At 53.1% G+C, this 142632-nt stretch overlaps 1 protein-coding gene across 1 annotated transcript; it reads left to right on the top strand.

Moving 5' to 3' along the window:
* Positions 1-40265: 40265 nt before the first annotated feature.
* Positions 40266-126503, top strand: SH3PXD2B (SH3 and PX domains 2B; the record flags this gene model as incomplete). The annotated part of the gene is made up of 14 exons (XM_081092300.1): positions 40266-40340; positions 70176-70256; positions 82415-82490; positions 87133-87209; positions 97260-97351; positions 98339-98364; positions 104403-104537; positions 107123-107227; positions 111145-111262; positions 114207-114433; positions 116817-116866; positions 117730-117855; positions 120628-122109; positions 126220-126503. 14 exons carry the CDS (start codon positions 40266-40268, stop codon positions 126349-126351), a joined length of 2802 nt encoding a protein of 933 aa, XP_080948426.1. The 3' UTR covers positions 126352-126503.
* Between the last annotated feature and the right edge of the window lie 16129 nt (positions 126504-142632).

Raw genomic sequence — 142632 nt, 5'->3', positions numbered from 1 at the left:
TGAGAAACCCCTTTTCTGCTTCAGCAAGCCAAGGTTTATTTCTGTGGTTTGCAAGAGAAGAGCCTGGTGTGGACAACATTAGGAGGAGGGGGAAGGAGGGAGGAGGAAATTCACGCCTCACCTTCATTCTGCAAGAACCACTAGGCCAAGTAAAACGTCGCAGCCACTTCCACTCTTACCACTTGCGGCGTCAGGAAGTGGCCGGCAGGTGGTCTGCGTGCAAGCGCTCACCTGTACGAATCCCTAACCTGCGCATGTGGCCACAGCAGACCCAGGCGAGGGTGCGTGCGGCCGCTCTCGGGGACTGAGTTGGAGCTATTGATGGGGGATCCAGGTCCCATCAAACACCCATTCCAAGCTGACTTAATTGTATCATCTCCTTGCAGGTGTTCATGGGGGCCCCTTACTCCACGCACTTGAGTGGAAACTGCCCTCAACACCCTCAGTTCCGCGGGCTGTGGCCTGCATGGCCCAGAGCTTGCGGTGTGTTGGCCAGCTGGGAGTAAGGATCATGTGACACTGGACATGGCCACCCCGCCCACGGGACGGCTCAAGGAGGTCCCCAGCACTGACACATCGGGCCAGACAGCTCAGGCCAGGAGGTGGAGAGGGCCCTGTTCTCTCCTTTCTTGCTCCGTCCTCATCACCCCATCCCTTGGGCCCTGGCCCGCCCTTGGCAAGGAGTGGTCAGGGAAGCCTCAAATTGAGGCCCGTCCTGGCCTCAGAAGTTCCCCTCCTTGCCCTGGTCCCTCATTACCATGGGCAGAGCCTCGACCCGTCCAGATATAGAAGCCAGTGCCCAACTGGAAAGGCTGCGACCTCACCCCAGCAAGGGCGGCTCAGCACAGGGGCTGGGGGAGGGCTGCCAGGGGGCCCCCCCAGCTGGGAGGGGTTTCCAGATGACAAGCTGAAGGGGGTCTTAGGGGGGAACTGTGTGGAACACCCTGGAGCAGGATCTGCCCTTTCCTGCTCTGTCCGGGGAGGAACGCATCCCTCGCCTGCCCGTTGCCTCCCAGTGCTGAGGCAGCGCCCTGGCAGCAGGAAGTAGGTCACAGAGCCAGTCCCCAAAAAGGAAACTGCCACCTCCATTGTGACAGGGTGCGAAACAGCCGCCTCCGCTGCTCCCCACGTGCCCAGGGGCAGAGCTCCCTGGGGTCCGCTATGCCCCAAGCAGCTTGCCTCTGCCTGCCCCGTGCAGGAGCCACCAGGAGCATCATTACAGGCCCCGGAGCTGGCCCCAAACGGGGGGGGGGGGGGGGGCGGGGGGCGGGGGGGGGGGGGGGACAATGGGGAGAGCAGGCAGCTGGTCTGGGAGATGGCTTTTCCCAGAAGAAAGCTCAGGCAGGGAACCTCGCAAAGACGCGTTATTGAGCCCGACTGGCGGGGCTCAGTGGTTGAGCATCAGCTTATGAACCAACCAGGAGCTCACGGTTCGATTTCTGGTCAGGGCACATGCCCAGGTTGCGGGCTCGATCCCCGGTAGAGGGCGTGCAGGAGGCAGCTGATCAATGGTTCGCTCTCAGCATTGATGTTTCTATCTCTCTCCCTCTCCCTGCCTCTATGAAATCAATAAAATTATATATTTTTTAAAAAGAAGTGTTATTGCGAGCTCCAGGCCTTGCCCGGGACCTACTCGCATTCATGTCCTTCCTTCAGGAGCTGCTGAGACTCCGGATGAGAGTCCGCCTAAGCCTGGCATCCGTGCTGCCCCCCTGCCCCCCCCACCCCCACCCCCCACCCCACCCCCGAGCTGCCACAGAAATGACTGAGCCGTGGCAGGAGCTGGGCCGCAGCCGGCAGGAGCCGCTGCCACACGTCAGGTTCAGGCGGAGGATGCCAAGTTGTCCGGGGAAGCGCCCGCCGCGGTGGGAACGGTGTGGGTTGGGAGGCAGACTGTGGCAGCAGGCAGAGCTGTCGGAAGGGCCCACAATCTCGTTCTGCATCGTCCGAGCAATGAGCTATGGAGGGCAGCCTGCTCCCACCAGCCAGTGCTCCCGAGCCCCAGTTCCACCGAGGGGAACTGCAGCGTCCCACCGGCCTCAAAGGCCCCGGGGCCCTGGCGCTGGCCGTCAGCGTCCGAGACAAGCCCTGGAGACCGCAGGCACCCGACTCCCGCCACCCGGTTCCAAGTAGCCTGCGGTCGCCCACCGACTGGGCCATCTCTCACGGTGCTGGGTACAGCGGCAGCCACGACCAGCCTAATCCCTGCCCTCCCAGGGCCTACGTTCTAGTGGCAGAAGACGCGGTGTATAACCGAATGGCAAGTGGGACCATGGCAACAAGCGTAGCAGGAAAAGGGGGCAGAGAGGAGCGTGCTGGGCTGGGGAGGTAGGACGCAAACAGGGAGGTGTGTCTGAGGACGGAGGCAGGATGCTGGAGCAGACGGAGGCAGGATGCTGGAGCAGACGGAGGCAGGATGCTGGAGCAGACGGAGGCAGGATGCTGGAGCAGACGGAGGCAGGATGCTGGAGCGGACGGAGGCAGGATGCTGGAGCAGACGGAGGCAGGATGCTGGAGCGGACGGACAGGCAGAGGGAGCGCTAGGGGAAGGCAGGCAGCGGGGAGGGTGCTTTTTCTCCGGGTGCAAGGACAGCCACGGAGGCCCAGAGTGGGGAGACATGAGCTCTGTAAAAGCTCCCTGTGGGAGGAAATATAAGACGAGCCCCACCTGAGGGACCTGCCCCAAAATAACCGGACCGGACTTCTCAGGAACGCAAGGTCATGGCGGACAAAGACAGACTGAGAGCGGTCCACATGAAAGGGGACTAAAGTGGCCACGGAATGCAGTGCATGTTCTAGAGTCTAGACCTTTCTTTTGAGACCGTAGGCAGAACTCGAATGAGGTCTGTAGATTCCATAAGTACCGTAGCGGTAGCTTTTGACCATCATCCTGTAGTGACGTGAGAGGGAGCCCCAATTTATAGGAAATGCCCACTGGAATGCTTAGGGGGAAAGGTGTGGTAGGCCCGTGAGCAGAGCAAGGGCCATGGGCCAGGTAAGAAGGTCGCCAGGTGGAAAGCCCTGGGTGCCCAGCAAAGCACAGTTGTAGGGGGGACCTCGCCCCCAGGGTGACTCTTCCTCCCCTAGCAGATCGCTGGTCAAACATTGGGCCCCCTGACCTTTCCTCCCGAAGGTAACACCTAGGCTTCAGTTGTAGTTCAGCTCCAGGCCTGGAAAAGCTGCAAAACCAGACACGCAATGCCATGGCTGCCCTCGGGACCAGCTGCTCTGAATAGTGACCCCCTGCCCTGGCCCCAACCAGCCAATCAGTGGAGATCTGAAAGGACACACCTGGAAAGCTGCTAAGTAGTCTATTAAGATCTCCCCCTGGGACCTCCCCTCAAATTTCCTGCCTTAAAACCCTTAGGATGGAGGACCCCATGCCTCTCCCTCCTGGGAGCACTCCCTCCCTCAGCGCCTTTCTCTTCCCTTCCCCGTTCTCTTCCCCTCCCCCCTCCCCCTCCCCCAGGCACATTACCATCAACCCCCTCACTCCCAAGCTCCAAGGGCCCCTCCTTTACCTCTAGAACTTGTCCTAATCCCATTTCTTCTAGGAATTGCTTCCACTAACTCTGAGATTTTCTAAGTAAACTAGAGGCCTGGTGCACGAATTTGTGCATGGCTGGGGTCCAGCTGGCCCATCCCAATCGGGGTTGCATTGGCGGGGGGCGATCGGGGGCAGGACCAGTTGGGGGGAGGGGCCTCAGGCGGTTGGCCAGACAACCCCACCCCCTGATAGAACTCCTGATTGAACTCCCGGTTGAGGGGACACTTTGCATATTAGCCTTTTATTATATAGGATGTTCTCTTACAGTGTGAGTCTTGGCTCTGAATTCTTTCCTAGGTCCCGAGGTTGCTGACCCCAGTCTGGCCTGGTCCCACTGGGCTCACCCCCAGGGCTGTTCCTGCCTCCTACAACAAAGGGACATTGTGTCCGCAACGTACTCTCATCTTTTTAAGAAAAAAAGTGTGTGTGTGTGTGTGTGTGTGTGTGTGTGTGTGTGACAAGAATGATGAATAAATATGGGGAACTGAAGAGCATACGAAAAATCTTTGTATTGTTCTTACAATTTTTCTGTAAATCTAGGATTTATGTCAAAATAAAGAGTTAAAAGGAAAAGGGGAGGCTGCCGTGGAGAGCTGGCTGTAGGGGAAGCCAGGAAGGGGCAGGGGGGAGTGGGGAGGGCTGCGCAGCAGAGCAGGAGGGAAAGGCGGCATGGACCATGGGGTGGCAGTGGAGGTAGGGGGAGATGGCAAGGACTTGGGGGCTGAGGGAGGGAATAATCAAGCTGCATGGAGGTTCTTCCCAAAACGGGAGAGGCTGGGGGTGGGGGTGCAGCTTAGGGGGACATCAAGAATCCATGACCTCACCCTAACCGGTTTGGCTCAGTGGATAGAGTGTCGGCCTGCAGACTGAAGGGTCCCAGGTTCGATTCCAGTCAAAGGCATGTACCTTGGTTGCAGGCACATCCCCAGTGGGGAGTGTGCAGGAGGCAGCTGAATCGATGTTTCTTTCTCATCGATGTTCCTAACTCTCTATCCCTCTCCCTTCCTCTCTGTAAAAAATTATAAAATATATTTTAAAAAACACACAAAAGAATCCGTGACCACCCAGCCGGCCTGGCTCAGTGGTTGAGCATCAACCTATGAACCAGGAGGTCACGGTTCGCTTCCCAGTCAGGGCACATGCCCGGGTTGTGGGCTCCATCCCCAGTGGGGGGTGTGCAGGAGGCAGCTGATCCATGATGCTCTCTCATCATTGATGTTTCTATCTCTCTCCCTCTACCTTCCTCTCTGAAATCAATAAAAATAGATTTTTTTGAATCCATGGCCAATAATAGCACGGGCCCCACAGCTTCGAATGCCATCTGCATGGCGATGTCCCGGGAGTGGGTTTAATGCTGTGGAGGTGGATGGCCCACGCAGAGTCAACACAGAAGAGAAGAGGGGATGGGACACCTCGAACATTTAGCAGTGGCCTGAGCGGAGGAGGGAAGTCTCAATGAGGGGTTTGCAATGGCCTTTTAGCGGCTGCTTCCCGTGTGCCAGGCACCGGGCAAGGCAGTTTGGACCATTATCTTTTCTTCTTCGCACCACAGCCTTGTGGGGTGAGCATCACTAACCCCTTTGGCCACACAGCCAGGAGCCCAGTCCCTTGAACCCCGTCTATCCCTCCCGGGAGAACCTGCCTGGGGGCTCTGTTTGCCATCGAGTCTTGCCCTTCTCCCCGTGGGGCTGCAGCTGCTTTTTCCTGGCAGCTGGGAGGCCGTCTCCAAGGGAGGAAGCACTCTGTGAACGGCCCAGCCCCTCCCAGGACAGAGCCCCTGAGGGCAGGATCCCACCCACCCTCGCCCCTCTGGTCTGGCCACTCCCGGAGAAAACCATTTGTCTCCTGCCTCCTCGGTTTCTCCTGGTCTGGAAACTGCTCCCACGAGGGTGGGGCCCGGCATCCTCCCGCCGGGAACCAACCCCTGGATGGGTGCCCGCTCCCGCTCCCTGCCCTTATCGCTGTTGTTAGCAGATCAGTCGTCACCTCTGTGCGTCATCCAGACTGGGTGCCAGGCTCCCATCGCGGCCGGTGTCCCCCGGGCCTGGGGAGGTGGACATTTCCATCCTCATCGTCAATAGGGGGGTCTGAGGCTCAGAGCGGGAAGGGACTCTGGCCCAGGCCACAGCGGCAGTGGCTAAGCCGGGCTCCGGCCCACCCTGCATCCCCGCGCCAGGCACAGACTGGCCCACCGGGCTCCATCACACAGACGTTCTGAGTGGACTCGCCCCCCACCCCCAGGTCTGACCACAAACCTCCATCCTCCTCTATGCTTCAGGGTCATGAACGCAGGCCAAGCCGAAAGGCCCCAGGCTTCGCTCCCCCCCCCCCCCCCACTCGCCGGCCCAGCCCCTGCTGCTAAGCTCTGGGTTTCCAGCATCCATCCTCGGCCTGCTCGGTTCCAGCCTCGCCCCACCACACCCGGCCTCGCCCAATCCAGGGAATGGCCGGAAAGCTCTCGAATCCTGATCCCGCCTACGGTCTGCTTGCCCTTGGGGCAGCCCCGGGCCTGGAGGGAGGAAGAAGTGGGAGGCAGGGGCCGTGGGGTGGGCGGGTGCGGCTGGGCGCAGCTGGGCCAGAGAACAAAGAGAACTCCTTCTCAGAGAGAAGACCTGGTTTCGTGCTGCTCCAGGCCCAGACACATTCATCTGCGCCGCAGTCAGAAAAACAGGTCCGTTCAGCTCAATTCCACCGCCCGGGCCGGGTGTCCACCCGGTAGTCGGGGCCAGCTGCCCGGCAAACGGCCAGAGGGTGCGTGGGATTTCGTTTTGTTGTGTCTTTCTGCATGTCTGGGAATTACTGTAAAAGCTCCAGCAACATCCGGCTGGTGTGGCTCAGTGGTTGAACGCCGACCCAGGAACCAAGAGGTGGCCGGTTGGATTCCTGGTCAGGGCACAGGCCGGGGTTGCGGGCTCCGTCCCCAGTGGGGGTACTTGCAGGAAGCAGCCGATCCATGATGTTCCTCTCTCATCGATGTTTCTATCTCTCTACCCCTCTCCTTTCCTCTCTCTCTAAAAATCAATAAAAACGTTAAAAAAAAAAACAACTCCAGCAAACAATTTTGGAAATCAGGCGAGAGTCGGGAATGGAAGAAGACTGGGAACATGATAATGTCAAAGCTGAACGATGGGTGCACCAAGTGGGTTGTTGTACTGCGCTCCCTGCTTCTCTGGCATATTTGAAACATGGACGGATGTTTATTTCTCACTCAGACAACGCCCAGTGCTCAGGCTCCTGGTCCCTGCACCCCTGGGGGGCTTTTCTGGGATGGTGGTTCCAGGACACAGCCCCCTCCCTTCCTTCCTCCCTCCCTCCCTCCCTTCCCTCCTTCCTTCCTTCCTTCCTTCCTTCCTTCCTTCCTTCCTTCCTTCCTTCCGTGGCTCCTCGGCCGCCGTGTGGTCTCCAGGTCATCCTGGAGTCATCGGAACACCACACTGGTAGAAGCAGAGGGTGGCTTTGCCATTACTTAGCGCCTAACCCTGGGAGTGCGAGCATCACATTGCATTGGTGGGGACGAGTCCCATGACCACCAAGGGCTGGTTGTCACGGGTAAAGGGGTCACTCTCATGCTGCTGCTACTACTGTCCTGACCCACCCCCACCCCACCACTCACCCCGTTTCACTTAGTCAGTCACTTTTATTATATGGGATGTATAATAAAGTCTCCACAGTAACTTCTGCCGGCACGCGAAACCCTCTCTTATAATCTTCCCTTCACAGTTTTTTTCTTAGTATCGACTTTTTTATTTTTCAGATAAATTCAGTGTAGGTGCATCTTAGGTAAATAAATAATTTTACATAACAAGTTATCTTAAAGACCATAGACGTGGCTGACTTTGACATGCAGTTGATTGAATTTCAGAGTAGCTCAATTTGGAAGCAGAAATTTATTGACCTTAGAGTTGACTTGGAAAACACTGAAAAAAAGCGATTAGAGACAGGAGTGCCAGAGAGAAGTGTCGAAAACGAACTAGTGAGGACTTGGATTGCCATTCCAGAAAATGGTTTCTGCTTAAAAACTTTGCAACAGCGTTACTCTCCATGTTTTCATCCACATATGCTTGTGAATCTTTGTTCTCAGCGATGACTTTTGTTAAGTCTCGTAATAGGAGTAGCCTGACGGATGAAAGGAGTAGCTCGTGCATATCTCCGAAGGTCACGAAATATAAACCTGATGTAAAATCTCTGTCATCAGTGACGCAGCAGCAAAAGTCCCACTGATCATATCAAACGGAGCCATAAGTTTTCTGTCGGACTATCAGTGTACATGTATACACTAAAAAATAAATGTAGTTTTCATCATCATATACTGTGTTTTTGTCGCGCGAATGAATTTTATTATTTCTTCAAGGTTCTTCACATACGTACACCTTAAGAGATATCAAGTAGGCGTAACATGTTCTCAAAAAATTAGGGTTGGCACACAGAAGAATTTTGAGCCAGAGATTTTGCTGGTTTTGGCACGCACTCACAAAAAGGTCGCCCACCCCTGGTCTAGGTCCTGGCCAGGCATGGGTGTACAGGGGAGACAAGGAGCTTTGCAATTAGGGAGACATAGGTCAGACACAGGTCTAGCTGTGTGTTCGTGGAGAGACCTCTGAGCCTCCATCCTCTCTCCTGTAAAGTGGAAGAGGTCGCCATCCCTCCCAGGGTTGGCAGGAGGGTGGCAGGAGGAACCCCTGTGAGCACGCCTGGTGCAGCCCAGTGAACGTTGGTTCCCATCCCAGAAAGCCCCTCCTCTTGCCGCCCAGGGACCCTGCTTTCCTTGCCTTTGAATCTTTTTTTTTAAATACTTTATTTATTGTTTTTAATCCTCAACTATGGTTATTTTTTCCATCGACTTTCAGAAAAAATGGTTGGGCAAAGGAGGGAGAGAGAGAGAGAGACATTGATGAGAGAGAGACACCCATTGGTTATCTCCTGCAAGTGCCCTGGCAGGGGCTGGATATTGAACCTGCAACCCAGGTGCATGCCCTTGACCGGGCATCAAACCTGAGACCCTTTGGTGGGTGAGCCGACACTCCAACCACTCAGCCACACCAGCCAGGGCTAAATACTTTTTTTTTTAGAGCAGTTTTAGGTTTACAACAAAATTGAGAGGGAGGTACAGGGATTTCCCATGTACCCCCTCCCCCACACATGCACAGCCTCCCCCATTATCAATATCACCAGAATGATACATTTCTCACCAAGGACGAACCTACATTGACACCTTATTATCACCAAAAGCCTGGAGTTTACCTTAGGGTTCACTGTGGGTGCTGTATATCCCAGGGGCTTGGACAAATACTAGTACATGGCATCCAGCCATCATTACAGCGTCATACATAATACCCTCACTCCCCCGGGAATCCCCTGTGCTCCGCCCATGTGCTCTCCCCAACCCCATCCCCAGCCCTGGCAGCGCTGATCTCTTCGCTGTCTCCGCGTCTGCCTTTCCCAGGGTGCCAGGCAGTTGGAATCTTCCGGTGCGTGCACTGCTCAGGCTAAGCCCGTCACTCAGCCATGTGCACTGAGGTTTCCTGCACGGCTTTTCCGGGCTTGATGGCTCGTTTCTTTTCGGCGCTGAAGAACATCCCAGGATCCGGAGGTGCCGGTGTCCTTATCCGTTCACCTCTGGCAGGACAGCTCGGTGCCTCCAAGCTTTGGCAAGTATAGATAAAGCTGCCACCAACATCCACGTTCAGGTTTCTGTGGGACACAGTTTGCAATTCATTCGGATAAATTCCGAGGAGCATGATGGCTGGATCGTGCGCTAAGCGTACGTTTCGTCTTGTAAGAGGCTGTCCCGCGAAGTGGCTGTACCGTTTCGCACCCCCACCCGCAATGAGTGAGGGCTCCCTTTCCCCGTGGGACACGTGAACGGTGACTCTGCATCATCCGTGGCAGTGGCCCCGGTTCCTGGAGAGCAAAGGCCTACACAGTGGGTGCCCCCCTCTTCCAACCACCTCCCCCTTTCCGGGGCACAGCCCAAAGCTCGTGGTGAAAAGACAACCAGCTACCACCTTTGAGCCCCTACTGTGAGCTTTGCATTGTACATATACAGGGTGTCCCCCCAAAAATACATGCACACTTTTTTCTGATCACTCCATTGCTATTTCTTTTCAGATTTAACCCGTTGGAATTAATAATTATTCAAAGTGTGTATACAGTTTTGGGGACACCCTATATTTTCTCATTTAATCCTAATTACAATTTTTTAAAGGACTCTATCGCCGCTCCTCGGCTTTGCAGAATAGCCACCGACGCACTCAGGGGCCACCCCTTCATTCTGTCACCCCAGCATCTGCCTTCCTGTGCACCCTCGGCCACCCACCGTCCAGGCGCCCCTGAGAACTCTGAATCTCGTTTTTATCTCTTTGCAGCCTCCGCGCCCTCCAGCCCTTCCTCCTGCCCGCCTTCCCCAGAGGCTCCCTAACCCCAAAGGCCAGGAGGACGGATGACATCATCTGCGCTCCGGACCTCAGGGCCTAGTTTTCAGGCTAAAAGTGGAAACGCTGACACTTTCCCACAGGAAAGCGCCCGCCTTGCTCCTGGGGATCTTGGCAGAGTCCACGGGCTCCCCGTGGACACGCCACTCAGGTGCCTTTTTTAACCCACGGCAGACCCTCCCGGCTTCTTCCAACCCGGCAGTTTGGGAACCTGACGGACCTCAATCCGTGTCCTGCTCCCCGTCTCTCCTCCTGCGTGGGCTGGGGCACGTAGCTTCCTGTGCACTTGGATCCTATGTCTGGATGGACCACGGTGTCTTTATCCATTCTCCTGTCTCACGGTTAAGTCGGGAAAATAACAGATGTCCCCTCATGAAATCCTCTTAACAGTCTTCTGAGGTGCACGCACGGTCCCCGTCTTACAGATGAGTAAGCAGGCACCGAGAGAGGTAAATAGTTGTCCAAGGCCAAGGTTAGTGAACGGTGGAGCCGGGCCTGGCTGAGAGCTCGTGGTCAGGAGGGCTCTGAACTGCCCTAGAGCGGCCGAGAGGCAGGAAGGCTTCCTGCAGCCCAGACAAGGCCAACCTGGGGGCTGGGGGGAGGGTCGGGTCAGGTGTCAGGGGACGCCCAGCTTCCAGAACTGGCTTGGCCCTTACCAGGGGTGGGGCAAAGGGAAAGCTTATTTCTCGGGACTCGGATTTCCTGGCTATAAAATGGGGGTGGCAGTCCCCACTCCAGCGCTGTCAGGAGGTACGCTTCCCAGACCCCCGCCATCCCCCTGTCACAGGCCGGGATTCAGCACCCCCACATCTCCTCTGCGCTGTTCACTCGTGGGGGTTTTTTTTCTTTAAAGGGATCCCGATTTAACATTCAAATATATTTACTGGAAATATAGTGAAACTACCTTCCTAGCTCTGCCTTCAGAAGAAAACCAGACACGCTCGCCATACACGGAAGGTGTTTGCACAGTGACTCCTGCAACTGAGTGTTAAAGACCCATTTTTGCTGACGGCCTCGCTGGCACTCACCCCGTCCTGACCTCAGGTTGGGGTATCTAAGGCCAGGTCAGGGAGCACTGTGCATCCTGCCACCTCCTTTTGAGCACAGAGCATGGGTGCTCGAACCCTGAGCTCCGCCTCCGCCCCACTGCCCTGAGCCGGTGCCCAGTGGGTGCTCGAACCCTGAGCCCCACCCCAGCCCCCCTGCCCGGAACAGACATCTCCCAGGACACAGCGGCCGCAGCAGCAACCTCCAATTACACTCCATCCCTTCCCAGCACCGCTGACGGCGGCGGGAGGGCTGAGGTTGCTGCTGCCGTGAGGGAACGTGGCATGTGGCGTGGCAGGCCGCGTCCTGTCGTCCCTGGCAACCGTCATCAGCCTTCTGACACCAGGAAATGGCTGCTGTGAGGGCCAGGAAACTGCTGTGCTCTGAGACCTCTGTGGCTCCCTATTTCCCAGACGAGAAGGGCCACCTCATCTCCAACATCCTCCTGGCCCCCAGGGGTCTCCTCTGCCACACGCCCCTGGATCGGAATCCGGCCTCAGCTTCATGCCCCTGGGCAGCGCACGCAGCCTCCCTGAGGGCCGGCCGGGAGGGCAGAGCCCCCGCTTCAGTGGCTTGTTGGGATCCTACAACAAAGTGTGCTTCCTGGCGGGCCCTCGTGGCCGCTCTCCCTCTGGCCGTCCTCGCCCGCACTTCTCCAGGCTGCGCTAGTGTCCCGCACACCACCCTCCTTCCTGGCACCCCTCTCCCTCCCACCCCCCTGCCCAGAACGCTCTTCCTCCACCTCCAGGCCCAGGGACCACCTTCATGCCCAGCTGTCAGTTTAGAATTGCCTCCTCCAGGAAGCCTTCCCTGACTTCAGAGAAGCCCCTCAGCGCGCCTCTCAGATTAGCTGAGCTCCAGTCCCACCCCAGGAACGGTGTCCCTTGCCTTGCCTCTGTGGCCCCAGAACTTTGTACTGAGCCCCGCAGAGGGCAGGAGCTGAAGGATTAGCACCCCCCAGCCTGGGAGGAGCAGCTGGGGCGTTCTCCCCTCCAACCCTTGCTCCTGCCGGTGCCCCTACAGTGCACGTCCTTCTCTTCCCTCTTCCCGAAGACGCACACCCCATTTGGTCCCATTTACAAGGCTTTTTTGTCACAATGGAAATTTTGAACAACAGAAAAAAAACGTAAAGAAGGAAATAAAAGTCACCAACATCAAGAGATATGAATATCTCTTTAATGGATATGACAAAAACGACATATTAGGAATAGTACAGATCTGAAACCTTAAGTAGAAATGTCAGGAAGTCACAGATCTATAAATCGGATGTATAAATCGTACGGTGAGTGCACTGGTGTTCTTAGGCCAAAAGTTGACCAAAGGAGTTTACAGTGTCTTTAGCATCACGCTCTTAATTTCATTACATACAATCATTTAAGGCTACGTTTTTCGAACTTCTTTGGAAAACAACAACCACATGTATGTGAGTCTCTCTCCGATTGTCCTAGTGCAGTGGTCGGCAAACTGCGGCTCGCGAGCCACATGCGGCTCTTTGGCCCCTTGCGTGTGGCTCTTCTACTACAAAATACCGACTTCTGTGCATGGGCCACGAAGTTCCAATCGCACTGTACGTGTGCGCCCGCACGTGGTATTTTGTGGAAGAGCCACACGCAAGGGGCCAAAGAGCCGCATGTGGCTCGCGAGCCGCAGTTTGCCGACCACTGTCCTAGTGTCCTAGCATGTGACACCCGTCTTCCTAGTTTGCGCTCTTGGCTGACTCTCCCCTCTGGTTGACCGTGTTCCTTGTGCAATTTGTATTTTTTTGTTGGAAGCTCGTGGGTTCCCAGGGCTGTGGTTTCTAGGGGAGTCGCCTGCGCCCCGGGCTGGAGAAATGCCTTCAGAAACCAGTTGTCCATTTGCTCTTTCTGGAGCGGCTGGGTTTTCGAGAGACCGATTTTCCGTGTTGTCTCGGTCCGGGCGTCCTGTATCCATTGGATGGTGTAAGTTCAGTCTTCACTCACTCACCGGGTACAGGCCCGCGATGTCACTTTCTCAGGAATGCTTTCTTATTTTTACCCGGAGCCTGGAGTTGAGGTTTCCCATATTTGGAGTGAGGTTTCCCAAGCCCCCTCCCCCCATGGAGGGCGGAGGCCTCAGGATAGGCGAGGTTATATTGGGGCAATGAACAAGCCCAAACCCTCAGTGGCTTCCCAGCTTTATTTCTTACTTCCTCTCCATGTCTGTGAGGGAACAGTGGGGAATTCTGCTGCACGCGTCCTCATTCAGGGGCCCAGGCGACGGAGCAGCCGCTCTCTGCACAGACATTTAGATGCTCTGGAAAGATCTGAGGAGCCATATGAGCGACGACTGCAAAGGAAACGCCTCGCGGAGGTCCCTACTTTGTCAAGGCCTCTCAGTCCCCCTCCCCCGCCCCGCCCCCACACACCACACGCGTGTCAAGCCACGTCTCGCATCCCAAAGGGGGTTTCCCTGTATTTAAGTTGAGCGCCGTGTTTTTAATACTTCTGTTGTGCATGATCCAGCACTTCTAGATGTTTCCATTGGTTGTGCTGAGGAAGGAGGTGTCAGCTCAGTGTGCCGGGTTGTCAGAATCAGAAAAATGGACACAGATTTCTTCAAGATTGGGAACATGCTGTTTCATAACCCTTTTTCATTTAATAATTCTATATGATAAAAGGCTAATATGCAAAATGACCAAGCAGTGAAACGACCAGTCGCTATGATGCGCACTGACCACCAGGGGGCAGACAATCAACACAGGAGGTGCTCCCTGGTGGTCAGTGTGCTCCCACAGGGGGAGCACCGCTCAGCCAGGAGCCCTGAGCTGGGCTTACGGCTGGCGAGCGCAGCGGGTGGTGGGAGCCTCTCCCGTCTCTTTGACAGCGCTAAGGATGTCCAACTGACGGCTTAGGCCAAGGGGAGCAGGCCTAAGCCATCAGTCGGACATCCCCTGAGGGCTCCTGGACTGCTAGAGGGTGCAGGCGGGCTGAGGCCCCCCCCCCAGTGCACAAATTTCGTGCACTGGGCCTCTAGTAGGTTATAATGATTTTCCCATAACCTTATACATTCTTTAGGAGCGTCATTTTTCATTGCTGTGCATTTAAAATTATGCACATACCACTCATTTAGCCAGTCCCCTCATATTGGACACTTAGGTTGTTTCCGGTTCCTCCCTATTTACATTAGGGACGCAATGAGCATCGTTATATGTAGAGGTGACTTTCAACTCTAGCACCTGAACGGGCTGGATGTGGAATGGGCAGTGGTCACAAAGGGCAGGTGGCCACAGCATCGTCCCCACTGCGTGTACAACCGTCTTCACACACACCTGAGATTTCTCCTGGCAAAGCTCCAACAGGCAGGATTCCTGGGTGGCCCAAAGGATGAGAGAGCATTTGAAGACTTTTGACACCTACTTTTAAATGGCTATAGCCTGGCTCTTGCTCTAAGGGATCCCGGGTTCCATCCTCACAGCTGCTCACATAGTGGTGGGTTAGGAAGGCGCTGGGACGGACTTTCTCACCAGAAACTCCCTGGGCGGCAGGCCTGGTGGTTCCCTATCAGAGCTGATAATGCGAATGGCTAATGGGGTGTGGAGGTCTCTGCAGAAGTCTGAGAAGGGGAAGCTGGAGATTGGAGCATCCAGTGCTGTGCCAGAGCAGGGAGGGGGTGTGGAGCCCACGGTCTGGGTAGGGGTGGGGGTGGGGGGCCAGACACAGCCGGGTCAGGGTCCTCAAAGACCTGCCTGAGTTAAAAGCAGGTCTCATCTCTCCTATCGGGGCTCAGATCGGCTCCACTTCCAGCTGTGTGGCTTGAGGAAGTCCGCCCTGTTGAGCCTCAGGTTTCTATCTGTAACATAGGGGCGCCTCCTCCCAGAGTTGCCGCGAAACACACTTTCAAGTAGAGAATGTGCTTACCCCCCAGGCCTGGGCCCGGCAGCCACGCCGAGGAAATGGTAGGCGCGAGGCGGAGGATGGTGGCAGCGGCTCTTATGGTGGGGAAGACAGACTTGTGAACGCCGGATGTTCTTCTGCAGGCTGAGCCTTCCTGCTTCCTTCATGGTGCTCAGAGGGAGAGACGTTGTGGGGAGTAGAATTCCATCGTATTCATCCATAAATATCTGTCCTTGCCATGGCTTTCAAGGTCCCCCAGGTTCTGGTCCTGTCTCCCCCTCTGACCCTGTCTCCTACCACCCTTCCCTCCCTGCACAACACTAGTCTCTTGCAATGCTTTGAACACATCAAGTACCCGCCAGCCCCAGGGCCTTTGCACGTGCTGTTCTCCCCAGCAGGAATGCTTTTCTGGATCTGTACAAGGTTCAACTCAAATGTCACCTCCTCAGGCCTTCCAGGCCTCTCCGTCTAAAATGGCAGCCGGTCCCTGCACACCATCCTGTCTCTCATTCTCTATTCCCTCAGCCCCATTGGTTTTACTTCATAGCACACATATCCTTATGCAAAATTATTTCACACATTTCTTTATTGATTGTTTATTGCATGTCACCACACAAACAAAAAGCACCCGGTAGAGTAGATGCTCAACAAATATTGATCCCCTTTCACATCTGATTTCCCTTCATTCATTCCTGGTTTGGCCGGTTCATAGCAGTGTGGCCTTGGGCAAGTCCCTTCTCTTTGCCCCTCCGTTTTCTCATCCATACAATGGGGCTAACCGTCCGTCATACCCGCGAGGGCGGATGGCCACAGCACGACGGTTGTGGAAAGGCCGCTGCCCATTGGACCTGCCACTGCTTGCCCCTCCCCATGCAGATCCTCTGGATTGGGCGACACGAGTCACCTCAGAGCCTTAGCTTAGCATATCCCAGGCTGGGGAGGGGCTGCCATGGCCTGAGGCCTCTCCCACTTCTTACCCCATCACTCCACCCTGCTCCCCAGTTGGGCCGTCCACGGGGTTTCTTCAGGCCCCATGAATAATGAATGAAGCCTGGGTCTCTTTCGGAGCTTCTCACGATCCCTGGGGGGAAAGAAGTCTTTCTCCCTCTTGTTTTGATCCCCAGCCTTGGCCTCCCTCTCTGCCATGAGTCACCCCGTCTTTATCCTGCAGCTCATCTCGGCGGCAGCCTAAGGCCTCCCCGCGGAGCCCCAGAGGCAGGGCTGGGAAGAGTCTGCCCAGAGTGTGGGTGGCCAGTGGGCAGAACGGGCCTCAGGAGTGGTGTGCCCAGGCTGGCCTGGATCGTTCTAGGAGTAAGTCCAGCCCCCCTGCAGAGGCCAGGCAGAACCCACAGTCCTCCCTAGAGAAAGCCTGGAGACTAAGTCTGGAGCGGCCCTGAGTGGAAACGTGTGCCCGGGGATGGTCCCTCCGTTACCCCACTGGGAGCCACGCACGGCTACTGGGTACTGGCCATGGGAGGGCATCATGCCGGACACTTCACACCTCTTATCTCATCCCTTCCTCTCGACCCCCTGGAGAGGTAGGGGTGGGTGGTCTCCTTATACAGCTCAGGAGGCAGCAAGCAGCAGATCTGTCTGGCTCCACTCCCTCGTTCTTCCTATGACACCAGATAGACAACACCAAGAATTCGGAGAAAGTTTATGGGGCTGCCCCCTGGGGAGTCACCGGGAGTCTCTCAGGCCAGGGCCTGGGGCGACATCAGACTAGAGAGGACCCAGCCTGCTCCCCATGCCCTCCCCAGCCCACCAGGACCACGAAAAGACAAGCCAGGGGTGATCCCATAACACACACCCCACTCACCCCCACTTAGGAGCATTTATCCACCGCCCCAACTCCATGGGGCGCTACCTCTCATCACTGCTGGGGGCGGTGCTCCCACCAGCCTTGCCTCCAGGGCTCGGGAATTTCCTGGAGAGGAGACCTCATGAGAACAAGCATCTTCTCACGGCCTTTGGGCAAAGGGAGTGTGTGGGTGTCTTCATTAGCATTTTCATCTTTTTTTTTTTTTTTTTTTTGGTATTTTACAAAATTCAACAACACATGGTGGGGGTAGGGAGAGGAAGCTCCAGGAAGAGAGGTCAGGTTTTATGAGGTCTGATACCCAAAAGAGAGATGTTTTTTAGACAAATCCAACCCCGGGGTCAAAGAAACTTTTCATAATGTTTTTAAAAACATTTTTATTCTGGCCCTAGCCAGCCTGGCTCAGTGGCTAGAGCATCGGCCTGTGGACTGAAGGGTCCCAGGTTCGATTGCGGCCAAGGGCACATGCCTGGGTTGCAGGCTCAATCCCCAGTAGGGGGCGTGCAGGAGGCAGCCGATCAGTGATTCTCTCTCATCACTGACGTTTCTATCTCTCTCTCCCTCTCCCTTCCTCTCTGAAACCAGTAAAGAAACATATATTTTTAAAAATATTTTTATTCTGTGTTTTAATTACACAAGTAACATAGGAAAAGATTCACTTAGAACTTCAGACAGTCCTGAGGACATGGAGGTTCTGCCCACAGTCCCCCTCTAGGGCCCTGGGAGCCAGCCCATCCTGCTGGCCTTGATGAGCATCCGGTGGGCTTTGGTGATCTTAACCATTTCCTCTGCCCTGTGAGCATGGCCCCGCTGGGGTCCGCCGTTTCCTCTGGTTTCCCCTTCAACTTGGGCTTTCCTGGGGTCTTCGTGAGAATCAGCGAGGGGAGGGTCCTCTCCCCTCCCCCAGCCCCTTGGCCGCCCCAGCTCCTCTGACAAGCCTGTGACAAGAGAGCACGCAGCACCCGGAGCTCCTCGGCGGCCTTAAAATAGGAGCTTTGTGTCCCTCGCGTGAAGCAGTCTCGCTTGGTTTTGTCTGGAAACGGAGACCATGGGCCCTGCACACCGTTTCCCACCCTCGGGAACTAGGGGTCTCACACCCAAGGACGAATACTAAAGGTCCCTTCTGATCAGTGCGGAGGAGGGGGACTCGGGCAGAAGGGGGAGGCCTGACTGCACGCTCCCACCTCCCGCAGCGCGTGGTCACCCTCCCCCTGTCCCGGCTGCCCCCCCAGGGCCGCCCTCCCGAGGTACCCAGTGTGGTTTGCCTGTGCACAGCTCCATTCCCCACAAGGTAACACCTCATACGTTCTAAGTGCTTTACGTCCACAAGTTCGTTTATGACACAGAAACCCTATGAGGTGGCTTCCGCTATTATCCCCATTTGGCAGATGGGGAGACTGAAATAAGTCCCCGGGTGAGCACAGCTACTTGGTGGCAGAACCAGGACCAGGCAGGCTGTTCTCCAAACCATGACAGTCTACACTCCCCATGAGCACCCCTTGGAGGGGATGGGAGAACTTTTCATATTGAGAGTGGTGTTAGCAATGAGGACTTACCCCACAGGACAAGAGAAGAGCCATTTATGAAGCCTAAGAGGCGTGGGCTCCAATCACAAGCTTTTCCTCACCCCAGGACCTTTGCACATGCTATGCCTGGAATATTTCTCCCATCCTACCCACCCTTCCGCCTTTTCCCCTGGTGCCTAATTCTTCCCATGGCTAACTTCCTTTTACCTTTTTTTAAAATACATTTTTATTGTTTTCAGAGAGGAAGGGAGGGGGAGAGATAGAAACATCAATGATGAGAGAGAATCATTGATTGGCTGCCTCCTGCACGCCCCCTACTGGGGCTCAAGCGCACAACCCAGGCATGTGCCCTGACCAGGGATGGAACTGTGATGCTCAACCACTGAGCCACACTGTTGGGTTCCTTTTATCTTTTATGTAAGGAGTCAGAGTCACTCACTCTCGTTTTATTTATTCTTTCATTCACAAAATGCACATGACGACTATGCGCCAGGCACAATGTTATCGACAAGACAGACACAGCATCTGCCCTCATGAGGCTTATAGACCAGAGATGGGCCGAAAACGGTCAGCTAAGAGACCTGCACATAGTAGGTGTTCAGTAAACAAAAGGCGGATTTGGAGGAGCAGCTGAGCCCATGGCAATGAGAGGGCTGGGTGCCTGGGAGTGCATCGAGCTGGCCAGGGTGCTCGTCTGCCTCCCCCAGCCGCCCCCGTGCTTCCGGTGCCCTCTTTGCAAGATGCTGAGAACAGAAGCTGCCTTCCCCTTCTTGAGTCATTTCACAGAAAAATTACTTCCCCACTTCCCAGCTCCTCAGAAGGGCCAGGCTGCTCAGAATTCTCTACGCTCCAGTTGCCATGGCAGCCAAGTGGGTTTCACCCACCCAGCATCCTATTAATTCCATAGATTCCCTCCATATTCTCTGAGGTCACTTTGTGCGGAGGCCCGTGCCAGCCCGGGACACACAGAGGAGATGAGGCGCTCCTGAGTCCCAGGAGAGCCCGTAGCAAGGAGCCTGGCAGGAGAAGGTTGGAGACTCTACTCACACGCGAGACTCCTGAGCCTGGGCCAGTGGAAAACCAGGCATTCACTAGCCTGGGGGCGGGAGCAGCAGACAGGCCATCACCCCTGCCCTATGGTATTGGTCACGTGGACAACCAGTGTGTGAGAGGGGACTACACAGGTGTGCATGCCAGCAGGTGGGATCACTGGGGCACCTCAGAGGCCCACTCCACACTCAGTAATAACCTTTCCTCCTCCCCTGCTGACAAAAACCCAGTTTCCATCGGACGATTCCTCACTAACTCCAGCAAGAGAGTCTGATTGATTGGAGTGCCTCAGGTAATCCCCTATTCCTTACCTGGAACTGTTTTATTTTTTATTTGTTTTTAATATATTTTATTGATTTCCTTTATTGAAAGGAGAGGGAGAGAGAGATAGAAACATCAGTGATGAGAGAGTTCACTGATCCGCCGCCTCCTGCACCCTCCACCCTGGGAACTGAGCCCACAACCCAGGCATGTGCCCTGACCGGGAATGGAACCATGACCTCCTGGTTCATAGGTTGACACCCAACCACTGAGCCACACCGGCCAGCTGGAATTGTTTTAGCACCTGCAGATGACCCAATCCTGGCCAAGGGAACCTCAGGGGCTCTTGATAAAGTACCAATTCTAGAACTGCCCTATTTCCACACCGCCGCTTGCTCCATAAAATACATTTCTCATTGCTTCGCCTGCTTTTAGTTGAGTATTCGGTTATGTTCTGCCAAGCGTACACCCATAGGAACGAACACCTTGGTAAGCATCGGGAAATCAGGGCAGGCTTCTGAGAGGAAGTGCTTTTAAGCTGGCCCTCAATGCATGATTAGGAGTTCACTAGATCAGCCAGAGGGAGAAAGCATTCCAGACCATGGGAAGAGCAGGACAAAGGCCCAGAGGTCTGGCAGAACAGGGTCCCTTGGTTCCCGGACCGGGAGGCACGTGAGAGTAAGTGACAGGGGCAAGGGGCGACGCTGGGGGGTGAGCAGGCCCTGGGTCATGGGGGCCCCACCGACCAGGCTAAAGTGGCTGGACTTTATCCAGGGGGTGATGGGAGCCACAGGGAGGGGTGCCGCTACTTTTCACCAGGACCCCTCTGGAGGCGGCCTGGCGGGTGCAAAGGAGGCAGTGGGCAGGATGGACGCGCCGTCCAGACCAGAAGGGGGCTCACTGTGGATGGTGGGCACCAGGGCGACATCAAGGTCCCCAGCTGGGTACCGAGCCCCCACCCCCGAGAGCTCAGAGAGGGACTGCACTCTGGAAAGTGGCGAGTTCGGATCACCTCTGACACCTCTTGCTCGATTCATGCGGTGGTTTGTCCTTGCACCAACAGTAAACTCCCGATCGCCCCTGGCCTCACAGCCCCCCGGGGACCGGGCCTTGGCCCAAGATGCTCCCGACCTCACCTTGCAGCCGGCCTTCCTCGCCCAGCATGCTCTAGGGACACTGGCCCTGAGGGCACCGTCGTAAATTGTGAATGACTCGCTAGGCTGAGGCTTAATCCTTCCGCACCCACGGGCTCAGGGAGCGGGAGGCAGATGAATGGGCTGAGTGCGCCTCCTTGACTAGGCAGCTCCCTGCTCAGCGCTCCCGCCAGTTGGCTTCCCTTTCGCATGGAGTAGCTGGGGGAGCAGGGGGCCTGGAGTGGGGGGCCAGTCCCCACCACGGGGACCTTAAAGCGATGGACCCTCTGACCCAGGGGTGGGCAAACTTTTTGACTCGAGGGCCACAATGGGTTCTTAAACTGGACCGGAGGGCCGGAACAAAAGCATGGATGGAGTGTTTGTGTGAACTAATATAAATTCAAAGTAAACATCATTACATAAAAGGGTACGGTCTTTTTTTTTTTTTTTAGTTTTATTCATTTCAAACGGGCCGGATCCTGCCCGCGGGCCGTAGTCTGACCCCTCGTATCAGATGAGGAAGCAATTGATTGAGAAGCAAATCAGAATCTGATAGGTTCGCCTTGTATTAGGGACAATGTCTGTCTGTCTGTCCACCCAAGGTTTTTGTTAATATATTTTATTGATTTTTTACAGAGAGAAAGGGAGAGGGATAGAGAGTTAGAAACATTGATGAGAGAGAAACATCGATCAGCTGCTTCCTGCACACCCCTACTGGGAATATGCCCGCAACCAAGGTACATGCCCTTGACCGGAATCGAACCTGGGACCCTTGAGTCCACAGGCCGACACTCTATCCACTGAGCCAAACCAGTTAGGGCCAAGGATGCTTTTAAGAGAGGTGACAAGCCCTCTGGTGGCAAGTCAGCCCGCTGCCAGAGAAGGTGTTCCCCAGCGCGTGGGGAATAAGAAAGCAGAGGCTGCCCCCATCTGGCAGGAGTCGGGAATATAGGGTTCGTTAAAGAGCCCAGAGCCCCAACAGAACAGCCCCAAGCGGACACACCAGCTAGTGAAGCCACCTTTAATGACCACCTGCCCCGGGCCAGGCTCTTTTCACAGACCATCGCATCTCATCCTCAGAATAACCCTGTGAGGGTCCATTCTACGCACGAGAACGTGAGGCTCCGAGGGGGTTGCCACTCTGGCCAAGGTCACTGGGTCATTCAGTAGCAGAACCAGAGTCAAACCCAGACCTAACGCCCAGGGTCCCAGAGCCCAGGCTTTTAACTTTCACCTCTGAGCATCATATGAGTTTGGGCTTCTCATGGATGACCTTTGTTACGTTGAACTACGTTCCTTATGTACCCAATTTGTTGAGAGCTTTTATCATGAAAGGATGTTGAATTTTGTCAAATGCTGCTTCGATAGCTACTGAGATGATCATATGCCTGTTATATTTCACTAGAGGCCCAGTGCACGGGATTCGTGCCTTGGTGAGGGGTGTGGCCTGTGGGGATCGGCCACTGTGGGAGCAGCCACTCATCCCGGTCAGCCCAGCGGCACTCTCATTGTGGGAGCTAGCTGACCACCAAGGGGCAGCTCCTGCGTTGAGCGTCTGCCCCCTGGTGGTCAGTGTGTGTCATAGCCACTGGTCGACCGGTTGTTCTGGTTGTTCCGTCGTTTGGTCGCTGGGCTTTTATTATATAGGATTCTATTAATGTGACGTAGCACATTTATTGATTTCTGCATGTTGAACTATCCTTGCATCACAGAGATGAACCCCACTTGATCATGCTGTGTGATCCATTTAATGTGCCGTTTAATTTGGTTTGCTGGTATTTTGTTCAGAATTTTTTCAGCTGTATTTATCAGGGACCTTGCCTGTAGTCTTCTTCCCTTGTGGTGTGCTCATCTGGCTTGGGTCTCGAGGTAATGCTGCCTCACAAGGTGAGTTTGGGAGTGTCCCCTCCTCTTCAATTTTTTTGGGATAATCTGAGAAAGATTGGTGTTAATTATACGTTAAATGTTTGGTATAATTCACCAGTGAAACCAGATCAGTGAAACCATCTGGCCCTGGACTTTTCTTGTTAGAATTTTTTGTAATTATTATTCCATTTCAATCTTCTTCGTCATCATTAGTCTGTTCACATTTTCTATTTCTCCATTATTCAATATTGGTAGGTTGTCTGATTCTAAAAATGTATTAATTTCTTCTAAGTTGTCCAAGTTGTTGGCATATAATTACTCATTGTAGTCTTTTATGAGACTTTGTGTATCTCTGATAGTCGTTGTAATGTCTCCTCTTTTATTTATAATTATATTTACCAGAGTCTCTTTTTCTCTCTGTCTAACTAAAGATTTGTCAATGTTGTTTACCTTTTCAAAGAACCACCTCTTTGTTTTGTTCATCTTTTCTATTGGTTTTTTGTTCCCTATTTCACTTATCTCTGCTCTAATCATATTATTTTCTTTCTTCTGCTAACTTTGGTCTCAGTTTGTTCTCCTTTTTCTAGTTCTTTGAGGTGTAATGTTAGGTTGTTTATTTAAATTATACATTTTATTGCTATAAACTATCCTCTTAAAACAGTTTTTGCTGCATCCCATAAGTTCTGGTATCTAGTGTTTCCATTTCCATTTGTCTCAAGATTTTTTTTTATTTTCCTTTTGATTTCTTCTTTGATCCATTGGTTGTTCGTTGATGTGCTATTTAATTTCCATGTGTTTGTGAAATTTTCACCTTTCCTTCTGTTGCTAATTTCTAGTTTCTTACTATTTTGATCAGAAAAGATAGTTGATATGATGTCTATCTTTTAGAATTTGTCGAGACATGTCTTGTGGCCTGATGTATGCTCGGGCTTAGAGCGCGTTCTGTGTGTGCTTGAGAAGCAGGAGTCTTCTACTGTTCAGTGGAATGTTCTGCATCTATCTGCCAGGTTCGTTTGCTGGGCCGTGTGGACCAAATCCTCTGCTTCCCTATTGACTCTCTGTCTAGGCGGCCTATCCACACTGCGAGAGGAGTAGTAACATCCCCAACTATTACTGTGTTGCTGTTTATTTCTCCTTTTAGTTCTGTTAGTATTTGCTTTACATATTTGGGTGCCTTTCTTATGTGAAAAAAGTACACAGTATTTAATATATGTATATTTCTGTGCATATATTTATACATTTATATATTTATACACATTATATTACATAAAATATATAGGCTATCTATATCATAAAAGGCCTGTGGTCGTGATGCCTGTGGTCGGGACTCGCCAGGAGATGCATTGATGGGTCCCGCGGTGGCCGCGGCGGGCGGGACTTCCGGAGCGTCGCGGGGCGCCGGCAGTGTCAGCGGAGCATGCGAGGCTTCGTGGGGCGGCGGACATGGCCCTGATGGCAGGTTAGGCCTAGGGGACCTACACATGCACGATGTAATCATGCGCTGAGCCTCTAGTTATATATAATAGCTTACTATATAGACTACATATACACATATGTATATGAGTACAAATGCATGTATGTATATATAGTACAGTGTGTAAATAGTGTGTTATATAGTATATGTATACATATTATGTATAAATATGTTATAGACTACATATACTATATTATATATATGTATACATATCCTATATAATAAAAGGGTAATATGCAAATTGACCCTAACAGTGGAATGACTGCTGGACCAGTCACAATGAGGCGCACTGACCACCTCTCGGTCCCTTTCCCCGACTGGCAGGCTCCGATCCCCTGATGGCAAATGGGGAACCGGGGGTGGATGGCAGGGGACGTGGGGAGTGCCAGGCCAAGGCCCCCATCCTGCTGGTAGCCCCTCACACAGAGCGCAAACCTGCGGCAGGGACGGGGCCAGCGAGCAGTGGGAACAACCGATCTCTCAGTCCCTTCCCCCGGCCATCAGGCACTGGTCACCAATGGAGAACGGGGATGGGTGGCAGTGGAGGGCAGGGCCAGCTGCGGGCAGCCAGGGAAGTTGGCCCTGATCGCAGACCAGGCCTAGAGACCATACCCATGCACGAATTTCATGCACCAGGCCTCTAGTATATAACAAAATACTATTTCTAGAAGAATATATATAACACTGGTAACTGTTGTTGCCTCCAGGAAGAGAATCGAGTGCTGGGACTTAACTTTCACAATATACATTTTCTGTTCTTCTTAAATTTTGTATGACATATTACCTATGCAAGAAAAATATTTAAATGTAAGGGATACCTCTGCTTCATAGAATGTCAGGAGATAGAAATAGAGTCACGTGCCCCCCTTTCCAAAAAATTGTGAAAAGAAGCAACTATGCAAAAGAATTGGCTCAAACAATGAAGTGTCCAGTAAAACCCACTATCGTGCACAAAGGGTCCCACGGGCTGTGTCTGAGAGCAAAGGCGTTAGGCCCAGTCCCCTGCCCAGTGCATGGCCACATCCCTCCCCTTTGTGGGTGCCACGCTCGGATCACAGGTGCTGCAGGCCCAGGACCCCAGGAACAGCTCAGGCAGAATGCAAGCCTTGCCGGGAACAGCCAAAGCTGACCCTCGCGTGCGCGGGGCCGAGCTGATGTCCAGAATGCCTCGGGCACATTTACACTGCCCTGTTTCCCTGACTGGAGGTCAGAATAGCCCTGGTTTGATGCTATTTCATTCTTGCAGGCCGGTCTCTTTTAACCCGTAACCATACTTATTTCAACTTTCTTCCCATTTGTTCCAGCCCCTTCCTATGCTGGCTTTTAAATACAACTCAATTATTAATCTTTCTCTAATTGAAGCGTTCCTTTTTCCTTTCTAACTTCATAATACATTTATTCTCACCACTCCCCCGCCCCCTCCAACTTTCCCATTTTCTATCTTATCTCTATTTGCTTTTCATGCAGAATCTCGATGTTCTGGGCCCAATTCCACTCTTGCTTCCTGGCCTGTTCAATTGAAAGCAACAAATATCGATCTCCACGCCACAGAGTACTTCCCAGTTGTCCCCAGCGCCGTTTAATGCGTCCATTTGTAAAGCTTCTGTCTTCCTGAATCCATTTCCCTTCTGATTAACTTCACAATAAGGGCCCGTTGCCACAGTCCCAGCCATCCTGCTCCTGGCTCCGCTCCTGGTGGCTCTTCTCCCCTGGCCTTTGTGCCCAGGTCCTTCTGTGCCTCTCAGGGCCGCAGGAGCCTCCGCCACCTGTCCTTAGCCCTGCTGAGAAAAGGAGATGGCCCTGGGAAACCGAGGCACCCCTAGGCCCTGGGACATGAGGCAGGGATGTCGACAGCTTCTTAATCACAAAAGAGCACATTGATTGATTTCCTCGTGGGTCCAAAACCTATGTAAGAGAATGGCTTTTGTTTTCTGGTTGTTGTTGTTTCAGAATGTGAGAAGGCATTAGCAAATCATGTAGATGAGAAGGGACTTATATCTAGAATATATTAAAAAAAAACACCCTACAATTCAACAAGACCAACAAAGCAAATCTTAAATGGACAAAGAATCTGAACACACATACACTAACCAAGCCCATGAAAAGATGCTCAGCGTCATTCATCGTTAGGGAAATGCAAATCAAAACCACAAAGATACCATGACACATACTCTATGATCATAACTTTTTTTATATATTTTTTTCTCTGGCTCTATTTTTGTTCATCAGTTTATGTTGTTCAGTATATTTTTATATAGGCCAATGCTCTATCCACTAAGCCAATCCAGCTAGGGCTAATCATAACATTTTTAAAAATATTTTTTATTGCTTTTCAAGGGAGACAGAGAAAGAGATAGAAACATCAATGAATTGATGTTTCTGGCTGAGCAGCGTTCCCGCTGTGGGAGCGCACTGACCATCAGGGGGCAGCTCCTGCATTGAGCTCCTGCCCCCTGGTGGTCAGTGCACATCATAGTGACCAGTCGTTCCACTCTTCGGTCAATTTGCATATTAGCCTTTTATTATATAGGATTGATTTCAGAGAGAAAGGGAGAGGGAGAGAGAGATAGAAACATCAATGATGAGAGAGAATCATTGATCAGCTGCCTCCTGCACTCCCCCTACTGGGGATGGAGCCTGAAACCTGGGCATGTGTGTATGTGCCCTTGACCAGAATGGACCTGGGACCTTTCAGTCCATAGGCCATGCTCTATCCACTGAGCCAAACCAGCTAGGGCTAATCATAACGTTTTTAAAAATATTTTTTATTGCTTTTCAAGGGAGACAGAGAGAGAGATAGAAACATCAATGAGAAACATTGATGGGCCGCCTCCTGCTTGCCCCCCACTGATGATTGGGCCCCCAACCTGGGCACGTGCCCCAACTTGGAATCGAACCAGTGACCTCTTGGTGCATGAGACAACGCCCAATCAACTGAGCCACACTGGCTGCGCGATCATAACTTTTTTAAATGGAAAATAATAGATGTTAGCAAAGATATGGAGAAAGTGGACATCTCATGCATTGTGATGGAGAGAAATGCAAAACAGTGCAGCCCCTGGGAAAACAGTGCAGTGGCTGCTCGATAACTTAAGCATAGAATTACCATGTGACCCAGCAGCTCCCCTCCCGGGTATATACGCCAACAGAATTAAAAACAGGTGCGCAGACAAACACGTATACTCCTATGCTCACAGCAGCACTGCTCACGGTAGCCAAAAGGTGGAAACAGCCCAATGCCCAACACCTGATGAGTGATTAAACACTCATTCCTATGTGCCCAGGCCATTGGAATATCGAGGACACCTATCAGAACGGCTAAAATTTAAAATAGTGGCAATAAAATGCTGGAGAAGATGTGGAGAAATTGGATCTCTCATTCATTACTGGTGAGAGTGCAAAAGGATACAGCCACCACTCTGGAAAATAGCGGGCAGTTTCCGCAATAGGTTCAATACTTATCCGACTCAGAAGGTATTTCAATATCCTTGAACTGAACGTTTCTAGTGGAAAATGAGATTGCAGACGTAGTTAAAAATCTGGGGGCCCCAAGCAGAAACTTCCCAAAGACCTTCTCTCCCCAAGGGAAGCGAGTAGAAAGGAGGAAAGCGAGGTCTGGAAATTTACTCCAAGCCGGGGAGGGAGGCAGCCGGCTGTGGCTGCCTCATTCTGGCTCCGACTTGAGCTGGCCGCTCGCTGCACCTGGGATATTAAAGGAGCCGGACTCACTAGGAGACAAGCAGGATGCAACCCGACTTCCTCCCACTTAGGTCTTCAAACCCACCGTCTGGCCTCCGACCCACCGCCCAGCCATATCTCTGGAAGACCTGTAGCGATTTCTCTCAGCGTAAGCTTTGCAGGGTCTTCTAAGGCTCCCTCCCCTACCGAGGCCCTTTTCTGCCCGTCCCTGGCGTTGGCCTCTTTATGACTCCCCTCCGAGCCCTGCTCTGAAGGCCTCCCGACCCCTCAGCCTCTATCCAGTGGGAGTGACCGGGCACAGAGCCCTCAGAGGCCTTTGACGCTGGGCAGGGGGCAATATAATATTTGTGTAAATAAGCAAACAAATAAAAATACAATTATGACATTAATGGCTCAGTGGTTGGCACAGTTCCGTGCACCCAAAGGTTGCCAGTTCGATTCCCAGTCAGGGCACATGCCCAGGTTGCAGGCTCAGTCCCTAGGAGGGGGTGTTCAGGAGGCAGCCAATCAGTGTTTTTCTCTCACATGGATGTTTCTCTCCCTCTCCCTTCCTCTCTCTCTCAAAATCAATAAAAAATATTTTTAAAAATAAAATTCTATAATAATAAAAGCACAACATGCTAATTAGACCAGACATCCTTCCGGACAACCTTCTGGATGAAGCCAGGGCTGCGAGGGAAGCCCAGGTCGCCAGTGCCAGTGGGAAGCTGGTGCTGGAAGCCAGGGGAAGGAAGGCCTACTCTTGCATGAATTTCGTGCATCAGGCCTCTAGTAAATAAATAAAAAGCTAGAAATACTTTAAATCTTCCCCCAAAGCAGTGGTCGGCAAACCGCGGCTCCCGGGCCACATGCGGCTCTTTGGCCCCTTGAGTGTGGCTCTTCCACAAAATACCACGTGCGGGCACGCACGTACAGTGCGATGGAAACTTCGTGGCCCATGCGCAGAAGTCGGTTTTCGGCCTGGGCGAGTCTATTTTGAAGAAGGGGCGTTAGAAGAAGTGGGGGGTGTCGGTTGGGCGACGTGAGACACGGCGCAGGCGGGCCGCCGGATACGCGCACAGGGGAGGCCTGCGATTCATGCCCGAGTTGAGTGAGCCAGTCAGTCAGCAGTCTCATTGTGCAGTGGTTAGCGCTAGTCACGTCCGCAAATCGCGCGCGGGTGACAAAAGTACATACTCGAAGCATAAAGTTACCTGTACTTTTCCAACCAGCTGCAAATCCTACAGGTATTTTTGTCATCAATGTAAGAATTGTAATTCTTTTGTGTTGGTGGCTTTATTATTATAAAATGAAACATTTTTTTAGGTGCCCTGTTTGAGATGGCTACAAAGAAGAAGCAAGAAAAACAGAAGACGAAAACTGTGAATTTAAAGTTGAATGTACCTACCTATATAGTTTAAGTTTAAAAAATGTGGCTCTCAAAAGAAATTTCAATCGTTGTACTGTTGATAAATATTTGGCTCTGTTGACTAATGAGTTTTCCAACCACTGCCCCCAAAGCATCAAAGATCTAACAGGGTAAGTGTCCCCAGGCCCAGGTGACTAAAATCTCAGGACCAGCTGTACCCTGGAGGCGTTTGCTAATCTGAGTAGCTGGGAGTCGGAATTGCCCTTTTGTCAGCCACAAAGTGCTAGGCTTGCACAGTGTAGGATCGGTCTGCCTCGGGCAGGGAGTTGAGTAAGCCACCTTCGGTCTGAGACTCAGAGAGGCTGCCTTTTAGGAATCGGGGTGAAGCAGAAGGAAGCCAGCTATGGGATAAACTGCGGCCCGATTCGGTAGCACCGAGCCTGGAACTTAGGCTAAACGACCCCAAAATCCTACATGAAGGAAGATAATGTCATGTTAGGCCTCAAACTATTTCTACAATTACTTTCTCAAATAAGGTGTAGAGAGGAGGTAAATCAAAGATATGAGGAGACAAGATAGAATGAACTAGAAACAGCAGAAACAACAGACCACAGAAATAGACCCAATGATTTCCAGATGCTGGAGTTCTCAGACACAGGCTGTGATATACTGTATTTTATCAACTCCAAAGTGCCATTCATTGCAAAAAAAAGAAAAAAAAAAGAAAAAGAAAAATACATCATCTGATGCTCTATTAAATTAGGCTGCCAACCGTCACAGTAGCCTCTCATTGCTTTGACATTTGTTTCACTTTTCCCTGATTTCCGTTGCATTGCTTGGTGAATGGAGGGCAATCCTTCACCTGATTTCAGTATCAAAATGTAATGCAGGCCAAGACACAATCACAGAGACCAGATTTACCCTCCCATCCACAACAATTAAAAAATAGGCCAAAATGTAGGAAACAATGGCAGTCAAGACAATGAACACAAACAGCAAAGGACTGTGGCTCTTAAGGGACAAGACACAAATGAGAGGAGCCCTGCAATGCCCTGACCGCAGTTCGGGGAGAGAAACCCTGGCCGCCTTTCTGAGGTGCAGGAAAGCAGCTGGGAGTAGAGTAGAAGCCAAGACAGCTGTTGCTTGCAGGACAAAGAACTGGAGAGGAGAAAGATTCTCAGAGAGAACTCGAGAGATCTGCAGAGGGGCCCCTCTGGGTATGCAGTTCAGTGTTATCAGCACGTGCACAGGAAGACGCCCTGGCTGGGGAAAGCATCACCTTGAAAGATTACAGGGGAATGGGCACAGAGCTCACACAGGGCTGGGAGTGGTGCCCATTTCCAGCAGCAAGAGTGGAAAACCTCATCACTCACAGAGCATCATGTGAATGTCTAAGAAGGCTCTTGCCTTGGTAGCGGGGGAAATTAACCCCAGATTAAATGCAGCCTGGTACTGCCTGAGACACATAAAGACAAGATCTGAAAGGATCAAACTGTTTCCAAGTAGCTGTATCCCAGAACGAAGCTCAAAAACATTTTATTTTTTAAATCTTTTTTTTTTTTTTATTGATTTCAGAGAGGAAGGGAGAGGAGAGAGAGAGAGAGAGAGAGAGAGAGAGAGAGAGAGAGAGAGAGAGAGAGAGAGAGAGAGACATCAATGATGAGAGAGAATCATTGATCGGCTGCCTCCTGCGTGCCCCACACTGGGGATCAAGCCCACAACCCGGGCATATTCCCTGACTGGGAATCAAACTGTGACCTCCTGGTTCATAGGTCGATGCTCAATCACTGAGCCACCGACCAGGCTGCTCAAGAGCATTTTAATGAACTTGACAATAGCCAGCACCCAACAAGGTAAAATTCATCACATCCAGAACCCACCTTCCTCAGCATCCCCACTGCCAACACCCCCCCTGGGCCACCATCTTGACTACAGTAACACTTACAGTCGGTCTTCTCCTTCTCTCCTTGCTCCTAGCAGTCAGGACAGGACAGGTTATGCCGCAGTAACAAATAATACCAAAAACCCTAGTCACTTAACCCGCAAAGGCTTTGCCCCACACTCACCTCCAACACAGGCCTGGAGAGGGGCTGTGCTCATCTCAGCCCAATTGGCCTGAGATAACAAAATATCACACATCGGGTAGCTGATAAATAACAGAAATTTATTTCTCACAGCCCTAGAGACTGGGGAGTCCAAGACCAGGGTCTGGCATGGTCAGGAGACTTGTGTCCTCACATGGTAGAAGGGACCAGGGGACTAGCTGGAGCCTCTTTTATTTGGGCTCTAATCCTATTCCTGAGCACTCTGCCCTCATGACGCATCACCTTCCAAAGGCCCACCTCCTAATACCATCACCTTGCAGGGTAGGTTTCAACATGTGAATGGGAGAAGTTCACGCCATAGCATCAACATGATGGTTCCACGACCCAGGCTGGCAGAGCAGCCTGGAGCATTGCCAGGCAGCGCGGGGGCCCAATTGCCCTTTGGCCCTTCTGCCGAATGAACCTTCACTTCTGTTCACATTTCCATGGCCAAGCAAGTCACATGACCCACTCTGAACTCTAGCGGGTGGAAGGCTGCAATCCAAGCACGTGCCCCGGAGCTAGAAATTAATCTCAGCCCAGCGGACAGGGCGATGCCTGTAAAAACATCCATCAGCTCCGGCTGCCCCCGTCCATTTTCTCAGGGCCAAAGCCAGAGCTCCCAGGGTCCCCACGAGGCCCTGTGCACCCCGGGGCGCATTACCTCTCTGATCCCACCTGTCCTGCTCTTCCCTTTCCCACTCCCCTCCAGCCACACTGACCTCCTTTCCGTCCTCAGACAGGCCGATCCCGCTGCTCCCACCTTCGCACTGCTGCTCCCTCCTGGAGGGTTCTTCCCCCAGGCACCCGCGGCTCACTGCCTCACCTGCTTCAAGTCTTTACTCAAAGTCACCTTCTCAATGAAGCCTACCTGTACCATCTTATTTAAAACTAGAGGCCTGGTGCACAGATTCGTGCACAGGTGGGGTCCCTCGGCCTGGCCTGTGGGGATCAGGCCAAAACTGGCTCTTTGACATGCCCTGAGGGGTCCCAGATTTCGAGAAGGCGGTTCTCGGGTGACGCACTCCTGGAATCGGGCTCCCTCCTCTCTGGTTCTGGGTGTGTCACCCAAGAACCGCAGCTGCCAAGTCACTGCAGCTCGGCAGCCCTTGCGTTGAGAGTCTGCCCCCTGGTGGTCATTGTGCATCATAGCTACCAGTCGGACGGTCGAACGGTCAGATGGTCACTTAGGCTTTTATATATATAGATTGCCACCCACCCTAGCCGGTTTGGTTCAGTGGATAGAGCGTAGACCTGGGGACTGAAGGGTCCCTAGTTTGATTCCAGTCAAGGGCATGTACCTTGGTTGCAGGTTCCTCCCCAGCCCAGGCCCTGGTCGGGGGCATGCAGAGGCAACAAATCGATGTGTTTCTCTCACATTGATGTTTCTCTCTGTCTTTCCCTCTCTCTTCTACTCTCTCTAAAAATCAATGGAAAAATATCCTCAGATGAGGATTAAAAATAATAATAATTAAATGAAATAAATAAATAAATGAAATTGCCTCTGCTCCCCCCACCCCCGGCCTCCCAGGCCCCATTAGCTTGTGTTACTTCTATTTTGTTCATAACACTTTTTGCCTTCTAACCTGCTGTACAGTTTCTTTATATCCTATGTTTTTGCTTATTGTCTACTTTCCCACTGGAATGTGAGCCACAAGGAAAAGGAGCTTTACCTGTTTAGCTCACTAATGTATCACAAGCACTTCGTACAGTCCCTGGCACATATTAGTTGCTCAATAAACACTTATTTATACACGTGATCAATACTTATGTAAATAGATGCTAGTGAACACCTAACGCTCCCTGCACTTTGGGATTACACTCTGATAGACTTTATCTGAGCAGGCAAGGCCGAATGAACCATGACCTTCATCTCCAACACAACACACTTACGGGGTAACTAAGCAGTTAGACTCACTTGGGAACATGGTCAGTGGGAGGCACTGGAGATGATGAAACAATAATTGTTGCTCCTTGGGGATGGAGTGGGGGGGTATATAGGGGGCAGCCAGGATAGGCTGCCACCTTGTGGTTCAATGAGGAAGTGCACCCAATCTGACCAGGAAACTGTTCATTGACAGTATCCTCTACCTTTGGACACACTGAGGCTTTCCGCGAGTCTCTCCAGGCTTCTGTGAACAAGATGGGCGTCACCCCGCGTGGCCCTCTCAGAGTCCTGCGGAGCATGTGCCCATGGACCTGAAATGTAACCCGAACATTTTTGTGACCAGCATGATCTTTCATAGATAGACTCAGGCAGCCACTCATTCCTTCAACAAACACTCGCCCAGCAGTTACGAGGGGGCCGGACATTCTGAGCAGGACGAGGCCCTGCCTCTTGGAGGGATGAGGAAACAGCACCCACTGCTTCAACAACTATTTCCCAAGAGCCCACTGCACGGAGCTGGCCTTGGCGGTGGTAATCAAAGGGACAGATAGGACTGCCCGCAGGGAGCTGACGTTCTGGCTGACAGATAAATAGGAGGGTGGCAACCCCTGTGTGAAGAAATACACATGGGAGAGAGATGACATTTCCACTGTAGAGAAGGCCTGGGTAGATAGGGATGGGCCAGTGGGCAGAACAGCACTCCGGGGAGAGGAAGCAGATGTGCTAAGTGCTGAGTGTTCTAGGAATGGAGAGGCCAGAGTGGCTGGAAGGCCGTGTGCCTGGGGGAGGAGGACAGGGGGAGGTCAAGAGGTCAGCAGAGGCCAGATCCTGCTGGGCCCTGAGGGCTGTGGAGAGGACTTGGCCTTCATTGATATGACCTAATTTGCCTTTCTAAAAACCCATCTAGCTGCAGATAGGGAATGGCTTCAGAGGGTAGCTTAGCCGGTTTGGGCTGCTATGACAGAATGTTACAGACCAGCTGGCTTATAAACAGCAGAAACTTATTTCTCACAGTTCTGGAGATGAGGAATTCCACGATCGAGGGGCCGGCAATTTTGAAATTCAGGGGGGCCTTTCCCTGGCTTACAAATGATCCTCTTTTCGCTGTGTCCTCTCTCACCTGTGGAAGGGGCAAGGGAGCCCTATGGAGTCTTATAAGGGCACTAATCCCACCCAGGAGGTCTGCACCCTCATGACCTAGTCACCTCCCAGAGATCCCCACCTCCTAACACCATCACATCGGGGGTTAGATTTTAACATGCAATTTGGGACGATGCCAGCATTCCGTCTATAGCAGAGGGGCGCCTACATATGGAGGGGAGCGAATGCAAACATTTAGAAGACAACAGTCCAGGTCTCAGGGGGCTCTTGTTCCAGTGGAAAGGTCATGGGTCAGGCAGACCAGTCCATCTGAGTTCAGATCCTGGCTTCACCACTTTCCCGTATCATGACCCTGGGCAACTTCTCCAAGCTTTGCTTTTCTCACTTAAAAATAAGAAAAATAGCCCTGACCAGTTTGGCTCAGTGGCTAGCGTCGGCCTGTGGACTGAAGAGTCCCAGGTTCGATTCCGCTCAAGGGCATGTACCTTGGTTGCAGGCACATCCCCAGTAGGGGGTGTGCGGGAGGCAGCTGATTGATGTTTCTCTCTCATCGATGTTTCTAACTCTCTATCCCTCTCCCTTCCTCTCTGTAAAAAAATCAATAAAATATATTTTTGGAAAATAATACATTGCAGATGGACTAGGCAAATTAGATAGAGAAATAAATATGGACTGTCTGGTGCTGTACATGCTAGGTGCTCAATAGAAGTCATATTGTAACACACACACACACACACACACACACACACACCCCTTTCCAAAGGAGGAAAAAGACAGATGTGTCCCCACTGGATAAACACAAAGTAGAGATGGAGGCAGTACCGAAGGGACCGGGGTGTGGTGGCCTTGAATGCCGACCTAAATCACATGAGCCTCTGTGAGCAGTGGGAGCCAGTGAGGGCTTCTGAGCAGAGAAGGATCATGAACAGAGCTTCCTTTTCACTTTTAATCCTCACCTGAGCATATATTTTCCATTGGTTTTTAGGGAGATTGGAAGAGAGAGGGAAGGACAGAGAGAATCATCAGTGTGAGAGAAACACATCGATTGGTTGCCTCCTGGACAAGCCCCGACCAGGACCCGGGCCAGGGAGGAGCCTGCAACCAAGGTCCATGCCCTTGACTAGAATTGAACCCGGAACCCTTTGGTCGACAGGCCGACGCTCTATCCATTGAGACAAGCCGGCTAGAGCGAACAGAGCTTCCTTTTAGGAGGAAGGTGCTGTTGGCAGCCAGGGAAAGGGAGGAGCTAGAAGGAAGAAGGGCGTGCTCTCCTCCTTCCCGCCTCTGAGATGCCACTTCTCTCACCCTCCTCCCCGCCCCCGAGCTCTGTCCTGCAGCCCGGGCACCTGGAACCTCGCTTGAAGGCCCGCTCGCTTACAGCCATGATCTATTTCACAGGCCCTGGTGTGCCCTGCCACTAAGCGTTTCCAGGTTCGGCTGTGCTAATTACGAGCATCTTGCCAAGCCAGCCGACCAGACAGCAGTCTTGGAGGGAACGCATCTCGTTCCAAGTCCCCTGCCTTCGTCCTGGAAGGCAGCCTGGTTCCTTCTAGAGGCAGCGGGTGGGGAGCGGCAGGGAAGGACAGGCCTCAGCTTGCTGGGCTTGGCCACCATCCTGGGAACCTGGGATTTGGGAGCAGTGCAGCCGGCCAGCCGGGCAGACACCAGAAATCACAAAAAGACCAGAACCTAACTCAGGTTGATGGGCGCGGTGCCCCGCGGACATGCAGCCCTCCTCCCTTTGTCAACTCCGATATTGATTTCCTAGGGCAGTGACGGCAAACCTATGACATGCGTGTCAGAGGTGACACACGAACTCATTTTTTTGGTTGATTTTTCTTTGTGAAATGGCATTTAAATATATAAAGTAAACATCAAAAATAGAAGTCTTTGTTTTACTATGGTTGCAAAGATCAAAAAATTTCTGTATGTGACACGGCACCAGAGTGAAGTTAGGGTTTTTCAAAATGCTGACACGCCGAGCTCAGAAGGTTCGCCATCACTGGCCTAGGGCCTGCCGCTCTCCGGCTTGCACAATGCACCTCTAGAACAGGGTTTCAGATAAATCAGCGAAGGCAGAGATGTGCCTCCTTCTCTGCTCCGTCTTCTCCTCGCCCCAATCGCGGAGAACGCCACGTTCCCAGAAGCATTTTGGACACAGCGAAGCTTGGTGCAACGAGATCCCTGGGGAAGAGGTAGGGACAAGCACAAGCCCACCAGCGAGGACTTAGGTCCGAGAAATGGAGACGCAGATGGAGATGGGTTCATTCATCTCACACGCCTTTCCCTGGGGCCTCTCCACACTAGTCTGTGCCACACGCCAGGGGATTTGAGACAAAGAAGACCCATTCAGGCTCCTTGGGAGCTCAGAGTCCGGCAGAGGAGCCAGCTCAATGACAAGGCAATAATGGCTGCGATGAGGCACGGTGATAGCCAGGGAAGAAGCATACCTGGGATGAGGGCTTCCTGGAGGAAGTGACATCCACGCTGGGCTTTGAAGGCTGAATAGGAGGTCACCGGCAGGCAGAGCAGGGAAATGACTAGCTTATGGCAAGGCATGTAGGTAGGGAAAATACAGAAGGTATTTTTCTCTGGAGATCACAGGTCGTTTCTATTGTTGGTACGGGAGGAAAGTGGAGGCAACTGAAGGGAGATGAGGCGGCACATGCCAGCAAGGGCTACAATGGTCAGGACTCAGAAAGAGTGGATGTGCTTCAAGGCAGAATTAGGGTGAAATTAGGTTTGGGATTTGAATGCAGTTAAAGAAAACGTTAGATCAACTAATAGCAGAATAACAAAAATGTGCCCTGGCTGGGTGGCTCAGCTGACTGGAGCGTCGTCCCATCACCAGAAGGTTGCAGGTTCGATTCCCCATCAGGGCACGTAGGGAGGTTGGGGGTTCAATCCCCGGTCAGGGCACATGCTGGAGGCAGACGATCAATGTTTCTCTCTTCATTCTCTCTTTCTATCTCTCTCCTCTTCTCTCTTTAAAATCAATAGACATATCCTTGGGTGAGGATTTTTTTAAAAACCCATAATAATAAGGAAAAATAAAATGCATGTGCTTTACCTGTATTATCTCACTCAGACCTCAGAACAAGCCTAAGAGGTCGGGGTAATTCTTATCCATCTTGCCGATGGGGAGGTGGAGGTACAGAGAGGTCAGTGACGTGGCCGAGGTCACACACTTGGCAGGCGGCAGTTGCCAGGGGCAGGAAGGGTGGGAAGGGGGTTAATGTTTAACGGGTACAGAGTTTCCATTTGAGAAGATCAAAAAAGCTCCAGAGAGGGACGGTGGTGACGGTTGCACAACGATGTGAATGTACTTGATGCCACTGAACTGTACACTGAAACAGGGGCTAAAACAGTAACGTTTAAGTCATGTATATTTTATTGCAATTTAAAAAGAAAGACAAAGGGAACGTCTGGAAACCTGTAGCGACTGCATCTTCACCTACGGCTGGTGGGGAGGGCAGTTTGGCTTCACAGGCCAGGCCTGCTGCAGGGAGGAGGTGAGCACCTGGGGGCACAGGACCAGCTGTGCTGCTCCAGGTGCCGCTGGAGGGGGTGCCGCGGGGGGGGGGGCGGGGCAGGTCTCTGCGCCTTGCCTTTCTGGGAAAGTGGAGGAAGCCGGCTGATTCACAGATTTCCTCTAGCGTCTGCCTGCTGCGGTCCTGCCTTATTAGGAAGGCTGGGCTCATGCAGAGGGTGAGGTAAAAGGCACAGCAAAGCCAGGCTTTGTCACCCTTGACATTTCCAATCCTTTGACTTACAGACGTGAGTCAGGAGAATGTGCGGTGCAGGAAGTCACTCCGTGAGGGTCCTGGCGATGCTCGATACCGCGCGCCCACTGGTCACCAAGGAAACTTCACTAAGAGGCTGTTACACAGGTGCAGGCAGGGCTGGGGGACCCAAAGGGATGATGGAGCAGGGCTGTTCGCACCCTCAGTGGGGAAAGTGGGTGAGGGAACCCTGAGGGAGCCAGCGTGGGGAAGTGCCGTTGGTAAGGATGGCCCCGCAGGAAGGGAGCTGGGGAAACGAATACCCAGACCTCTCCCCTGCCATGGGCCAAACCCAGCGGGCAGCCAGAGGACAGGGAGCCCGTCAACGAAACCCACCCAGGCCAGCCTCGAATGAGAACAGGGTGGTGATGAGGTAGGCGCGAAGACAGACAGGAGCAGAGCAAGGGCCATGGGCCAGGTAAGAAGGCCGCCAGGTGGAAAGCCCTGGGTGCCCAGCAAAGCACAGTTGTAGGGGGGACCTCGCCCCCAGGGTGACTCTTCCTCCCCTAGCAGATCGCTGGTCAAACATTGGGCCCCCTGACCTTTCCTCCCAAAGGTAACGTCTAGGCTCCAGTTGTAGTTCAGCTCCAGGCCCGGAAAAGCTGCAAAACCAGACACGCAATGCCATGGCTGCCCTCGGGCCCAGCTGCTCTGCGGCGAGCACTCCTTCCTGGGAGCAGGGCTCACCTTTCCCCTCCTCCTCTGCCTCCCCCCAGGCCCATCACCTTGACCTTCCTCACTTCTAAGCTCCAAGGGCCCTTCCTCTGCCTCTATAATTTGTTTCCTAAGCCCATTTGCTTCTACAAATTACTCCTTCTACCTCTGTGATTTTCCAAGTAAATGTTCTCTTATAGTTTGAATCTGGGCTCTGGATTCTTTCCTAGCCAGAACTCAAGTACCGCGGCCGCTGAGCCCAGGTCCAGTCTGACGCCACCCGTCTAACACCTGGTGCCACTCCTACCGCCCCCGCTGACAGTTAGACCTGGCAGAGACGTCAGTCCGAGGGGCAAATGGAGGAACTCATCCAAAGACAATCAAACCAAACTACGCCTCGGCCTGGCCAGGGCTGCGGAGCAGCGTCCTCTCCTGGATGACCCCACCCTCGTCCAAAGGCTGACCTTGGAACCAGGGTTAGAGGGAGCCCCCCGCCCCCCACCTTTCAGGCAGGGAGGGGAGCTATGTGACTTGTTGGAAAGAGCCCTGCTTACCAGTGTGTGAGCCTCGGCCAGAGCCCCAACCCTCCTGTCCGCCTGGTGACCGTACCTTCATTCGGCCCTTGGTTCAGCTACCCTCTCCTGAAACTGACTCATCAGGACTAGAAGGCGCAGGATGGAGTGGGGAGCAGCCCAGCACCCCGAACTGCTGCCTGTGGAACAGGCCTCCACCGCTGGGGGAGTCCTGAGACCCCTCTCACAGCCTGGAGGCCCCTGCTCTGTAAATTGGGTCGGTCAGCAACCTTTCCCTCCAGGAGCTGCCCTGAGGATTCAAAGAGCATTCCTGAAAAGAGGGAGGCACTGCACCTGGCCGGGAGGAAGCGCCACGTTTGAGGCTGATGGCTTTGCGTTGTAACAAGCACCCCCTGGCCCCCATTCATTCACACACACACACACACACACACACCCCTTACCCTGCCTCGCACTATTGTTGCAGTTATTTTGTTCTTGCCCTTGCTGCGGTTTTTCTCTCCCTGTCTCCCCCCTCTCGGCCTGTAAGCTCAGAAGAAGCCCCCCACCCCCACCCCGCTGCCCCCCGAGTCCCGAGGGCGTGGGCTGGGTTTACAAATGTCAACCCCATACGCATGGCCACGGGCTTCGCGTGCGCTTTCTCGCCAGGGCAGCCCTGGTTGGCGGGCAGTCCCGCCAGGCCCGTTTCACGGATGGGGAACGGAACCCAGAGAGGTTCGGCGACCCGCCCCAGGTGACCGAGCCGGAACTGGACCCGGGAAGTCCGGCCCTTCCATCCGGCGCCGGCCGCGGCTCCCGGAGCCAGGGGAGCGCCGCGCGCCCAGGAGTCCACCGGCGAACGCGCGGTGGGTGCGCGCCGGCCCCTCCCCGTCGCGGCGGCGGGGCGCGGGGACAAAGGCCCGGCGGAGGCCGGACGTGGGCCCGCCGGGCCGCGGCGGGGCCGGGCCCTTTAAGCGGGGCGGGCCGGCGGCGCGGGGGGCGGGCCGGGGGCGGGAGGCGGGCCGGGCCGGCGGGCGCGCTGAGCTCAGGGCGGCGGCGGCGGCGGCGGGGACTCGTGCTCGGCCCGGGCTCCCGCTCGCACTCGGCCCCCGGCTCCCGACCCGCGGCGGCGCGCCCCCCGCAGCCCCGGCCCCCCGCGCCCCGCGCGCGCTCGGCCCCGCGAGCCGCAGCCATGCCGCCGCGGCGCAGCATCGTGGAGGTGAAGGTGCTGGACGTGCAGAAGCGGCGGGTGCCCAACAAGCATTATGTGAGTGCGCGCGGCCCGACGCCCCCCGCGCCCGCGCCCGCGCCCCCGGGAGACCGGGAGCCCCCGGCCCCGGAACTTCTGCCCCCGCGCTCTCCCCGCCTCGCCGCGCCGCCCGGTCTCCGGCGCCTCCCTCTCCCCTCCCCCCGCTCCTGTGCCGGGTTCTCGTCCGGCGCCCCATCCTCCCTCCTCGCCCCCGGGCCGCTTCTCTCACCCTGTCCATCTCCCCGGCCCCCTCCACTCGTGTCCTGCGCATCCGTGGAAGTCGGGCCCGGCCCCAGGCGACGTAGGGACAGAGGGAGAGGAGCGCCTGCCCTCGGGCCCCTCCGGGCCCTCTGGCCCTCGGACCGCAGGGACCAGCCACAGGTAGCCCCCCGGGATCGCCGGGTTCGGCCGCGCCCTTCCAGGGGAGCCGGCCTGAGCGGTGCAGGAGGTCTCTCTGAGAATGGGTGCTTGGAGAGCCTGCACCCTAAAAAGGTGAAAAAATAAAGCAGCCCCTGCCCCCCCCCCCCCCCAATAACTTCTGTTTTGGAATGTGGGAAAGTTTCTCCTGGTGTCTCCCTCTGCGCGATGCGACTCTTGCTTAGGGCCGGTGAGGAACTGGGGAAATGGGCCAGTGGGTCCATCCTGCAGATGGGAAGGCTGAGGTTCCAAGAGGCTGCGGGTTCTAGAAGGTGGAGCTGAATTCAGGTCTTCCCCGCCGCTGGAAGGTGTGCCTGGGGCGGACAGGGACCCGCAGGTGGGAAATGGTTTTCACAGTAGCCTAGGAGCTGCATCTGGGGGGGTCCAAGGGGCCCTGGGCCCACCTCAGAGGTTTGGGTAGAGGGATAATGGGGCTGTGGGAGCCCCCCCCACCCCCCCCACCCCCGACTTTGGGGAGGCCTCCCTACTGGAGAGAAGGGGGCTGTGGCTGTGCTAGCTGCAGAGAAGTTCACCAGGAAGGAAAAAAGAGCGAGAGGGAGGGAAAAAAACCCTAACAAAGAGGAGTGGAACAATGAATAGCAAAGGGCGTTGGCTGCCAAATTCGGCTCCTTGGCCTCCTGGAGACTCAAGTCGTCTTTGGATCCGTTTTCTTCAGAGGCTCATTCCTGCCCGGCAGACCGGCGTGCCCTCCGCGCTCGCCTGTGAAATTCTGAGAGGCGATAGCGGGGTGCACTGCGAGAAGGGGTGTGCTGTGTGCGTCTGTATTGTTATTGGCTGGGCAGCTGGTTATTCAGCCCTTCTCCCGGCCGGTGGGAAGCTATTTCCTGGACCTGTGGCATCTTTAAATAGAGTAAAGTTTCCCTAGACTCCAGGACTGAGCTAAACTGTCTGTTTCCCCCTCCCCCTTTGTGTGTGTGAACTGTGCCACATGCTGCCAGATCCTGGGTTTCTTGTTGGAGCCCGTTAAGTGTATAACCCGCCTTGCCTCTCTGGGTTAGGCGACGGTTTCACCCACATGGCAACAGGCGGACGTCTGACACGCACCATGCTGCCTCCCACCAGACCTGTGAGCTGGCAAAACTGGAAAGGAAACAGCCACCAAGAGCTGGCACCAGCGGCCGCGCGCTCTCTCCCGTGCTTTCCTGTCCCGTGCGTGTCAGATGGGTCCGTGAGCCCCTTTTACAGATGGAGAAACTAAGGCTCAGGAAGGTGAGGCCCTGCGCCCGAGCTCACAGCCAGGGGCAGAGCAGGTATCTAAATCCCAGTCTGTCGGGCCCCAAAAGTGATATTCCACCAGCGGACACCACTTCCCAGGCCCCACACCCGCACAGCTCCCCTAAAACGCCGGGAAGTCTGCCATCTCCTGTGACCACCCCGAGCTTTCCGTCTCTGCTTAGTCAGATCCCTTCCTGCCAGGTTTTTTTGAAGCTTCGGCAGCTTTGAGAGGCGTCTTTCTAAGCTTTCAGCCACTTTTTAGGGGCCTCTCAGGACAAGCCTCTAAATGTTTGAATGTGGATTGGGGTTCCAATCTTGGCCTCACAACTGGCTCGCTGTGTGGCCTCTCAGAGCCTCAGGTTCCTCCCCTGTCGGCTTGGTGGGGTGAGGGTGCCCACGTCCTAGGGGGAGGGACCATGTGACTGGTCGGCTGGCTTTCCCTAACAGTTAGATGCCTGCCTCCCCACCCCGTGGTGTCCCTGTCACTCTGATTGGAAACATGCTGAAGTCACATGGGGAGGGATGTCACCAGGAGCTTGTTTTTCTGTATGTGGTGTGGGTTTAGTCACTCGTATCGTGATTCAAGGTGGCCTCCCCTCCCTTCTGTCCAGCCTTTGGGTTCCCCGGATGAAGAGAGGCGATGGGTTGAACTGCGGTTTGAGTCATTCATCCGCAAGAATGGGGCAGATTTAATGGCGTGACGGCCGGGGGTTTGAACCCACCAGAAACTTCCACGGCCCCCACTCCTGTTCCCAGGCCATACCCACCCCACCGCCGTGGAAGGAGTGGGTGTGGGGGCAGCTGTTGGCATGGGTCTGCGCTTTCATTCCATGTGGTAGCCTCCTTTCTGAACCTGGCCCAGCCGCCCTGGAGAGTGTGAGCAGGGCGTTGAACAGTCCTGGGCTCCGCTACCATCCTGCTGTGGGACCTGGGGCTGGTGAACGTACCTTTCTTGGCTCCATCGTCTATAATCTGTAAATTGTAGACACGGCACCTTGCCTCAAGGGCAGAATTTCTCAACCTCGACACTGCTGACATTGTAGACCAGGTAATTTTCTTGCCGTGCGGCTGTCCTGTGCGCTGCAGGATTATAACCGGACCATCAATGGGCCCGCGCTGCCTGTCACTGCTTGAGCCGATTCAGCAGAGACAAAGTTGAATCATCATGAGGGTTTATTCCAATCCTGCCGGCAGCGTGGGAGAGCAGCGGGTCATCCACAAATACCTGCTCTGCCCCCCACCATGAGCCAGCTGCTTATATTGGGTAGAAAGACAAAAATCTTTGTCCCAGGGGGAAGGGTATGCCAAATGGGCAGTTTATAGGTAATGGGGGTTGGAGATTTGCAATGGCCCACAGGTATGCAAGGGCTGGGGGTCTTCAGAGGGCTGGCGGCTCTGGTTTCTGCAACAAGGTTGTTCATCTGTCCACCCTAATGGGCAGCTCCCTGATGGGGAGATGGGCTGCATTTCCAGGTGAGCTCCCAGGCCCCAGCCAGACCAGAATGTGCCTTTTTAATCAGAACAAAACAGTCGCAGTTAACAGAGCGTGATTAATGTTTCTTACAATTATAGCTGGTCCCCAGTGTCCTATCTCTGCCCCTATCGGGGTGTTTAGTAGCATCTCTGGCTTCTACCCACTAGATCAGCGGTTCTCAACCTGTGGGTCGCGACCCCTTTGGGGGTCCAACGACCCTTTCACAGGGGTCGCCTAAGACCATCGGAAAACACATATATAATTACATATTGTTTTTGTGATTAATCGCTATGCTTTAATGATGTTCAATTTGTACCAATGAAATTGGGGGTCACCACAGCATGAGGAACTGTATTGAAGGGTCGCGGCGTTAGGAAGGTTGAGAACCACTGCACTAGCTGGTAGGAACATTCCCCTCCCCAGCTGGGACAACCAAAAATGAGTCTAGTAGACGTGTTTCCAGGGGGTCAGAATCACACTCACCCCTACCTGCAGCCACTGTATGAGAACGTATAGGTCAGGCATGGAGCGCTCCAGGCGCCAAGACCCTTAATCCCCCCCAGCCCGCTCCCCGTTTGTAGCTAGTCCGGCCGCCACCCCCTGCTCATCACCCGGCTGCCTCGGAGGGAACAGGTCACCGGTTCTGGAGATAATCATTGGAGAACTGTACCTGGAGCTTGGGGCTGCCCACCGGGGCTGGACCACCTCTTCCTCCTGAAATGGCATCATTTCATGATCGGGGTGGCCTCCCTCCCATGCCCTGCCCCAGCCTCATCCACCTGTGGGCCCAGCCACCGGCCAGGTCTGAAGGTCGCAGGGGCCGAAGTTCCTCTGGCCTCTGAGATCCCAGAAGTTGGGTGGCGTTACTGTTGGCGATAAAATCAATATTATTTGGCGAGGCCCCCCGGAGCCGCGGCCTTTCTCTGCGGGCACCTTTCCTGCCCAGAGCCAGGGCTTTCCGAGTGAATGGAGAGGGGTTTGCAAGCGTGCCGCCCCAGGAGAGAACCTCCTGGCTGGGCTATCTTCTGGCTTGAGGGGAGGGGGAAGTGCCCCCTGTGGGTTTTGCGGGTTTTGCGGTTTTATTTGATTGCCCCATTTCCTGCACTGGAGTGGGGTAGCCGAAGCCTTGGCTTTAGAAGAGGCTTAGTCATCAGGGCCCCAGGTGCTGGCTCGCTCTGTCATGAGTTCCTTGGATGTTAAGAAGAGCATGGTGGCCCCATCTGTGGAGCTCATCTGTGGAGCTTCGACCCAGCAACCCAGAGGTCACTGGTTCATTTCCCGGTTAGGGCATGTGTGGGCAGGAAATGGGGGGGATCCTGCAGGAGGCAGCTGATCAGTATTTCTCTCTCATTGATGTTTCTACCTCTCTCCCTTCCTCTCTCTCTAAAATATCAATAGAAACATTTAATTTAAAAACAAAAAAAAGAAGAGCATGCTGGTAGTAGTTAGAGCAGCAATATTTATAATAGCTGAAATCGGATCAGTTGTTGTGGGCCAGACACTGGGTCAAGCTCTCTGTGTATTTAGTCATCACAACAGCCCTTTAGTTGTATTGATACACTCTTTTATTTATTTATTTTTTTTCAAAAAAATATATATATACACACACTAGAGGTACGGAGCACAATATTTGTGCACAGATAGGGTCCCTAGGCCTGGCCGGAGATCAGGGCCAGTCTGGGCCTTCTGGCTGCCAGCTGGGGCCTCAGGGGCCTCCCTTCCCCGGCTGCCAGCCGGTGCTTTCCTTCGTTCCCTGCCGCCCCCTAGTGGTCAGCACATGTCATAGCAAGCGATAGAACTCCTGGTCTCCCAGTTGAACTCCCGCAAGGACACTTTGCATGTTAGCCTTTTATATATCTAGATTTTTAATCCTCACCCGAGGATATTTTTCCACTGGTTTTTAGAGAGTGAAAGGGAGACAGAAACACAGAAATATCAATGTGAGAGAAACACAGTGATTGGTTGCCTCCTGCACAAGCCCTGAGGGCCCGGGTCAGGGAGGAGCCTGCAACCAAGGTACATGCCCTTGACCGGAATCCAACTCGGGACCCTTCACTCCACAGGCCGACTGCCTGTCCACTGAGCCAAACTAGCTAGGCAGGGCAATACACTATTCTAAACATATGGGTAGATAGAATAAATACCTACCCATCATCCAGCTGTGAGATCTTTTACATTTTGCCTTATTTGTTTCAGATCATTTTTGTTTTTTAAGAAGTAAAACATTGGTTTGACGTGGTTTTTTAAGAAGTAAAACATTGCAGATGCAAAGCCCCATATGTACCCTCCACAACACTACCCCGTCTCCCAACAACAATGTCCTGCCTTTGCTGTTTATCAGTCCCATGCATTTTTTAAAAATCCTCACCAGAGGATATGCTTAGAGAGAGGAAGGGGGAGGGAGGGAGGGAGGGAGGGAGGGAGGGAGAGAGAGAGAGAGAGAGAGAGAGAGAGAGAGACCGGGGATCCAACTTACAACCCAGGTATGGTGCCCTGACTGAGAATCAAACCCACAACCTTGCGATGCCCACTCAACCAGCTGAGCCATTCAGGCTGGGTCCATGTACTTTTTTAAATAAACTATTAGCCCTGGCTGGTTTGATTCAGTGGATAGAGCGTCAGCCTCCGACTAAAGGGTCCCAAGTTTGATTCCGGTCAAGGGCACATGCCTGGGTTGCAGGCTCGATCCCTGGTAGGGGACGTGCAGGAGGCAGCCGATCAATGATTCTCATCATTGATGTTTCTATCTCTCTCTCCCTCTCCCCTCCTCTCTGAAATCACTAAAAATATATTTTAAAAACATAGACCATTAGCTAGGATTTTTTTTTCTTTAACAACTTTATTGAGGCGTAATTACCATAACTTAAAATTCATCCATTGTAAGTGTACAGTTTGCTGATTTTTTAGTAAATTCATAGAGCTGTGCATCCATCAGCACAGTTTTATAACATTTCCATCACCCGCCCCCCAAAAAAATCCCTTGTGTCTGTTTGCAATCAATCCCCCCTCTCCCCACCCCCATACCTTTTCACGTTTTTGCCTTTTTAACGGTTCCAAAAGTCTTGTGGCGGATGTTTTAAAACTATATAAAAACATTACACTTTTGAGATCGATGTTGCTCCTGTGGCTCCAGCTCCTTTCAACTGCTGTTTAATATTCCACCCTGACTATGCGGCTACTTATTGGCGCTCCTATTGGGGTGTTCTCAGCGGCTCGCTTCCTTGGAGCTGCTTCCGGGCACAGTTGCTGGGGGGAGTGGGGGTGGGGTGGGGGGGCAGTTGCTGGGTCCTGGGGTTTGCATGTTCACCTTCTCATTTACATACATCGCCAGGAACAGGTCTGTGGGTGCCTTTGCTCTGTGTCCTTGCTAACACTCTTGAGTTGTCAGACTTTTTATTTAGTTTTTGCCAATCTGGGGGGTGCAGGATAGTATCTGGTGGTGTTTGCTTTTCACACCTGTATCAGCCATTTGAGTGTCTTATCTTTTGCCCCCTATTTTGGGATATTGAGTCATTTGTGTTCTCTTAATTTGTACGATGTATTTATACATTCAGGGCCCTGATCCTTCAGGGCGTTGCATTAGCATTCCCACTTCCCCACTGTGACTGGAGGCTCAGAGAGGTGCGGGCACTGCCTGAAGTCACTCGGTGAGGAATGGCAGTGTGGGGACTGAGCGAGAGAGCTGTGTGTCTGGGAGAGGCAGCAGCCCTGGGACCCCCCCTCTGAGCCATGTGACCTTCAGTGGGTCACGTAAGCTTCCGGGCGCCAGTTTCCCCCTCCTGGCCCTTCCCTCATCCCCCTGTTCCCTGCGCCTGGATGGGTGAAACGTAAGCCGCCGCCACCGTCATCCTTTAGTCATTCTTGTTTCCGGGGAGCTCTGGGTTGATTGTGCCCCTGGAGTGATGGGTTGACAGGCCCTGTATCTCCGACCTAGAAGCCTCCCTCCTCCCTTGGTCAGGCTCTGAGCAGCTGAGATTTGCAGGGCCGGTCACACCTTCTTAGGCATGAGTGGAATTCTCTACTGGTCTGTGGGGGGGCCCCTGGCTGGCGAGCTCACGGGTCTGGAACAGACGTGAATCTGCCGCCACCTTAGCTGCCTTCTGTTTCCCAGCCACCAGTTGCCTCTCCCGGGCACCCCTGGCACCCCCTTTTGCAGCAAACTTGAGTGGAGAGAACTTGGGCATTAGAGACAAATATATCTGGGCACTGAACCCTGAGACTTCGTTTCTGTGTGTGTAGCATGAGTACAGGGTCTTCCTTCTAACACTGCTGTGTGCTGCTTCTTTGTTTTGTTTTTACTATATTTTTCTTGATTTCAGAGAGGAAGGGAGAGGGGGAGAGAGAGATAGAAGCATCAATGATGAGAGAGAATCACTGATCGGCTGCCTCCTGCACGCTCTCCACTGGGGATCGAGCCTGCAACCCAGGCATGTGCCTTGACCGGAATCGAACCTCAGTCCACAGGCCAACACTCTGTCCACTGAGCCAAACCGGCTGCGGCCGTGTGCTGCTTCTTTGATAACATAGGCCCTCAATCTGTACTCTGTCCCACCTGCTAGGGGCATGGATGCCAGCTACTAGCACAGGTCTTAGGACGCACCATGACCTTCAGGATGAAAGGCCTGGCTGTGGTGTCCTCTAACAACGCCCCTGAGCTGGCTGACCTGGCTGGGGGCCTGTGAAATGGAGCTGGTCATCGTGCTTACCTGCAAGTCTAGGGCGTTGCGAGGGTTGACTCATATCCCACAGAACCGCGCGTGAGGCCTCCTGTGTAAAAGGCACTCGGGCCCGGCCTGCGTGACTCAGTGGCTGAGCGTCGACCTATGAACCAGGAGGTCATGGTTCGATTCCTGGTCAGGGCACAAGCCCGGGTTGCAGGCTCGATCCCCAGTGGGGGGCGTGCAGGAGGCAGCTGGTTAATGATTCTCTCTCATCATTGATGTTTCTCTCTTTCCTGCTCTCTCTGAAATCAATAAAAATATAAAAATAAATAAATAAAAATAAATTAATTAAAGGCCCTCAGTGGTGGTAGTCCTGAAAAGTAAAGGGTGTCCCAAAATTCACGCAAGATTTGAATTTTGCGTGAGCATTAACAACAACAACAAAATAAAGGCCTAATTTTACTTGGTTTATTGAATCAGATTCTAATATCTGTTGCCCTTTGATTTCAATCCCTTCAATTTGATAAGCATTACCAAGTACCAATGATGGCCCAGGAGCAGGGACAATGAAGACCAGTGAAGACCACGGCTTTGCGTATGTGCCAGCAAAGCCGTGGAGGCCATTTACCCAATGTGCTATTCCATACATAACCCTATACTGTATACTTTATGAATCAATAAAAAATGTACAATTTTTAATTATAAACCTGTGTTTTCTATCAAAATTACTTCTTGCGTGAATTTTGGGACACCCTTTAATATTAATGACAATGGTAGCCATGATGCGAATCTCTGCCCCTTTCCTGCCGTCTGCCTTGGGGGTGTGCTAGGGGTTTCCATGTGCTTCCATTTGAGAAGCATTTATGGAGTGCCTGCCCCTCGCTGGATACTCTGGGGGGCTGGGAAGGGGGGGTGGCGGGGAGGAGGGGGGGGCGGGTAAGGCCTTAGCAAGGCAGAGCCTGTCCGCCTGCCCCACAGGTGTGTTCCTATCTGTGCTGTGTCACAGAGATAGTGCCCTCAGGAGACGGGAAGGCCCCGCAGGCAGGTTTTTTAACAAAGGGTTATTTAACGCTGCTTTGTGCTTGAAAAATAGTGGACCTTCTCAGCCATACATGCCACCCTGGTCCCCTGGGCTGTGGGTGCAAGGAGCCAGGCCCTCCCCCACCTGATGGGTCGTCTCAGCAGATGTCCCAGCTGCTTCTCTTGCACTCTGGGCACCTGCAGTTGTCTCACGATCAGATGGAGTAGGCCTTTCATATCGTCCGATTACCAAAATGTCACTTTAGTTCAAACTTTCGTGTGCCATTTCTGCTTCTGAAAAGCAGAGAAAGTGCACCGGACAGCCGGTTCAAACCCCTGCTCTGCTACCTACTAGCAGCGACCTCAGACAAATTACTCACCTTTCTGTGCCTCAGTTTCCTCACCTGTAAAATGGGAATAAAAATACAGTAAAATCTCAATATAAGGGAGTAATTCAGACGAGGGGGTGTCTCTGAAAGCTGAAAGTCTGTTATATCATAAAGTAGTTTTTCTGAATGCCTATGTTAAAAAGGTGACAAATTACTTATGTAGACACGTTTTTTACTTATTGTAGACACGTTTGTGTAAGTAAAATTAAGTATGAATATGAAAAGTTTAATTTCACAGGAAAGTTTTCTGTATGTATTGCTGTCATTTTAAATTTATACTGAATGGGTCTAGTAAATGCGTTCATTCACCAGTCACCACAAGTAAACAAATGCACACGGCTGGGGTGTGGCTTAGCGTGTGTGGGGACATCGGCCGGCACGCGTTAAAACTGCTGCAGAAAGTCACACCACACGACCGCAGAACCAGGTAGCTCACGCGATGTGGCGTGATCGTGTGCTCATCACTGGCCGAGCATTGCTTACAAGAGGTGACTCCCGGGTTTAAATATGTAGGCTATCGTTGTAGATGTGTAATATTTATTTATGTCAGCAAAATTGCTCCATGCCCTAACCAGTTTGGTTCAGTGGATAGAGCGTCGGCCTGTAGATTCAAAGGTCCCGGATTCGATTACCGTCAAGGGCACATGCCCGGTTTCAGGCTCGATCCCCAGTGTGGGACACGCAGGAGGCAGCCGATCAATGATTCTCTCCCATCATTGATGTTCTCTCTCTCCCTCTCCTTTCCTCTCTGAAATCAATAAAAAATAAATTAACTACAGTATTTTTTTCAACATATGGCCTATTTGCTAAAATTTGTTAAAAATAACAGTGAATTAGTAACAAAAAAAAATAACCTGTTAATTTAATTGAAAGCAAATCTTGGTTAAAAGCACTTTAAAATTAACAGGGTGTTAATTTTCACATAGGACACACCAGACCAGAAATGTTGTCCATTAAATTCAAAGTCCGTTAAACCGAGGTCCGCAAAATCGAAGGCTTACTGTAATTCCAGTTTCATGGGGTTGGTGGGAGGGTGAAATAGGCCTCGCGTATGGTAAGGGCCGATAACTATGCGCTGTTCTAAGGCAGTGTCGTTGCACACTGAGGTAGTGTGCAAGCACAGGATCATCTGCCATAGTAAAGAGTGGGTAACGGCTGCCACGCCCATCAGTAGAGAAGAAGAGAAATGAAGTATGCTGCCGCATCCTATCGCCACAGCTAGAATGCCATCCGACGGAAGGTGGCTTCCGGCTCCTGTCATGGGAATAGTAACAGTAAGGGCTGGTTGCAAAGCGCCAGACAGGCTGGTTCCCGCCTGATGACAAATGAAGGGTGGAAATCTGCCTCCATGAGCACAGACATATAGCTGAGAAAATATGTCACTTTTTTTTTTTTGCTTGTCTGTGCTTTTCTGTTTTCCAAACGTTCTGTGAAGACACATTCCTGTTTTTAGTAAAAATAAAAATAAAAAAACCGCGTGCTCATCTGAAAAAAGCAGCGGTGTCAGGCTGTGGGCCCAGCCCGTCCACATCCTGTCCCCAGGCCTGCCCTGCAGCGGGGCTGGTCCGGCTCCTCCGAGCGCCTGTCCTCCGGGCCCTCCCCCACTCCTGCCGCAGAGGGAGGTCTCTGCCTGTGGCTTTCCCATCTCAGAGCCCCAGGAGTGGAAAGAAATGAGTTTAAAATACCCCGAGGGAAGGGCTGAGCAGATGCTTTTCCAGCTCAAATGCTCCCTGCTCAGCGGGCCCAGGCCCTCGCCTCACGGCCCCTGCAGCTCAATAGCGCTGGAAAGAATTGCATGTCTGAGTTCAATGCTCTTCAACGCCAAGGTCAGAGGGGCACCCGAAAGGTGGTCCAGGGTAGAGCTGTGTCCCACACCCCACTTCCCTGGCGTTTCCTACGTCCTCTTGTCACCCACCCGGGGGTGCACGGAGTCAGCCAGCAGCACCCCCTGCCCGCAGACGAGGGGCCGCAGCAGTCACTGGACTTCACGTCCAGGACGCGCATATCCTGGGGCCATTGTGCCTGCTCTTTCCTCGGAGAAGACGCTGTGTTGCTTTGCGTGACTCAGTTTCCTCCTTCCCCTGGGAGGGGAGGGCCAGCTGTGGGTCACTGCAGCTTCAGGACCCGCCAAGCATCCCGTCAGCCTGGTGGGTGCGAGCTGAGTCGCGTCGCGGGCACCCGCCTGGCCGAGGGAGAGAAGGCGGGTCTATTAGGAAGCCATGTGGCCGGAGCATTGGGAGCGTGGCTCCTGCCTCAGAGACTAGGTTCTGTTCTGGCTCCGTCATTCCCTCGCTGTTGGCCCTGAGCCGTCTCCTCTGGGAAGTGGGTGGCGTGAGTGGGGACAGTAAATGAGCTTTTGTGCAGAATGCCTGAGGGAGGGGAATGCCCCGGGGACCCTGTGGTGGGGTCAGCCAGAGCCTGGGTGGCGCTGGCAGCCCTGGCCCCTGTCGGGACATGGGAACTGGCCGCGGTGATGGGCTCAGAAGGCGCGGTGTTCCCGCAGCTGGCCCGTGGGCAGGGGCTGGTGTGGCTCCCTCCTCCCGGATGCTGCCCCTGCCCGGAGCCCGCAGGCCTGAGCTTTGCCACAGACATTGGCCCTCGCCCCGTTCTCCACACTGCGGGGTGTCCTCTCCCCGTGCCTGCGGGCCCACGTGCAGGCCTGTGGGGGTGAGCCCAAGCCCAGGCCCTCTTCAGGGAGTGAGGGGAGAAGGGGCTGGAGGTGTGTGTCCTGGGCGTGTGGGCAGCAGGTCACAGGCCACCAGGGCTCAGGGTTGCCAGACTTACCAAAGGAAAATGCAGGAAGCCCAGTTACATCTGAATTTCGGATAAGCGTGCAGTATTAGGGACGTACACTAAAAACAAGTAGTCATTGTTTATCTGAAATTCAGATTCTCCTGGACATCCTATACTCCCAGAGCCACCACTTTCAAAAAATCAACAACAGCCAAGAAACTTTGTACTTTTTAACATCAGTGATGTTCCAGGAGAATTGACTGCGCGAACAGAGGTCCCTCCAGGGCCAGGCTCTGGTCAGCAGAGGGGTGATCCGGGGATTCAGACCTCAGGTCCGCGGTCTGAAGGAGGCAGGTAGACGGGGCGTTAGGTGCAGGGCTGGGCTGGAACTGGTGAAGGGAGCTGAGGCCGGTGCCCTTGGGTTCTGGGACGTAGGACTTGGAGAAGGTGGTGCGGCAGAGGTGACGCCAAGCGGGTCACAGTCCCGGGAGGATGTTGCCAAGTGGAGAAAGGTGGAGGAGTTTCCCGGAGAGAGAACATGAGGACAGAGAAGCGGGAACCTTGGCCTGTGGCCTGTTTGAAACGAGCAGAAGAGACTGGAGTGGTAGAGGTGAAGCTTGCTGGGTAGGTGGGGGCCTGAAGGATCTTGGGCAGAGGTTCTCAACCTTCCTAACGCCGCGGCCCTTTAATACAGTTCCTCATGTTGTGGTGACCCCCAATTTCATTGTTACAAATTGAACATCATTAAAGCATAGTGATTCATCACAAAACAATATGTAATTATATATGTGTTTTCCGGTGGTCTTAGGCGACCCCTGTGAAAGGGTCGTTCGACCCCCAAAGGGGTCACGACCCACAGGTTGAGAACCGCTGATCTAGGGGCTCCTGACTGAGCCAAGAACCACAAAAGAGTACAAAGCACGGACCCCACCCTCAGGAGATCCGTGGCCCCAGTACATGTGGGGACTGGGCTCAGGACCAGAGGTGTCCAAGATGGAAGTGCCTGGAGTAGTTGGGAGAAGCTGGTTCTCAGGGTACGCACCCGCCCCCTCACCCCTTGGGTGGGTAAGAAGGCCTTTCGCGGGGAAGTGGAGGGGGCAGAGCACAGACCAACAGGGGAGGCTGGAGGAAGAGAGCACCTGTCCGTGGGGACAGAAAATCAGGATTCGAAAGAGAGGAGACTATGAAATCCAGTAGGAATTCTCAACTGTGGGAGGGATTGAATTACTCCAGACTTGTTTTGTTCTGGCCCTAAGCCAGAGAGAGGCTGCGATGACCAGGAAGGCTTAATAATAATTCTTATTATTATTACTAACTTGCTATTCTTTATCTGAGTGTTATTATGTGCTCAAGGCCATTCATGCATGTCACTGAATCCACTCTGCAGCTCTCAGATAAAAAACACTAGTCAGGATTCTTGGGTTGTAAGTGACAGAAACAGACCTGGTTAACGTAAGCCGTGGGGAATGTGTGGGAGCTCCAGCTATGACAGGATCCAGGGGAAACTCAGCGCCCAACAGGGAAAGGGCCTGGGCAGCTGGCCCCATCCAGGGAGTCAGAACACCACCAGAGGCAGGCGGCTGCTCCATCCCTCAGTCCTCGCGGCCAGGCACAAAAGCGCCCAGTTCTCTGTGTGGCCCAGCAAGAGTGGGATGTTTTGATAGACAGTCCACGTCGCAGGAGGGAGGGATAGTCCTTGCGGGAGATGCAGGGCACTGTTCTTGGAAAGGGCGTGGAGCCTGGGCAGGTGGAAAAAATGGATGCCTGCAACATGGGTACCATTATTAGCCCATTTCACAGATGTGGAGACTGAGGCTCAGAAAGGTGAATTTGCCCAGGTTCACACTTGGCTCTGCTGCCTGTTGTTGACTATAAATAGGGTACAGTCAGCCAACCCCAAAACTCGAAGGGAAACATTGCCTTAAAGCACATATGGATAATAGTTTCTGTTCTGCTTAATTAAGCAGAATTGCATGGACCCCCTGCTTACTGCTCTGGCAAAGAAAACTAGGAACCCAGCAGTGGCGTCACCATTTCCTCCTCCCCAGCCAAGGTGTGAATCAGCAGCCTGTGGCTTCGGGCCACCCTTGGCTGCCAGTCAGTTGCACAGATGTGGGGTTTTTTGTTCTCGGCCAGGCCTGGCCCTAAGCCAGAGAGGCTGTGATGACCAGGAAGCCTTTGACCTCATAGAGGTCACCATCTGGAATGTGTCACCATAGCATAAGGCTGTAACAGGGCCTAGCATGGGGCTGTGGGGACAGGGCAGGGGTCTGAGCCCTGGACTGTCCATTCCCTGCTGGGACAGAGGTGTGCTCTGAGCTGGGCTCCAGAGCAGATGGTGGTTCTGGGAATGGGGAAGCTGACTGGTAAAGGGCTTCTTAATATGGGTGGAATTCAGAGGCTCCTTGAACTGTCAGGGGGAAGAGTATATATTTAGTCTAACCTCCAGCAGTAACTTAGCATAACCTTCGTTAAAATGGAGGCAACACCTTCGGTGGTACTAGTGATACCTGTGACTTTGTCACCAATAGAAATTCACCAATATTTTCATGTCATTTTATGGTTGTTTCGTAAATCCCAGAAGATCATTTATACTCATCACTACTTCAGAATTGTGATGCTACTTGACCAACTGCTAGGTTTTGTTACTTATTGCAGTAATAAATGTGTACATATTTTTAAAATGTGTTTTTATTCATTTTTAGAGCGGAGGGAGGGGGGGAGAGAGAGAGAGAGAAATATTGATGTGCAAGAGATATATCCATTGGCTACCTCTTTCCCATATGCACCCTGCCTGGGGGTTGAACCCACAATCTGGGTATGTACCCTGACTGGGAATTGAACTGGCAACGTTTTGGTGCATGGGACAATGCCCAGCCAACTGAGCCACACTGACCAGGATGGTGTACACCTATATATATAAAAGCCTAAGTGACCGTTATGACTGGTCAACTGAATGACCGGTCGACCAGTCGCTATGACACGCACTGACCATGAGGGGGCAGACGCTCAATGCAGGAGCTGCCCCCTGCTGGTCAGTGCTCTCCCACAGCCAAGCTCCAGCAGTCGGCCAACTTTCTGCAGTCCCTCCCCGCTCGGCTCCAGTCAGGACTGGGCGAGACAGCCTCGATCGGCCCCAATTGCCAGCCAGGCCTAGGGACCCCATCCGTGCACGAATTCGTGCACCAGGCCTCTAGTATATTTATAATTTTATTTTTTGAAACCTTTTTATTATAATTCAGCATAATCAGTTTCACTTAAAATCCCAAGAGCTTTATTTTATCCATTTTAAATGATTCTGAGGAAGGGTCCGTGGGTTTCGTCAGATGCCAGAAGGGTGTGTGACAGAGGAAATAGATGAGACTTCTGGGTAGAAGTTCAGAATTGGGGTTTGGAAGCCAGGTGGCAGGGGTTTGGCCTGGCTCTGCCGGTTACCGGCTGAGTGTGGGACCGATTAAGTGACTTAACTTCTCTGTGCCTCAGTTTCTTCATGTAAAGTGAGGGTAAGAATGGTACCTGCTAGGAGTTATTTCACAGAAAGGGTTTAGAGCAGAGCCTGGCACATAAAAGTGCTGAGTAAATATTACCTATTAGTCCTGCCTTTACCATCATCATCACCATTACACAGCTAATGGTGTGCATTTTAAAATATATATTTTTTTTATTGATTTCAGAGAGGAAGGAAGAGGGAGAGAGAGATAGAAACATCAGTGATGAGAGAGAATCATTGATTGGCTGCCTCCTGCAGGTCCCACACTGGAGATCGAGCCCGCAACCCGGGAATGTGCCCTGACCGGGAATCGAACCGTGACCTCCTGGTTCATAGGTCAATGTTCAACCATTGAGCCACGCCAGCCAGGCATGATGTGCTTTTTTAAAGGCAGCTCCAGATGCTCTGACACGGTGGTCTGGAATGACCACATGTTGAGAAACATACAGGGACTGGCCCAGGATGCACCCCTAAGATTTTAAGCTGTTTCCACCGAAGATTTATATATTTGGATATTTGGTGATTAAAATAATGTTGAAAATAGCCTACATGTGTAGGCTGTTGGAGACATGATTAAATAAATGATATATAGCCCAACCAATGTGGCACAGTGGTTGAGCATCGACCCATGAACCAGAAGGTCAGGGCTCGATTCCAGGTCGGGGCACATGCCTGGTTGCGGTTGCTGGCTTGATCCCCAGTAGGGAGCATGCAGGAGGCAGCTGATCAATGACTCTCTCTCATCATTGATGTTTCTCTCTCCCTTTCCCTTCCTCTCTGAAATGAATAAAAAATATACTTTTAAAAAGTAAATGACATATAGCCTTACAGTGGACTATTAAGGATCCTTTAAAAATGGTTTGTCAAAGAAATTTTTAATGAAATGGGGAAATACAGGTGAAAAAGACAAATCGTATGTACAATGTGATCTTAATCTCGAAAAATACCTCACTACTAGGCAGTCCTCGAGTTATGTCGGACTCAACGTACGTCGTTTCATGGTTATGTCGCCATCTCCCATGTATTTATAAAAAAAAAAAGTTCCGTCATTTCGACGTATGTACATATGTGCTTTATGTTTTTTATATTTATTTACCACAAGTAAAGGTCCGGAATTGTTATCTTTCTTTTAAATTTTTTTTACTGTTTCACTTCATTACTGCTGTGTCTGTGCTCCCTGTGAGTGACGTAGGTGCTTATGCAGGTGGGTTCCGACTTACGGCGAGAATCGCGTTATGTTGCGGTAGGAACAGATCTCCCACGTAACCAGAGGACCTACTGTGTGTAGAAAAGGGGTCTGGGAAGAAATCTGCCCAGAGCACCCTCTCTGGTGGTGGGAACGTGGACCGTGGACCGTGGGTAGGGCCTTGGCTGCTGGTCACCCGCTGGATTGAACTCCTACCTCGACCTCCCTGGGCCTGCATTTCCTCCGCTGCAGAGTGGGAACAGTGTGGCCTGATAGGAAGCTCAGGTAGGCAGTTGGTCATTGTGAGCAGTTGCGTTGCTTTGAATTGTATTTTCATGGATTACCCCAGGTGTCTCTAGGCAGGAGAGGATGGGGGGGGGGGGGGGGGGCGGAGTCAGGAACGCCCAGGAGGGAAGGAGGAAGGGACCTGCTTCCCTTGCTCCCCCCCCCCCCCCCGTCCCCTTCCTCCCCCCCCCCCCCCCCCCCCGTGCCATCTCAGGCTTGTGTATGGAGCTTGAGACGCCAGCAGAAAGTCCACACAGGGGCTCAGATTGGGGCGGAGGAGCAGCCTCTGCCAGGTGAGGAGCCTGGCAGGCTATGGGTGCAGGGGTGGGCAGCCAAGGTCCCCGCAGAACCTGACCCCCTGGAACCATGTATGATTTCCTGCCGCAAAAGGGGCTCCTTGGCTGTACAGAGTTTGGGACCCGTTTATGCAGCCCCCCTACTTTGTCTGGTGCAGGAATCCCTATCCCCCGATGACACCCCGACTAGGTAGCCGTCCTAGGATCTTAGAGCTCAGTCCGATGCATTCACATCCACTTCTTTTCCCTCCTTCTTCTGTCCCCAAGCCCCGTCGGCAGGAAGACGAGGCTGGACTTGGGGAGAGGGGTGGTTGTTTAGTGAGGATCCAAGACCATCTTAGCTGGCCTCTTTCTGCCTGTCACCCAGCGGGGGCACCGTCCTGCTCACCCCTCAGGACCCAGAGTGTTGTTTTTCCTCGAGCCTCTCCGAGCTCCACCCGCAGAAATAGCCCCTCTCAACCCCGCGCTCCCGCTCCCGTGGTGGCTCTGAAGTGCTGTTCGGGGACCTGTGGCCTGTGAGAGAATTCTAATGTCTTCTCTCAAGTACCTACTATGCGCCAGGCACTGTGCCGGGCCCTTTAGGTGAGAGCCGTATCCTGGGCTTTTCCCACCATGTCGCAGCCTGGGCTAGTTTTTGGCTGTTACATGCTGGCTGTGTGGCCTTGGGTAAGCCAGCCACCCTTTCTGAGTCTCAGATCCCGTGACATAACATAAATGAAGTCCTTAGTGTAGTGTCCTATCAGCCCTAGTGATGTGGCCCATTTTGACTCTTTTTTTTATGTTTATTGTTGAAAGTATTACATAGGTCCTCCTTTCCCCCTCGTTAACCTCCTTTGATTCTCTTTCATTACTTGGACAGCTTCAGCCCTGCCACCTGTCTGCCTTGCACACAGTGGGTGCTCCTGTTGGCTGCCCAGTTCTCTCTGGGCAGCGCTGTTAACACAGACACAGGCGAGGCCCCGACTTAAAATCTCTCAGCTGTTTCCTGTGTTGTCCTGGGCTCCTGGGAGGGAGGCCTGGCAGCCTTGGAGGTCTCCGCAAGCCCTGAGTGCCTGCCCTGGAGGCTTTCCTAGAAAGCCAGCCTGCAGGTTGGTTTCGGCCGAGCCTGGGTCCCAGCTGCCAGCACCTCTGCTTGCCATTGGAAAGTTCCCGTGCCGCTTTGGGCCAGATGTGCGCGAGGACGGGAGTTGGCAGCCAGAGGTCCCGGCGGAGCTGCACGCCCGGACCAGGGTGTGTTTCCACCAGTTCCATGTTTAGAAGGGTGGACGTGCTCGGCCGGCCTGCCCTGGAAGTGGTTCCCGCCGCCCGCCATCTGCATAAGACTCTGGCAGCGAGGGGTCCAAGGGCGGGCAGCCCTGTATGTGCGGGTACACAGGTGGGGCAGCCGATCGGCGTCACAGCGTGGCAGTCCTGACTCTGCCTGTTAACACAGCTCATCTTGAAAGACTTTCGTTGGCCAGGGGAGACACGCCCTCCGAGCCTCTGGTGCCCCGCCTGTGACTCGGGGTCACCAGTGACGGCCCTGCCAGCTGCCGGAGTCGGACAGCGTGCCCATCGCCTGGCGTGCACTCGCTCGCTTCCTCCTCGGCCAGCCCGAGAGAGCGGGTACTGTTTGTTCTGTCCATTGCACAGATGAGAAAGTGGAGGCTCGGGCCGTGAAGTGACCTGCAATGTCACACAGACTCTTCAAGCGATAGAGCCGAGGTACCCAGCGACTCTGAGGCTAGTGCCTGCCCCCCCCACCCCCCCATGACATTAAAGAATGAACATTATTTAAATTTTTGATTGACATGCGTTCAGGAACGTTCCCGTTTTCGGTTCAGTGTTGTAGGTTTTATGTGCACAGAGGCTCTGTGACCACCAGCACAGCCGGGGTGCAGGACCGTCCCGTCACCCCCGAGACCCCCCTGGGCGGCCTGACTTAACGCAGTGGCTGATGCTTCCTCTTGGAGCTGCAGTTGCCCCCATGCCGCCCTTTTCTCCTTTGCCGTTCAGAGCAGCCCCGGGGGGCAGGGGGGACATGGACTTGCCTCCCAGGGTCGGCCCCTGCCTGTGTCCTCTGTCACAAAGCGGTTCTGTCTCCGGCGCCCTGGCAGCTGAGCTGTTCACTCAGCCGTTTCAAGAGCATTGTCACTCCAGACACCAGGAGACTCCAGGGAGGTCTCCGCCTTGACGTCGGACTGTGTGGCCCTGTCTTGGCTCTTTGTCCATCTGCCTGTCTGTCCATCTGCCAGTTTGTTTTCCACCAGACATTTCCTAAGGGCCCAGTGTCAACAGGCCCTGGGAGGACGGTGGCAAACTAGGCAGACCCAGTCCCTGCCCCTTGCGGGCTCCCAGGGGAGGGGTGCCAGTCCCAGGTAGAACAGCACAGCAGAGGAATGCGCGCCGAAAGGAGCTGACACCTGAGAAGTGAAGGGCTAAGCGGGCCAAGAGGGAGGCATTCCCGCCCGAGGCGTGGTCTGGTGGTGTGTGCAGGCACAGCGGCCGGCGGCACGGGAGATCCTGGCCAGGTTGGGGCAGGAAGAGGCCCCTTAGCCCCGTATGTGCCTGTGTCTGCCCCCGACAAGGCTGAATGCTCCAGAAGGGCAGGGCTTCTGTCTTCCTCACTCACAGCCACGTCCCCACCCCTCGGGAGGGAGCCTGGCACACAGTGGGCGCTCTGCCTATTGGCTGAACGAATGAAATGTTTCCGTGAGCACCGAGACGCAGTTCGATTTTCACTCTAGAGAAAGCGCTCCCCCTCCCCCTCCCAGCCTGGCTCCCCTCTGCACGGTCAGCCCTCCGCTCCACCGTCCACCTGCGCGTTCTCTGCGTGCCCCACGGACGAGGAGCCGAGAGACGGGGCCCTAAACCGCAGCACCCCCTCTGCCACTCGCACCGCAAGCACTTGTGTGTGGGCCGCATTCCAAGCATTCACTTAATTGAAAAGATTGAGAGAAAAAAAGGAAAAGTTGGCAGCTGGCCACCCCCAGTGTGTCACTTGCTGTGGCGCCCGAGCTTGGTGCTTCCCGAGGCTGACGTGGGGGCAGGAACGTCTGGCCTGGGGCCCGGGCACCCAGGGCCTGGCCTCGGGGAGCTAGGTGGGGGGAAGGGGGAGAGGGCATCTCAGAGGCTGAAGGGGCTGGGATTGAATCTGAAAGTCACCCGCTTCCCAGCTGCATGACCTCAGGCCTGGCCCCGCCGCCCGCTCTGTGCCTGGGTCTCCTCCTCTCCCCCCTGAGGGTGGCCCTCTGTCTCCATAAAGCACCCAGCACAGCGCCCGCGTGGCTGCGCGTTCCCTCCGTCACCTCGGCCCCACCTCACTCTGGCGCCCCGTGATTCCCTCCCAGGTCCCCAAGGCGCCTTGGCACTTGGCAGCATGTCTCCGGGAATATCTCTAAAAGACAGACACGTGCTCTCCAGCACTTCCGGCGGCAGCGGCGGGCTCTGGGCGGTGGGAACTCAAACTCAGCAGGGGTGTTGCAATTCCTAAAAGAGATGGGGGGCACTGACATACACAGGCCAGATGTTGGGCAGACAGCTGGGGAGACCGACAGATGGAGGCGAGGGAGCTCATGGGCGCCACGGGACCCGCAGAATCATGTTTCCCATTAGTTAAGCCTGCAGAGCCCGTCCAACTGCCAGGGCTCTCCGCTCCTTCTCTCTCTCCTCCTCCTCCTCCCCCCGCTCTTCCCCGTCCTCCCCGCCTCCCACCCCCTCAGTCCGCTCTCCAGCATATTGCAGGGAGGGGATCTGGAGCCCAGCCAGTCATTCACAGGCTGCTCCCGGGATCTGCCAACCGGACACCCAGCCAGCCCGGGACCTGATTGGGATGGGGCGGGATGGCACCTGCCGTGTAAATGGGTCTTTTTAAACTCCTGGGCACCCTGGGAGGGATTCCCGGGAGCCTTCTCTGCAGGAAGTGGGTGCATCGGGATCTTGTAGCTGCTGCTGCTGGCTCCGGGGCCTCACGTGCTGTGGTGCTGACGTCGCTTTGGCTGTAGAGAAGGACAGCGTTAGTTGTCCTGGGCTAGGGTCCGGCTGCAGGAGCTGCGAGGCCTGTGAGCAGCTGCTGCCCCTCCGTGAGCTGCACGAGAGCCCGTTTTCCTCCCTCCGAATAGAGAGGGCGCTGCTGTTTCTCAGGCCCGGTTCCAGGCCTCCTCCCTGCTTGCTGCGTGGCCTCCCTGACCTCATCATCCAGCTATAAAATGAGCAATGGTCTAGAGCAGGGTTTTCACATATTTTTAAGTCCTGGAACCCTGCTGTCGGCCTGTGCAGGCCGAGGAGGACTGTGGGCGATGGAGGAGACCAGGCTCTGTCTTCAGGCTCCGCCGATGGCTGCCTACGGCCATGGGGACCCCCGGGGTCTGGCGATGGGGCCGGCAGGCTGCTGGGTGACACCCTCTTCCACATACAGAAGAGCTCAAAGTGGTGCTGCCCAGTGGAAACCAGGGAAGAGGGCCAGCCACGCACCCGCCTCACCGGGCTCCTGGGCCTTCCTACAGGCAGGCCAGCTCAATTGCCGGCCTGATCATCCTAAGACAGCGGTGCTCAACCTGTGGGTCGCGACCCCTTTGGCGGTCGAACGACACTTTCATAGGGGTCGCCTAAGACCATCCTGCATATCAGATATTTACATGACGATTCATCACAGTAGCAACATGACAGTGATGAAGTAGCAACGAAAATAATTGTATGGTTGGGTCACAACATGAGGAACTGTATTGAAAGGGCCAGAAGGTTGAGAACCACTGTCCTAAGAACTCTCCCAGCTTAAAGTCATGTGGGCAAGTCCTTGTGTGGGTGGTCCGGAGGGGCAGAGGATCTTGCCAGGAAATGTGGACACTGTCGTGGGCGTAGAAAGTGCACCTCTGAGTGAGTCACTGTACCTCTCGGCCCCTCTGCTTCCCCATTTGTAAAATGGGGGTGTTGCCCGGCCGCAGTGGCTCAGTGGTTGAGCATCAACCTATGAACCAGGAGGTCACAGTTCGATTCCCCAGTCAGGGCACTTGCCTGGGTTGCAAGCTCAATCTCCAGTGTAGGGCGTGCAGGAGACAGCCAATCAATGATTCTCTCTCATCATTGATGTTGCCATCTCTCCCTCTCCCTTCCTCTCTGAAAGCAATTAAAAAATATTTTTAAATAAATAAATAAAATGGGATTGCTCTAGGTCAGGGCTGCTGGGTATTGAGCACACATCCTGCCATTCCGCTGCCCGTAGCAGACATGGCTAATGGATCACAGAACTCTGTCTTGCTGATGCTCTTTCTCACAGCCCAAGCCCTGCTGCCCCACTGGTGCCCTCTCTAGATGTTTTCTTCCGTCTCCCAGGTCATTCCAGGCCGCCGCCAGCACTGTAGAGCCAGGAGAGGGCTGGCATCTTGAGACTGTTGTGGGCTCATTGGCCTGTAAACAACAGAACTCCAGATGGAGTGAGGAGGGCAAGGAATTCCACCACAGCAGCGCTGTCCTGGTTCCCGAGCCTCCTCCCGGCGCCATCTCGGCATCTTGGCCTTTGGCATATCTGGGAACCCCCTGGACTCTATATTCTTTTTTCTTTTTTTTAAATATATTTTATTGATTTTTTACAGAGAGGAAGGGAGAGAGATAGAGAGTTAGAAACATCGATGAGAGAGAAACATCGATCAGCCGCCTCCTGCACATCTCCTACCGGGGATGTGCCCGCAACCCAGGTACATGCCCTTGACCGGAATCGAACCTGGGACCTTTCAGTACACAGGCCGACGCTCTATCCACTGAGCCAAACCGGTTTCGGCTATATTCTTAATTTAGTGTTCTTGTTCAAATAGATTCGCTTTTTTAACTTAAATTATCTTTAAAGGGAAACGAGCCGTCTACCGTACATGGAAAGCCAATAGCCCTTGCTAGAAACAGAAGGAAACTAAATACAAAGGAGAAAGAAAGTCAGTGTGCTAATGCTCTTCCTCACTCGTGTTGCCTGCCCTGGGGTCTTCTGTTCATTCTTTTTTGATATATATTTTTATTGATTTCAGAGAGGGAGGGAGAGAGAGAGAGAGAGAAAGAGAGAGAGAGAGGGAAACGTCAATGATGAGAGAGAACCATTGATCGGCTGCCTTCTGCACACCCCATATTGGGGATCAAGCCCACAAGCCGGGCATGTGCCCTGACCGGGAATCAAACCGTGACCTCCTGGTTCATAGGTCAACGCTCAACCACTGAGCCGCGCCGGCCGGGCCTTCTGTCCCTTTAAGAAAAGAGACCAGGCTGAAACCGGTTTGGCTCAGTGGATAGAGCGTCAGCCTGCGGACTGGGAGGTCCCGGGTTCGATTCCGGTCAGGGGCATGTACCTGGGTCGCGGGCACATCCCCGGTGGGGGATGTGCAGGAGGCGGCTGATCGATGTTTCTCTCTCATCGATGTTTCTAACTCTCTCTATCTCTCTCCCTTCCTCTCTGTGAAAAATCAATAAAAAATATATTTTAAAAAAAAAGAAAAGAGACCAGCACGCGGCGGAGTGGGTGTTGAAAGGCCAGTCTTGCCTCCTCTCCGAGGACAGAAGGGATGGCAGCAGCTCTCACTATGGGCTCCCTGTGTCACCTAACACCAGCTCCCGTGCCCCGAGCTCCGCATTCCTAGACACACGGGGATTAAGGAAAGAACATCACCCTGAAAAGCCCTTGAACTGGACCCTTCCGCACCCCCACTCCCAACCCTCCCCCCAAACCAAACCTCTGGCCCCTGCAGGAGGGACCAAACTGTGATCCGTTGTCACGTGACCCACACAGCGGCCCCACCCCTCCTTACTCACACCATCTGGGAATTTCAGTCGGCCCTTTGCCAACCCTAGAAACCCCACCAAATAGATTTGCAAAGCAGGGAGGTTGGAGGGCACTCCCCGGGGCCTCAGAGATTTCACTCACGGGCAGCAACACCTTCTCGTGTTTCCAAGTTCACATGATGAAAGCGTATGAGGTCACCAGAGGTGGGGCCGCAGCTGTGTCATGGTCTCCTGCCCTGGGGGCCTGTATCCGTGGAGTTCCAGGGCCTCTCCCAGGGCTGCGGCCGCGGGCAGAGATCTGGGTCTGCAGGCACAGGGCATATTCGTTTATCAGAATCAGGATCTTGGTCCATTTCTGGCCCATCCCCCGCTTCGCTTGGCCCAGGCCTGGCTGCTGGTGTTTTTCAAGGGCCTCCGAGCTCTGTTCTGGTTTAAATCTTTCTTTGTGGATGAACTGCCCCCTTGGCTGTTGGAAATGGGACCTACGGTCCCCCGTGCTTAAAAGGGGACCGAACCTAAGGGCAGTGGAAGCCCCCATCCCATCGGGTTGGGTTGGACCTGCCAAGGGAGCTGAGGATGAAGGGTTGGGACGCATTCATCGGACATTCTCCCTGCAGTCCGGCCATAGCAGAGATCCTAACCAATGTGGATTCCATTTCTGGAGCTTTAAAAATCATCTCATTGGTCTTTACACACACACACACATATGGCAGGAAGGACAGGCATCCCATTGTCCTGAGAAGGCAGAAACTCAGAGTCAGAGGACTTACCCCAACGCAGAATGAGGTCAGGGCCAGGCCCCACTGCCGCTCCCTTCCTCCCACCCCCACACTCCCACCTCGTCATCAGCGGGGCAGACCGGGCGGTGCAGTCATCAGCTGTGACTGCGTCCAGTAGGTGCTCCGTGACCTGGAAGGATAGTGCAGAGCGATGGTCCCTCGAGTGAGCCGGGGCAGCGAGAGAAGGTGGCCTGGGGTTCAAGGCCACAGACATGTTTCTTCCTGTTCTCTTAGGAAAGTGACTTTTTTTTTTTTTCTGATTGTAAAATACACTGTAGAAAATCTGGAAAATACAAGAAAGCTTCAAGAACAGAATTTTTTTTAAAGTCCTACTTATTCTTAGTAACCCAGAGCAAACCGTATATATATATAGATCCTGGTGATTTATATACCTACGCACATATATACAGTACAGTCAGTCTGCGTTGTTCGCCGATTCTGTATTTGGGAACTTGCCTGCTTGCTAAAATCCATTTGTAATCCAGCATCAATCCTGTCACTTGCGGACACGGCATGTGCAAAGCAGCGAAACACTGGTATGGCCCACTGTGCGTGTTCCCCGCTGAGGCTGAGCAAGGCGACGCTCTGCCCTCCTGTTTCAGCGCTTATGCTCCGAACAAGTGTCTTTTCCGTGCTCTCTGTACTGCCACCTTTATCTTTACATGGCTGTGCTTTTTGTCGGTCGTTGCACTGTTTTAAACGGCCCCCAGATGTAGCCCTGAGTGCTGTCTATTCCCAAGCCCAGGAGGCCTGGGCTGGGCCTCACGGAGAAATACGTGTGTTAGATGAGCTTCGTTCAGGCGGGAGTTGTAGTACCGCCGGCCGTGAGGTCAGTGTTACTGGATTAACATACGTTAAATGAGGTGTCTTCAAACAGGCACCTGACACTCTATTTCCCCTAGAAGCGTGGTCCAGTGTTCGCTAAGTCAGTGTTTGTCAGACTCTATAGAACATAGCCGCGCACGCACTTACATTTACATACAATGTGTATAATTTGCTTGAGATTGAGGTTACACTGTATTAGCCTGTCCCTTTTACCTGCTCCAGTGCCTGAACTATAGGAGAATGAGCGGTCATCTCCCGCTGGCCCCAGTCCAGCTGTGCCCAGCTGCTGGGGCAGGGGCACGATGCAGCAAGGCTGGCAAGGTTCGAGGGAACCTCGGTCAGGTGCCTGCACTGCTGGGCCTCCATCTGTCCCCAGGAAAACGTGGGGAGTGTTCGGCTGGCCTGGAGGTTTGGGCTCAGCCCCACCCCACAGCCCGCCCCTCGCCACCAGTCCATCTCCTCCAGGACTCAGAGGAGAAAGAAACCCAGACTTCTGGCCCTGGAGGCACCGAGCCTGAGAAGGAAACACGAGCTGGAGTCTGAGCTTTGAAAATCACACAGGCCCCACGGCGGCCGAGGTTGTGTAGGAAGGGGTTTCAGTGGTGGCTAATTCCTGTCGAAGCCTCCTGTGTGTGTGTGGGGGGGGGGGGGGGGGAGGAACAGGAGGAAAACCTCCGAGGCCCGCAGACACCCTGTGGTCTGGGTGCTTCCTCTTTCCCAGAGGCAGTCCCAGCTGCTCCCTGGGACTCGCTGCTCTGGGCGGAGGTGGGGGTGGTGGGGAAGCAGGACAGTGGGCAGAGCGGAGAGGCCAGGGGGTGGGACGACCTGAGAGACACTGCCCGGCTCCCTTCCCCCAGACCTCAGGCCTGCCTCCTATCTGCGAAGGCTTGACTTGGCGTCTGGGTTTCTTCCTCATGAATTCATTCGCAAAGCATAGATTTTTCCGCCGCGCTCAGCGCTGGGCGTACAGCACTCGGTGAATAAGACAGGCGTGGGTTCTGCTCTCACGAAACGTAGAGCCTTGTGGAAAGCAGACTCTCAGGCAGTTGCAGGAAAGTGTACTTGACCTTGTGATGGGCAAGTGGGTGCCAAGGAGACATGTAGCAATGTTGGTGGGGAGGGAGCAGTCCCGGAGGGCTTTCTGTAGGAAGTAGCATCTGAGCTATGCCCTGTTAGTGGACTTGTGGAACGTCCCACATTCTGGATTTGTCTGATTGTTTCTTTCTGGTGCCATTTAGCCCATTCCCCTACCTCCTTTACTTCCAGTAAATTGGAACTTAGGTCAAGAGGCTTGAGATTCAGGGTAAACATTTTGTTGACAATATTTGTCAGAAGATGATGTATATTTCTGTCTCTGTGAGTCTGACTAGTCTGGGTATCTCGTGTAAGTGGGATCACACAGTATTTGTCTCTTTGAGATGGGCCTGTTTCCCTTAGCGCAATGCCCTCCGGCTTCATTCGTGGCGTAGCATATGTCAGCATCTCCTTCCTTTTTGAGACTGAATCATATTCCCTTGTATGGATGTACCACATGGTGCTTACTCATCCATCCGTCAGTGGACACCCGTTAGTCCCACCTTTTGGCTATTGTGCGTGAGGCTGCCATGAAGAAGCCTGCGTTACATTTCTTAACACCAGGCCCCTGAGCATCAGCTTGGGTTGAGCTGTTATCTGAAAGCCAGGGTTGCTGTGTTAACGATGGCTTTGGTGACAAATAACAGACGCCAACTCCGATCGGCTTAAACAGGAAAGGGAAGGTTCTGGCTTGTGTGGTGACACGTCCAGGATGCTGGATCGGGGTTCAACTGATGTCCCAGGACTCGGCCCCTCTGTCCCTCTCACCCTGCTTGCTTCTGGGTGCAGGTGCTTCCCACACAGTAACTCCTGGGCGGGGGGCCTTCTCCTCCCAGCACCCATTGCGGTGGGAAAGGGGTCTCTGCCCTGATCACGCCATCCGGAGTCCCAGAATGCAGTCTCCTCGGCCCATCCCTGAACCATCGCGTGCCAGCGACAGGCAGTGCTCTGGTTGGCCAGCCCCGGGTCACATTCCTACCCCCTCCTGCAAAGATGGGAAGAGGGCGAGGGGTGGCCTCCGAGGAAATCAGGCGCTTTTACCAACAGAAGGGGAAGGGGGACCAGATGAGCAGGAGCAACTGCTATCAGGGCGAGTGTGGCGGGCCCTGGGCAAGGCCCCATGGACGTTAGTCATGGCGCTGAATTAGGGGAGGTCATTGTCCTCGTTTTAGAGAAAGGGACACTGTGTCCAGAGTGGTCGGTGCCCTGTGAGTCTCGCCCAGCAGCAGAGCTGGCGTTGGAACCCGGTGAGCGTGCTCCGTCACCAGCCCCCACACACCGGGCAGAGCCAAAGCCCTGGTCGGGACAATTCTCATTTAAAAAATTAGGTCTGGGCCTCAAAATGCAGACCATCGACTTGTGCTCAGAGGCGGGTTCCAGTAAACCAATTAGGCCTGTGCAGAGCCTTGTGCTGTCCATGCAGGACTTTAACTTTGTAAACAGGGATCAGGAATGAACTGTGTAAGCAGAATTTTCCCCCTGTTTATGGGTGTATGCTTTTTATTGGTTTTAAGAAAAAAATAAAAATCTTTGATGATGTTTTCTCTTTTTTTTTTTTTTCACTTTTTTTAATATATTTTTTTAAATCCTTATCCGAGGATATGTTTTCATTGATTTAAAGGAAAGAGGAAGGGGGCGGGGAGGGGCAGGGGGAGAGAGAGAGAGCGCACGGCACCCATGGGTTGCCTCCCATACATGCCCCGACCTAGGATTGAACCCACAGCCTTTTCACGGTACAGGACGAATCCACATTGGCTTTGTTCTTGACAGAGGGTCACCCAAGCTTTGCTTAAACACCCCCCGGGGATGGCAACCTCTGATAGGCTGGTTTCTGGCTGCTCTCCTGAGAGTTGGAACTAAAGTCCAGGGCTGACTCTGACTGGCTCTGACTGGCCTAGCTCAGGTCATGTGCTCACTCTTCAGCCACTTCCCGTGGATGAGGAATAGCACCCACCTCCCCATCTAAGAACTGTCGCCGAGGGGGCGAGGAGGTTCCAGGGAGAAAGAAACGGTGCTCCGAGTGGAAGAAAAATTAATCCATACCGGGCAAAAAATAACATATCCACTGCACACGTGTTATTTATCTTCGTTCATGTATGTGTTGTCTTTCCAGCTGACCCTCGACTCGTGGAGGGCCAGGGCCCCCCGTGGCCTCTAACAACACTGAACCCCTCCTTCTTAATCAGCACTTCTCTGTTTCCAAAGAGCGTTCACATATATACATGTTTTGTCGTTGTCAGAACTACCCTATAACCACAGATAATTTGTGTGAGCCGGGACTGGGTTATGGGTGCTGATCCCTTAGCCCACGCGTGTCCAGGGCCACCAGAGTCCCCAGCCAGGCGCCCTTGGCCTCCTGCGGCCACCTCAGTTTGCCCGAATGCGTCGTCAGTGTATTTTTTCCGTGAGTGCCGTGACTTGTGACCAAGGTTGGAACGTGGCCCTGCGGTTTACACAGTGGCTGCCCTTCTCAGCCCTCACACTGTCACACCGAGCAGACGCTGGTGGCCCACTTCACAGATGGAGAAACTGACACGCAGGGAGAAAATGATCGAACCCTAACTGGAGGACATGGTGTCATGGCTTAGCTTATGAGAAATATAAGGAGGCTAAGGCTCCTGTGACTGCAATCAAAACCAAAGTTTTAAGAATGACTCTGATAGCCCGGCTGGCATGGCTCAGTGGTCGAGCGTCGACTTATGAACCAGAAGGAAAGGGTTCAATTCCCAGTCAGGGCACATGCCTGGGTTGCAGGCTCGATCCCCAATAGGGGGCGTGCAGGAGGCAGCCCATCATTGATTCTCTCTCATCATTGATGTTTCTATGTCTCTCCCTCACCCTCTCCCTTCCTCTCTCTCTAAAAATAAATAAAAACATATATTTAAAAAAATATAAAAGAATGACTCTGACAAAAAGAGCCAGCCCCATGGCTCTCTGAATCGAGCGGGGAGCAGGAAATCCTTGCACTGCCAACATTAACAGCACCTCCTGCGTTGAGCTGGGTGCTAGCGCTTTCCCGTGCTTGGTGTCATTTAACTCTTTGCACAGCACTCAGAGGTGGGGGTCATTATACCCATTTTATTGAGGAGGAAGCTGAGGCTCAGAGAGAACAGAAGTAACCTGTGTTACATCATACAGCCGGTCGGTGGGAGAGCTGAGATTCAAGCCCGGGTCTTTCCGACTCTGAACCTTCTGCTTTGCTCCCGAGTCCCTTGGTGTTGACACCTGTCTCCCCTGCTCCCCTCTGCAGGTCTACATCATCCGGGTCACGTGGTCCAGTGGCTCCACTGAAGCCATCTATCGGCGCTACAGCAAGTTCTTTGACCTCCAGGTAAGGACTCGGGGCCTCCAGGGAGCTGCGGGGAGGGAAGACTGTCATTGGACTTACTTTCCGTTTGGACTTCAGAGCCCAGCCCCTCACCCACAGTGGGCGTGCAGTGCTCTTTTTTCCCCCTAGAATTAAAAATGCCGTCCATGCGCCCGCCTCAGCAGCACATACACTGAAATTAGCACGATATGGAAAAGGTGAGCGTGGCTCCCGCACAAGGGTGACATGCACATGTGTGGACATTCCTCCTTAAAAAAGAAAAAAGATGTCCATCACTTTGGGGACATATTGCTTTAGGCTTTGATCGTCAGTATTTCCCACATAAACGAAGGGCTGCGTGCGGATGGCTCCAGAGCAGAGCATGACCTGGACGTCGGTGTGGCTTTGGCGTGCAGATCTTGAACTTGTGTTTTCTTCAAGGACTCGGATGTGTCCAGTCACATTTGGTGAATGAATGAATGAATGAATGAATGAACCCACAACCGCGAGTGCCACCAGTCCCATAGGGCACCCGGCCAATGTGGACAGCTCGGTGTCAGCTCAAAATGCAGTTCTTCAGAAAACACAGGCCCCAAGAACTTACCCAGCTTCCTGAACCAGCAAGTGCTCCCTGCTGGGTAGTGAGGGACCCCTGCTGAGCTGAGTGTCTCCCTTTCCTCTTGCCTGGTAGGGTCCTTCAGTTGCAGGAAACCCTACTCAAACTGGCTTAAGTCAGTGGGGAGTTCTGGGCTGGTGTAACTGCATGTCCCAGGAGAAGAAGCCGTGTGGGCTTCAGGCACCGCTTGATCCAGGGTTTTCCACTGTGTCCTTTCACCCAGCTCTTTCCTCTCATTCTGCATTTCTGCTTCCATCGCGTTGGCTTTATCCTCAGATCCCACATGGTTGCAAAATGCTCTGGGCACACCGTCAGCAGGAAAGAGGGAAAGGTCACTTCCCAGAAGTTCCAGCGAACACAGGGTTGTGTTTCATAGGCTCATCTCTAAGCCTGTCAAGATGGTGAAAGAATGTGATGGCCAATGGGATTGTCGGGTTCCTGCACCACCCCTGGTGTCGGGGGTGGGGCCTGGGAGCCGGAGAGAACAGTTGTGATTGGGTGTCAAGTAGGCGTTGTTGGGCTGTCAGGGGAGAGCCCTTGTCCTCCACACACCAGCCCGTCTCCTGGCCTCGCATGTTCTCTGGAAGTTGGGTGATGTTAACCACAGGCATCCTTGGTTGTACGGACCTCATCTGTCCCTGAAAATGGCAACCGGAACAGTCGGAGCCTGTGTTCATTCTTTCCAAGGGGGAGCGGGGATAGCCAAGTTCTCCTGGCCTGTTTCCGTAACTGCCAGAGTCCCGTGTGCTGGGAAGCGATGGAGACACCAGTGACCTCCGTGTTTGACATGTAATGCATGTGGTGATGTTTTGTGTTCACTGTGTAACGAAATCAAACAGGATCATACATAGATGATGTGTTTCTTCTGGTCCGCAGCAAGCATGCTCCGAATGTAAATAGACATGTGTGTAAAAGAGGGTCAGATTCCATCCACCATGGACTTGGCAGAAGCAGGCGCGGGGCGGGGAAGGCAGACGATGGCGGTGATGCCCGGCGCCAGAAGCAGGAGGCACGGTCCTGTGTGATAATGACCGAGAGCCGCACCCTCGTACCCAGACCGCGGGTGTTTATGCAGATCCACTGCGGCAGGTCTTCGGTTCAGAGAGTGAGAATCGAGTCCACGTTTTGCTGACTGACTTCTCACGCCCTGAGGGTCTGCATAGGGAGGGCTCTGGCCTGCATGATGCCTCCAAGAGAGGACACGGGCGGGGGGCGGGGGGCGGGGGGCAGAGAACAGGGGCAGGCGTGATGGCTCGCTTCGGGGTCACTGACACCCACAGCGGAAACACCACTCAGCCAGCTCAGACGGGAAGAGAGAAGGGGGCGGATTGACGGCAAGAGGCAGGTGAGCCCCATGGACACAGCAGGACGTGCAGCCCGGCCCGCGGGGCTCAGGACCCGCAGCAGGTGACCTGCGCAGGCCCGGCGGCTCCCCGGCCGCGTGTCACTGTGGCCGCAGGACCTGCCATCGAGCCTGCTTCCTTTTCCCAACGACCTCTCCAGCCCAGCTTCCTCCGCTTGCCTGTTGGCCCACATCCCCCACACAGCACCTTCGGCCCCCGAGTGGAAGTGTCCTCCCCTGTTGTCAACGCACTGGGGTTTCTAGGTGCCGATTCCGGGCTCCGGGGTTGAGAATCCGATTGTCAGAGACCCGGGTCCGTCCACCTGACCTGGCGGCTGCGGCGGGAGAGGTGGGGTTGCTGGTGCAGCAGGAGCTGGAGGAGGAGGGCGGAGCAGAGGCGGGAGGAGGCCCTGGGAGCACCAGGGAAGAGGCAGGGGCGGAGGAGGTTGGCTGTCGTCAGCTCCCTGTTCCAGGAGAGCCCCGGCTTCAGACCTCGACTTCAGGGTGAGACGGGCTGGCTTCCGATCTCAGCCTTTTGCCCCTTTAGGTTTCAGCCTGGTGACGCCTCTGTATGTGTCTGAGCCTCCGTTTCCCCGTCTGCACATTAAGAATGAAAGCCCGTTCCGCGTGCACCTGGTATGACCGAGTTGTGCCTGGCCTGTCAGCTGTCATCTGCTGTCCCTCCGCTCAGACGGGACTTGCCCGAGGGGACCCTGTTTGGGAATGCTGGCCAGGGTCGGACCGCAGGCGCCCTGCCCCAGAGCCTGTGCTCCCTGCACCCTCCTGTTGTGACTCAACTTGCGGATTTCTACCAGAACTTCAAAGTGAAGTTTTTCCGCCCCACTCAGCATAACTGGTAATAATTGGGGGTTTGCTGTAGCGTGTATAACGGCCTCAGACTGCCCTCCTGAAAGGAAGTCGTCGAAAGACGGCTTCAGCCGCCTTTAAAGAGTCCCAGATGGGCAGCTGGACGGGAAAGGCGTGGAATTCCAGAGGGTCCCCTCTCCTGGACCCGCCGGCCTCCGGCCTCCGCAGCGCAGAGGGGGCAGCTGGAAGGAGTTAGGGCAGGAGTCAGCTGTTCCCAGGCCCAGGCGGGGAGGCCAGCCCATTTGGGGCTGCAACACCCTCAGTTCGATGATTTCATGATTCCGCCCTCCCTTCCCCTCCCTCCTGTCTGGCGAGTAGCCTTGGTTTTTTGTTGTTGTTGTTTTTTTTTTCCAGAAGAAACTTGGCTCTCACACACATCATCACTTCAAAAAAAAAGTATGGGGAGGGCCGAGCTTTCGCGGAGGAACAGCTAAGCCAGTGTGGGGTAATGGAAAAAGTCAGGAGACTTGGGGCCCTGTGCTGTGTGGCCTTAGGCAGGCCCCTTAACCTCTCTGTGCCCGATGGCTCTCATCAGCCGCCTGGGGTGATGATCACAGAAACAGCCGGCTTTCTAGAGCTCGGCCCCTTCGGCCTCTGGATGCCGTGACTCATGTAATCCTCGTGTCAAGCTTAGCACCTCGTGCAGATGGAGAAACCCAGCCTGGGAGAGCCACAGGGTTTGCCCCAGGTCACACAGCCAGTGGGCGTCGGAGCTGGGATTTGAAGCCGGGCAGGCGACGGCACAGACCACAGGCTCAGCCACTCCGCTGTCCGGGCTCCTAGCGGCTCCTTCACAAGGTTCCTATGGAGTTAAAAGCGATGATGTGTGTTGGGAAGCGGCAAAGCCACAGAGCCAGAGCAGATTAGTGGTTGCCAGGCGCTGGGAGGAGGGGAGAGTGGGAGAGACGGATGGGTACCGGGTTTCTCTCCGGGTGGATGAAAACGTTCCGGAATTGGATGGGGGGATGGTTACACAACCTTCTGAATATACCAGAAACCATTGAATCGTATGCTTTAAAGGGTGAATTTTCTAGTATGTGAAGGGTATCTGAATTTTTTTTTGAAGTGATGATGTGTGTGAGAGCAGTTTCTGGGCTGTGGAGCCCTGAGCAAATGTCAGCTGTTGGGATTATCGGGAATTGGCAGGGTGTAGAGCAGGGGATGGTGCCAGTTTAATAGAGTGGGTAAGATCCTGGGCGTGGGTCCAAATGCTGCCACTTTCTGGTCGGGAGATCTTGTTTTAGTCAGAACTGTTTTAGTCGCAGATGACAGAAACCCAGTTAAGATGGATTATTCAGAAAGAACATGGATGAGCTAAACGCTCATCCTGAGAGACCAGGGGAAGTTGGCGTCAGGTCTGGCTGGATCTAGGGGCCACCATGTCAATCAGGACCTGCTGTTCTCCACTTGACTTTCTTCGTGTCCAGGCACGTGGTGGCCACCGGTCCAAGCTGTACCCGTGAGCTCCGTTCAGCGCCTTCAGGGAAAAGAGAACACCCCGACAGTTTAAGCAAAAGTCTCATTGATTCATCGTGGGTCAGTCAGGGCCATCCCAGGGACGAGTGAAAATCAGCATCCCGCCAAAGTGTGTCACTGACAGAGAAGGCTCCCCAGAAGAAAGCAGAGAACTGCTTCCAAGGAAGGGCGGGTAGCTGTGGGTAACAGAGAACAGTCACTGTCCCCTCCGGTGCGGGCAGGGCACGCAGGCAGAGGGAACAGCCTACAGAGAGGCCGCCCGGGGTAAGAAAGGAGCTGGGCTCAGGCTCCTTTGTGGGGAAAGAGCCTTAAAATCAAACACTAGCAAACATGCCCCCTTTACGACAGTCCACTTTCTGATGTGATTGCCTGACTCTTCTCTCAGAAAACCTGGACCCTGATAGTCAGCCGTCACTACTGGTTGGCATCTGGCCACACGTGTCATGCACATGAGGGCGTAGACCATCGAGCCCCGGGCATGGGATGGGAAGCCCTGGGGTCAGGTCCCAGCTGCCTGTCTTGCCAGCTGTGTGGCCTCGGCGGGCCTCTCTGCCCCTCCCTGTCTGCCCTCGCCGGGGCCATCAGAGTGTGGCAGAGGGCGCCGGGGGTGATGGGGATGCTGCGGATTGAGGGCATCGCCTGGAGGTAACGGGGCTGGTTGAATGATGTCGTTAAAGGTGTGGGTGGATGACCATTTGCTGAAATGAAATGCACGGTGCCCGTTTTACGTCCTCTGGTTCGGCCCTCACAAGCAGGAAGCAAGTATTGTGTCCACACCACAGACGGGAAGCTGACGCTCAGAGGGCAGTCACGCACCCGGGGAGCAGCGTGGCTGGGATGTAAGCCACGTGGGGCCGAGTCGGAAGCTGCGCCTGCTGTGTTCTTGAGGTCCAGTACTGCCTGCGAATCGCTTTTCAAAGATCAATTTGCCTCCTGGAGTTCTGCCGGGAGCTGCCCTCTGAAGGCTCATGCGGCATCCCCTGTCAGATGCGGGCAGTCTGCCCTACAGTGGGCTGCCCCGCGCCTTACACGATCCCTTCACGAAGGGGCCTCGGTGCCCGAGGGTCTCCTGTGCTCTGTGCCAGGCGACCTCTGCCCTCTGAGTTTTCCCACTGGCTCAGTGTGTTCCCAGGCCGAGGGGCATGGCCGCCACTGGGGCCAGGGCTTCCCTGGGGAAGCACAGCTAAGAGCCCCAAGCAACTCCAGGGGCTCCGAAAGGGACGTCTGTCCCGGTCAGGGAGCTCAGGCTGGGCTTGCTTCCTGGAGGAGGTGACACTTAAGCAGGGCCTAGAGCAGTGGTTCTCAACCTTCCTAATGCCGCGACCCTTTAATACAGTTCCTCCTGTTGTGGTGACCCCCAACCATAAAATTATTTTCGTTGCTACTTCATAACTGTAATGTTGCTACTGTTATGAATCATAATGTAAATATCTGATATGCAGTATGTATTTTCATTGTTACAAATTGAACATAATTAAAGCATAGTGATTAATCACCAAAACAATATGTAATTATATATGTGTTTTCCGATGGTCTTAGGCGACCCCTGTGAAAGGGTCATTCGACCCCCAAAGGGGTCGCGACCCACAGGTTGAGAATCGCTGGTCTCGAGTAAGGAGCTGACGCACAGACAGGGTGGGGGCAGGTGTGCGGAGGTGCAGAGGCGTGAGGGAGCGGGACGCAGCTCCGCATCTTGCCGAATTCCGACAGCGGGGGCACGGAGCCAGCTGGGTCGCTGCGCCTGGCAGGGGGCCCTCGGAGAAGCGCCAGCGTGTCCTGCAAGCGGGAACACGGCGAGCTGTGGGGACTCAGAGGGATGCTTCTTTTGGGAGGAGCCATTTCTTAGGTCAGCGATTCTTCAGCCTTTTTCATCTCCTGGCACACACAGGCTAATTACTAAAATTCTGAGGCACACCAAAAAAATATTTTTTTGCCGATCAGACAAAAAAAATAGGTATAATTTTGATCTATTCATACCAGACGGCTATTGTTGTGTTGGCTATTATGTGTGTGTGTGTGTGTGTGTGTGTGTAAGCACACACTATTGGTAAAAAATATATATATATTGTTTTCAGAGAAGAGGGGGGAGGGAGAGAGAGATAGAAATATCAATGATGAGAGAGAATTACTGATCGGCTGCCTCCTGCACACCCCCCACTGGGGATCAAGCCCGCAACCCGGGCATGTGCCCTGACTGAGAAGGAAACCGTGACCTCCTGGTTCATAGGTCGATGCTCAACCACTGAGCCACATGGGCTGGGCTGTTGTAATTTTTTTTCTTTGGACAATCTAAGGGAAAAGAGGTCAGTGTCACTGACAATCTAAGGGAAAAGAGGTCAGTGTCCCTGACTAAATAGTCAGGTATCGCACGTTTTAAAAGTTGTTGGGGCACACCGCTTGAATATCGCGGTCCTAGACTCATCAGTTCACAGAGCCTACGCCGTGCTGCAGGCAGCGTTTTGATCTGCTCCTTCCTTTCTCCCCCGAGGAGGGACTGAGACGTGGAGACGGGAGGGGCTGTCCCAGATGCACTGTAAATACCCTCTGTTTCCAGTTTCGATTCAGATAGGACCGACCTGTCTCGCTCAGGCGAGTTCGACGACCATAGTGCACTTGTGAGCTTTGGGGACTGTCTGCTCAGAAGCCCCCGTGCTCCACCGCAGAAGCCAAAGGGAAGGGAGTGTGTCCTCCCGTCCCTTCTGGAGGCAGGTTTAGGGCTGGCAGAACTGCAGAGCTCTCACTCCCTCACGCAGGTTCCCAGCAAGGCCCTGGCCAACACCTACCTGCTCAGGGCGCACCAACCGTATTTCTCCAAACACTGCCTTTGCCGGACCCTCCGCCAGTCTTTTCGCCAGACGTTACCTTCTGAAATTGGGGTGTTCTGCACGCTTCATGGAATGTGTCTTCCCTCCCCGGTGAAGAGCCGTGGCCGTGGTGATGGCGTGTCGCTGAGAAAATGCTGTCGTGGTCTTTTCCCACAGTTAGCAGTTCCTTAGTTTGTAAAGTAGGAAGAGGCAGTTCTGTCTGAGCCCCAACCCAGGCCCTGGGGCTGCCTCCTGGAATGTAATGGCTCTGCTCTTAGACAGTGGCTGGCTGCATCAGCAAACCCCCTTTTCTCATGCATTTCTCATTCATTGATTCATCCCTTCTTCGCACAGATACTACCAAGTACCCACCATGGACCAATGAGGAGGAGGTGGAGGGGGTCGGGCTGGGACAGTGCTGACCTGGCCTGGGGAGGGGCAGGAAGGATGAGAGAAGGGGACAGACTGGAGGGGTGCACGCGTGGCACAGGACACCAGGGCGTGCATGCCCACAGTTAGAGCAGCTCCTCACGGGGACGGAATCTCCACAGACACCCCGCCATGGATGTAGAGCCGGGCCAGGTGCATCGCCACGCCCGGCTCTGAGGACCACGTGGCTCCCCAGCACCCGCAGCTGTGTGTGACGGTCCCCCAGCCTTCTCCACCGCCTGCCCTGGCCACCCGGGGACACGGGGCTTTGGGAGCCCGAGGGAACCACGTCTAGTCCGCCGCGGGCATGAACCACGTGCGGGCCCCACGGCAGCCTCCACGGTGTTTTCCTTGGACAGACGTCTCCTTTCCCTCCGCCACAGGCTGGGGTCTTGAAAACTGCTGACGGAGCGTCCTCTCGTTCCTGCTGGAGGCTTGGGCTGTGTCCGTTTGACGTGGCTCCGTCTCCCCTCCCCCTTTCCCCCCCAGCCCCCACACTGACTCACTTCCTCCCAGGTTTCCAGTCCTCCTCACCCTGAGCGCTGCTTCCTTTTATCGTCTAGGAAGAGGCGAGTGGGATTTCTGGTTTCCAAGGACGGCGTCTGTGGTCGGACGTGGCGGGGTGTGCCTCTGTTCCTGCCGCTGCAGACAGCCTGGGGCTGGGGCCCCCAGGGAGGGGCCGGGGTCTCGGGGAGGGGCTGGTCTGCCGTAAAGCCTGTGGCTGCCGATGTGACAGTCCCCTGGATAGAAGCAGTGTGTGGCCTGTGAACCTGGGCACACTGAAAGCAAAATCAGAAGAGCTCCCAGGCCTCTGATCGCCCGTCCTTGCGAGCAGCGGGCCCCATTGGTTGGATGATACAGAAAATGAGGTGAGACCGGGTCTGGCGAACAGAGAGAATAAATGTCAGAGTCCAGCCCAGCGTGTTCACCACGATTACCACAGGAGGCTAAATGGATGCAGGTGTAAAGTCATCAAAATTACGTGAAATCAACAGTTGAGTTCCTCAGTCGCAGGAGCCACATTTCACATGCTCAGTAGCCCCTGGGGACTGGTGGTCCCGCCAGGGACAGCGGAGGTAGGATGTGTCCATCGCGACAGACAGTCCTATGGGACAGCCCAGTGCCGGCCACCGAGGGGGCTCGGATAGCTGAGTTTTGCCAATCATAACACGCAGGCTTATCATGGAATGTTATTTGGCCTTAAAAGGGAAGCACATTCCAACACATGATACAACGTGGATGAACCTTGAAGACACGCCAAGTCACAAAGAACAGACCCTGGGGGACCCCACTCACTCACGACCGAGAATAGATGCTGGAGACAGAAGTGGAAGGGTGGCTGCCCGGGGCTGGGTTTCATGGATAGAGAGCTTCAGTTTGGAGTGAGGAAGAGGTTCGGAGATGACGGTGCTGGTGGCTGCGTAACAATGTACGTAACACCACTTAACACGTAAGATGGTTGAGGGCATGAACTTTATGTTTTGGATACTTAACAGTACAAAACCCACCCAGCCTCGCAAACGACTCAAACTTGTTCCCAAATGACTTTCCGAAGAAGAAATCTATTCTGCACAATACACAGTACAGAGGATGTGTTACAGAATTGTCCACCTGAAACTGAGATCATTTTATTAACCAATGTCAGCCCAGTACATTCAATTAAAAAACACAGATTTCTTATGGGCAGAGCACAAGGTGATTTCTCCTTGAGCCCCTAGGACAGCGGTCGGCAAACTCATTCATCAACAGAGCCAAATATCAACAGTACAACGACTGAAATTTCTTTTGAGAGCCAAATTTTTTAAACTTACACTATATAGGTAGGTACAATGTTATTAACTTAATTAGGGGACTCCTAAGCTGGCCTTTGCTAAAAACATCCTCAATCTGATTGAGGTACGTTCGCTGAGGTCGACCCCTTCCAACTCTCCCATCCACACTCGTCTTGTATACTTGTTTCGTCTATCTCCTTTCTGAAAACCGACTTCTGCACATGGGCCACGAAGTTTCAGTTGCACTGTACGTGCGCGCCCACACGTGGTATTTTGTGGAAGAGCCACACTCAAGGGGCCAAAGAGCCGCATGTGGCTTGCGAGCCGTAGTTTGCTGACCACTGCCCTAGGATGTCCCAGAGATCTCCCCCAGCATTCACTGCCACAGCACCCTGCCAGCGGGCTGTGCCTCGCTCTCCGGATGGGATCCGGCCAAGGACACGCTGGCATGAGGAGGCACCGGGTGAAGCTCAGGGCTGTCTGGCTCCCGGGGTGGAATCGCTGTGGTTAGATGCTGCAGCATTAACCCAGATCTGCTGCCTCAAATTAACAAGTAACCCTTCTGCGCTTCGGGCCACACTTCTGTGGGGAAAAGCAAGTCAGGACAAGGCGTGAGAGTAAAAGTGCGCTCTCATGGTGCTCCATGTTGGCAAACATCGTCTTCAATAAAATTAAGACGGGAAAAGAAGATAGTGGTAGACAAATCCTTCAAACACTCCAGCAGAGACCGGTTTTTATCATCCTGCTGCTCACCTGTGCGTGGAATAGTGAACGTTCCTTATTTCAAGCCAATTTTTCCTGTTCACGTGACTCCAAAACTGTTTAAGAGCGTGGTCCCGGGGAAAGAGAAGGGCATTTAGATCCAGGTACTTGAACTAGCTAGATTCCCACTGGGCCGTGTGACCTGAGGCAGTTCACTGCCCCTCTCTGCTCCCCAGTCTCCCCATCTGTGACATGGGGATCATACATTTATTTCACAGGGTTATGAAGGTCAGAGAGAGCCACGTGTAGGAGAAGGCTTGTTAACAGCTGCCAGTCAGATGTCAGTAGGGATTGCTCATTATTATTCAAGACTAGAGACCCGGTGCATCAAAATTTGTGCATTGGGGGCGGGGGAGGGAGGTGCTCCCCTGGGGGATCAGACCTAAGCTGGCAGTCAGACATTACTCTGGCAGCCCAGGGGGGAGCGGGCCTAAGCTGTTAGTCGGACATCCTTAGCACTGCCACCACTGCTGTGCTGGCCAGCCAGGAGCCAGCTTCTGACTGAGCAGTACTCCTGCTGTGGAAGCACGCTGACCACCAGGGGTCAGCTCCTGCATTGAGCGTCTGCCTCCTGGTGGTCAGTACTCACCATAGCGACTGGTTGTTCTGCTGTTAGGGTCAATTTGCATATTACCCTTTTATTATATAGGATTAGTAATATAAATGTTATTAATCAGGGGTACTTGGCAAACATCTCCTAAAGCTGCCCCTCCCCCCCGCCCAATTTTACTCAGTTGCATTCATTGCTTTAGTCAGTTTTTTTTTTGTTTTTTTTTTAATATATTTTATTGATTTTTTACAGAGAGGAAGGGAGAGAGATAGAGAGTTAGAAACATCGATGAGAGAGAAACATCGATCAGCTGCCTCCTGCACATCTCCTACTGGGGATGTGCCCGCAACCCAGGTACATGCCCTTGACCGGAATCGAACCTGGGACCTCTCAGTCCGCAGGCCGACGCTCTATCCACTGAGCCAAACCGGTTTTGGCTGCTTTAGTCAGTTTTTATTGAGTGCCCAGTATGTGCTGGTGTTGAAAAGTCAGGTTGGGTTAGGATATGCTGCTATGATAAACAGCCTCACTGTGCAATAACAGTAAAAAATGTTTATTTCTCACTCGGGCTACATGTCCATCAAAGGTTGTTGGGGCCCTCCAGGACCCGCACAGGCAGAGAAGCCACTGTCTGGAGTGTGGCCAGTCACCAGGGCAGAAGGAAGTGGACAGTGGTAAATCACGCACCATTCACGGCTCTTCCGCCCCGAGTGACACCTGTCTCGGCTGCTCACATTTACTTGACGACTTCCCACCTCAAGGGGGTGGGGACGTTCACATCTGCCAGGTGCCCAGGAGAAGGACCAGATACCTGATGGCAGCACTAATGACCCCACAGCCCGGCTTTAACCTAGAAGTCACCCTGCAAGTTGGTGTCACTTCCCCGGGACCCCGAGCAGCGATCTCTGCGATTTTGTAGATCAGATCAGATCTTTCCCGTTCATTCCTTCAAAGGTCAGAGAGGCAGCTCTTGTGCTCTGAGAGGTTTTTGTTTCGGGACCTCTGTTTCTGTTCCTCCTCTGTCCCACGGCAGCCCACGCCTTCCTCTCGCCGTGCTTCCGACACCACCCTGTAATGGTCCATTTCCTCTTCAGCCGCCTCTCTAATTGCTATACGCCCCCGGCCAGCAGCGCCGGGCACAGAGCTGTCTGTAGAGCCAACCTGGGGAACTCTCAGTGGGGTGCGGGGGTGTCATGATTGGGTCTCAGTGGCTTGGTCCTTAACACCACCCAGCAATTCTTAGGAAACAGGGTGGCCCGCCGTCCATGGACTTCCGGTGGCCCCGGCGTGTTGTCACATTTCAGGTGCTGTGGCTGGAGACCCCTGGGAGAACCTAGAGTGGCCCCGCCCAGCTCTGAGCCTTCACAGGTCGGGCAGCTGTGGGCGCGAGGAATGGCTTCGTGGAAACCCTCGGTCCCCTTGACACAGACTTACCCCGTTAGTGTGGGCCTCTGAGAAGCTGAGCAGAGCGAGCTTTAGGATGTCCAGTCTCACGTGTCACGTAATTCCTTCAAATGTCAGAGGTGCGCGCATCATATTGTTTGGTATTTTTCTCCCTTGACAGATGCAGATGTTGGACAAGTTTCCCATGGAAGGAGGACAGAAGGACCCCAAGCAGCGGATCATTCCCTTCCTGCCAGGTGGGTGAGACGCAAACCCTGAGACGGGCCGGGGGGGTCCAGCGTTGCTCCCGATCTCTCGGCGCGCCCTCCTTGGGGCACTGTCCCAGTGACCAGACACCTCACCTCTGGGAGCCTCAGTTTCTCCTACCTCTAAAATGGGAATAATGAAGCGCGTGAAGTTTTAAAACGAGTGGCATCTCTTATGGCTACTGTGTCATTTTTCTGTTGTTCCTTAACCAATTGCCACCAATTTAGCAGCTTAAAACGGCACCCACTCATTGTCTCACAGTTCTTTCGGTTGGAGGTTGCAGAGGCCTCCGCTGGGTACTCTGTTTTAGGGTCTCACAAGGCAAAATCAAGGTCTTGTCTGTGCCCAGGTCTTACCTGGAGGATCGGGGGCGGAATTCAGTTCCTGCCGCTCCAGGACTGAGGTGCCCGTGTCCTTGCTCGTGTCAGCCAGGCTGCCTGCATCCCCACTCTGTGGCCCCTCCATCCTCAGGCCGGCAGTGAGGCATCGAGTCTTTCTTGGACTTTAAATGTCTCCGACTGCCCCGGCTGCCCCCGCAGAGGGAGCTGCCTGCTTTGAGGGACTCGTGTGATTGCGTCGTCCCCACCTGACTGATGCAGGGTAATCTTGTAGAGAAACGGTGTCCTGTAGAGATCCCATCGTAGTCACAGGCTCAGGGGTCAGGTGGGCCATCTTGGGAGGAGGGGAGCATTATAGAAATTCCACCTGCCTACCCACCACAGACTTTCTGATGCCAGGCACCACTCCAGGCACTGGGGAGGCGTTAATGTAATAAAGGCATGCATGTCCCTTTCCTCCTGAAAAAATTCCTTACCAAAGGAGTAGCCTCAGGCCTCAGCTCAGAAAGTAGGGTATATCCCTCGCTGGTGTGGCTCAATGAATAGAGCGTCGGCCTGCAGACTGAAGGGTCTCGGGTTCGATTCCGGACAGGGGCACGTACCTCGGTTGCAGGCTCCTCCCTGGCCCTGGCCGGGACACGTGCAGGAGGCAACCAGTTGATGTGCCTCTCTCACATGGATGTTTCTCTCTGTCTTTCCTTCTCTCTTCCACTCTCTCTAAAAATCAGTGGGAAATGTCCTCGGGTGAGGATTAACAAAAGAAAAGAAAGTAGGTTACACCCAAGCCAGTGTTATTGTCTCAGTAGCTACCCCTGGATGGATGTCTGCTGTGCCAGGCGCTGGGCTAAGCACTTTACATTCATTACTTCATTTCGTCCTCAGAGCAGCCTGGCAGGGTGGGCACTGCATGCCCGTTTCTCAGCTGCACACACCGAGGCTCCGCCCCTCTGGTATCTCGGGTGAACTACCTCAGCACACGAAGTTCCATTTCCTCCTTTGCACCTGGAGATAATCATGGCACTTCAGTGACAGAGCTGTCACGAGGGTGAGGTGCGAGCCTGGCACAGGCCTGGCAGCAATCGGCACTCACCGTCGTTTTTATGTACAGACCTTCAGCGAGTTGACACCACCCGAAATCACACGTACTTCGAGCTGAAGGGACCCTTCCGATCTTCCTCGTTGCAGAAGAGGGAGCAGGCCCCACAGTGGGGGAGGCTCCCGGGTCACCCAGGCGCCCAGCTCCCCTCCCCCCTCCCCCAGGGTCCTGCCGTGGGCACAGGAGTGGGTTCTCCCAGATGCCGTCATGTCCAGTGGGCTTAGAGGCTGGGCAGAGGTGTTTGCCAGACCCCGTCCACTGGGAGGATCACATGCCTAGAACAGCAAATGTTTTCGTTCCTCCGTGGGGAGAGAGTGCAATCACACTGGAATTTTCTTTCCTATTGGAGAAAACGCGGAGTGCCAGCCGCAGCAGCCAAGAGTCCGGGTTCCAGCCCTGTGACAGGTGGACGACACCCACCCCGTCCCCGCTGGGCCTCGGGGTCCCCATCCATAAAACGGGGCATGCCCCCTGCCTCACAGCTTCTCTCCCGGACACAGTGGCTCTCAGTAAAGGCAGAAACCGGGTCCCGTGACATTCCTTTGGAATTTCTTGGTATTTCTTATCTTGGAGGCGTTACTTTTAAATGCTCAGCCTGAACACTCAAGTTGAACTGGGCTCTGAAATGTAGGTTTTTCTCGCCCCAGCCATTGTGGCTCAGTGGAGAGAGCATTGGCCCGTGGACTGAAGGATCCCAGGTTCCATTCCGGCCTAGGGCACGTGTCTTGGTTGCAGGCTCGGTCCCCAGCCCTGGTCCGGCGCATGCAGGAGGCAGCCAGTCGATGTGTCTCTCACACTGATGTTTCTCTCTCTCTGTCTCTCCCCCTCCCTTCCACTCTCTCTAAATATCAATGGAAAAATATCCTCGGGTGAGGATTAACAACAACAAAAAATTAAATGTAGGTTTCTCTCCAGAGCAGTGAGTTGTAAGTCTTACTGTCGGATGAAAGGCAAAACCAGCTCTGGAAAAGCTTCCCAGGACGGGGGAGAACGTGAGCCCACCCTCCCCCAAGCCCTGAAAGCTTTCAGGCTTACGTAATCCTCTTCCACACACGAATTCATGAAAATGCTGCTCTCAGGGCCTCGGCCACGTGTCCCCGCTCACGGCACCCACTGCAGCTTGGAGAGGTCCCGCTGGGCCCCAGGACGCCAGGGGCATCCCTTCCCAGGCCACCTCTTGGCTTTTCCTCGACGCCCGCCCGCCGGGGCGAGGGCAGGGACCTGCGGGAGCAGCGGCCCCTCTCCAGGGGTCACTTTCCTGCCAAGCCCGCCACATCAGCACAACAAAGCAAGTCTCCCATGAGCACAAAAGCAGGGGGAGGGGGACCGCCCTGTTCAGTCCTCCTCCCCGGCCGGAGCTGGGCCGGCCAACTTGGCAGAGGACGCAGCTTGAAAATTAAAAATTACAGTCTGGCCTGCTCCACCGCGGAAAACAAAAGGCTGTTCTCTGCCCCAGCACCCCGTCCGCCCCGGGCTGGCTGGCCCGCAGCGAGGGAGGGGTGCATGTTCGCCCTCTTCCCGGTGACTCAGCCCAGAAACACGTCACATCAGATGCAGACAAGGGGTCAGGCGCCCTCAGCCTTTCACCCTGGAGGTACCAGCCACAGACGTGCTGGTCACAGCCCTGCCCTGCGCCTGGCCCAAGCAGGAACTCCAGCTCTGCTGCCCATCCATGGCGACTTAGCTGGCGGATGGCAGGTCTTAAGAAACAGAGCTGGGGCCCTAGCCTGTTTGGCTCAGTGGATAGCGCGTCGACCTGCAGACTGAAGGGTCCCAGGTTCGATTCCAGTCAAGGGCACATACCTAGGTTGCAGGCTCCATCCCTGGCCCTGGTCAGGGATCATGCGGGAGGCAACCAATCCATGGGTCTCTTCTCAGATCAATGTTTCTCTGTGTGTCTCTCCCCCTCCCTTCCACTCTCTTTAAAAATCAATGGAAAATATCCTCAGGTGAGGATTAGCAGAAAAACAAAACAAAACAAGAAAACAGAAGAAAAGAAACAGTTGGGTGCAGAGTGTAATGCAGTATCATCTAAAACAGTGGTTCTCAACCTTGGCTGCACATTAGAATCACCTGCGAATCTTTTTAAAATCCTGATTTCTGGGCCTCCTCCTCCAGAAATTGTTTGTTATGGGATGGGGCCACAACATTAGTAACAAAGAAACAGAATTTTCCAAGAACTTATATTTTTGATATTTATTTTATATATTTAAATGCCATTTAACAAAGAAAAATCAACCAAAAAAATGAATTCGCGTGTCACCTCTGACACGTGTGTCATGGGTTCGCCATCACGGCGCTAAGCCCTGCGCTGGGTTGTAATGGAGATTGTCACTGTGAAGAGATGTGGCTGCCCATTTCCCAGGGCAGCACGATTGGCACGAGACTCCCCATCTCCCTCGCTGCCACACACCTGACATGTGCCCAGAGACTCCTGTCCCACGGCCGCTGCACAGGGAGAGGAGTGAGGCCACTGTCATTGTGTCACACACACCCCCTCCCAGGGACACTGGCGGAGCCTGCGCCTGCCCTTAGCTGTCAGCCCACGGTGAGGACACAAAGTCGGTCCCTATTGGTGCAGAGCCCACGCCTGCTAGGGAAGAAGACGTAAATCAATAGTGTGATGTGTTCCATCAGAAATGACAGGAGCTCTCAATCTGGTGAAGTGGGCCCCAGTTCCCCCCGGGGATGGTGGGTGAGGTTGGAATTTCCAGGCAGAGGGAAGGGGCAGAATCATGAGACAGTGTGGCGTGCTGGGCACGTAGATGAGAGCAGAAAGAAGGTGGAGGAAGCAGGAGGAGGAAGGGAGCCTGAGCTGTTGGGTTAGGGCTTAGCTGCGGTTCGCTGCACTGCCCAGGCAGCCTGAGAATCCCAGCGCTGGACAGAGGACCTTAGGCCCTCCGGTCTACCTTCCTTCTCCACCAGGCAGGAGCGCCTTCCTTCCACGGATTGGTCCCCGCCTCCTTTAACTCATCAGAACATTCCACCGGGCCCCCCTCCCCCAGCCTTTGCACTAGAACTGTGAGCCGGGGTTTGGGGGACCACACCTGGGGTCATCAGGCCCCAGGGGGCAGTGATGACAGCCAGGGGTTTGGGTACCACTCTGGCCTACCAGAGGCATGCACCTCACACCCTCCAGTTTGCCGCGAGCTGGTCGCTGCTCCCTGCCAATTCCATGTGTGCTCTCATTCTCTGCAGGCAAAATCCTCTTCCGACGAAGCCACATCCGGGACGTGGCCGTCAAACGCCTGATTCCAATTGATGAATACTGCAAGGTAAGCCTGAGAGCTGCCAACTTCCCCTGACTGCGTCTGCCCTGTGGGCAGGCTTTTTTCTTTTCCTTTCCTGGCTATAAGCTGCTTATTATGAAAATCTGTACAGTTGAAAGGAATGTAAAGAAATTAGAAAAAAACAGCCATCCGTGATCTTTCAACTCAGAGGCAACAAGGATGAAGGTTTGTCCATATTTTCAGAGCACATGCCCAGGTTGTAGGCTTGATTCCCAGTAGGGAGTGTGCAGGAGGCAGCTAATCATTGATTCTCTCTCATCATGGATGTTTCTATCCCTTTCTCCTTCTCCCTTCCTCTCTCTGAAATCAATAAAAACATATTTTAAAAAAAAGAAAATAATTCTACTCACAGTAACATCGAAAAGAATAAGCTACTTAGGAATAAAATAACAGAAGTTCGAGGTTTGTGCACTGAAATTATAGAACATTGCTGAGCAGAAGCAGCTCTGAGTGAATGGAGAGACGTGCCATATTAGGGAATAGAAGTCTCAGTAGTGTTAAAATGGCAGTTCTCCCCCATTGCTCTACAGAGTCAATACAATCCCTGTAAAAAATCCTAGTAGATGTTTTTTGTAGAAATTAACAAATTGATCCTAAAGTGTATGGGGAAATGCAAGGGACCCAACATAGCAAAAACAGTTTTGAAAAAGAGCAAGCCCAGCTGGCGTGGCTCAGTGGTTGAGTGTCGACCTATGAACCAGGAGGTCACAGTTTGATTCCTGGTCAGGGCACATGCCCGGGTTGCGGGCTCGACCCCCAGTATGGGGCGTGCAGGAGGCAGCCCATCAATGATTCTCTCTCATCGTTGATGTTTCTATCTCTCCCTCTCTCTCCCTCTCTGAAATCAATAAAAATATTTAAAAAAAAAAAAAAAAAGTAAGAACGAAATTCGAGGCCTAAACTTCCTACAACGCTGCAGTAATCGAGACTGTGGTGCTGTCAGGAGGATCAGCATACAGTCAGTGGAACAGAATTGAGAGTCTAAATTCTTACAAATTTATAGGCAACTGGTTTGCAGCAAAGGCACCATGAAATTCAATAGGAAAGAATAATCTTTTTAACAGTGTGGGTTAATGCGATATCCATATGCAAAAAAGCAGGAAGTTGGACCCTTACCTCACGTCATGCAGACAGCATCAACTCACAGTGGATCACAGACCTAAACATAAGAGCGAAAACTATAAAATTTCTGGAAGGAAATAGGAGAAAACCTTCGTGACCTTAGTTTAGGCAATGAGTTCTTAGATGTGACAGCAAAAGACAAAAATGGATAAATTTACAAACTTCTGTACTTCAGTGCCATGAAGCAAATGAGATGTGCCACAAGTTAGGAGAAAATGTTTACAAATCCTATTATCTGATAAGGGACTTGTATTGAGACGAGATAAGGAACTCTTGCAACTCCTAATAAAAAGACAACCCAGCTTATAAACGGACAAAAGCCTGAATAGAAGGAAGCTATCCAGTGGTTAATAAGCACGAGAAAAGGAGTTCCGCATCATTAGTCATTCGGGCAACGCAAAATAAAACCATAGGAGATACCTGCACAGCCACTAGACGGGGCCGTAATCAGCAAGACAGACAAGACCGGCAGTGACTGAGGCGCAGAAACTGGAGCCTTCGTACTGTGGGAAGCCACTTTGAAAAACAGCTTGTCAGTTTCTTCAGAAGGGAAATTTATCACTTGACCCCCCCCTAGGTGTATCCTCCAGAGAATGAAAAACTTATATCCCCAAGGAGACTTGGATGCAAATGTTCCCAGCAGTATTAATCCCTGGTAACCCACAACTGGATGCAATCCAAATGTCCATCATGAGGTGACTAGATAAAATGCAGTGAAATACAGATCAAATGTTGCAAAGTGGGTGAGTCTCAAAAAACATGACGCTCAGTGGGAAAAGCCTAAATGTGGAAGAGTGCAGAGTGTATGACTTCATTCGTGTGAAATGTGCAGAGAAGGCAAAATGGGGGAGACGAGAGAGCCGATCGGTGGTTTCCTGGGCTGGGCGGTGGAAGTGGAGACCCGTTGCGAATGAGGTTGAGGGAAGTTTTTGAGGTGATGGGAGGTCCTGAAACTAGACTGTGGTGATGGTTGCACAACTCTGTAATTTACTAAATATCACTGAATTTAGCGTGCTTATAGTGGGTGGTTTTTATGGCACATAAATTATACTTAAATTGGGGCTCAGCCCATCTGGTTTCCCAGATGACCTAATAAATTTATAATCCCTTACCCCAAAAAAATTTTTTTAAATAAATAATAATAAAAATTTTTAAAATGTGAAGGGGGTCAGGGAAGGGATCGATCCCCTCTCGTGGCCAGAGACGTGGTGGGAGGGTAGACAGTCACTCTCAATTGCCTGTCTGCTCTTTGCCAGTCACGACCTCGTTTCATCTCTCCGGAGCCTGGACAGGTAGGTTTTATTGTTCCAGCACGTAGATGAGGAGTCGGAGGCCCAGCAGAGTTACTCACAGTCCCAGTATTGGCGGGTCTGGGCGATGAATCAGGCCTTTTAGGCCTTCGCACTCACATACCACTCACAGCCTCTCTAGAAAGTGAAAATTCAAGAGGCCAAAATATTTAAGCATGTATTTTACAGAGGCCGATACCCCCCGACTCCACTCTCCTTGGGAAGGGGGTGGGGGTGGGGGAGAGGGACAGGGACAGTCACTCGGGTGCAAGGACACTCCTCCTTCCAGCTCTGAGAGACAAGTTCCCCCTCTTTTCATCTGTGGACCCTTAAGCCACGGTTCCCTCACCCAGGGCGTCAGGAGCTCCGGACATTTGATTTGGGAAAGGAAGTGTAGAATCCGGAAGCGGTGAGGGATAGCAGCAGCTGCCTGCATCGGACTGATCCTGGGGCCCGACCGAGATCACGAATTCGCCGGGACCCACCGCAGGGCAGAAACTGCTGTTCTGGGAGCCAAGTGGAAGTTACCACCCCTCGCTGTTGATGCCGTGTAAGAGGCAGGGCCGATATTTTGGGATTTTGGTTTTGGCCAAATTCCCTGGGCTGGGCTGCAAGGGAACTGCCCTCCTGGAAGGAGGTGAAACTGTCCCTTTTGTCACAAGGTCTGCGAAGTCTGCATGGGCTTTCCCATAGCATTTGGTATCTGTTAATGCCATTGCTGTCGGCTGACTGAAGCCAACTCGATCTGTCACCGTTGCCTTCATTGACTAGAAGTGGGCGGTCTCCGGTAGGTCAAGGTGGATGAGGGCTGTAGATGTCCCAACAGCCAGCTGCCAGGTGTAGTCACAGTGGAAGAAACTCTCTGCTCCACCAGACCTATTAGGAAGTTACGTTAATTAACAGAGCGTGGTGTGGGCACATGGATAGGTAAGCCAATGGAGCAAAATGGAGAACCCAGCTCAGCTGGTGTGGCTCAGTGGTTGGGCATCCACCTATGAACCAGAAGGTATGGGCGTGCGGGTGGCAGCCGATCCATGATTCTCTCATCGTTGATGTTTCTCTCTCTCCCTCCCTCCCCCTTCCTCTCTAAAAATAAAAATAAAAAAATAATGTGTTGTGTTTTTTTTTTTTAAAAAAAAAGAACCCAGAGAGAGCCCCATGTGTGTTTGGACACTTTGATACTGACCAAGGCAGCCTCGCAGTCACTGAGGAGAGGTCGGGCACCTTAGTAAATGGGCCTCCGCATGAGAGAAAACAAAACAAAGAACTAACCTCTCCCTCACCCCACACGTAATTCCAAGGAAATGAAAGGCCTGCCTGTGAGAGGCAGTGCCATAAACGGTTCTGAAGGATTGAAGCAGGGAGATGGCTTCATAATCTCTAGGTACAGAAGGATTCCTAAAGACACAAAAAGCACCCACCACAAAATGATTGACTTCCGTGACTCCATTAAATTTAAGAACCTCTGTTCATCCAAAAGCCATGAGAACAAGACTCGGCCAGATCCTGCCGCACCTGCAAGCATTTATCCTCCAGCAGCAACCTGAACGGCCCCTCCGGCGGTTCTGTAAGCGCGCGACCTACCCGCTGCCCGTCGGACGCCGCTTTGCATGGACGTTTCCTGGCGACGGACGCAGTGATACGCTTGTGGCAGGATCAGGGAATCCTGACCGAGGTCCGGCAGGGAGACCTCAAGCAGAGGCAGAACTCGGAGGATTCGGGGTCCTAGACCCGGGGCAGCAGCCTGCGGGGCGTGTGCTGCTGGGCTCGCCACGTTCTGGTCCTGCCAGGGCCAGAGCATCTGAGAAGAGTTCCAGGACACCCCTCCTTTGCCAGCGAAGACAATCACTTCTCACAGCTGTGATGCTGGTGGAGGAAGGCTCTGAAGGAGACTTTTCCGAAGTGAGGACTTGTGGTGAGAGTCTTCCTTGCTAACGTGCTCATGCCCCATGAGGGGACTGCAGCATTAACTAGCCATCACTGGAGTGCAGCTTAAAGCTCACACGCTCACACACACACACACACACACACACACACACACGATTGTATGCCCATGCCTTAGTATTTTGATGATTTTTTTTTTCTAATTTCAGAGAGGGGAAGGGAGAGGGAGAGAGAGATAGAAACATCAGTATGAGAGAAAATCATTGATTGGCGGTGCCTCCTGCACTCCCCACACTGGGAATCAAAAACAACTGACCACGCCGGCCAGGCTGTCATAATATTTTAAAGTAAACTATAGCCAATAGAATAGTGTTTATCAGACTCCAGTCACTTGCGACCTCCTTTCAAGATTTTTTACCATATGCTACCACCTGTCTTATTAATATTTTTCTTTAACTTCTTGCAAAATATATCTTTTAGAGGACATTTTATATTAGGACCGTAAGAGAAAACTGGTGTCATGAGCCGTAAAAGTAGGAAGAAATAAAAATGAAACCATAGGAACGAAAGTTTTCGAATCCAGCCCCCTGCTGTTGCCGCAGCTCTAGCGCCTGGTCCTGTTCGCGGGCAGCGTGTTGCAGCGGTGTTTTCTCCTGGGTATTTGACGGTTCCGGGTCTCATGTGTAAGTCTGTCATCCACGCTGAGGTGGTTTTGTGGGTGTGGTATAAAACGGGGGCCCAGTTTTACACTTCTCTGTGTGGACGTCCAGTTCCCGCACCGTTTGTTGCAGAGACTGGTCTCCCCCCATATGTCTTCCTGGCGCCTTTGTTAACGATCCGTTGAGCATATGCGTGGATTTACTTCTGGGCTCTTGGCGGTGATTTTGTGGATGTGATAGCAGCAGTACAGGCAACAAAAATAAAAACAAACAAGTGGGGCTCCATCAAACTAAAGGCTCTGCACAGCAGAGGAAGCCATCAGCAGCGACAGGGCGGCCTGTGGAATGGGAGAGAGCCCTTCTGCATCTGAAAGGCGTTCATCTCTAAGATGTCTAAGGAACTCCTCCTGCATCTCAACAGCACAAACACTAACCACTGGATTAAAAAATGGACTAAAGAATCAAATAGACATTCTCACTAAGAAGGTATTCAAGTGACCAGCAGGTACCCATACCTGAACATGAGAAAGCTCCGTGCCACCGGTCATCCGGAAAGCGTAAATCAATAGCACAATGACTTGTGACCTCACACCTGTTAGAATGGCTGTCACTTTAAGGTGTTGGTGAGCACGTGGGGAGACTGGAGCCCTTGCTCACTGTTGGCGGGAACGCACCGCGGTACAGCTGCTATGAAAAACAGCATGGAGGTGCCTCCGAAAGTTAAAAGTAGACTCCCCTACGGCCCAGCAATCCCACTTCTGGCTGTTTATCCAAAAGAACTGAAATCAGCGTCTCGAGGAGAAACTGTTTGCTGAGGGCGATGCTAAAAGGTCCGACAGATCGGGCTCCTGATTCTGGCTCGGCCCTGTCCCACTGCCTGTGGCTCTCCGTGAGCTCATTGTGCAATTCTCTGTAGCATTGTCCCCTACAACCAGGATGTGGGAGCAACCTAAATGTGCCATGTGCATGCACTCACATACTGCTCAGCCTTTAAAATGAAGGAAATTCTCCCCTGGCCGGGTGGTTCAGTTGCTTGAAGCATCGTCCTGTACACCGAAAGGTCTCGGGTTCAATCCCCGGTCAGGGCACATACCCAGACTTCTGGTTCCATGATCCCTGGTCGAGGCACCTATGGGAAGGAAGCAGCCAATCCAGTCAGTGTTTCTCTCTCCCTCTCCCTTCTCCCTTCCTCTCTCTCTAAAATCAATGGAAACATATCCTTGGATGAGGATGAAATAATAACAATAATTTTTTTTTTTAAGAGAAGGGAATCCTGCCACATGTGATAACATGGGTGGCTCTTGAGGACGTTATGCTAAGTGAAATGAGCCAGTCACAGAAACACAAATGCTGTGGGATTCTGCTTGTCTGTGGTTTCTAAAAGAGTCCGATTCATAGAATGTAGGCGTGGAATGTGGGTGGGGGCTGAGCGAGGGGACAACGGGAGTTACTAACCAACAGGCATAGTGCTTCAGGCAGCAAGATGAATAAGCTGAGAGATTTTCAGTGCAACAGCCAACGACACAGTGCTGTGTACTTAAAAATTTGTTAATTTTTTAAGCACTCATGTGAAGTGCTCTTACCCAATAGAATAAGATTTTCGGCTATAAAGAGAGAGCAGTGTTAACTATCTGGGGCATTCCTTTTGAAGTTAAAGAGGATGGAGAGAGCCCTGGAAACCCCGAGCCCAGGCCTTTTATTTAACACAATCATCTTGCTGACTCGAGAGCCATCCCTGGAAATCACCACAGTGCCGTACTTGCTACAGTACAGAAAGCCAGAGGGTTATCGGACTGTTCACCGAGCAGCCTGCGTATGATAGAATCCTTGCCGCCACTTCCTCACCTGATCTAGCACAACACCCTGAGATGGGTTAGTTATTTCCATTTTACAGATGAGCACACTGAGGTCAGAGAGGCGATGGCAATGGCCAGAGCCAGGATCAGGCGCTGGATCTGTCTGACCTTTCGTATCACCCTCGGCCAGTAAGACGTGTTCTCCTCTCCTCCCGGCACCGACCAGCCACCTCTGCCCGCGGGGCCAGCATCCCACCCAGGACAGAGCGTTTTCCTGGGAAGGTGGTGGTTCGCTGACCAACCACAAGACAGAAGCACGATTCTTTCCCTGCCCCGGGTCATGTTTTTCTGTCGGCCTGTCCTTCCAACATGGAAGGGGCACACCAAAGCACTCAGTGCTGCCTTGCATTAGTGACTTGGCCTATTTTATGGTTTGGGGTTTGGTTTGGCTTTTACTTCCTAGGAATTGCTCAAAACCAAAAGAGAACTTGGCGCCGTTGGGAGGTTTCCGCGGGCCTCGCTGTGCCATTCAGGGCCTCCGCCTGTTTCAGCCAGGAGCACCCTGGGAGGCCCCCTCTGGGCGGCGACCCTGGCCACCTCAGGGCCCACCCAGCTGGCCCCAAACGGGGCCGCATGGCCACATCCAGGCCTCTTCCCCATGTCGTTTATCCAGTCAATTCTTTCGGCCAGGGATCAGGGTCTCCCCAGCAGTGTCTGGACATGAAGGGGAGGTGTGAGGAGCAGCCACGTGCCCCTGCCCTCTGTGGACTTGGGGTAGGAGTCCTGGGCAGGTCACTAGAGCCTGCATTTCCCCGTCTCTAAGATGGGCCAGCCCTCCCAGGAGCTCATGAAGCAGCACAGGCGACCGCATTTCAAGGCCACCGAGTGCTGAGCCAACGTAAAGGATGTTGTTACTGCCGTCTGGGGGCAGCCGCACGATTTCTGCCCACAAAGCAACCCGGACGCACCCCAGTCCAGCGTGTAATCAGCGCCTTCATTATGTGGCTCCAACTGCAAGGGCTGCTGGATTTCAGAGGACAGACACCCCCGGGGCCTGGGATGCAGCTCAACCTCAGCGGGAGAGCGAACACAGGCTGCTCTGAGCCAGAAAGAGAGGGGGTCGGAAGCCGGAGGCGGTCAGAAGGGGGGCAGTTAGGAGGGGGGCAGAAGAGGGGGCAGGTAGGAGGGAGTCAGAGGCTCTCTCCCTCTTGGGCTCTCCACCGCTGGCCTGGAAAAGCTGGGTGCCTGGGGGTTTGCTGCAGAACAGGAATCACTATGAAGTTAATAAAAAAAGTGAATGAGCTACACATATCGGCTTCGCATCCTTCACTCCAGGATTGAGTCGACAGTGACCAGGAAAGGCACCCCCCCCCCCAAAAAAAAAAAAACACGTCCCCCCAGCTCACAGGTTTTCCCACTTGAGGGCTGGGGCAGATCACACATGGACGTAGGAGGGGCTTAAATTCAGAGCCTGACTCAAAGGTCATATGGGGTCAGCAACCCAAAGTGTGATGTATCCATATAATGGAATATTGTTCAGCCTTGAAAAGAGGATATTCCAACACTCTACAACAATGATGAGCCCCAAAAGAGGACAAATACTGTAGGATCCCACTTCCTGAGGTTCCCAGAGTTGTCAGATTTATACACAGTGGGGTGGTGGGTGCCAGGGGCTGGGGGAGGGGAACGGAGCGTTGTTTAATGGGGACAGAGTTTCCGTTTTGCGAGATGAAAAGAGTTCTGAAGATGATGGTGGTGATGGCTGCACAATGTGAATGTATTTAAAAACTGGGAAAATAAATTGTAAAGGGTCAGAACACCCCTGGGTCCTGTAGAAGGTGCCACATTGGAGACCCTTCCATCTCCCCGTTGGTCCATCATAGCCCAGTCCCAGGGTTGGAGCATCACTCTGCAGGGAGGGGAGGGGAGGGGAGGGGAGCTCTTATAGGCTCGTTATATAGAAAATGCAGGCCTTGCCTTTTCCGACCCAGGCTCACACTGAGCACGGCAGGAAGGCACATGGGAGGTGCCAGGGACCGAGGTCTTCTGCGGGGAGATTGGGGGGGCGGGGGGCCAGGTCCCACCCCACTCCCGAGCACTGGCCGGTGGGGAGCATGGCTGGCAGAGTCACCTCTGCTGCTGAAATGTGTGCACACACACAGGCGTGTCCCCTCACAGAAGTGTGTAATGAAGTGTGTGCATGAGACAGCTCTGCTGCTCAGATCTGCGTCCTTGGGCCCCGGGCCAGAGGGGCCCTCGGTGGACATTTGTTGACCTGAGCTGTGGCTTCATCGTGGAGCCATGCCGGACTCCCATCCTTTCGTGATCGCGTGCTTCTCTCCCATTTGGCACAGAAATGTGCGGTGCTGGGCGCCAGGAAATTGACCCCTGAACCACTGAGTGAATGAGAACCCGTTGGGAGATAAACAGCACAGGAATGCCTGGCCCCGCCCTGTGTCCCCCACCCCCCTCCTCGCCCTCCTTATGGCAGAGATGGCCGAGGCTCCCTTCACCGAGGAGCCGAGGTGGCAGAAGAGCAGGGACTTGGGCAGTGGGAGGTCCTGGGGGTTTCAACCTCATTAACCTGGGGCCTTCTAGCCTCTGCCTAACCCGCAAACAGCCCCCCCACCCTCCCCACCCCCCACGATAGCACTGCAGACCCAGGAGCTGGGACGGACTCGCGGGCACGTCAGAAACAACCGGAATGGTCTCCGTGGGCAGCGAGGGAGTCAAGTGTGATATCGTCTAAGCAGTGACGCCCACCACCCAGGGGAGCTGGGGTCGGGGAAGAACAAGGACATGGCGCGACGTTCACGGTTTATGGTTCTGTCTAAATATGTGCCCATTATGTGTGCAAACATGCCTGTAATGTGCATGTGCATACACGGGTGGGGCAACAGTAGGGTTACAGTTGTTTGGATGGAACATAATACAATAATTAATAAATAATAATAGGGAAAAAACGGAAAAAAAATAATAGAAGAATAAACTGTTTTGCGTGGTCACAACTCTAAACCCCCTTTGCCCTCACCCTGTACATCCAGTGTGGGGGGGGGGTCCCCAAACCAGCAGCAGCAGCATCACCAGGGACCGTTGGAAATGCACATTCTCAGGCCCTGCCCCAGACTTGAATCAGGAAATCTGGGGGTGAAGCCCTCGCGATCTGTGCTTTAACGAGCACCCCCCTTCCTCCCAGCTTCTGCTTCCTGCCAAGGGGAGTCCCCCGGCCTAGAGCATGCCTGTCACCCTCTCCTTCCTTCGCACTCACCCGTGTCTCCTCTCCAGGCCCTGATCCAGCTGCCCCCCTACATCTCCCAGTGTGACGAGGTGCTGCAGTTCTTTGAGACGAGACCCGAGGACCTGAATCCCCCCAAAGAGTAAGTTGGTTTGGGGACCTCCCGGTGCGTGCCCAGCCAGCCCCAGGCGGAACCGGAGGGAAGCAAAGGAAAAATCAGACTGCTCCTGTGGCTTGAGCCCCCGCGGGGCCTCACTTCGCGCAGCCGTCACTCGCACCCGGTGGGCAGTGACAGTCGGGGTTCACGCGGAGGAAGCCGGCTGCGGGCACCTGGGCCCCTAACTCCTCCCTCCCTTTCTGCCTCAGTTGCTTCATCTGTGCAATGAGGTCACGTCCCTGGCCCCACCCACATCATGGGGTGTTGGAGGCTGCAATGAGAGAATTGGGAATCTCTGAACTTGGAGCTGACAACATGCTGACACCCCCACCCCGGCTGTCATGTTTGATAATTCCGCTTCCTGGCGGTGGAGTTTTATTCTGATGGTTTTCAGGAGAGTCCACGTCCTCACTTCCTACGTGGGAATAACAGTGATGCGTACTTCACAGGGTCACAGTGAGGCTTGGGTATGTGTGTGTGAAGTCTCGGCACGGGGCCTGGCACACAGTAGGCACACAGCCAGATTCCGCAGCTCCTGGGCTGGCGGGGCAGCTCCCCCCTGTCACCCTGAGGGAGATGTGCTACCCGGTCTCAGCGTGTTCTGCTGCCACTTACCACCGAGGCTTTCCCTCCGTGTCTACGTCTCGGGGCCCGAGGGCCTCTGTGCCTGGCCAGGTGGCCACCGGCTCGGGGCAAGGGGAGGCCTGGCTCCTGTTTTCAGACTGAGTCCCCTCCACCCATCAGCTCCTCCCCGGGGCGCCAGAGCACTTCTCCAAGAAAGGGAGAAAATTAAGAGGAATCCTTTTTTTTTTTTTTTTTTTTAAGGAATCTGGGTCCCTGGGGCTGGCTTAAATGTTACTCATTGCCTGGAGATATTGTGAGATGGAGAATCTCAGTTTTCTAACAGACTAACTTATGTCCATACACAACAGGTACTGACTCTCTTTCCCATCCCCATTCTTTCCTGTACAGGGAGCATGTTGGGAAAAAGAAATCTGGTAAGAATATTTTCCATTTTCTCCTATTCGTTCCATGTTCACCCTACTGAGCACCTGTGATGTGTGTGCCAGGCCCTGGGCTCCACATTGGGGATGTGGCCATATCGATGGATGGATGGATGCTGGATGGATGGATGGATGGATGGATGGATGGATGCGTTCCACATGGGGGATGCGGCCATATCGATGGATGGATAGATGGATGGATGGATGGATGGATGGATGGATGGATGGATGGATGCGTTCCACATTGGGGATGCGACCATATCGATGGATGGATGGATGGATGGATGGATGGATGGATGCGTTCCACATTGGGGATGCGGCCGTATCGATGGATGGATGGATGGATGGATGGATGCTGGATGGATGGATGGATGTTAGATGGATGGTTGGATACTTGATTGCTTGATTGATTGTTTGATACCACATACTGTTTCTCCTCCCCTCTCCCCCCCACAAAAAATGATTGGAGGGTGTTTCATCTTTTGGGGTTTTTTTATTTATTTATTTTTATTGATTTTAGACAGGAGAGAGAGAGAAACATTGATGTGAGAGAGAAATGTCGACTGGCTGTCTCCTACCCGCCCCCTACTGGGGATTGAACCTATAACCCAGGCATCAAACCGGGACTCGACCCAGCGAACTTTTGGTGCATGGAACGATGCTCAATCAACTGAGCCACACCAGCCAGGGTGGCTTCATCTTATTCCAAAAAATTAATAAGTGGATGAGACCTATCTTTCCCAGAGAACACCTTGGAGGGGTAGGGGAGACAGCTTCTAATATTCTGTAGTGTGTTAACTGCCCCCACATCTGCACAGGCCCAGCCACACCACACCTGGGCCAGCGTGTTCTTCAGAGCTCCCAGAATCCTAGGTTATTTTATTTATCTGGGACTCCAGGAAGCTTGAGGAGGTTAATAAAAATGGGGGAAGGGGCCCTAACTGGATTGGCTCAGTGCATAGAGTGTCAGCCTGCGGACTGAGGAGTCCCAGGTTCGATTCTGGTCAAAGGCATGTACCTTGATTGTGGGCACATCCCCAGTGAGGGGTGTACAGGAGGCAGCTGATCAATGTTTCTAACTCTCTGTCCCTCTCCCTTCTTCTCTGTAAAAAATCAATAAAACATATATTTTTTTAAAATGGGGGAAGGGGGCCCAGCAGAGGTCCTAGAAGTGAAAAAGGGGGCCTCCTTCCATGGGCCTCAGTTTCCGCATCTGGAAAATGGGTTTAGTAATAGTCATCTACCTAATAGGATTATCACATCCTAATAACACATCTACAGCACTCAGAACAGTGCCCGGCATGTGGTCGCTGACACGTGTTTGCTGCTGCCTTTATTCTGCTGCTATTAATTCAGAGTCCAAGGGTGTCCTTCAGAGCAGCATCAGTAGCAATTTCAACAGCTCTGGCCCCGGTGCAGGCCCCGACGCCGTTCTTGCCAGGGAGAGTGGAGAGGGGTGTTCTCGTTGCCTCGAGGTCTGGCTGTGGCATGAACTCTGGCCTCTTCCCCCGCAGCCTGTTTACCGGTCCTGTCTGCTTTAATAGGTACTGGCCAGCCCGTGGCATCTGCTCCGGCTGCAAATAGCCCCAGAGCCTGAGGGTAATGACATGTTTCCTAGAAAAGAGCGGAGCGGCCGCTCTCGGGCGGGTCACAGAGTTCCTGGCTCCCAGTGTGCAGACCTTTCCTGGGAGGGCGGGCGGGCGGGCGGGCGGCGGCAGAGAGGAGAGACAGCGCTGGCCTGTGGAAACAGAAGTGTCCCGTCAGGCGGGCCTGATGAGGGGACCGGTCTGGAAGTCGGAGAAGAAGCTCTAATTTGCGGCAGCCGCTGCCACATCACCCACCTGCAGTGATGGGGCCGGGTTATTTATGGTCCCGCCGGGTGGGAAGAGCATCTTTCTCCCTTCAGACGAAGAGCCCATGCTGGCTTAGCCTTGTTTTCCGGCTGACCTTTGTGTTAGACCCAGCCTTCTTGCTGCAATTTGAAAGGGACTGAAGATTGACAGCCAGGCTCTGAGATTTCTGGGCCTGAACTGAGCTGGAGAAGGCTTATCTGTCTCCAGAATTTCCCGGGCCCTGGCTGGCTTGGCCGGCTCCTGCAGACTTTGGCTCATGTGCTCTCCATTTCTGCTCATCCTGCAGAAAAAATCCTCCACCAACATGTAACAACAGGTCGTGTGATTGTCTAAGGAGCATCTTTCTTCCTGATTTTTCTACCCTCTTCTTATTTATTTTATTTTTATTTTTTTGGTTAAACCTCACCCAGGGATATTTTTTTCATTGATTTTTAGAGAGAGTGGAAGAGAGGGAGGAAGACAGAGAGAAAGAAATATTGATGTGAGAGAGAGATATATCAATTAGTTGTGTCCCACATGAGCCTGACCAGGGCTGGGGATCGAGCCTGCAGCTGAGGTACATGCCCTTGACCAGAATCGAACCCAGGATCCTTCAGTCCCCGGGCCAACGCTATCCACTGAGCCGAACCGGCTGGGGCTCTACCCTCTCCTTACTGAGGTCTTCTCTCATTTACTGACGCGGAGCAAGACTGGCAGTGTTGTTGTCGTTCTGGAAAGAATATTCTGCTCTGCTGTTTATTGCTCATTGTATTGGTTTGCTGGGGCCGCTTAGAGAGCAGAAACTTCCTCTCTCACAGATGTGAAGGGTATGGTTGGGGTCTGGAGAGAGGCCTCTTAGAGGGAAGCCTGCTCCCTTCTCACTGTGTCCTCACACGTAGAGACGGAGATCACGCTCCCTGGTCTCTTCTTACAAGGCCACAAACCCCAGCATGAGGTCATGACCTCATTTAACCTAATTACCTCCTGTACCATCACATAGACCTTCAACAGGTGGCTTTGGAGGGGTGCAGTTTTATCCACAGCGGTTATTTTTAAATTTCAAAACATGTCATCTTGAATCAAAGCATGGCCAACGAGGCCCAGCCGGCGTGGCTCAGTGGTTGAGTGTCAACCTGTGAACCAGGAGACCACGGTTCGATTCCTGGTCAGGGCACAGGCCCGGGTTGCGGCCTCGATCCCCAGTGTGGGACGTGCAGGAGGCAGCCAATTGATGATTCTCTCTCATCATTGATGTTTCTCTCTCTCCCTCCCCCTCTCTGAAATCAATAAAAATATATTTAAAAACAAAACAAAACATGGCCAACTAGAAAATTCTGTGGTAGATGAGGCATCTGCCTCTTGAGAATATTTCATACACTTCCTCGATGATAAAATCGCCCTTCCTCTGTGGAATCTCCTCCTTTCTGCTAACCTCTTCCTTCTCTCCTGTGTCCTGCGGGACCACAAGAATGACAAGGCTTACCTAGGAATTCTTGCTCTCACACTTGCAGCTCCTAGGACTTAGCCCTTACTGTGCGTTATAGAGCTTGGCTGCAGTCTCGCAGTCCACCAGCAGGTGTCTCTGCACAACACCTAAATGGCCCGGAGCCTAGTTTGAGAAGCTGGTATGTCAAATCCTGGTGTGCCTGGTTTTGATCGGTTGAGCGCTGAGCGCTGTGGGTGAAATGCAGGCAGCAGCTCTGGGAGAGCTGGTGTAGAAAAAGCAGCCCCATGCACCCTGGTCTGAGCCACTCATTGGCAGGGAACGACTCTCTTGTTCACAGTGAGTCCCGTAATTCCCCGATTTTGTCACTGCTTGTAGTTATGCCAGATCCCGTTGGCAGCCCGGTTAGGAGAGTTGGTGCAGAATGGAGAGTTTCTAGAAGTTTCCATTTGCCCTTTGTCCATTCACTTCACAAATGTCCATTGAATATGTCTGTGCTAAGTGCTGAGTGAACAAGACGACCATGGTTATTCATTCCACTAGAGGCCCAGTGCACAAATTCATGCACAGGTGCGGTCCCTAGGCCTGCTGGCCAGCGATCGAAGCGCGAGTGTCTAGCGTGGAAGGGCAGGTCCCAGCTGACCTCTGGGCCCTAGGCAGCACCAGGGCCCCCTGGCCCCCACGCATCCCTCTCTGCCTGAGTCACAGCGCCCGAGTCCCCATGCGGAGATGCAGTGAGCACAGGTGGACGCCGTGGGCCAGGGCACAGCGTGGGCCTCTGGGCCGCCCAGTAGCACCACAAGGAAGCCAGGTGGGCAGCGCGCTCTCTCCCAGCCGACCTTGCAGACCAGCTCCTGCACTAATCCATGGGGAGCCTGACCAGCCCCTGTGGTCCTGGCAGCTGTAGCTTGGCTCACCCGGAAGCCCATTGGGGCCAGGAGCACCTCCACTGCCACCCGCTGCCAGTGCCTCATCGCCTACACCCGCCATGTTCCGCGCCGCCCCCTGGTGGTCAGCGCTGGTCATGGCGAGCAGTCAAACTCCCGGTCGAGGGGACAATTTGCTTATTAGGCTTTTATTATATAGGATGTTTATTAAGCACCTACTGTGTGCCTGAAGGTACCCTAGGTCCCCTGGGAATATGAAGGTGAACAAGATGTGGGAAGTTTTCTCCCACCCTGTAGGAAAGAGAGCGGTGACCCTTCACCGGGCTAGCATGCCCTGCTCTGGTTTTCCACGTCAAGAATCCGCGGTGCCTGGCTCTAACAAAGGGCTTTTGTGCTGCTCTGGGCGCCCGGGGCTGGAGCGCAGGGGCGTGCTGGGAACGACTTCACAAGCAGCTTTCTGTGGTCACCCCTGCTTTGTAGCATTTGCCAGCTCCGTGGTACAAATGCTCCCACCGTGGCCCGTTTCAAGCGACCAACAGGATGCCACCCGAGAGAGTCGGGAAGCGGAGCACGAAATCGGCTCGGTGTGAGCCAGCCCTCACGCCCCCTCCACTACTGGGAGTGTTTGAAACAGAACTGTGGGGTTTCCTGGATGTTCCTGTTGTTTATGGAAACAATAGGAGGGAATGTTTTGAATCAGAATGTGCAGGCCATGAGGGTCCGGCGGCCACAAATGTCACGCTGCCCTCCCATCACGTCCAGCCTGCTGCTCTAAAAGTGCTGCCCCCTTCTCTCGGGAGCGTCTGAACTCGTCTGATCTTTTACATCCCTCGTATTCTGTGGCCTCTTTCCATTTATTTATCCGCTTGTCTTAGACCTTAACCAGGGCTGCCCAGGTCACCATCCACTGAGCCAAACCGGCGAGGGCTGGTCTGCTTTCTTCTTTGCCAGCCTCTAACCCATTCTCCATGAGGCAGCCAGAGTGATCTTTTTAAAGATGCAGATCTTCACGTGTTACTCCCTTCTTAAGTCCCTTTCGAGGTTCTACTTCAGGGGTTTAAAAAAAAGTGTTTTGAGGTCCTCAGTTCTGGGCGTCAGCCACCCTGGCCTCCCTCCCGGTCCTGGAAGGCTCCAGGCCTCCTCCCACCTCCCGGTCGGCCTGCACCATTCTTTCCCCATTGTCCTCCTGGCTCTGCTTTAGGTTGCTTCCCGGGGAGGTCTGGCTGACCATCCCATTAACGTAGCACCCCTTGTCTTGTTCGTTCTGTTTCCAGAAATGCATGTATCCAAAAGGAATACTTTCTTCCTCTATGCTTATGGATCACATGTGCTGAATATGTTTCTCGCCCCAACTAGGATGCTGGGAGCCACATCTGTTTCATCCACTTTAGCACCCCCAACCAGCACCTAATAGAGTGTCTGGAATATCATTGGTGATTTCATGTATTGATAAATGAGTAAATTTGGATGGCTTACTGGTTGGTGAATGTATGGTTAAATGAGTGGATGGATGATCGATGGATATATGTTTGGTTAGATGAATGACAGATGGGTGAATAGTGGCTGATGCTGGATGGGTATCTATGAATGAATGAACTTTCCCACTAGGCTGTCTGCTTCTTCAGGGCAAGTACCGTATCTTACTCTGAACCTCCAGTGCCTAGCACAGTGCCTGCACAGGACAGGCACGTGGTAAATTGTGCTGGTCGAGTGAGAAAATGAATAAAAGAATGAATGGATGAGACAGGTCCTCTAGCAGCTTCTTTCTCTCTTTAGAATGCCCTCCTGACCTCCCCTCCTCCCCGGCTCCTGCTCCTTTACACCGAGCGGTGGCCAGATGTGACAGCTGATGGTGTTTTCCATCCACAGGGAGCGACCCGACCTCGGTGGACCCCATGGTCCTGGAGCAGTACGTGGTGGTGGCCAACTACCAGAAGCAGGAGAGCTCGGAGATCAGCCTCAGCGTGGGCCAGGTGGTGGACATCATCGAGAAGAATGAGTCAGGTGGGCACCCAGACCACCTCCTTCCCTGCCCAACACTCTCACCAAGCCCCTCGGTCAGGAACATGGGGCAGCGCAGCAACGGCCGTCGCCGATCGGGCTGGTCCGTTTCCGCAGGTCCGGCGGGTGACCCCTGTTTGGTCCGAGTCCTCAGATCTCCTGCTTGGTCCCAACCCACCAAGCATCCTGTTGGGTCAGATGTTACCGACTGGCTTTGAGGTTCACATTTCATGAACGTTCTTCTGGCTTCAGAGCACCTGGAGACACAGAGTCTAGCTTTCCCCTGAGAATTTGCCCTGTTGATTTTCTTTGATGACTGTGGGCGTCTCCAGCTGTGGGCTCTGGTGTGGACTGTTCATACCGCCTGTCTCCCCAGCGCACCTGCCCCTCGCAGCGACCACTTGTCATGTGCACTGGCCACTGGCCAGGTCTGGGACAGATGGGGTACGATCGAGACACTTGGCCTGGGCCTCCATCTGAAGTCTGCATTTCACAGCAGTCCAGGTGGCTGCTTCCCTCTCACCACCAATTCTCTCATCTGTAAAGAGAAAAATGAGATAATATATGGAGAGTGTCTGAGCCTGTGTTGGGCACACAGTAGGTACTTAAAAATGTGAGCTTCCTTCCCCTTTGCCTCCCTTAGCCACAAAGCAGCCATTGGCACCGTTAAAGGCAAAGAGTGGGGAGCAGGAGGCGAGTGGATCCCCTCTAGGAAAAAGTGATGTAAATCTCCTGGCTTTGTTGTGACTAAAATGTGACATTGGCTATAATATCAATAGCAGACCAGTCTCTGTGATACCCCGATGGCTAGTTAAAGTCCAAAAAATAATGGAAAGGCTCTGCTTCTAGCAGCATGTGGATTCCATTCCCATTCTCCATGAGGTCCGGGTTAGCCAACCAAAAGTTCTTAATTATTCCACCTCACGATTGTGACCCCTGCCTCACAGCTGAAGGGACAGAGTCCAAGTGACTTGATCGCTCACCCAAAACCTCCCGACAGGATTCAGAGCTGGAATTCCCATCCAGTGCCAGCTGGCCACAGGCCATGTGGCTTTCTCGATCCTGGGAATGAGTTTATGCAGATTATCGGTGTGGCTGGGGTGCTCCTGGGGACCAAGGAACGGCACACCCACTCCCCCGGGCCACCTGCTTGAGTGAAGTCAGAACAAAGGCATTGCAGGAGAAGAGTGGGGGCTGGGATGGGGTTGGAGACAAGCCTGGTGTGTCCAGAGGGCAGCGGAAGGGGGGAAAGGCAGGTAGTCAAATCTTCAAGTAAGATTTATTACTTATCCAAGTGGTACATGGATACATTCTTCTTGAAGCATTCATGATAAAGTGAAAGTCTATTTTTCCCACCACCTTCAAGCCCCAGAGAGCCCTTCTATCGGGTTGGTATGAATTCTTCTATGATAATTGTGTGCACACAGCGCACGTATGTGTGCCTGCGTGCGTGCGTAAGGTCACACCTTCGCCATATTGCGTGTGTGGTTCTACACCCCCGCAGTAAAGCAAATACCTCAAATATCACAGTAAAGCGAATCGCACAAATTGGTTTCCCAAGGCATGTGAAAGTTACGTTGACACTATAGTCAATAGATAACATCATGCCTTAAAAATGTACACACCTCGATTTAAAAATCATCTATTGCTAGAAAATGGTAACCATCACCTGAGCCTTCAGCGAGCACGTAATATTTTTGCTGGTGGAGGGTCTTCCCCTTCAATTTGTTAAAAAAAAAAAAAAACGCACTGTCTGCAAAGTGCAATAAAGTGAAGCGTACAGCGAGGTGTGCCTCTGTGTGTGTGTGGGTGGGTAAGTGGCAGCCCTTCCTCCATCCTCCCAGCCAGCAGTGTGGTGCCTCTTCCGTAGCCACGGCTCCCCCTGCCTCCTCTGCCTCCCTCTTCCATAGTTCCCGGCCCTGGCGATGACATGGGCCACCCAGATAATCCAGGACCGTCTCCCTGTTTGAAGGTCATCTGATTAGCAACCTTAATCCCATCTGCAACCTTTCACATAGTCACAGGTTCCGGGGATTATGTGGGTTATCTCCGGTGGGTCGTTATTCCGCCCACCACTAGCTCCCTGAGACTTTCCTCTGAAGAGGGAGGGCCTGGGTCTGGGGGAGCGGCCTCTCAAGCAGTTACACCTGCAGCCCCTTGACCTTGACATGAACAGATGCACAGCCCGGAGAGTTACGAGGGCAGTGGCGTCAGCATCAGACAGCCGCTGCACAGCGCAGCCCTGCCATCGCTGGGAGAACTTGGGCAAGTCTGTTCGCCTCTTGGAGCCCCGGTTTCCTCCTCTAAGCAGTGAGGACGATCACGTGACGATGCTGAAAGACGATGCAAGTACAGTGACTCGTACCCAGCACACCTTAGTGAAGGACTCCCGCCATTCAGGACGGCCTGGCCCTCCCCGTCCCCTCCCCAGCAGTCAGTTGACACGGCTAGCTGTGTTCCACCAACAGGACGGCGCCTGTCGGCCTTAGCCTGAGTGTGACGCACACAGTGCCTGAATGTGTCATTCTACGCCGACGCCCAGACCTCACACCTGACCCCCTAACGTCCATCTGCTCTCGTCTTCCCAGGTTGGTGGTTCGTCAGCACCGCTGAAGAGCAAGGCTGGGTGCCCGCCACCTGCCTCGAAGGGCAGGACGGTGGGCAGGACGAGTTTTCCCTGGAGCCGGAGGAAGGTAAGGGGAGCCCTGTGCTAGCCGTCACCACGTGGGGGCCTCTGCCCCCAGAACCTTCTCTTCACACCTGCCTCCGAGACGGCATGTAGCCAGGCATGGGGTCAAGGTTGATGGGCAAGCCCGCCCTTCCTCGGGGCCTTAGGGAGCTGGGCCCTGACCCCTCCGTGGAACCCCGGGAGGCCCCAGCCTGGTTGCGGTCAACAGGGTCACTTTTCCTCCCTGGAATGATCCTGGCGGCCAAGGTCCTCGGGCTGCTTCCAGCTCATCTGCAGGCCGTCTGCAAAGGGCTCTGCTTTCTCCGCTGGCATAACAGCCCTGACTGGGCGTCGGGATTAGGGCAGACCCCCTTCACTCACCCACACACGCTTCCATTTCCGGGAGAACTTGCCCCACGGGTGTCCCGAAGTGTGGCTCCTGCCGTGTCAGGACTCCCTGCCCCCTGACTCCCTTCCCCCCGAAAACATTTCTAAAACGAGAGGATGCGTGCATCTTAGCTGATAAACAGAGGATGGGAGGGTCGGACAGACCGGAATTCGAACCTCAGCTGCTCCACTTACTGACTGAGGGGACGGGGCCAGCAACTTAACCTCTGCCGCTCAGCCACCTCCTCCAAAAACGGGAGTGATGTCCCCGTCATGAGGTTTTATTTTTTTATTATTATTATTAAATGAGACCCATATGCAAAGCCCTTGACAAAGAGCCTCAACCAATAATAAAAAACGAGGACCCGTTGTTATCATATAGCTATGCCTTGCCTTAGGGCCGAACACTTGGGGCTTAGCTGACTGTTTTGAGAAGCGCAAAGCCTCTTCAGTGTACACTTGCCAGAACACGGGGTGAGGAGAAGCGGCATATTTCTGTGCTCCAAGGTGAGCAACAAGAATTACATGTAGCAACAACAGCCCACAGCCCTCAGAGTAAAATTAAAAGGGTTCTATTGGATTGCCCTGTGTTTGTGGGCCCGGGAGGCCCTGGGGACCAGGCTAGCCTGGGAACACCGCAGAATCAGCTCAGGCTCGGGGGCAGTGGTGCCCTGCGTGGAAATTCCAGCTCCCGTACACAGTGATGACGGCCACGCGGCAAGCCTCTGCCAGGGGCTGGTCGTTACCCCATTTCACAGATGGAAAAACAGGCTCAGAAAGGTGGAAACTCCTGCCTGGGGTCACACAGCTAGTAAGAGGGAGAGAGAAGCCACATTTTCCCAAGGATTTGTACCTTGTTCTCCCCTCTGCCATCAGGACCTCTCTTCGGGCCTCGTTGTAATCATGCCAGGGATAGAATTATGTCTACTGGGCGCCTCTTCACTCAGCTATAGGGTTAATACTCAGGACCGTGGGCCTTTGGCGACACCTGGGCTTGGCGTGGACTCAGAAATCAGTGTTCTTAAATGGGAAGGCGCGCTTGGTGCCCTTTTTGCCTGGAGACACTGGGAGTGCTGTCTTCTCATCTCTGCCTTCTGCCCTTCACCTCCACATGCTGCCCGTCCAGTCTCGTGGAGGTACTGGTCTTTGCCCCGGCCCATGGGCCGCCGCCGGACCCTGGGGGACTTGTATGCCATCAGCTGGCGTCAAGGTTGTCTACGTCGGTGTTTTCTTCCCCGTTCGGGGTTGGGAGCCGGGTCCTTGCGTCTGCATGTGCCTCCTGCTCTGGGCGGCCTGTGCCTGCTGCATGTGAGAAAGGGATCGTGTCTGTGCCGTGTGTGTTGGCATGCAGGTTTGGGAGGAGGGAGCCTGGGGCTTAAAGTTTCCCGGGTTAAGAAAGGATGTCTGGGGGCTTCTAGGATGCTGAGCCGGCGACCTGCTCCTTTCCTCAGGCACATTTGAGTGCAAGGAAAAGAAACCCACGTCACACTGGCTTAAACTAAAAGGAAAGTATATTGACTTGTCGCTGAAAAGCCCAGGGTAGGGCTAGCTTCAGGCATGGCTGGATCCAGGGGCTGGAAAACATCCTGGGGTCCCGAGACTCACTCTTGCCACCTCTCTGCTCTGCTCTCTACCTGGCTGGAGCCATTCTCTCACGGCGAGCGTAGTTCCAGGCACCCTCCAGGGACACCCACTGAAGAAGGTGCTTCTCCTTCAGCACTAACCCAGGGAGGGTTCCATCTGGCCCACGTGGGTCATACACCGTCCTTGTGTCAGTCACGGTGGTCAGGGGATGCCAGGCCAGGGTCACACCCTCCTCTCCCTCCAGGAGGTGGTGCAGTCAGCCCACCCAAACCCTGTGGATGGAGTTGATAGGAAGGGTGGGTGGGTGGGTGCCAAGCAGCAGTGCCACCGGGCGCCACCATTCAGTCTCGAAGGTCTACCTTAAGCTTTGTCAAGGCTCACTGAGTGTCCCATGGGGCCCACGGAGGCTCTGGGTGCTAGAGAACCCCCGTGTGCGATTCAGCTCACTCTGGGTGCCGGCCCTGGAGTCCAGGGCCCGCAGGACTAACTGCACTGAGTCTGGGACCCAACCAAGCAGGAGGTCTGTGCACAGACAGGGTCGAGTTACCCCGCCCCCACCCGCAGCCGCCCGCCCTGTGCGAGGGGAACAGCTGACTCTGCTGCGCACAGGATATGTGCAACTCGAGTCAGCCAGCCCCGCAGAGCAGGTCAGTGGGCCAGATCAATAAATAAATAAACGCCCTGTGTGTCTTCCGCCTCCCTCTGCACCAGCTGGGCAGGCCCCGGCAGACCGCGGTGTTTTCCCAAAGGCAGAGTCAGCGCCCACGCTAACCGTCCCCACCAGCCCACAGCTGGCTCGCCACTCCCCGGGGGCCGGGATGTAACCAAGACCGGAAAGCCCTCTCCTCGGGGCTCCCCTGGCGCTCAGCTGTCGCCTGGCTCAGCAGCCATCTGAGCCGTGGCCCAGTGTTGGGGACGGAAGCTATTCTCTTGCTCTCCGGAGGGCCTGCCCGAGTGTGACAAAAGCAACTCTTGGGGGGGGTGGGGGCATGAGGAGGGGAGGGGGAGAGGGGCCCCAAGGATGGTCCCTTGCTTTGGGGGAGGGAGCGGGAAACCACCAGAGAGTGGGGTGGAAGGCGCCCGAGTCATAGTAATGAAAGTTGAAGCACGCAGTCATTTCTCGAGATATGTGTGTCCGTAGGTATAGATCTGATCATTGTGATGTACACCTGAAACTAACAGTGTTAGATGTCAATTATATCTTAATAAAAATATTAATTTAAAAAGTGAAATTGAACTTCAGGCATGGTCGGTTCCGGAGGCTGAACAGAATGAATGGGAAATGAAGATCAGTTCCCGGCTTGGTAATGAAAATTACTAGCCGTCTCCTTGGTGGTGATCTCAGCCTGAGATCAGGAGCTGCCAGATCTGCCCACCCCTGACCCTTCGCGGTGAGGACTGCGGAGGAGCCACAGGCGGTTTGACCCCCTCTGACGTGAGCAGGTGGCTCCCGCCAGGCCTCCGGGACGACCCGTTCACTACTAACCAGTTACTAAGTGTTCCTGGTGTCAGACTCAGTGTTGGGAGACAGAGGATTGAACAAGACAGACACACGATCACTGCCTTCAAGGGCATTCGTATTCTAGCAGGGCAGACAGACCCAAAACACAATAAAGGAGTAAGTTTATGGTTAGAACGGAATTCCTTGTATGGGGGGAAACAGACCTGGGTAAGAGGGAAGAGGGTGCAGTGGGTCTGAATATTGCATGAGGCAAGGTCATGGGAGGTGACCTTGGAGCGCAGATTTGAAGAAGACCAGAGGCATGTGTGACGCTAAGGGATTTGGACCTGCCCTTGGTCCTGGGTCCTGTGGCTGCATGTACAGGGTCATCTGGGGCTAAGTGAGGGCCTGGGGGGTGCACAGTAATCTCTGGAGGAAATCTTTCCCCCTGATGGGCAAGGACATCTCATGGATCACAGCCTTGACCTTGAGTGTCCTTGACTTACCCCATCATCCCTTTGTCCCCGCAGAGGAGAAGTACTCAGTCATCTACCCGTACACGGCGCGCGACCAGGATGAAATGAACCTGGAGAGAGGGGCCGTGGTGGAGGTCATTCAGAAAAACCTGGAAGGCTGGTGGAAGATCAGGTACCCACTGCGGCTGGGTGGGCTCCAGGTCACGTGGGCTCCAGCTGCACAGAGGCCTGTGCTGTTTGGCCTCCCTCCCTCCTCCGATCCTTCTCTAAAAACTCATCCTAAGCAAAACCTTCTCCAAGTAGAACGAACCGCGGAGCGCAATGGCCCTGTTGAGCAAGACCGGTCTCCGCCTCCAGCTGTTCCTCTTCACAAGTAACGGGAGGCTGAGCCGCCGTGTGGGGATTTCCCCTTCAGCCCCACACGGACGGAAACGCATCCGAGAGCCCATCGTTGGCCCTCATCTCTGAGTCCAGGATGGGAGGCATTGCAAACACGTCGTCCCAGCTCCTTCGCCAGTGTGACGACGTCAGAACCCATGGGCGGGGAGAGTGGCCAGCGCGTGCTGAGCTGCCTGGTACTTTCCCGGGTTTGGTAATGAGTCCTGGGAACCCCCTCCTTGCTCACCCTAGAAGCCAGGCTGTGACCACAGGAAATATGGACCAGAGAGGAAGTCTGAGGTCCCTGTGACCCCGCCTCTGTGCTGGGATGTGAGGCGGGACATTAGGGCTGCTCACGTGGGGCTGAGTGTGGGGCACTTTCTTCATTCATTCCACGAACACACACCAAGAATCTGTTCTGGGCCAAGCACCGTTCTGGGCGTTGGGGAGTCGGCAATGAGAACAACACTGTACTTCCCACCAGCAGGTGCGGGGGTGGAGGGGGCAGACGCAGGCCAGGGTGGTGCAGGTGTGCTGGAGAGACGCACGGGGGAGTGTGGAGCACAGAACAAGGGCTTCCTGGGGGAGGGGAACCTCGGAACTGAGGTCTGGGGCAGTAATGGCCGCGGTACGGAACATCTTGAGTGTATATGCGCTCTGACTGCATGACAAATAGTCCCGACACCCGGTGGCTCTGGAATTCAGGGATGGCTGGCTGGCTCCGGGTCCTTCCTGAGGCTGCCGCAGGATGCCAGTGAGGGCTGCGGTCATCTGAAGGTTTCACCGAAGCTAGAAAGGGACAGAGTCGGGATTTGAACCCGTACCTCCCTCGCCCCAGAGCCCACTTGCCACTGCATGTGTTGCCTCTCCGCTGTGGCTTGGTGCCCTCAAATGAACCGCCTCGTGCTGCGGGTGAGGACTGTATGTAGCGTGACATTTTCCAGCTCAGACAGGATTTATTCCTGCTCAAAGGGTAGGGATTTTAAAATTGGCGGACACCCAGCTCTGCAGGTTTCTGTCCTTACAAATGTGCTTTCAGTCATAAAGGACCTTTTTTCATTGAAACATAGTTCTGTTTCGTTCTTACAGTAATTTTGTCGTTGCTGTTGTTAATCCTCACCCGAGGATATTTTTTCATTGATTTTTTTAGAGAGATTGGAAGGGAAAGGGAGAGACAGAAACATCGATGTGAGAGAGGCACATCTATTGGTTGCCTCCTGCATGCACTCGACCAGGGCCATGAAACCTGCAACCAAGGTTTGTGCCCTTGACCGGAATCGAACCTGGGACCCTTCAGTCCACAGGCTGACAGTCTATCCACTGAGCCATACTGGCTAGAGCCTTACTGTAATTTTTTTTTTTATATAGTAATTCTTGATAAGATACTTGGCCCTGTCATCTATCATTGCTGGTCAGTTAGGTGTGTTAATTCCCCCAAAGGTGTGGGCACCTAATTTCCACTGACCAGACCAGTGCGTGCAGGGAGATGTTTAACAATCGGCTCTCCAAGGGGAAAATGCTCTTGAATTGTATGCTGATTTCCGTAGTATAAATACTCCCACCGTGGTCCGTTTCTAGCACCCAGTGTGATGTCACTGAACGTGGAGTTCAGAGGAGACGGGCACAGGTAACCGTGTGGTCCAGACCAACCCCTTGGGTCCTGCCATTAAACTGAGTTCCACGCAGAGAATTAAGTGATTCTGAAGAGAATTCCGTGAGCTGGTCTGTCAGGGTCTCCATCACTCCGCAGTCCAGTGACACCCAGCCGACCCCTGGTGACCCGGAACCAGCCCCCACTTGCTTCATCCCCCTGGGAATGCGGGAATGCATGTGTACCCGGCGGGAACGGAGCCCGCCCTCCCTGGGCCCGGAGCTGGAGCTGCTGGAAGAGGCAGCAGAGCATGGAAGTTAGGGGCACAGCCAGGTGCCGGCCGCCCAGGTCTGAGAGCCTGTCGGCCACCTCCCAGCATCGGCTGGATGAGATCCATTGACAGCTCTGAAGTACACAGAACAGGACAGTGAGTGCCTCTGACTCCCAGTTATCATTATCGTTATTGTCACCGCAGCGATGGCTGTGAGGGGACAGCCACATAGTGGAGGCCACTTCCCCTTGCCAAGCCCATTTGCAGTTTTTCCTTCTATTTATTCACCTCACTGGCACTGAGACCCTGGGCACACAGAGATGGATCCAACATGGCCCCGCCCAGAGCTCGCGTTCTAGCTGGGAGACAGACCAAGTGCGGTTGTGTTATAGGCATTGGGATTGTGATATGTGCAGGCCACTGGGCAGCGTGGAGGGAGGGAGGGCTTCGTTCTCCGGGAGGCTCAGGGAAGGCTTGGGAGAGGACATGGTGTGAAGCAGAACTGGGAAAGGGAAGCAGGGAGGGGCGGGGGGAGGGGCTTTGCAGGCAGAGGGTCTGGGGAGGCGGGGGGGCACCGAGGTTGAAAGCGCGTTTGGGAGGCTGCAGGCCGAGTAGGGTGGGTGGGACATGGGGGTGGCTGTGAGAGACGAGGCTGGGAGGCAGGCAGAGGCCAAGTTGGAAAGGCCTTGAATGCCGAGCTCTGAGGGCTTAGGCTTCGCCAGGAAGCAGCAAGCAGTGTGCCAGCCTCTGGCCCCGGGCACTTGTGCTCCTTCGTTCCTGCCATCTGGGCCAGAAATGTGATTCACAGTAGGCGTGTGGCTTCTTCACATGCGCCTGGCAGAACAGCCTGACCAGCATCCTCCCTCCTCCTCCCAGGTACCAGGGCAAAGAGGGCTGGGCCCCGGCCTCGTACCTGAAGAAAAGCAGCGGGGAACCCTTATCCCTGAAGCTGGGCCCTGGCTCCCCTGCCCACACGGGCGTCCTTGACCTGGATGGAGTTTCTCGGCTGCAGAACTTGGGGGGCCGGGAGAAGGAGCCGCTCAGCAGCCAGCGGGACGGCCGCTGTGAAGGCCGCCCAGTGCCGGACGGCGACGTCAAGCAGAGTGAGTGACACCCACTGAGTCCCGGAGGCTGGGGGCCAAGCGGGCGAGGCTCTGGGCTCGGTGCTCCTCATGCACTGTCCCTCCTCCTGTAGATAAGAAAGCAGAGCCTCAGAAACCCAGGGAACTTGTTCCAGATCATTCAGCCAGCAAGTTGCAGAACCGAGTGGAGAAACACTGCTTTCCTACTCCAGATCCTGTTTTTCCACTGTTTCTCAAGCCCCTCCTGTGTGCCCGGGATCTGACCATTAGTCTCATGGACTCCACATAGCCACCTTTGAGGGACTTCCTACTTTATTTTTTAAATAATTCTTTAAATACATTGTTATTGATTTCAGAGAGGGGAAGGGAGAGGGGAAGAGAAAGAGAAACATCAATGATGATCAATTGGCTTCGTCTTGCACGGCCCCTTCTGGGAATCAAGCCTGCAACCTGGGCATGTGCCCTAACCGGGAATTGAACCGTGACTTCCTGGTTCATGGGTCAACGCTCAACCACTGAGCAACCCCAGCCGGGCACTAACTTTTATTTTACAGATTAGAAAGCAGAGATTAAGCAGTTTGTCCAAGGCCCCCCAGCTAGTAAACGGTGGGGCTGGGACTTGAACCCAGGCCCATCTGGCTCCACACCAGTGCTTTCTCTACACCGCCCCATTTCTTTTTTTTTATTATTTAATTTTTTTTTAATATATTTAATTGATTCTTTACAGAGAGGAAGGGAGAGGGATAGAGAGTTAGAAACATCCATGAGAGAGAAACATCGATCAGCTGCCTCTTGCACATCCCCACTGAGGATGTGCCCGCAACCCAGGTACATGCCCTTGACTGGAATCGAACGCAGGCCGACGCTCTATCCACTGAGCCAAACCGGTTAGGGCTACACAGCCCCATTTCTGAGCTAGAGGAAGAAAAAGCTGACCCTTTTAAGTTGGGTTTACTCCAACAACATTTCTTTATCCATCTTGCTTTCCGAAGCCTCCCCATATATATTTTACCATTTAATATTCCCAGCACACCCGAGAGCAGGGCTCATTGCTGTCTGCCGCATCCCTAGGGCTCCACCCGCACGCATGTGGCTCTGTCCTGGTGTTCAGAGCAGAAGGCATCTGTCTGCTGGGAAAAGACTTCCTATTAGCTGTAGGGATGAAGTCACTTGTTCCTGGCTGGGCTTCCCCAGCTGTTTATAGTGGCTCTTTTAGTCCAAGAACTTCTTGAGTTTCACATTCTCTGCTTAACTGCTCTGAGAAAGCACTGACAAGCTGTGGCAGGGTTCTGTCCAGCACCTGGTTTCTGTGATTCTGTTCTTTCATGGCCAAGAGCACAGGATTCCCATTAACCTAGAGGAGCAAACGGAAATCTGAAACCTTGTGTTGAGATAGGTTCAGGTGCTCAAAGACACCCCCCCCACCACCACAAACATACACCCTATAACAGTGGCTCAGATAATTTAGATGTTTGTTTCTTTTTTTAAATATTTTGGGGTGGGGGGGTGGGGGGATGTTTATGTATTTCTTAAAAAAGAGTTCAGATATACGTCCAGGGCTGCAATAACAGCTGCATGCAGTCAAAAATCTTATTACACTGCATCTGTTGTGTGTTGCCCTCATCCCTCTAGTCTAGGATGGTTCACGACTAATGAAAAGAGGCAGAGAGAAGTGGCAGACTTGACTCAGAAGCTACCTTATTCCTATTCTCTCACATTCTATTGACCAGAACTTAGTCACATGGCAATACCTAGCTGCAAGGGAGTCTGGGAAATGTAGTCCTGATATAGTCAGCTAAGTGTCTGGCTAAAACTCTTGCTATTTATTCTAATAGAAGACAGAGGAGATGGTTGTTTAAGAGATGAGTAGTCATCTCCACAGCCCAACTGCCAAACTACCCCTCCAGAGTAAAAATCCCTGAAATCATCAGCCCAAGTTGGTTTGGTTCTGTTTACGTGGGGTTTGTTCTAGAGCACCAAGCCAGGGGCAGTGACATGTATGGCATGTCTGCCATGTGCCAAGAGCCTCACACGTATTTACTTTCACCCCCACCGCTGCCCTGGGAGGCAGGCCTTACTCCCCTTCTGCAGGTGAGGGTCCTGTGGCTCCATGAGTCATATGACTTGCTGCAGCCGCCTCTGCATTATTCTGAAGCCTACACGTCTGCCCTTCCTAGAAAGCTTTCCAGTGCTCCAGCACACGGCTGTCCTGAGCCAAGTCTGACCAGCCCCTTCCGAACCCCGCTCTTCTCACGGGAAGGGTCACGGCGGCTCACTAACGCCTGTGCAGACCATTATGGCTTATCTTGTGTAGGACGGAACAGATCTTCCCCTGGTGTCCCCCTCGGGAATTTTATCTGTAGAATTCTGCACGTGTGTGAAACGAGATCTCCTCTCTTTATAGGATCGCCCAAGATGAGGCAGAGACCCCCTCCTCGCCGGGATATGACCATAGTAAGTGGCCCCTTGCTTCTGGGGAGCCAGCCAGCCCCTGACCTGAAACTAGCCCCTCACACATACCTCGCCCTTTCCAAAGACGCTTTCTTCCTGTGCACACAGCGGCCTCGTGACGCAGGCTGCACAGGTGGAAAGTGCCATTAACAGGTGGAAAGACAAGTTGCCCTCCGCTTCCTGAGCCCTTTGTCTTGTCGGTCTCCTCAAACACGGTCACTTGAGACCGGAACTCAAGGTCACTTGAGGTACAAACACCGTTTGTGGTGCCATTGTGATATTTTACTTGCATACATTTTTTATTCTTTCGGTATCTTTCTAACCAATACATTGAAAAGTGGGCCGTCTTTTTTTAAAGCCTGCCATTCAGTGAGCACCTGGTGGGTGCCATGCAGTGCGCTGGGTGCTTCACTCCCTTCACTTGTGGAATGTTTGCAGTGACCCCACCAGGTTGACCCTGACATTATCCCCATTCCACAGGAGATGAAACTGAGGCCCCAGAGGGGGAGTGGTTTGTGCACGGTCACACCCGTAATCAGTATGAGATTCTAACCCAGATGGGTCTGACCTGCAAACCTGTGTTCTTTCCACACCCCTCGCTGCCTCTTCAGTTCAGAGAATATCGTCTTGCCTCACATTTTCGTGATTGTTGGCAAATGTTTCTTCTCTTTGCTCTCAAGCCGAAGGGCCAGTGACCCATCTAGGAGATAATGATCTGAATGGTCCTCTTTGTTTAGTCCCATGGGTCCACCAGCGCCCCCTTGAGGATGATTGTGTGCCCGAGTCCCTTAGCACCCCCGTCTCCCCTCCTTCAGCGCCATGGTAATGGACTCCATGGGACTTAGCACTGTGTTTAATCATACCAGCCTCGAGGTCTCAACTTGCCCAAGCCCCCCATCCCACCCCAAGTGGAGGAAGAGTATTACACCATTGCCGAATTCCAGACAACCATCCCTGATGGCATCAGCTTCCAGGCGGGCCTCAAGGTCGAGGTGAGTGAGCCTGCTGTCCTACCTGTGATTCTTTTTTTTTTTTTTAATTTATTGTAACATTGGTTAATAACATTATATAAAGTTTTTGGCTTAACCAAGTTTTTGGGGTTTTTTTCTTATGATAAATTCTACATCCTCTATTTTCCTCTTCTCTCATTTTGCTTCCTGGTTCATTTCAGTATCGCATTAGCCTTCAGAATTCATGAGCAGAACCACATTGTGCCAGCAGTGGAGCTACCAGGCACTCCCAACTCCTTGCCTGGCCTACGTATCTTCATAGCATGTGTAATGATGATGATATAGGCACCTCTCTGTGCCCGGTACGTTCCATACTGATCTTCACAGAAGTTCCGGGAGAAGTCAGTATCTTCAGCCCATTTTACAGATGTACCTGAGACAAAGCGAGGTTAGGTAAATTGCTCATGGTGACATAGCTAGTAGATAGTGAAGCTGGGATTTGAGCCTAGGTATCTTTGGTTTTGAAGACCAGGCTCTTTTCTTTCCTCCGCATTCTTTTGATTTTGAATTTGCTTTTATTCATAATAGCTCTTAGCTTCTCTCTAGTAAATGAAAACTCCCACAGGTCATAATTAAGAGCATACATATTTAGAGCTTTCACAATAGTACTTTGTTTAGAGTGTAAGCTTAGCAAATCCTCATTGATGTATTTCATTTTGATTATTCTTAGTATGTTGAATTCATGGATGCGCCCACAATGACTTGTACTAGTATGCCCAGAATTGCCTTTAATTGTTACCATAGCTACCAAGTGTTGGAAAAATGCCAGTCACCCTCAGGTGAAGGGCCTACATTTACCAGCGCCCTTTTCTGGAGAGCGTCCAATGGGACTTAAGTATATGCCTGTCACGTGCACCCTGCTCTTTCAGTAATCTCTGCTGTAATTTAATAATAGGTAACGTTTACCTTTCAGCATCAGCCACCTGCTGTACGCATTAGCGTGTGTGGCCATCGGGAAAACCTGCAGCGGGTGTCATTGTTCTTACCGTTACCTCTTCTGTGTGGTGTGGAACCTCAGGAATGTGGTTTGTGCAGGGCCATTTGGGCAGTAAGTGGTGAAGCCAGAACTAGAACCCAGGACTGCAGGCCCCGGAGCCCAGCCTCTGCCCCCTCTCCGAGCTGGGCGCTGAATGCAGCAGCAGAACTATGCCCGCCGCCTCTTTGCCCCGCGTTTTATTACCCCAGGCACGGCTCCTCTCAGGCAGGGTCCCCTTTCCGGGACAGGGTCAGAGAGTGGGAAAGGCTCAGGCTCTGGAGCCCACCAGCCTGCCTTTACCTCCCGCCTCCGCCTCTTGACCGTCTGCGAGTCCTCAGCTCTCCTGAGACTCGGTTCCGCACCTGTGAAGTGGGATCATAACCCCCATCTCATGGGGCAGTTGTGAGCACGAGTCAGATGGCGTGCACAGAGCCTGCCAGAGAACTGCAGGTATGTATTAGCTCGGGCTGCCGTCTCAGAATACCACAGTCTGGGTATCACCAACCTCTGGTGGTCCGTGAGGTCTGAAAGGTTGGCGACCGCTAGTTTAAAATACAGGGATTTATTTTCTCACAGTTCTGGAGGCTGGAAGGCCAAGGTCACAGTGTCAGCAGGGTTGGTTTCTCTTGGGGCTTCTCCCCTTAGCTGCCCATGGCCATGTTCTCACTGTGTCCTCACATGGTTGTCCCTCTTTCTGTATGTTCTCCTGTGTCCTAATCTCTTGTTATAAGGACACCAGTCGTATGGGACATGGGCCCACCCTGATGAGCCCATTTAACCTAATTACCTTTTAAAGGCTCCATCTCCAAATAGAGTCCCATTCTAAGGCACAGGGCTTCAACATGAGTTTTGGGCAGATCCAGCTCAGCTCACAGCATGCAGCCTGGGTACCTTTCACCCATGTCACTTTAGATACATGGTCCTGAATGAAAGGCAACAGGTAACATAAGATCTTAAATACGGAGGGGGATTGCACCCACCGTTCATTCAGTGGGTGTGTATCCCAGAGGGAGAAGGCGGTGCGATGAAAGTTTGTTTTGCCTCCTTCATCACCAGTTCCCCTGTGTGTACACGTGAGCTGAGTGAGGTGCCCCCGTTTAAGGAGACACGTTTCTCATGCCGCATGCCGCAAGCACCCGTCAGCCACTTTATCTGTGCTCAGCCAAAGGAACAGCGACCAGGGCTACTTGGGGCTGCCCATGCATTTCACCTTGCACTTTAGAATTGTAGCAGACACTGCAGGGGCCCGTCCTGCGTCCCAACCACCTGAGTTGACTTGCAGCTGCATACAGGTCCCCTACCTCCCATGTAGCCCGAGGGCACCACCCGGAAACAGGAGAGTTAACCCCTGGGAGAAAGGTCTGTGAGTCTCGGGGTAACTGCCCCCACCCCCACTGGGGAGGTCGGGCTGTGCTTGGTCTCTCGGAGGGTCCCTGGTGGATGAAGCCCCCGCGGCCCAGAGCCATACCTGCTCGTAGTAGGCCCTCACCTTCCCTGTTTCCTCACTGTCACTTCCTGAAGTCATCCCCCAAATTCACCGCCTATGCGCGTGTCCGTGTGTCAGGGACTGCTTCTGGGGAAACCCAGGGCTAGACTGGAGCCCACCCGCCTGAGAGGCGCTCCTGTAGCCTCCGTCGGCTGTCCACCATCGATGTCTGGGAGCCTGCTGAGTGCCAGTCCCGCTTCCGGGACTCAGGTGCACGTGGGTCTCCTCTCCGCCCTGGTCCACTGGCTCTGGAACCACACCGACTAAGTGCTTTCCTCTTCCTCCCGCCCAGGTGATCGAGAAGAACTTGAGTGGCTGGTGGTACATTCAGATCGAAGATAAGGAAGGCTGGGCCCCAGCAACCTTCATCGACAAGTATAAGAAGACCAGCAATGCCTCCAGACCCAACTTCCTGGCTCCCTTGCCCAACGAGATGGCCCAGCTCCGGCTGGGGGAGGCAGCGATGGAGAACAGCATGGGCGGTGAAGCAGGCGGCCCCTCTCGGCCCCTGCCCGATGCACCACTCGGTGCCGTGGACTCTGGGATACCGAGGTCCAAAGACTGGAAGGGCGGAAAGGACGTCCTGAGAAAGGCGTCTTCCGACGTGCCGTGCACAGGCTACGAGGAGATCTCCGACCTCAACCAGGAGGAGAAGCCCAGCCTCCCTCCCCGGAAGGAATCCATCATCAAGTCGGAAGGGGAGCTGCAGGAGCGGGAGCGGCAGAGGCTGGAGCAGCTCAGGGGCTCCTCGCCCAAGCCTCCGGGCGTGATTTTGCCAATGATTCCAGCTAAACACAGCCCCCCGACCCGGGACGGCAAGAAGCCAGAGCCCAAGCCTGACAAAAGCAAGGTGTTCCAGCTGAGAAATGAGATGGGGCTGGAGTGTGGCCATAAAGTGTTGGCCAAGGAAGTGAAGAAGCCCAACCTCCGGCCCATCTCCAAATCCAAAGCCGACCCGCCGGAGGAGAAGCCGGAAGCCGTGCCCCAGAACCCCTTCCTGAAGTCCAAACCTCAGGTGAGGCCGAAACCAGCTTCCTCCCCCAGGATCGAGGCACCTCAGGGCGAAGAGCAGGTGGACATCTGCAACCTCAGGAGCAAGCTCAGGCCCGCCAAGCCCCACGAGAAGCCCTTGCTGGACGGAGAGAGCAGCCACCAGGCTGTCGGGGGCCAAGACGCGGCCTTCAGCCGCAGCTTCCTCCCAGGGGAGGGGCCTGGGCGCGCTCCGGACAGGACGGGCAAGCAGGACGGGCTCAGCCCCAAGGAGATACCCTGCAGACCCTCTCCGAAGCCAGCCAAGACCACGGATCCTGCGCCTAAGAACGTGCCCGCGCCTCTCAAGGAGGCTCCCCAAGAGGCTCCCCAGCAGAGACCCGTGATCCCGCCCCGCAGACCACCGCCCCCCAAGAAGACCTCCTCCTCACCCAGGCCCCTCCCGGAGCCCATGGGGCCGCAGCGGGAGGCCAGTGAAGGCAGGGCAGCCCCTGCCCCAGGCCGGGCCCTGCTGGTCCCTCCAAAAGCCAAACCTTTTCTGGCCAACTCCTCAGGGGGCCAAGATGACATCCGAGGGAGAGGCGGGCTGGGCCCACGGCTGGCGGGCAAGATGGGAGAAAACAGGGAGAAAACGGTGGCGGCCCCCTTCCCCAATGCCGACAGCCCGAAGGACCTGTACGTGGCCGTGGCCAGCTTCGAAGGGGATGAAGACACTAGCAGCTTCCAGGAGGGGACGGTGTTCGAGGTCCGGGAGAAGAACAGCAGTGGCTGGTGGTTCTGCCAGGTGCTCAGCGGGGCGCCCTCCTGGGAAGGCTGGATTCCTTCCAACTATCTCCGCAAGAAGCCCTAGCCTCCCCGCGGGGAGGTCCCGCGCGTCCCCGCTGGTTTTGCCCACATATTTAATATGCCTCTTAATTTATCATCCTCCACGTGGCTGCGAAGGAAGGCAGGCTCTGGAGGACTGTGGTTTCCTCCCTCCCGTGGGTGGAGCCAGCCCTGGAGGCGCAGCAGCCACGCCCTGGCTTTCTCTCCACTCGGTATCCCTGCCTTCAGGCCCGTGGCATCGCCGCCTGCTTCCCTGCCCACCCGGCGGCGGACCGTGACTCTCCAGGCCACCAGGAGCGGAACCCACCACGTGGAGAACCTGCAGGAGGATTTCTCGTTGCTGGGACGGGACCCGGCGCAGTGAGGGGAGTCCCTGGCAGCCCATCCGGCCTGTGGCTGCTTGCTCCAACCTCTCCATGTCTAAAAGCCGGTGACTTTATTCACCCCTTTCCCAAATGCTTGGTGCCAGGAAGGACTGTGCCCGATGGAAGTGGGCTCCGTGGGCTCCTCTCCGAGGCCTCAGGCCCCTGGGCCTCTCAGGCTTGACCAGATGCAACTGCCCCACGAGTGAGTGGGCCTGGAGGTCCACTTGGCCGGCCCTCTGCCTCCCAGCTTCTGTCTTGGGAACCTGATCCGTCCTGAAGGGGCGGGTCCAGCCTGGAGCAAGTGCCGGCCTCCGGGCAATCCCCGCCCCACCCTGGGGCCCTTCGCTTCTGTCCACTTAGAGCAAGAATCTCCACGTTTGCTTGAAAAAAGAGGACCATTAACAAGCCATGCCCCGTTCTGAGCACCCCTTTGCCGAGTAGCCAGTCGTCCCAGACTGTGTACGAGGCACTTTGCGTTCGTGTTTAACCCTCACAACAGCCCTCTCTTGTAATATTACACCCATTTCATAGATGAGGAAACTTGGGCGCTGTGTGCCCCAGGCACCCTAGCCAGGAAGAGGGAGAAGGAAGAGGACTTGAATCCAGGCCTGCCTGGCTCCCACCCCTGTGCCCTTCCCGTTGGAAGAGGCAAACCAGGCAGGGGAGGGGGAGAGCTGAGGGAGCAGAGGGCGCTGAGGTGGCCTCCCATGCCAGCCCTGAGGGGCCCAGGTGGCTCAGAGGCCAGCAGCTGGTTCTATCGGGCTGAGCGTAGCGAGCAGTGGCCCCCTCAGATGACAGGGCCAGGCAGCGCCTCCCGTCGCTCTGCTGCTGCCTCCCACTCCTCTCTGGCTCTCACAGTCCCCTTACACACACACACACACACACACACACACACACCCCGCACGCTCCCCTGGATGGAACCCAGGGCAGCCCTCCCGCCCATTTGATGGTGTGGTTCACGGCCACGTACGGGACTAGAACCAGGACCCTGGGTTTCCAGCTCCAGGCCCAGAGCTCCTGCCTGTGGGCCAGGCTGCCTGGGGGTGAGAGAGCAGTCCCCCCCGACCCCCACCCTGCAGGAGAGGACCTGGCCCTGTCCTGCCCCAGAGGCTCCGAGTCAGTGTTCATTGGCTGCCATGCCTTTGGAACCCCAAAGCCAGCTTTCCTGGGGGTGCTCGCTGTCCACCTGCAGTGCCAAAGGCCCTCCCCCACCACCTGGGCTCTGGATGTGTCTGCGGGAGAAGGAGCCTCCTCAGACCCCAGACCGTCTCCTTCCTTCCGTCCACCTGTAAGTCCCACCCCGCCAACCCGGGGGCAGGGCCCAAGGTTACTCCCTGCCCCTGCTCGCCCTTGGCCCCTGCCCAGAACCCTGGGGGGAGAAGGGAGGCGGCTGGAAGAGGGCCACCCCCTCTTCCCGGCCCCAGAGCACGTTTGCCTGAGTGTTTGCTCCCCTTTGGTTTACGCCACCTTCATGAAGCTGTTATGCAGGATTTGACTACATTTCAAGACAGAACTCTAAATTTTTTTTCCTGGTTCCCTTTCTGCTTTCCAGGACCTTTTCAAGCTTGTCCTGAGCTCCTACTGCGTGCCAGGCGCGGGGCAGGCCCCCTGCCGCCCCCTGCCCGGCTGGCTGTGGGAGCTTTGCTTTCCATTCGCTGACTCCACTGAAGGTGCTTGTCTTTGACCTCAGACCCTCCTCCGGCGATCAGCCGGGTGAGGAGGGACTCGTTCTTTCTCTGGGCAGAATGTTTTTCTGCGAATGAAAGGACTTGCCTTTATTATTATTATTTTTATTATTGTTGTTGTTATTATTCTGACGGGAACTGAAGGTACTAAAGCCACTTTCCTCTCTGTTCACTGTTCTTTCCGCGGGATACACTGGTGTCCCGCGGCCCCTCCCTCAGCACCGTTTGCCACAGCGTGGGTGCGTCCCCGCCACCTGGAAGTGGGGGTCTTGGTGGCAGTGGCTCTCCCTCGCTGTCCTTGACTGTGGACTTAGGTGCACAGCCTCCAGGACTGTGCCTCTATTCGGTGAGCAATTGACAGAGCAAACGCAGAACTCCCCTGGCATTCCCACCGCCATGGGAATTGGCCCCCGGCTGTAGGAACGGCCCCCACACCAAGCTCCGGCAGGCCCCCAGGGCTCAGACACGCTCCCCGCTTTAGCTTGGCCCTCGAGGTAGCCCTGGGAGGGGCATGAGGTCAGTCCCAATCTGTAGTGAGAAAATCGGGGTTCAGGGGGTGAGGTCGCATTCCTGTCTTCATCCAAATAGTGACTGACGGAGCAGAGACGGGACCCCGGGGGTTTTCTCCCCGCGCCCGTGACCTCCTCTGCCCCAGCAGTGAAGTGTGTGTGGGCTTCCAGGGGAGCAGGGGGCCCTCGAGTTTCTCCTCCGCCTGCCCCACGATGACAGGTCCGTGGGTCACAGGTAAATGCGACTCTGGAAGGCAGACAGTGACACCGCCACCCCTTTTCCTTCCTGTATTTCACCCTACATCTTAGGGTAAAACCACAGCTCGTGGTGCCACCAAATCTTAGGAAAATCTGAGTTTTGGGGTTACCGCTTGGTAGAATAGGCCTTTGCTGAAATTCTTCCGCTCAGAATTTCTTTGCCATTCGGTGGGGTTATGTCCTTGTCAGGCTGCGTTCTCAGCCTTAAAATATTCCTGAGCCCACGGGGGATTTCACTCCCAGGTGGAAGAGGAAAGCAAAGGCCACATTCAAGGGCAGGTGCCCGATCTCCCAGGGTCTGGAAGACCTTAGGGATGGGCAGTCTTGTGTTTATTCAGCCCGTACCAGGTACCAGGGCTGAGCGCTCCCGCCTCACATAGCTGGACTGGACACCAAGAAAGAGCAGGTCTCGGGCCTGGCCTTCATCCTGTCCTTGTGCCAAGTCTCTAACTGTTGCGTCCACCCCCTCCTGGGAGGTCTTGCCTTGTCTTGGGACGGTGACAGTGGGCACACAACAGCCTCAGCCATCCATGGGCCATCTTGCGCCCCCTTGGTCATCCAGGCCCATCCTTCCAGGCTTTTGCTGCAAGCAGCCATACCATGCCATAGACCAAACATGACCTAGTGTCAAGTTGTGGCCCAAGGAGTGGTCATTGGCTCACACGGAGGCCTGAGGGTTCAGGGCACCCTCCCTTGGCCCGGAGGATTTGCTCCAAACGTAGACACAGTTCTGACTTTGCACAGTTAAAGCCAGGAGGCTCCACAGCCCGCTCAGACCACCTGCTGAGGACCCTTCCCACCACCGCGACCGTCCGGCTCCGTGGGGTGATGTCTGTTTCTGGCGCTACCCTGCGGGTTCCTGAGCCCCGCCTCGTGCTTCAACATTCCATCCTCCTTCCCCTTTCTACCCTGTTCTCCGGAGGAGGCCTCCCTGGTTCCAACCAGGGACAAGGGGGCTCCATCTCTCTCCTGGAAGAAGCCAAACCCAGTGCCACAGCCAGCGCTTTTCGGGTCCTCTGTGGACTCGCGGTGCCCTGCCAGGCTTGTTGCAGCAATAAGCAATTCTGCGGCCACAGAGGTGTCCACACCTCACCCCTCTGTATGCCTGTCCATGCCTTTGGGCCCATCTCACTGTTCATGGTGCCCCTTTCACTTCCAGGGGGTGGTGAGGAGCAATGGTCACCTTCGCCACAGCCCCCGGGTCCTGCATCAGGGAGCAGCCACGTCAGCGGCCATGCCTACATCCCTCCAGGAGCAGCGGGCTCTGGCGCCGTTGCCCCGTCACCTCGTGTCCGCTCACAGGATGATGCTGGCGAGCTCTGGACACTCAGCACTCCTACACCCTCGGCAAATGGACAAATTCTGGTGGTGGTTTTTGTTTTAACACAAAAAAATACATGAGGATATATGATGTGAGGGGGGTGGCGGTGAACAATTAGCTGTAGCATGTATAGACTATATACTTACCATTAGACTTTTTTCTTTCTTTCTTTTTTTTTAATAAAATAATAGTGCTTGACTGGTTTCAAGCTTCATTGTGAAGATGCCGTGTCTGTGCATTTATTGGGCTGCGGAGCGGGCGCACGGCTTTTGCCCTGGCATCTGGGCCTGCCGTTCTGAGGTCCGAGAATAGAAGTGAATGTGAGCGCTTAGGTTTGGGCATTGCCCAGAAATAGGGCTGGCTTCTCTCTCTGGGCCCTAGTGCACCTTGATTCTCCCAACTTCATTGTCCAGAAACCCCGGGAAAGCTGTGTCTCCCACATGTTAGCTTCGCCTGAGCCAGAGCACGTCACATGGCCTGGGAGTCGAGGTCTCGTGTTGCCTGACAGGCAGGTGTGAGTGGTGCGGGCTGGGGGCTCTGCAGGGACCGCCCAGGCCATCTGCTCCCGGGAGGTGGAGGGCATTGCCTGAGCTTGTATGACTTTCCCAGGGGCAGAGCCAAGACAAAACCAACCCCGGTGTGCAGCCTTCTTGTTCCAGATGAGTCTTAAACTAAAAGACACCCGCCATCCTAGAGCAAGAAGAATAAGACCAGCAGAGTCCTGAGCAGAATGCCCGCGGGGTTTACATACACTGTCTATTCTCCTTCGGAGGGAACATGGCAAAGAGACCCGTGCCTGCTGGCAGACCTTGCTGAGGGATAGTGGTCATTCATTGCGGTGTTATCTCTGTTCCTCATAAGAAGGAAAAGCATTAGGGGGTTCAGGTTGCCCCGGGAAGCGTTTTCTCCCAAACCTTCCAAACCAGGAGTGCTTGGCCATCAGGATACAAGCAGCCTGGGCTTCCCTGGCAGGTGGAGAGGGGTGCAGGGCCTCCTGAGATGGGGACCGGACCGTGGCCAGGAACCAGACCTGACCTATTCTCAGGGGGAGCTCATCCCCCCACCTCCTGCAGGTCTCGCTTGGAACCAGTGCCCACCATGCTGTCCTCTGCTCCAGGAATGCCACACCACACGCCAGCCAGCTCTCAGTCACCCTCCCAGGAGGTGGAGGGCATTGGCGTTCGAACCTGTGGGTCCACGACACACCGTGGGGCTGTTCCTCTGAGTCCAGGGTCCTTCATGTCCGTCCCTTCTCCAGTTCCCTGTCCATCTGGTCCTCACATTCTTGCCACCCAGGCTTCCCAGCCAGTGATTCTCAGATTTTAGTGACCCTGGAATGAGCCAGGGAGCTTGTCACAATGCCCGTTCCTGGGCTGCACCCCTCAAAGTCCGAATCAGCGGGAATCTGTACCGTTTAAGAAGTACATTGTGAGGAAGTAGTCCATGTGCTCCTTCTGAGAAACGGACGGGCTCGGCACCTTGCCTGGCGGCATCGAGGGTGTTCAAGGATGGTGCTTTGTCCTATTCGTATCAGCGTCACCTGTCATTTCCTGGGCATGTGCTGTGTTCCGGGCCTGTGAGACACACTACATACACTCACTTCACCCTCAAAGTGCTCCATGAAGTCGACACCTGCATTTGACATGTGAAGAAGGCACTGACGGGGGGTCAGGGTCTCCCAGTGTGTGGTGTGTGGTTCTATGCAAGCTCTTGTACCGCACACTGTGCCCCTCCCAAGTGCTAATCTGCCGGGGTCCAACCCCAGCGGGTCCAGGGGTCCCCAAAGGTGTGGACGGAGTCGGCGAAGAAGGAATGACACGGAGACAGCGTTCAGTTGATCAGCAGCCTAGCCAGGATCTCCAGCCAAGTTCTGGTCTCGATCTCCAGAGAGGTTCTGCTGTTTATTGTCTTGTTACATCCGTATTTATCCCAGTTGATTTTAATCCTGTCAATTTCTATTACAAAGGTTAGGGCGTTTCTTATCTCCATTCCAGGGAGTAAAGATTATGTAGCTTAAGCATGATTGTTTGTAGTGATTAACTACCCGCCTGGCACTTAGTTAAGGAGTTTCATCCCCTCCCTGACTTCAGGGAAAAATTCCTACCTGGGGAAACAACCTTTCTCGGAGAGGTGACCTTGGTTAAAACACACAGCACTAAGGGGAGCAAACATATTAAGAACAGTATGCTATATACGCCAGGTCCCTTGAAACATATGCTGTGCAGATGTTTCTTTCCTGCAGCGACTGTGTCAAGCAGCAAGGATGGACTGGCTTCCGGCACTAATCCAAGCACAGATCTCACCCTGGTGCAATTAGTTCCTGGGTTCAAGATGGTCCTCCAGAAATACTTCCTTTTCCAAAAACCCAAGTCCGTAAAAAGGAAAAGGTCTAACTTCCCTTGAGCACATGCTATTGGCTGGGAACCGTGTAGCTATATCTGTTTAATCTTCACTACGGCAGTTCTAGGTAGGCATTCTTTATACCCATTTTATGGATGGAAGTTAATAGTCCAAGGCTAAGTTTACCCATGGTCATAGCTAATCTGAGGATGAGCTCAGGTGTCTAACAACAAAGCCCCTCACATGAAAAAGATCTGGAATCTCCCCAGTCTACCTCTTCACTCAGCACTTTCCAAAGTGTGTTTCCCGGAACAAATGCCAGTGAGTACTTGGAAGGAAGTGTTCCGTGGGCATGCTCGTTTGGGAAATAAACAGTTTCTTTACTGCAGGGCTTCTCGAAGCCTATTATATAATAACAAGCAGTTTCAACTTGGTTGCCCAGACGTACTTGACCATGAAGCCATTCACAGGAACAGTGTTTCATGTAATATAAAAGCTGGAAAATGTCACATTTCACATTTCAACTCTACCATGAATTCTCTCTGAACCACGACCCTTAGCCAATCCCTCCCCCTAATTCCAGCTGCAACTCTCCCCCCTCAGGGAAATCCAGTCTTTAATACTAACATTCACAGCATCACAGGACACTGTCCTTCTCCGAAGGGACAGCTGCACATAAACTTGGGTGCCTCCTATTCACTATTGGCCTGACTCGGAGAAATCCAAATGGATTTCCCCGTTGTCTGCTGGCTGCTAACTAGGCTCATTTTAGCTGATTTCTTGTAATAAGATATATATACAAAATTAAAAGTGTCTAAAGGATAAGCTAAAAAATGTATAATGAAAAGATCTAATTTTTCACTGTGCTTCAGTGGCAAGTCTTATGCGTCCCCCTAGGGCGCACGGACCCCGCTTTGTAAACCACTGAGGAAGGAACGGTGATGGGCTCTGGGGCTGCTAGACAGAGCTCGGTTTGAGTTCTGGCTCTGATAAAACACGACCTCTGTGAGGCTGAGCATCCTCATCTGTAAAACGGAGACCAGAAAGCCTTCCCCACAGCATTGCGAAGAGGACTAGAAGTCATGTGTGCCTCACCCACAGAATTCATAGTCTTCAAACGCGTTCATTGCCTGGTGCAGGAGTTGGCAAACTGCTTAAAGAGTCAGATAGTAAATATTTTGGGCTTTGGGAGCCAGGAGGCAAAACCAGAATGTTATGCAAGGACTTACATAACTCCTTAAAATGTAACCAGTTAGCCTGTAAAAGCCATTCTTAGCTCTGTACAAAAACAGGCAGCTGGCGGGATTAGGCCCTGGGGCGGTAGTTTGCCAACCCCCCTGGCCCAGGGTCGCTTCATCTCCTATTTTATTACTACTTTTCTCTAAATGGAAGTTTTTCCACCATGTGTTTATGGAACATCAGCCCCTCACATGATCGTGGCACAGCATCGTGTGGTCAAACCCACTTGGCAGCCACCGCGCGAGCCTCTTCCAAGCCTCCTCCTTGGGGATCCGTGTCACACGCTGCGTGTGAAAGGCCCTGAGAAGCCTGCCATCACGAACCCGTTTACCCTGCGTTAACCCAGTGTCTCCAAATTGTATTTGACAACAGAGTTCTTTTTTCCCCACATAACGTTCAAGGAACATCCCACAGAACAGACTTCGGAACATGCCGTTGTAGATCCCAGAATTTAATCGTTACTCAGAATGTCGCGGTGTTAAATTGAGTCCAGGCCCCATCAAGCGAGTCTCTGAGGACTGTGACTTGGATGGTGCGTCTTGGGATCTTCAGCGGAGTAGCCAGTCTTCCTTCAGAAGGAACTGCGTTTTTCTCCCCGGGTGTGCCTCGGGATCACCTGGAGGGCCGCGGGAAGTCCCTCCGAGAAGGGTCGAGGTGGCTGAGAGGTGGCTTGCACCGTGGGAAGTAAGCAGCAGCCACTGGGTGTCCTTGGAGGGGATTTGAGAACCAGGCCATGTCCTTGCTGTTGAGAACATGGACCTGCTAAGCTACTTCCAGTGTATTTTTTCACTGGTCAAATGCAGTGCTTCCGTACCATCTTAGTCCGTTCGGGCTGCTCTAACAAAGCGCCGGCGACCGGGTGGCTTACACACAGCCAAAATTGATTTCTCACAGTTCTGGAGGCTGGGAGTCTGAGACCAGGGCGCCAGCATGGTCGGGTTTGGGGAGAGCCCTCTTGTGGGTTGCACACTGCTCACTTCTTGTTGTATCTTCACGGGGTGGAAAGAGACCAAATTGGCTCTCTGGCCTCTTCTTATAAGAGCACTCCTCTCGCCCTAACCGGTTTGGCTCAATGGATAGACCGTCGGCCTGCGGACTCAAGGGTCCCAGGTTCGATTCCGGTCAAGGGCATGTACCTTGGTTGCGGGCACACCCCCAGTGGGGAGTGTGCAGGAGGCAGCTGATCGATGTTTCTCCCTCATCGATGTTTCTAACTCTCTATCCCTCTCCCTTCCTCTCTGTAAAAAATCAATAAAATATATTTAAAAAAAAAAAAAAAAAGAGCAGTCCTCTCAGCTGTCAGCCCCCCCAGCCCGACCTAATCGCCTCCTAAGGGCCTTGCCTCCAAATATCACATCGGGGATTCGATGTCAACGTATGAATTTTGAAGGGACACAGACATTCAGTCCAGAACGTGTGAAGTCCAACTTGGTTCTACCCTCATTTGCCCATGATATTGGAAGTACTACTCGCCTGGAGCGCCAGTTCACTTGCTGATAGAATGCAGTGGCTGAGGTTGACAATCATATGCCTATCCATCTTTTAAAAAATATCACCAAGCCCTAACCGGTTTGGCTCAGTGGATAGCGTCGGCCTGCGGACTGAAGGGTCCCAGGTTCGATTCCTGTCAAGGGCATGTACCTTGGTTGCGGACACACCCCCAGTGGGGAGTGTGCAGGAGGCAGCTGATCGATGTTTCTCTCTCATCGATGTTTCTAACTCTCTATCCCTCTCCCCTCCTCTCTGTAAAAAATCATTGAAATATATTTAAAAAATAAAAAATAAAAAAATAATAATAAATATCACCAAAATGGAAATGCAAAGTGAAAACGTTCTCATAGAGAAGTTTTATACCCAAGTTAAGAAACACTGTTTCCCTGTTTCCTCATAACCCTCCTCTTCACTGTGCCAGGCCCTGGGGCTGAGCAGACAGACATTCTCAATTGGAAAGTCTTTCTGCTGCCCGCCTCTCCACTTCCCGTCAGCACCCTGGGCGCGGGGAGGAGGGTGCACGGAAGCTCTGGGTTTGTTCTGGAAGGCGCTCAGAAGTGCCGGAATCACCCAGTGACTCACATCCACGCCGGGGCTGGCTCCTGGGGGGCGCACAGCAGCAGTGTGTTGAGAGACACCCGAAGCTTCTTCTGGAACTTCATTTCTACCCAAAAATTCGTTAGGGGGGAGGGAGGGAGGGAACTGGGAGTCAAGATTTAAGCAATTTAACCAGCAAGTTATTTGACACATGTTTATGTTAAACAGGGACATGTTGTGCAATAGAATATAAAGCTTGCCTGCGCTTTTAAGAGAAAACTGCAGACTTTGAAGAAATGGTTTCACTGGGCTGCTCGGGGTCAGCCCCGGGCCCTGGGCCCCAGGCCCCTGAGGGAACTTGAGTAGGTCAAGTTTGAGAAGCTACGTGATTCATCAGCAAGGAACACAGAGCCCTTCAGACCTCCTTCCAAGAAGGTCTTATTTCCGATCCAAACCAGATGCCCCATGGAGCGGGGAGGAGCTGTAGAGCGTCTCCAAGAAACAGGACACTCCATGTTAGTGCTTATTGTTTCTGAAAGCAAATGTTTTGGAGAACTTCCTGCTTTTCAAAACTTTCAGTTCTTCTGGTCACTTCATGGGGAGTGTCTATATTAAGTTGTATCTCTATTTAATTATCTTAAAGAAAACAACTTGGGCGCAGCTGGCGTGGTTCAGTGGTTGAGAGTTGACCTGTCAACCAGGAGGTCACAGTTCGATTCCAGTCTTGGCCTTTTCCCCTGGTTGGGCTCCATCCCCAGTGTAGGGCAAGCAGGAGGCAGCCGATCAATGATTCTCTCTCATCATTGATGTTTCTATCTCTTTTTTAAAAATATATTTTATTGCCGAAGCCAGTTTGGCTCAGTGGATAGAGCGTCGGCCTGCGGACTGAAGGGTCCCAGGTTTGATTCCGGTCGGGGGCATGTACCTGGGTTGCGGGCATATCCCCAGTGGGGGATGTGCAGGAGGAAGCTGATGGGTGTTTCTCTCTCATCGATGTTTCTAGCTCTCTGTCTCTCTCCCTTCCTCTCTGTGAAGAATCAATAAAATATATTAAAAAATATATATGTATATTTTATTGATTTTTTACAGAGAGGAAGGGAGAGAGACAGAGAGCTAGAAACATCGATGAGAGAGAAACACCCATCAGCTGCCTCCTGCACACTCCCTACTGGAGATGTGCCCACAACCCAGGTACATGCCCTTGACCGGAATCAAACCTGGGACCTTTCAGTCCACAGGCCGACGCTCTATCCACTGAGCCAAACCCGTTACGGCGATGTTTCTATCTCTTTCTCCTTCTCCCTTCCTCTCTGAAATCAATGAAAAAATATATTTTTTTTAAAAGAAAACAACTTTTTCATTTTTCAGCTAAGGAGTACCAGTTTGGGGGTGGGGTGGGGTGGGGTGGGGTGGGAAGGGAACACCTGAATTCCCACAGGTGCACGTCCAATATTTAGCATCAGGACCTGGGACTCATGTAAGACCAAGTGACATTCAGGTGCTACCTCACCATCCGCTGCCTATCCTCACCCACTCACAGGCCCGAGTTTAGGGAAAAGGATAAGGGTTCCCACCTCTATGCTTCCCACTCATCGTCGAAAGCTGGATAGTCCGACAATAACTAAAATGTCCCTTCTGTGTGGGCTGAAACACAGCTGCCCTGTGGTAGGCTGGCAAGTGGCTTTGGTGGCAGGAAGAAGAGAGCTAGCATCCCCTCAGACTGCTCTCCTTCAGTCTAGAGGGGCAGCGTGCTCCCTGCAGAGCCAAAGTCCACCCATCACCTCCAACAGTGGGTCAGTAACATCAGCAAAGAACACACACGCTCGCCACTCAGGTCAGTTATGAATCCAACGTGCCTGGCCGAGGTGCCTGCACAGGCATCCCTGTGGCCCCCAGCAGACCCATGACAGGGAGACTTCCCAGGTACAGAACTGCCTTGGCACAAGATGACTGAGCCTAGCGCCCGTATGGACATCCTGAAACCATCTTCATGTGTGAGAGCCCGGGAACGACCACCAGAATCCTGGGGCCTGCTCTGGGCCAGGCGTGGTGCTGGGAGCTGAGGATGGAGATATGACTAAGAGAAGTGTCGTCTAGCCAAGAGGACTGACCTGCAAACAACTGCAGGGAACTGGGGAGAAACCTAAGAGAGCAGCTACACAAAATGTTGGAAGGGAAACTGGCCTCCAGGGTGAGGATTAGGAAAAGCTTCCTGAAAGGCCCAAAATAGGGGACCCACAAGGTGAGGGCAGTGTTCCCCAAACCTTAGCTGTGTGCGGAGCACCCTCGCACATCTCACCTGTTTCAGCATTTACTTAATATTTTACTTAAAGTTGATTAATTCAGCCCAGCCAGTGCGGCTCAGCGGTTGAGTGTCCACCTATGAACCAGGAGGTCATGGTTTGATTCCTGGTCAGGACACATGCCCAGGTAGCAGGCTTAATCCCCAGTGTGGGGCGTGCAGGAGGCAGCTGATTAATCATTCTCTCTTATCATGGATGTTTCTATCTCTCTCCCTCTCCCTTCCTCTCTGAAATCAATAAACATGTATTAAAAATAAATAAATAAATTAACTCAGAAGTTAAATATACTTCTTTGAAGGGAAGCATTCTATCCTGACAATGAATTGAAAAGCTGTATAGTTTTCCATTATTAGTAAGTAACTCTAAAAGTAATGAGTAGAAGTGAAATGGTGTCACTGAGTTCCAGGGAGGTCCAGTTAGTTACCTATGGAAAGTTCTGACCTTGAGTTCTCTCTCTCTCTCTCTCTCTCAATAGATTAGCATGTGTTAAGGAGGTGTCAAAGACAAGCTAACACCAAACTGAGATTTTATAGTCCTAAAAGGAAAAGAATTGCAGTACAAAAATTGGTACTAACTTGTACACTGTAATTTGATGTCATTTCATGCATCTGAAAATACCACCCAAATCGCCTTTCCCACACTGGATTAATTTGAATGCTTTTGTTAGGTCTAGGGGGCATGAGACAATTTAACCCAAACGTAGACCAGCCAGGACGGGAGAAATGTGGAAGGGTAATTACGGCACTCTGGACGCTGGGAAGCAGTACATTTCCATAACTGCAAAGTGAAATCAGAACAGGACCACCCCATTTGATTACCCTTTTCAGGATCTCATAATGCTCTAATAATGCTAGAGATAATTTTGATTTTAATTAAAATTCTTTTGTTGGCAGTGATAATGGCATCAGGCATTAGAACGGTGGAGTCAGACTGGACCTCAATTCAGCAACCTCAGTACTTGAGTTCTGGCTAAGAAAGAATTCAGAGCCCAGACTCAAACTATAAGAGAAGTTTATTTAGAAAGGTGAGAGACAGGCAGGGGTGGGGGTGGGGGTGGAGGGGGCAGCGAAAATGAGAGAAGAAGAGAGGAGAGGAGAGGGGAGGGGAGGGGAGGGGAGGGGAGGGGAGGGGAGGGGAGGGGAGGGGAGGGGAGGGTTTTCCTGGGCCTGGAGCTGAAACACAACTGGGACCTAGATGTATTTGATTCTGGTCAGAACCTCACGTCCTGTGGGCTTAATGCTTAAGGGTTATGTTCTGCCCGGTCCCCTTGTTCATTTCCCCTTTAAAGGGGTATAACCTGCATGACTAGCAACATGGCAGGGGAGGAAAGGTCAGGGGAGGGTCTGAACCACATGACCGTCCATAGGAAAGGTCACGGGGTATAAGCATGACCAGGGATATGCTAGGGGAGGAAAGGTCACCCTGGGGGCGAGGTTCCAGCCCAGTTTTGCCCATTGCTAGGTGCCCAGGGCTTTCCACCCTGGTGACCTTCCATACCTGGCCTGTTGTCCTTGCTATGCTCACGCTGCCTAACTGCCTACCACTCGTAGAGCCTCTTTTCAAGGCACTACTGAATTATAATAAGATGTTTTAAACCCTTTGTGTGGAAGGAAACAAAAGCAAGAATTCTTTATAGAGAATGTTGCTATAACACTTACCACATTGCACAGTAATTTTGTGTTTATGTGTCTGTCTCCCCACCAGGCTGGCACCCCTGTGGGCAAGGGATCTGTTGCTTTTCCGTCTCCTGAGTATGTGGTAAAGATGGGGGTGGGGGTGCATTATTACAGTGCTCAGTGTCAGCTGTCTGAATGCGCCCACCCAGTTAGGGTGGTGGGAGGCGAAGAAAAAAAACACCAAACAAATACTCTAGTATGTGGCTGTTTTCTTCATGTGAGGCAATGTAGCGTGGTAACTAATTTGGGTTTAGACAGAACTGAATTCTCACCTCTAAAGTGAGAATAATAGCACCTGCCTCACAGGGTTGGTGTAAGGATTAAATGAGTTGATAGATGTGGAGCCATTAGCACGGTGCTAGCACATAGTAAACACTCCGTTGTTGGTAACAATCATTATTTTGTTGTTTTTATTGACATAATTACACACACAAGTTATCATCGTTGTTTGTGGTTTTTTAAAATATATTTTTATTGATTTCAGAGAGGAAGGGAGAGGGAGCGAGAGAAACATCCATGATGAGAACCAGTGATGGGCAGCCTCCTGCACGCCCCCTACTGGGGATCGAGCCTGCAACCTGGGCATGTGCCCTGACCCGGAATTAATCTAACCGTGACCTCCTGGTTCTTAGGTCGAAGCTCAATCAGTGGGCCACGCCGGCGGGGCCCAATTATCATGTTTGAATGGCGTGGACATTGTGCGTTTCAGCTGCCGGGAACCCACTTTCCTTTCTCCATTTTCTAAAATTAAATGAAGAAAGGAAAGTGGGTTCCCGGCAGCTGGAACTAAATTAGGGGAACCAATTTTCCCTTCCCCTCCATCCTCGTGATTAGAAAGGGACGGGCTTCGCTCATTGGCTACAGCAATAGGCACATGACCCAGGCCTGGCCAATCAGGACAGCCCAGACTGCCGGCTCCCATTGGCTCAAAGCCAAGCCAATGAGACGCCACCTCGGGCGCTTGGCCGGCCATTTTGAGGAAGAGGAAGTCGTCTCTGCCTGGCAGTCTGGCCGTGGGCGCAGTCCTCTGCGCGGTGCAGTTTTGGGTGGGGCGGCGTTTCCGGCCACTAACCAGACGGAGGCCCGATCTCTCACGTATCCGTAGAGGGAGCAGTTCTGGCTCCGTCTTCCTGTCGTCAGAAGGTATTTCTTTTTAATCTTTATTGTTGAAAGTATCACAGAATACCCCCTTCCCCCCTGAGGGAATGTTAATTTCAGCTGGTGGGCTGTGAGGTGAGGGTGTAGCGGGCAGCACTGCTGGCGTTAAATGCGGCAGAAATGCCACGCTGCACCCCCCTGTAGCTCTGGCGCGCGGATGCTCGCGTGGCTGCTGCTTGAAGCCCCACAGTCAGGCCGCACCTGCCGGGCCTACAGGCTAAGCCCCCTCACGGCTCACGGTTCCTGCCCGGTGCGCCGAGCATTGTGCTAGGGGCTCTCGGGAGGCAAAGTCAAATAAAACCTGCTTCCCGCCCCCTCAAGGCCTCACCCTGGAGGCCAGTTGACCAGAGAAACGCAACTCAGACGGCCTGCAGGGATGACCAGGGAAAAGCGTTGATTTAAGGAACTGGACATTCCCAGGGAGCAGGTTCAGGCGTCGCTGGGTCCAGCTCCGATGATTCTCGGGGTTTGGGTGTTTCCTCTTCCTCAGCTGTATTTCCCTCCCCGCTGACTTCCCCTCTGGGTAGGCTCTCTCCTTTTGCAGAGTGGCCCCAATTTTCCCCTCCTGGAGGGCTCTCAGACGCTCCAAATTTACAACACCCCCCTCCAATTCATGCTCAGAGAAAAAAATTTTAAAAAAAGATAATTTCTTCTAAAAAAGTAAAAAAAAGAAGGCCCTGACTCTGACCATGATTGGTCACGTGCGCATCCTACACCCGTCACGTGTTTGGAATCACGCTGATGGGCTCACGCCTGGCCGTCGGGACACTTGGAATGGGGGGTGGCGTGGGCTCCGTCGGAATCCTACGGACTGAGACCTGTTGCCAAACGTGACGCAAGCAGAGGGCTCAGCCTGTGCTTGTGCAGTCGGCTGTCTTCTTGCACCACTGCCTTGGCCACGAAAAGAATGTACCTGTTCAGCATGTTGCTCGGAGGAGAATGAGAGACATCCGAGACAACCCCTGGCCCGGCCCTCAGCCAGGAGTGACGTCGGCTTGGCCCCAGCTGACCCGAAGACACGTGGGAACCACCAGTTCCTTGGAAATGATTTTCAAACATGTGGAAAGGTTGCAGGAGAAGGCCGAAGAGCATCTTTACGTGGCTGTGCCTGTTGTTAACATTTGCCCCGTTTACTTTACCATTTGCCCTCCTTATATGTAATTTTTCCTGAAACATTTGGAAGGAAGTTATGTGTTCCGTATCTTTTATTTTTTTTTTCAATCCTCACCTGAGGATATGTTCTCTTGATTTTTAGAGGAAGGAAGGAAGAGAGAAACATTGATGTGAAAGGGAAACATCTATCGGTTGCCTCCCATCTGGGGATGGAACCCACAGCCTGATCAGGAATCCGACTCCAAAACTTTCGGTGCGTGGGACGACACTCCGGCCAACTGAGCCACCCGGCCAGGGCTATATCATATGCTTTTGCACCTAAATCCACGACTGTGTTTTACCTAAGAATAAAAATGTTCTTTTATAATCACAGAGCAACTTTTCACTGCAGGAAATTGGACATTGATAACTTTATCTACTCTGTCATTCATATTCTAATTTTATCAGTTGGCCCAATAATGTCCTTTATAGAATCATGTCTCTTTGTTCTCCTGTAATCTGGAGCAGTTTCTCAGCTGTTCTTTGGCTTTAATGACATTGATTTTTTTTTTTTTAATATAGCCTCCCTCTTTTTATGACCATATGTCCTCTATTTGTATTTGACTGACATTTCCTCATGATTCCATTCATCTCCAGTCAGAGTTCTACAGAAGAAGCTTTGTCATTCTCAAGGAATCCCATTTGGAGTCAGACAATGTCCACTTGGTCATTTGGTCAAGGTATTGTGCATTTTTTCCTTTGTTACTATTTTCTGCTTGCAGTGTCTGTGGGGTGATAGTTTAAGATAATGCAAATATCCATTTACTCCTCATCAGAATTTCTTCATATATTTCACATTCATTGGGGATTTTTGCCTGAACCAGTCTTTACTAATGTATTAGTCAGATCAGGCTGCTACAACAGAATATCATAGACTGAGTGGTTTAAACAGCAAACATTTATTTCTACTTCTGGGGGCTGGAAATCTGAGATCAGGGTGCCAGCATGGTCAGGTTCTGGTAAGAACCCTTTTCTCTTTGTATTCTCACAGGAGGGAGGGAGGGAGGGAGAGAGGAGCGGGGAGAGAGAGGGAGGGAGGGAGGACAGGCTCTCTTCCTCTTATAAGGGCACTAATAACATCACGGGAGCTCCACTCTCATGACCCAGTTACCTCCCAACAGCACCACCTCCAAATACTATCACGTTAGAGTTTCAACATATGACTGGGGGGAGGGGCAGAAGCATTCAGTCCATCGCAACTACTGTGGTTGACAAATGAAGATTTTCCCACTCCAGCGCTTCCTTCCGACCCCACTCTTCATTGCCTGCGCTGTGTAAATGGACATGGGCCCTTTAAATATTGTGCCTTGGCCAGTTGGCACCATGTTTGGCTTTGACAGTAGAGGGCACTGGAGAGACACTGCACGAGGAATAACCATTTGCTCGCACAATGGGCTCCCACAGCATGGGCAGCTCCTCCAGGGCCAGGCTCCTGGGCTGTGTGCAGCCTGCCCATTGCCCAGCCTCTGCAGCACAGACAGCTGCTCTTGGGGAGCAACTTCAGGATACAGGGCTGCTCTGGCTGCAGGCTCCTGCAGCGGCTTCTCCAAGGCCCAGAGCCCCGCAGGTAGCTTTATGGCATCATAGCTCTGGTGAGACACTGCCTCTGATACCTCTCCAGCACCCTACAGCATGGATTTCCAGCCATTTCACTGATGTCTCGCTACTGTTCACCAAAGCAGGGCCATGTCCTCTTTGAGGAGGTCCGGCTCTTAACTCTAGAGCAAGCATGTCAAACTCAAAGGCTAACATGGACCAAATAAACAAGGTTTAAGTGTATGTGGGCCGCAAAAAAAAAACAAAACAGAAGCTTCAATTTTCATAGAAATGTAGGTTTGTTTCGATAGAGACGTGCTGAATACAAAGGGCTGAAATAAATGGGTAATCATTAACATAAAAGAATAGAACATTTTAATAACAATATTTTTTCTTCAGTATTCACTTACCAGACACTGAATAACTGCACAAATTAATAAGCATAACACAAATAAACCTATTTTTCTTGTTCTCCGAAAGCGAAATATTTCCTGTTGTGCACACTAAACAAGTCAGTCCAAGACTAATGACGTGGCCATCGGCTGCTAAAATATTCGCTGCTGGTATTACTGGAGGGAAATGGTGCGCCTGTGCGTAAGGGAAATGAATGCAACCCGATTATAGTAATCAGTCATTAGCAAATGTTGTAGTTCGTTATTAATAATTATGTATAACAGGATATTGTAAAAATTAAGTTACAAAATTTTTATTAAAACGTTTCTTAGATACCATTATATTGGCTGGGCCGCAGAAATATTCGTTGTGGGCCAAATGTGGTCCGCAGGCCCGAGTTTGACATGCCTGCCCTAGACCAGTGATGGCGAACCTTTTGAGCTCGGCGTGTCAGCATTTTGAAAAACCCTAACTTAACTCTGGTGCCGTGTCACATATAGAAAATTTTTATATTTGCAACCATAGTAAGACAAAGATTTATATTTTTGATATTTATTTTATATATTTAAATGCCATTTAACAAAGAAAAATCAACCAAAAAAATGAGTTCGCGTGTCACCTCTGACACGGGTGTCATAAGTTCGCCATCACTGCCCTAGAGGCACCTCTCCCTTAGTGTACCGTCTCAGCCCTGGGGCATGGCTGCTTCTTAGTCAGCCACCATCTATACTTCAGAGTTCCTTTTCCCTCCCATGAAATTGAAATATCAAAACTAAAAGAATTTTAAAGAAAAACAACTATAGACAAATATCCCCCATAAATGTAGATGCAAACATTCTGAACAAATTTTTGGCAAATTGAATGCAAAAGCTTATTAAAAAGGACAAACATGGTCAAGTCAGATTTATCCAAGGAATTCAAGATTAGTTTAATATTTGAAAATCCATCAGTGTAATTCATCATAATAACAAACTAAAATGAAAAGGCCATATCACCTTAGTATATGCACAGTCATTTTTCAGAACATTTCATCTTCTTGATGCAAAAAGGCATTGGCAAAATCCAAATCCATTCTTGATTTTTTAGAAACAACTCAATAAACTAGGAAAGAGAAATTCCTCAGTCTAATAAAGGACATCTATAAAAACCTACATCTAACTCTTACAACAGAACAAAAAAAGAAAAGCCAATTAAAAATGGGCAAAGGTACTTAAATAGACATTTCCCCAAAGAAGATATGCAAAAGGCCAGCAAGCACATGTACAGATGCCCAACATCTTTAGTCACTAGGAAATGCAAATCAACACCACAGTGAAGTACTACTGCATACTCAACAAGGTGGCCATAGCAAAAGTAATAACAATTCAGAAAATATCAAGTGTTTTTTAAAATACGGAGAGGAAAAAAAAAAAAAAGAAAATATGGAGAAATTGGAACCCTCATATATTGCTATTGGAAAGGTAAAGTGATATAGCTCCTGTGGAAAACAGTTTGGTGGTTTTTTCCATAAATTAAACATTGAATTACCATATGACCCATCAATTCTACTCCCAAAAGAATTGGAAGCAGGTGTTCAAACAAAAGTTTGTACACAAATGTTTATAACAGCACTATTCACAATAGTGAAAAGGCAGAAACAACCCAAATGCCCATCAGTTGATGAATGGGTAATAAAATGTAGTCTGGCCACACAGTGGAATATTATTCAGCCATGAAAAGGAATGAAGGACTGATTGATGCTGCAAAATGGATGAACCTTGAAAACATGATGCTGTAAACATTATAACCAGTCACAAAAGGCCACATAGGATTCTGTTTAGACAAAATGTCCAACCTAGCAGATCTATAGAGACAAAAATAGATTAGGGCTGGGGCTGGGTGTTGGTAGAAAGTGGGGAGTGACTGCTAATAGGATGGGATTTATTTTTGGGGTGATGAAATGTTCTGAAAGTGACAGATTCTGCATATACTAAAAACCATCGAAATATACACTTTAAATTGATGAAATATATGGCACATGAATTATATCTCAATAAAGATATTATAAATAATAGAAAAGTGCACATACACCAAGAAGGCACTTTCTGTGGAAGGTTTTAAGTGGATTAGGCCTCACCATAAGTTTAGATAAGTGAAGCTCGACATAAAGAGCCCCCACAGTGTGGATCATTGTTATGGCCGAATTTTACAGGAGAAACCGAGCTACACGGAATTTAAGGTCCTGTAGCTGGTACAGGATGGAAGAGAGAGGCCAAGCTCAGAACTAGATGCCAGAGTTTGTGTCCCTGCTCTCAGCTAACAGCAGAATGGAGAACATCCATGGCTGCGAAGCTCAGTGAGATTGCTCTCTCTCCCTGCCGCCAACTCCACAGTGCTCATCAGAAAGCACTCATCACTTGGGTGCCTACCATCTGTTTAATAGACATCCCAGAAGTCTTGGTTTCAGCAATTTCTAGAGCAAAAATCAGGACATAGCAATCCCTTTGAAGATATTCAGCATGCAGCTTCTCTCCTCCAGG

The sequence above is a fragment of the Myotis nattereri genome, assembly GCF_964212035.1.
Source record: "Myotis nattereri genome assembly, chromosome: 5".
Lineage (NCBI taxonomy): Eukaryota > Metazoa > Chordata > Mammalia > Chiroptera > Vespertilionidae > Myotis > Myotis nattereri.
The sequence above is the reverse complement of the archived record's forward strand: the minus strand, read 5'-3'. Positions and strand labels throughout refer to the sequence as shown.